We start from the raw sequence: 144,179 nt of genomic DNA on the forward strand, positions 1-144,179 counted from the left end.
TAGAGGAAGCAGTACCCACGGCTCGGGCCCCCCTGTTCCCCGGCCCTGCTTTCTCTATACTTACGGCACTGAAGTTGATCATCTCATTTAGATGGTAACTGGAGGTGATCAACATCCACAATCTACCAAGACAAAAGGGTTTTTTTATAAAAGCAAAAATGATGACTTTTCATTCAACAGTTCAACACTGTCCACTGGTGCAAACAAATTTGCAATCTTTCTTCCACTGGCGGATGTGGTAACTAAACAGAATTGCAAAACCTGTATTAATTTGTTTGCGCATTATTACATTGTTTATGTAAAAGAGTAAAGTTTTTATTTCCTTTCATTATGATATATATGAATAAATGGTAAGGAATTAAGAACCAAGTGGTACCTTAAGTTCTGGGTGTATGGAGGCAATAAAGTGGAGGGCTAAAGAAATTGCACTGGGCTAATGATACTTTAGTTACACTACAGCTGTAATGTTATCAGAAAAATATAATACAGTATATAATTATTAAATAAGCTGATTTTAAAATAATAAAATAATCACAGTGCTGAGTATTTCTCTATAAAATGCAGCATTGTCATTGGTCAGTTGGGTAGGCAGGCAGGTACCCAGCATTGCTCAGGAAACCAACAAGGTTTGCAGGCAACTGGGCGACATGACCTTAAAATCCCTAGATATATGGTTTCTCCATAGAAGAAATGAACTCTAGGTACCTTTTGTTTTTGCATTAACTTATCCCAGTTAAAAGGACAGTCCCTGAAAATTTTTGTTGGACCCATTTCTAAATGAATAATGTGTTGTAACATGAAATAACCCTGTATGTGGCACTGATGGGGCACTATATTTTTCTGAGCTATTGTTACTTGAGAGTATGGTCTCTGAGATGTTTTGTTGCATTCAAGCAATTTGGTGTCTGGACTGAAACAATGTGTAAATAATCAGAACACAATATAATATGCATTTTATAAAATATTCTGATTGAAAGGCATGGACTTGTCACATTGTATATTAATAGAATAAAGGGTCATGATATAAAGAAGGTCGGGGCTGGTTGCTTAGTGTTTCTATGGGCTAAATTTTTGGTGGTGTCATAATATTTACATTTTATTCCCTCAGTATTATTCATGGCTTCCCGGTGTTTTGCCCCTGTTGGGCCAGCAAGCTTCAAAACCTTATCTGTCGGTTCTCAAAATGGGGCCCCCTACAGTATGTCAGAGATTGCTACTTCTCCAGTACTTCCCAGTGGAGAGGAGAAAGAGGTTATGCAGAATCTGAATAGTAGACTGGCCACATACTTGGAGAATGTTGGTGCACTGGAAAAATCCAACAAGCAACTGGAGTCCCAAATACAGCAGAAACTATTAGACCAAAAGCCACTGCAGAAAAATTACAGTGCACAGCTCGGCCTTATCAAGGATCTTCAAAATCAGGTGGGGTCAGATGTGGGATTAGACGCAACAGTACATTGTATTTTACTTTGATTTAATATTGTCACACTGCCACCTCTCTCTCTGTACCAGACAGAATATATGTCTATGCCTACAACCTGTCTCTACTTCTCTGTGTCCTGTTCCACGTGTACATCCCACTGTTGCCACCATTTTTCCTATATCTGCTTGCCTCCACTCCTACTTCAGAATCTTTCTGCCTTCATGTAGATACCCCAGTCTAAAACAGCATGCTCTCTCCACTCCTAGTGCCTTACAATATATTACCATTCTGTGTATTTAAATAAATACACATAACAGAATCAGCCATTTGGCTTCCATTTGCTGACCTGGCACAATGCTAGCACAGTGATTTGTGTGCCATTAGCCTCAACATCAATAACACTGTAGTTTTAGTTGCATGAATCTAATTAATGGTATATTGTATAGCTCTATGCATTTTCATATCCAGCAGTTAAATTAGAAGTATAAAATTCCTTTTAATACAGGTCACACCCACAAATCTTTTATATAGTATGATCTATTTCCAAGTGAAATGTATGACGACTCCAAAAAGTAATCAACGGGCTCCTTGCACTCACATTGGCATTAATATAAATTTGCTTTCCTCTCCGATTTTAAATAATAATGTTTCTGCCTCCAGAGATGTGACTGCTACCGTCTCTACCCTCTCACTTTATATTTTAGATTGCAAATTCTGCCTCACAAAATACCAAGCTTCTGCTGGAAATTGATAACAACAAACTGGCTGCAGAAGACCTCCGAGTGAAGTGAGTATTCTCTGGGAAAATAGGTCTGAACCATTCTAACACATTATTCACATCCCAAACAAATATAAATGTATTCTTCTGCATTAGTACAAGTATAATGGCTATGAGAAAGGGCTGGTAATGAATGCAGTGCAGCATATCAGTCATATCAAGGCAATAAAAATGGTGGTTCCTATTCAATGTGTTTCTACAAAGGAGAACCATCACAAGTAGGCAAACTAAGACCTCGGAAGTTATAATCACTGGCAAGTCCTACGTGATAAAAGGCACAAGGTGCCAAACATGTTGTGTACATTCCAATAAACTAACACTCCCCCTATGCTATATTTGTTTATTTGCTGTCTATTTAGGGAACAATAAATGAAACACTAATTTGTTTATATTTCCCCTGCTGAACAACTTTAAAGAGAAACTAAGCCTCATTTTATATGGAGGTGCCCACCAAATGTATGCAAACCAAATACAAGACATCTGAACTTATAATCACTTAGTCACACTTAATAAAGGGGCATGAAATATGTGTACATTCCAATAAACTAACACTAGTTTGCCACTTGCCCTTTGTGCTCACCCCAGTCTATATTCGTGCATATTACAAATTCATATTTCTACTACATGATTCCACCTTTTAAGATAAGAAATAAAAAATAAACCCACAGTTTATTCAATTTTAAAGCAATTAGACTTTTCTTAATTGGAACAGTGATGGCTTAAAATGTTTTTATTGTTTAAATTGTTTTATTCAAAAAACATGATGGCTTCTGTCTGCTCCATTCATTGAATTGTTCTGCATGAAGTGTAAAAAGTGAACCAACAATGTACAAACTTCTGCCTTTGTCTGAAACAGATGGAGCACAGAATCAGCTGTTTGCCTATCCGTAGAAAAGGACATTCATGCACTAAGAAAAGTAAAGGGAGATCACAACACAGTAAACATTAGCATTAAAGCTGAGTTAGAAGGTTTGGAGGACGAGCGACAATCCCTTCAAAATAACTACATGAAGGTACTATATTTCAATTCTTCTCCATTCCATTGGCTTTCTGTGTGCGTCGCACTGGAAGTGGCATGGGCAAAAATGGCCAATAGTGGGCGATACAGTTGGGAATGAGGCATAAAGCACTGTGTAGGGGGCCTAAATAAAAATGAAGAAGGGGGATAGTTCTGTTTTAAATCTTATGGACTACAAACTTGTTCATCTTATTAAAATTACATTTCTATTGCTGAACTATGCTCCATTACTCGTTATAGAAACACTTTTTCATTTATGTCTCATTTTTGTTAATTTACTTCTTTTTTTCCATTCAATTTTCATTATTATTTTCAAAAATATATATTTAAAAGGAACAGAAATTAGGGAAGGGGAGGGGGTAACAGAAGCTAAATAATGAGTAATTTGCTGCTAATGAGAAGATTTTACTAAACAACAGCAGGGGTAACTTCATTTCTGCCTGTCTCCCCCATTGTTGCAGGACCTTGAAGCAGCCAGAGAGTCAGTGGCCAAAGGAAAGGTGGAGGTTGAAGTGGATGCTGTGAAAGGCCCGGATCTTAACCTTATCTTGTCTGAAATCCGTTTGCAATATGAAGATATTATGAAGAAGAATAAAGAGGAAGCGGATGCTTTGTTCCAGTCTCAGGTAAAAGAATGGTGGTTTTAATGACGAGGTGCTGGAGCTGGAGAGGAAATAAGAACCACCCTATGTGGTTTGAATCAGAAGTAAAGTAAGTCATTTAAGATTAGGGTAAAGTTAAAAAAGGGATCCCGATTGTCACATTTTATTGTTTGAGTGCTAATCGTTATCCAGTCTATTCAACAGGGCATGGTAATTTCTAGATAAAATATATGCCCACCCTGTCCTGACTTGCCTCATAGTGCGACGATGTTAATCTGAAGCTGGAAAAGGAGAGCCAAGAGGCCCAGAGTGCACACAATGAACTGAGAGAGCACAAGAACCATCTACAGAGCCTACAACTGGAGTTGGATGCTCTGTACAACCAGGTAACAAAATAAATCTTAACATACAGTATTTCATATTATTCAAATATAGAATTCTATGCATCAAGTTCTAACTCTACAGATGTAGATGTATTTAGGTGTAAAACACTTATGTGCCCTGTAAATGTAGGCCCAATATTACAGTACCTATGTAAGAATCTTAAAAAACACTGAAGTTTTGCCCCATTATGATTAAGTTGATACAAACAGAATAAGATCAGTGTTTTATCATCTATTGGACCATTTGTCTATAGAGTTTTCTAAAGGATACATTTAAAACAGTTTTTAAGGTCCCCCTACACGAGCCGATTCTAGCTGCCGATATCGGTCCCTTAGACCAATTCGGCAGCTAATCGGCCCGTGTATGGGCACTACCGACGGGACTGGCCAACCGATATCTGGCCTGAAATCGTCCAGATCTCGGACAGGTTTAAAAATCTAGTCGGATTGGGGACCGCATCGGCTCTTTGATGCGGTCCCCAGACCGACTCTGCCTATGCCCGTCATTATAATTCGATATAATATTATATAATACGATCGAATTAGCCTGGATTCTCCCGATATCGCCCACCCGTAGGCGGGGGATATTGGGAGAAGATCTGCTCGCTTGGCGACATCACTAAGCGAGCGGATCTTAAGGTGTATGGGCACCTTTACTATGCCTAGCACATCAGTTTCTGTTTATGTTGAGATCACAACACAGTTTAATGGATCTGGTGTTGGATATTTGTCACATAAAAGGAAATTTTATTTACTAAAACACTTCAAGGAGTCCCCATAATGCATTTTCTTATGTCTGCTTGCTTAGCTATGTGATATTTCGTTTTGGTGCCATTTTGGAGGGTTGGATTATTTACCCTGTGTACACCATGCCTGCTGTAACCATGACAAATGTTACAGGGGGCTGAAATGTTGGTTAAATAATAAAAACAATTTAGGGCTCATTTACATCTGCAGACTAAGTAGGCAAAGTGCATTTGGCTTAGCTGTAATTCAGACACTGATGCACTGAATATATTGATCAGCTCTGGTGCTCACTTCAGTTTCATAGACAGCACTGATGTCTGTGCCCCAATTCCAGGCCTGGATTTGTGGTGAGGCCACGAAGGCCCTAGCCTAGGGCAGCACAAATTTAGGGGCTTCATGCCGGCTAAGCCGCACTGAAAAGTTGCTCACATATGGAGAAATGGGGACTGGACATGCAGAAAACCTCAGCAGCAGTGCTCAATCTGGAACTGAAGGCAGAAAGGAGTGATCACTGCTAAGCACAGCTATAGGGAAGTGTGCAGAGGGCATTTGGAAGAACTTTTAATGAAAGTGGTTTTCGACCCAATTCGTCCCAATCAGGGAAAGATTACAGGTCACACACTGTACTGTTGTTGCACTTAACTGTATATATATACATATTCACATATTTATACACACACATATATATATATACACAGTATTACTCATGTCTGACTCGGCAGGTCAAAGCTCTAAAACAGGATCTTGATGAGACAGAGCTGCGATACCAGAATGAACAGAACAGACTGCAAAGCCATGTATCCTCTGTGGAACTGGATCTGTCAGACGTTGTCCAGACAGTTCAGAACAACAAGCTTGAATATGAAGCACTGTTACGAATGAAAGAAACCCTGGAAGCTGAAATCGCGGAGTACAGACGACTCCTAGAAGGTGACTATGAGTAAGTATTACTTTATCTCTGTCTAAGCACCAGTTCTAGATATTTCACATCAGTATGAAGAGAATCATAATATATAAAACACATTTTACACTGAGAATGTTGCAGCTTTGTGTAATTTATAACTCTCGCTTTATACAAACAAGCTTCACATTCCTCTTTGGTTTGTGGTGAGCCGGAGTCTCACAGAACGATATAGATGGGAGTAAGATCCTCACCAGAAGAAATTTACTATCTTTTTACAATGTAAAACCAATTTTTTAGTACAAAAGCTACTGGAGCAGCTTAATTAACAATGGAGGTAGAGAAAGTCTTTCATGTTCGTTTAATTAAATCATGCAATGTAATTAGTTCATTTTTGAAAAATGGAATAGAGAACTATTACATTTCCTGTTTCACTTTTCATTCATATCAAGGCAAGAATTATTGGGTGATAACTATTAGCTCATAGTAACTTACAGCCACCAAGTAGAAATATGAGACATTTTCATCATCACGAAAAGTAGCAGTAATCACTGCAGAAAGACGAAGATGTTCAGTTGCATCGGCCATAGAGAGGGGTGAGGAAGGTGAGAGGGGTGAGGAAGGGCCATTTGACCTCTGTGAATGTCCCTAATGCAGAGGTCCCTAACGTTTTTACCTGTGAGCCACATTTAAATGTAAAAAGACTTGGGGAGCAACACAAGCATGAAAAAGACTATTTGGAAGCCTCTATGTGGACTGGCAGCATACAGAAAATTCTGTTTGTCAGTACATCTGGTTTTTATGCCTCCAAACAAGAAACTCAAAAATAAGGACCTGTTTTGAGGCCACTGGGAAAACCATTCAAAGGGTGAGCAACATACTGGTTGTAGATCACTGCCCTAATATTTGCTTTTAAAACAATTGTAAACAAAACTGTAAATCATTGTGGGGCTCCTAGCAAAACTGCAGAGCAAATTGTGCAATAAACAATTAACCACCTGAAATATTTTACATTGTGTGGATCTGTATATCATGTGATTCTTTTGTTTGTATTTTTGTTTGTTTTAGCTAACATTATACTTTTTTTGTTTATTTGTATAGGGAGAAAGTGTTTACACCTGAACCAAAAAGTAAGCAAAATCTGTATTTACTTATATATTTATAAAATTATCACACCAGATAATGTACTTTTCCACTCATTTTCTCTTCTTACTACTGTAAGTTTGGTAAAAGATTAAAAATAATCTCAGAATTATGGTTAAAGACACTAGTGATAGAAGTTTTTATCTTTTATGAAATATATAGTAATGTTCTTATGTTGATCAGGCTAGTCTTAAATAGGTTAAATATTCAGTCATTATGTGTTCTGGGGCATAAATACTTTAGCAGTAATAACCCCAAAGCCTGAAAAGTATTATGTGCAATTACTCCAATCTACCTGCTTTCCATAAATGCCCTTCAAAGTGCAGATTGTACTATGACTACAGTGTGCACATATGGGAATGCTGGATTCCTTAAGTTGTTGAGTGGCCCAAATAGGTTTGTCCATTTAGCAGTCGACATATGTCAATTCTATGGCTCACTGCCCTGTTTCCTGCATCCTATTTGGAAATGCCTACCTCCTACAAATGAAGTGGTTTGGAAGATGTTATATAGCCAAAGATAATGGCTATACCATTGCTGTACTACCAAGACTTAGCAAATTAAAGGGGATTCCAAAGGGCATCCCTTGGGATCAGGAGAAAGAATGTGCCTTTTTAAGCTTTTTAAAGTAAGACCTTTGAGGTTGCAGAATTCTGTTGCTCAAGTTGTTGCACTGGCAGGTACGGAAGAAAGAATCAAGAAAGTATTTGATGCCTTTTTAGCAAGTAAGAAAATATAAGGTTACAGATATTACCGCATAGCACAAACTAATCCAGGACTGGTCCAACTGCTCTTTGAAGTCCGAAAATGGGAGACAGATTCACTTGCATGAACTTGTATTTAGGTGGGGTTTCCTTGGGAAGGTTTTAGCATGATTGAGGTGTCTTTTTTCAACCTCAGCTTCAGATTGCTGTAGCTTTTCAGTAATCTTTACCATTTTCCTTTCTCAGAGGAACCTGAAATCAAGACGAAAAAGATAATAAAAATTGTCACCCAGACCCTGGTGGATGGAAAGCTTGTGAATGAGTCAAGTGAAGTGGAAGAGTATGATAATGCTGAGAAGAACTAATTCAGCAAATGGGAGCAATCGTGTTTCCAACTAAACAATGCCAATGACCTACCTGCAGTTACTTACCTAATGTGCCTAATGACCTTTATATTATGAAACATATCATAACTATGATATTAGAGAAATACGAATTGTGAGTTAAAACATAATCGATACATTATAAATAAAATAAATACCAAGAAAAACAGTGGGTGTATAGATTGCATCTCATAATGAAGTCTATCACTGCTCCGTACTGTCAAGTCTCTAGTGGCCTGTGATTGGCACCAGAGGGGGGCCAAGTTGGTCTGGGCGCCCTAGGTGACCCGGCCAGCCACCTCGCAATCCCCTGTTACAGTTTAAGAACAGGGTGTTCTTCTTACTTGAGGAGCAGCAGTCTGGGGGAACAGGTAAACCACTACAATTACTGGGGGTGCCCAACACCTTTCCTTCTCCTTTAACTTCTAGGATCTGGCAGCATTATGTGTATAACGGTCCTGATAGGCTTTAGTCTGAAAATAAACAAAGCTGATATTGCAAAACCCTTCTACAGAATTGGGTAAGGGGGTGGGGAACTGTCCCCTGTGTGCTAAACAAATACAATTTTCAGACTTAACCAAATAGGACTCATTTATCAGTATCCATAGAGAAGCCACAGGCAGAATGAGGCATCATTTTCCATCTGAAAAAACTGCATAGTAAAATATGTGCAATATAATAATGACCAAATAGAAAAAAAGCAATGGCACTCAAAAGCTACAAACGGGACTAGCCCTTTAGATACTTTATTACGGAAGTGCAACGTTTCGGGGCAAAGCAACCCCTTTGTCAAGCATTGTGGTCGCTTTGCCCCGAAACGTTGCACTTCCGTAATAAAGTATCTAAAGGGCTAGTCCCGTTTGTAGCTCTTGAGTGCCATTGCTTTTTTTCTATTTGGACTCTTTGGGAGGGTGCCGATCCCCCCGCAGTGAGCACCGAGCGCAAATTTTTGAGGAGAGTTAAGGGTGTGCGTATAAGGTCTTTGTTTCGTTTACAATATAATAATGACACCACTCCTATTTTTGTCCAAACGCAACTAGGTTATATGGCAGCTAATGCATTTTAATCATTAGAAATGCAATCAAGTTTGAATAATTTGTGGACTATATCAGTGCTGTCCAACTTCTGTGGTATCAAGGACTGGAATTATTCTAGCCTACATGGTGGAGGGCCGATAATGAAAGCCATGGAAAAAGTTCATGTCATAACAAGACATACCCTTAGGGCAGGCAAAATATGGCACACAGAGGCAGGGTAGGGCAGGCAGAGTATGGCACACACAGGCAGGGTAGGGCAGGCAGAGTATGGCACACACAGGCAGGGTAGGGCAGGCAGAGTATGGCACACACAGGCAGCATAGGGCAGGCAGAGTATTGCACACACAGGCAGCATAGGGCAAGCAGAGTATGGCACACACAGGCAGCATAGGCCAGGCAGAGTATGGCACACACAGGCAGGTCAAAACTGGCTTCCCTTATCGGCCCTCAGTACCATAGAAGTTGAACAGCATTGATAAACGGGCTTCCAAACCCAAACATCAATGTACATAAATAAAGAATCTATCAACATACAAACTATCCAAACAACAAGCTGAAGATATAAATTATCTTGCTAAACTACACCCATCTTGGCATTCAGGTTGGACCACCTTTACTGTCAACCCAAGAAAATCTAGTTAATCAGATTAATGATGATTGTTGATAAACAGGCCTGTCCTGTACTCTGAGATATGGTCAACTTGGTTACACTACTCGATTGTATTACAGGTATGGGATCCCTTATCCAAATTACGTTAAGGCCATCTCCCACAGACTCCAATATAAGCAAATAATTCTAATTTTTAAAAATGATTTCCTTTTTCTCTGTAATAATAAAAAAAACAGTACCTTGTACTTGATCCCAACTAAATATACATATATAATTAATCCCTATTGGAGACAAAAAAACCCATTGGGTTTATTCAATATTTAAATGATTTTTAGCAGACTTAAGTTATGGAGATCCAAATTACAGAAAGATCCCTTATCCGGAAAACCCCAGGTCCCGAACATTCTGGATAATAGGTCCCATACCTGTACTACTACTAGTTATAACTATCTTGCACAAAACACCAAAACAAATGTAAGTTACAAAAAAAACCAAGGTTATATATGATATTACATTACATTACATTAACATTTATTTATAAAGCGCCAACATATTCTGCAGCACTGTACAATAAGTGGGTTACATACATTGGACATACAGAGTAACATATAAAGCAACCAATAACCGATACAAGAGGTGAAGAGGGCCCTGCCCAAAAGAGCTTACAATCTATATATCCTTAGCTCATAACAAAGTTACAAATACATAGATACACTCATAAAACAGTCACCATGTTCTAATTCCTGGGCAAGACTCAGGGCAGCACAGAAGTACTCCCTGTAAATCTCACCCCAAATGGCTCTCAGTTTGGTTATCATAGCTCATAACCAGGTAGCAGAAATGTAGAAACATGTGTGTACCAGACACCATACTTTTTCAGGAGTAACCGGACCAATAAGCAATGACCCAAAATCACAATTTCTAGCTCACAGCAGCTGGGTGGCAAACTACCCTTCCATGTATGGCAATTGTGGTGATCCTGCCTGTGCAATCATGGGTCAGGCAATTACCAATTAAAAATGAGAGGCAGAAATTGAGCAGGCCATATAATACACTGTGTATCGTGACCCTAGCTCGCTTCATGTTACCAGGGGCAGCAAAAACCCTCTCCTGGTAACTTTAATAGCTGAATTTCTGATTTTAAACCGGAAATTTGGCTCTTCTAGTGCTGGAAGCGCAATTGCACTAGCAATGCACCCCTCCCTCTGGCGCGGGAGTACAAGGGTGGGGTGTCATCTTGAAAGCTGCCTCAGGCGGCATTAAGGCTAGAAATGCCCCTGCCCTGGCTTATTGTAAGCTCTTTCTTGTAGATTGTAAGCTCTTTTGGGCAGGGCCCTCTTCACCTCTTGTATCGGTTACTGATTGCTTTATATGTTACTCTGTATGTTCAATGTATGTAACCCACTTATTGTACAGCGCTGTGGAATATGTTGGCGCTTTATAAATAAATGTTAATGTAATGTAATGTAATAATATGGGTACAGAACATGTTGGAGCTTATAAACACAACATAAAGCTACATTTCACATAGCTTGTCTTCCCGCTTTTACATTTTGTACGTTTTTTTGTGCTCCCACCGTTATACAACACATAATACATTTTCCCAGATTTCACACCATTTATTTCCAGTCCCCTAGAAAATGTCAAATGGGGGCTGTATTGTACATGTGAATAATAACAGGGTGAGAGGTATATAGGAAAATCCACCATGCTAAAGCTCCAGAGGTTCCTAGGTAAGCAAATAAGGGCTCATCCTTAATCCCACAGTAGAGCATTGAGAAGGCAAGCTCAGAAATATTCCATTTATTCAGAACACAGCCATGCCTTGGGTTTGGCTCCCTGTATTTACATTAGCAACGCTGGTTACATTCTCACTGACTGTCCTGTCATTTCACAGCCATAAATATATCATGCACGTTTTATTGCTATACCGACAATCACTGATTGGTCACCTCTCCGACCCAATCCCCCCACCCCAGGAGCCCTCACTGGGCTGAGTTATCACCCCTTGCCCGGAACCTAAATGCCGGCAGCTTCCCTTCAGCTGTCGCAGGAACCGGAAATAGGGCCAGGAGAGAAAGGGAACGCTTTGCTACATCGCATCTATATTGTCGGGGTCCGTACTGCCGAAAGACATCTTGAAATGGAATTTATTGAAAAAAATATGTATTGGGGGTTTCTAGACCTTTTCATATCCGTGATCTTGGAGGAATTCTATCATTGATGGTACGTGCTACTAATGCTTTGCCGATCCTATATCTCTAGCAGCTTTCACTGCTCAGTGGTTATTCATTGTTAGTATTTATTCTTTAACAAGGGTGATTTTCTTATGTACCTCTCTGTATTGACCGCTTCATGCGTTACAAAACGTGATTTGATATCTTGTATTATATGTAATATGTGCCTGCCATAGGCTTTCTCAGGTCAGACTCTATATGGCTGCTTTTCATTTAGAATTAAAGGGCAAGTTTCACTGTAGAATAAACTGTGCCCTTATGGTTTGCTTACACCTATAGTAAAGATTCAAATAATCCATTTATGTATATAAACTATATTTACCTTCTGAACCAGTCGCTTGTTACAGGAAAGGGATTCATTATACCTCAGAGAAATATATTTATGGTTACCAGTGTCCTTTGTGATCTCTATTAAATACATGATTTGCTTTCCAGGTGCTGGGTGTATGAAGCAAACTGCAAATGTGATTTATAGTCTTGTATATTAGTTGGAAAGATGGGAGAGAGGGCCGGAATGCTGCATTTCAGATTGGACAACCATGGCGACTCGATGCTGGACCGGATGAACTCCCTGCGCCAGCAAAACAAATTTTGCGATGTTACGGTGCATATTGATGATACGGAGGTGCCAGGGCACAGGGTGGTGTTTGCCGCCGGCTCGCCATATCTGAGGGACCAGTTTTTACTGAGCGATTCAGGTGAGGTGCATATTTCCATCCTACAAAACTCACAGGCTGGCAAACAGCTTCTCCTCTCCTGTTACACTGGAGTCCTAGAGTTTCCTGAGATGGAACTTGTCAATTACCTGACGGCCGCCAGCTTTCTGCAAATGAGTCATGTGGTGGAGAGATGTACAGAAGCCTTGTGGAAGTTCATCAAACCCAGCCAGGAGAGGAAAGATGACGGTCAGGAAACCAGTGTAGATAAACATGTAATAGAGCAAGAAGAAGAAGAAGAAGAAGAAATTGAGGATACCCTACAGCCAGAATCTCCAGTGGCTACACATTCAGAAGACAGCCTGGATAATGACGACATTCAGATTGTTAAGATTGAGTCCATTGGAGAAGTGACCAGTGACAAAACGAAAGTGTGTCAAAGCCAGTATATTTCTTCCGAACAGACTGCTCTCCATTCTCTTGAGCCACAACACTCACTGATCAACTCCACTGTAGAAAACAGAACTGGAGACGCTGATAACCCTCTGCACAGCTACACTATGTCCGATAATAGCAGCGACAACATGGGGCCACCAGCTAAAGAACTATTTGGTCCTGGAAACAGGATAGTAGACAAGACATTACAGTGGCATCACCAGTGTCCCAAGTGCACAAGGGTCTTCCGGCACTTAGAGAACTATGCCAACCATTTAAAAATGCACAAGTTATTTATGTGTCTCCTATGTGGAAAAACTTTTACACAGAAGGGTAACCTGCACAGGCATATGCGTGTGCATGCAGGCATCAAACCCTTCCAGTGTAAAATATGTGGTAAAACATTTTCTCAGAAATGCTCCCTGCAGGACCACCTCAACTTGCACAGCGGAGACAAGCCTCACAAATGTAACTACTGTGACATGGTCTTTGCACACAAGCCCGTGCTAAGAAAACACCTGAAACAGTTGCACGGTAAAAACAGTTTTGACAATGCCCATGAAAGGAACACGCAGGACATTGGTCTGGACTATGATGCTTTTTCAAACACCCATGACAGCAGTGACATTATAAGTCAGAGTATTCACAAATAAATAGGGGCAGTGTATGAAAAACAGTGTTTTAATGTTAAACTTGAAAATATGTTTAGAAACAATGGTAAGTGTGATAAAACGATGCCAAACAAAATATATAGCATTCCTACATAGAGGTATTGTGCATATCATAAAAGGAGGGGCTCATTTATTATGCATAGGTGCAATAAGGGATTCAAACTTGCATATATTTGCTTCTCTGTCAGAGCATGCAGTGCAGTTGTCCTGGTTGTCCTGGGGAAAAATGGATTAAACAACTTCCTTAAATAGGACTTGGGTACAGGGCTTCCACTCCATGTTGCACCTATAGGCAGATGCAATTCTGCATGACTCACCCCCAAATGGCAGGCACAACTTGAGCCCAAAAGCGCACCATTCACTAGCTGGCACTGTCTGAAAGGGAGGGGTATCTCCTCTTGTCTTTTACCTTGTTACTAAAATGTGGGCAAATTGGGTTACTGTATTGGAACAGAAGTAACCAAGGAACCTGCCAGTGTGATTTTTGCAAATGTGCAGATTTCTTTCCACCAACTTTATATTTTCTAAAAGAACCCATTTCTCCTTACTTGAGGCATTACCCACCTACCTCCCACACAAACATGTTCATCCACTACTGTGATTCGCTCCTCCAAAACTACTTCTGAAGTCATTTTCTACTTACATTTTCTTCTAAATATGCACATCTGTGTATCAGTGGCCACACGCAAGCCATTTCATGCCAATTATTTTAACTTACTGTAAATCTGGCCTTGGTGCAACCGCCACTGAGAACCAGCGACTCACTACCTCACAGAACAGTCGTCTGTTTTATATTGCCTATGGGGAGAAAGGCAGATTTATTTTTATATGTAATCCTGGGCTCAAAAAGTGACCAGATTAGTGAAGTGATTAGCTGTAATAAGAACATCTCCTGCAGTGCTCATATGGATTGACTTTTTTTTACTTTTTTAGTTAGTCTAAAAAACACAATTTTATGCATATTTTTAAATGTATATAGCAAGTTATTTTATATCCTGTCAGTAATTCTATGTTTTTTTTTTAAGGCTAGTGGCACACAAGGCAGATTCTCAGCATATGGATAAACACAGTATAAATTAACACACAAGTATAAATTAACACACAAGTATAAATTAACATGTTACATTTTTTTTCTGAATTCAGTAGTATTTATACTTTTTTTTGGGGGGGGGGGGGGCACAAGAGACATAACTGTTCATTTAGTTTGCTTTTGATCCTGAGCACACAGGTCAGATTTGAAAGCAAACCATTAATTCCCATATGCGCCCCCCTCCCTTAAGTCACTGATTGGTTACTGACTTTCACTAGGTTAGAAAGCTGAAAGCAGGAAGTTAACTTCTGGCTATTATGTTAGACATCCGCTCACTCCAGCCTTTATAGGTTACATTTTTGGCTAACTGACTATATTGAAAACTTTGTTATTTTGCACAGTCTATCTATTTAAGTAGTTATATTTTTATACTGAACTATTCCTTTAAAAGATGCACTAGCAACTATCAGTTGGTAGTGCTAACAACATTGGCATGACTAAACCGATACAGGTTGGGTGGATATTTTGAAAATCTTTTGCACCCATGCCTTTTAGGGCTAAATGTGTACATTGTGTTCTAATAAAAAGCATGGATGTCGCACAGCATCAAACACAGCCAGTTCCATGGTGAAATGGGAATGATGTCTCTGCATGACTTGTGCTAAGCCGCCATACTTGTCCCAGCCTCCCAATACATACAGAGCCTTATGTTCCTGCTTAGGTTGCTGGTTTTATTGCCGACACTGCTGATGATCCTTGTTTTTTGAGGCTCCATAAACATTCTGTTTCTCACTAGGTAGGAAATTTGACACCTAATAATGACAGTCTCTTCAAAATACTACTTCCAGGTCATCCTGTGTGCCCAGATCCTTTGTAGGGGAGGCCCATCTATCGCCAATCTGATTTTAGTGGTTTTAGTGTCTGGTCAATTATATAAATATTTGAATATAAAAAGCACAAACTAATAAAAATGAGAAACAAAATGAAAAGAACATGAAAATCTCGTAAGAATTTTCATGCGCTTGGAAATTTTAAAAAAACGCAAATTAAATAAAGATTGCTACAATTTGTCTAGAGCAACTCCAATTGGTTCTACATGACCCTGACAGCTGTTAGGTGGCGTATTTTTACATTAGCATTTTTCGTGGGTTTGGCGCATAATAAGTGGCAAAAAATGTACACGAAAAAATTGTGTGCAAGAAAAATACAAATCGTGGGGAAAAAAAATACGAACATTGTAAATGGGTCTCTTAATACAATTAATTTAACTAACTTAATTAGTGTCATTAATACAAATCAACAGCTTCAGCCTAAATTCACCCCCATTATATTCTTAATTGGACTGTCTGTAACTTACCTTTGATGTCTGTGTGTCTGTCCCCTTATCACTTCCAGGCTTTGCATATCTGTTTGTAGGCTGCATATTATTGGCATTGTTGCTTTCTGTACAAGATGTGTGTTTTGACTCTACAGATAAACTGAAATTGTAACCCCAAAGGGATCTCCTTAAGGAATTTGCACATAAATATATTTTGTTATAATTTATTTAGTATTCCAAATAATTAAAATGACATTGTAATACACCACATATATGCAGTTATAGGCTCTATTATCCAGAATGCTTGGGACCTAGGGTTTTCTGGATAAGGAGTCTTTCTGTTATTTGGAGCTTCTTACCTTAATGCTACTAAAAAAAATTTAAATATTCATTAAACCCAAAAGGATTTTTTTTACCACCAATTTGGATTCCTGCAGCTTAGTTACCATCAAGTACAAGACAATGTTTTATTACAGGTATAGGATCCGTTATCCAGAAATCCATTATCCAGAAAGCTCTGAATTACAGAAAGCCTGTCTCTCATTGACATTTTAATCAAATAATTCAAATTTCCTTTATCTCTGTAATAATAAAACAGTACCTTGTAATTGATCCCAACTAAGATATGGTTAATCTTTATTGGAGGCAAAACAATCCTATTGGGTTTAATTAATGTTGTATAGATTTTTTTAGTAGACTTGAGGTATGGAGAGCCAAATTAAAAAAAAAAGACCCCTTATTCGGAAAACCCTTGGTCCTGAGCATTCTGGATAATGGGTCCTGTACCTGTACTACAGAGAAAAAAAGAATAATTTTGAAACCTAGAAATTATTTGCTTAAAGTGGAGACTAAGGCAGGTTGACATCCTGGAGCTTTCTGGATAACAGATTTTTTTTTCCAAAATTTGTCACGTTAACTGCAGGTCAGAGGGGGTTTAAAATAATATGGGTTAAAAAACATGTTTTACACACATTAATAAATAAAATTAATCTTCCAAACAAGTTTGTGCATCTATGGATACATTAAGGCTGCACTAAACATATCTTTTCTCCAAAGTCACATTTGATCTTTTGGCCTGAATCCGAAAGCTACTGGGTCAGTCCCTTCTGGCTCAGTTATCTGCTTATAGGCCGTGTAGGGGACCTGTCTGACTGACTTTTAGCAGGTAATTGGATAAATATAATTTGGGCAGGATTGAAAATCCCATCGGACGAAAGCCTTGGGGACTCCATTATAAGAAAATAATTCTAATTTTTAAAAATGATTTCCTGTTTCTCAGTAATAATAAAACAGTACCTTGTACTTGATCCCAACTAAGATATAATCCTAAAAAAAAAATCCTATTGGGTTTAAATGATTTTTTAGAAGACCTAAGGTATGGAGATCCAAATTACAGAAAGATCCCTTATCAAGAAAGCCCTGGGTCCCGAGCATTCTGGATAACAGGTCCCATACAATCTTTGGGCCCTATGTGTATTGATGGGTGGTGGCTATGGTGGTTTTTCCACAAGCTCAACAATGCATCTTAGGGCAACCAAATTTTTGCTGCTCCTGGTGCCATAGCCAGGCCAGCCTGTGCTGCTTTTCTAGATTATAGGAAAGGGGTCACACTGTTTAGCATTCAGATGATCTGTTTTTGTGGTTCTTTAAAAAAACAACTTATGCTTTTTGCTGTGGTTTCCAATGATTGCGGTCACCTAATGCCCTCCTTTGTCAACCAACAGATACATAATTATGGTGTGTATATATGATGTCTGATTGTTACCAGTGCATTCGTAGCAGTTCTGTAACTCTCCGGCTGTTCTAGACTTCAGCTCTAAACTGGGCAGGGATGGTAAAAACAACAGGCATGTTACAGGTTTTCCATTACTTGTGTATACGTGTATCAGTGTAACATTGGCTTGTGTCCTGGTCCTCTTAAGGTTCAATCCTAATTTATTAAAAGCAATGTGGTACTGGTGATTTCTGCATTTCACTATAAACATTATTGTAAATAAATGTGTTCCTTCTGTCTTTGAAAGTGCAAAGTTGATGGTGAGTTCTTCCAAGAATTGAGTTTAAATGTGGGAAAGACTGCTTTTACTTAATTTTTTATAAGACACTATACATGTATTGGACCCCTTAGCTGGAAACCCATTATCCAGAAAGTTCCGAATTACAGAAAGGCCATCTCCCATAGACTCCATTATAAGCAAATAATTCCAATTTTAAACAATTATTTCCTTTTTCTCTGTAATAATAAAACAGTACCTTGTACTTGATCCCTACTAAGATATAATGAATCCTTATTGGAGCCAAAACAATCCTACTGGGTTTAATTACCATTTAAAAAAAATTTTTTTGTAGACTTAGACTTTAGTAGGAGATCTGAATTACGGAAAGACCCCTTATCCGGAAAACCCCAGGTCCCAAGCATTCTGGATAATGGGTCCCATACCTGTACAATGCTTTCATTTAAAATAGAATATAGTGCACTTACTGTAGAATCAATGGCTTTGTCTTAATATTATCATGTTGGCATTGCTGTAGATTCTGTGCTTCTGGAACCAAACATTTTCTAGCTTTCTAGGTCAATTATTTATGAAAGATCAGTACTCCTAGGTAAGGAAACATTTTTATTGCTTCTGCTTTTATCAGAAACTAAAGCTGGTCTTGGCCTAGTATCATACATAATATATAAAATTACTCACATCTATGTATGCAGATATGGAACAGGACTTGTGATGTATGTGAGCAAATTGCCACTGTTGATGATCTAGTTACAGATCCAGAGCAGCAAACTCTGTATCACTGGGGTCCTTTAAGAATATTGGGAGGAGTCTCTTGGCCTAGTGTGGGAAAGTGGGAATGGGAGACTGATCCTGGGTTCTGTGCATCTCACAGGAGTTGCCAGACTGTGCGTGGATAATGGGAATGTGAAGAAGGGAATAGCAGTTTTAGATGATGCTGATCTTTCTTACAGCTGGGAGACCAGCAAGTAGTGGTAGGAGGAGACCAGGGCTAAGCCTACATAGATTGTGGTTATTAGGGAAGTGGATAGGATAATCTGTCATTTGGCTACAACCAGTTTGCTGTCTCCCTGGCAGGGTTTGGCATGTGGTTGATGTGGTAGACATATGGTTGGGTGGGGATTGGCATCACCCAGCTTTCTTGTTACATACTGTATTGGTACCAATGGCACAATTAGTTATATAATAGATATCTAATTAAATATAAAATCTAAATGGTTACACCATTTTCAGGAGGGACAGAGGGATTTAAATGGGTAGAAGTGTCTGTATTTATGTAAAGCCAGAATTGAATCCCTGCACTAAGAATATGAACAAGGATAGGATTGGTGAATGTATGGAGGCCATATGGGTAACGATTTCAGATGGAATTAGGATTACTAAGAAAATTAGCATTGGTGAATGGTACAAACTGCCCGTATAAGGGCAATGGCACAAGGGGAGATTTGTCACCCACGCTTAAATCTTCACTACTACGGGTGACAAATCTCCCAAAAATGCCTTGCCCTTTACTTACCTTACGATCGCCGTGACTAAAACACATTACTTGCAATCCGGCTTTATTGTGGGAAAAGTTCTTCCTTTGCGTTTTCCCACAATTAATGAAGAATGAAGCCTGGCTACTATAACAAATGGAATAGGATTCACTTCTTGCTCAAGCTGTTATTGTGGGGGACTTCAATGAGCATTTAATGAGCAGTGATCCTACTATGGACTCCACTGAAGGAATGTTGCAGAGGCAACTCTAAGGGGCACATTTACTTACTCACGAACGGGCCGAATGCGTCCGATTGCGTTTTTTTCGTAATGATCGCAATTTTTCGGAAAATTGTCAACTTTTTCGTAGCCATTCCGAATGTTGCGATTTTTTCGTAGTGTTACTACTTGCGCGAAAAGTCGCAACTTTTTCGCAGCTTTCGTGCCGAGTACGAAAGATTCGGATTCATTCAAGCTTCAGTATGGTGACTTTTCTTGGGCCAGGTTGGAGCTGCAGGGTGCCATTGAGTCCTATGGGAGGCTTCCAACATCATGCTAAGTCTGAAAGTTTCGCCTGCCACTTACGAGTGCTCAATACGAAAAAGTCGCGACAAGATACGAGCGAATCGTAATGGCTACAAAAAACTTAAGTTTTTTCGCGCAAATCGTATTGGTAACGAAAAAGTCGCGACAATTTCCAAAAAGTTGTAAATGTGACGAAAAAATCACAAAAAAATACGAAAAAGTCGCAAAATGTTCGTTTTCGAATCGGAATTTTTCCAATTCGGATTCGTGGGTTAGTAAATGTGCCCCCTTGGCTATGTAACAAATACTGTATACCTTTCAGCAAGGAAAGAGAAACCATTACGGATTAAAAGGTTAGCGCTAGGGAAAAAATAAGGCATTTGAGTTGGCTGGGATGACTGATATTGTTATTAGGTACAAAGAAGCAAATAAGAGCAAGCTAAAATTTTTTGGAAATATGTGAATAGTAAAAAATTAAGCAAGAAGGGATGAGATTCCTAATATTTGTAGAGGGAGGTAAACTAATCAATGAGAGCAAGGAAAAAATATTTTGAATGGTTATTTTCTACATATACTAGTTCACAATAAGAAACCAGAAAATAAATGTTTCCTTTTAAATATACATAATTGTAATAATGTGACTACTGATGGCGAGATACCAACAGCCTGAAAACTATAGGTCTTTTAATTTGTCATCAGTGGTAGGATTGCATTTGCAAGGGGTTATAAGGGATAAGACTGGCATACATTTCAAAGTGCAATACTACAGTTTGTGCCTGCGCAGTTTTATGATCTTGCTACAGAAGCGGAATTACCTTCTATGGTTGGTGAGCAGGCACCTCGATATTGGGGGGCAGTGGATGTGATCTTTCGGTAAAGCACTGTATACAATATGTTGCAGATATCTGATCAAAAGAAGCAAAATTGGCCTGGAACGTAATATTTGTACTTAGAGAACTGCCCGAAGAAAAGGTTACAAAGACTGGGGGTAAATGGAACATTTTATTTGTTTGTAAGTTTTTATATTTCAGTTTTAATAAACAGCAATAACAAGATTAAACATTAAAGCAGTAGAGAAAGTAGGAAAGAGGGAGACAAGCACGCCAGGTAATTAACAAGGTTTGTGCAGATAGGCATGCAGCTCAGATGGCCTCAGATTGGGTTGGACATGCTTTTGCTATTTATCAATTTCTGTTTAGGGAGCCCAGGATTAACCAGCTTTTCCCAGAAGATAAGAGATGGTGCTGAGCTGGATTTTCATTGCAGTAAAATTGTTAATTTTTTGCATAAAAGAGTATTTATAGGTAATGCAGGCTCTGATGTGACTTTATGCCACAATCCTTATTGGGAATACTGTCATGGGAAAAACAATCATTCAGTCATCAGTTAATAGAGCTTCTCCAGCAGAATCCTGCATTAAAATGCATTTTTCAAAAACTCAAACAGATTTTTTTATATTTAATTTTGAAATTTCACATGGGGCTAGCCATATTCTTCATTTCACAGGATGAACAGTCATGTGACTTGTGCTCTGATAAACTTCAGTCACACTTTACTGCTGCACAGCAAGATAAGCAGCCGATAAGCAGAACAATGGGAAGGGAGCAAGATAGCAGATCCCAGTAGGTATCAGAATAGCACTCAATAGTAAGAAATCTGAGTACGGCTTGGGACTCCTCCAGTTACATGGGAGTAGGAGAAACAATAGTTTACCAGTTCTAATGTGTAGCGCTGGCTCCTTCTGAAAGCTTAGACTCAGGCACAATGCACTGAGATGGCGCCTACACACATTTGTTGGTTCAACATTTTAATGTTGAGTGAATTATTTGCAATGTAAACAGTGTAATTTCGAAATAACAAGTACACAATCATGACAGAATACATTTAAAGCTAACACCACACCAGGCACATAAAACACAGGCCCAGAATCACTCCTAACAGCTTTCTGATGTGCCTGCACCTGCAGTTAGAAACAGGACATGGAGCAGACTTTAGCGCAGAACTAGGGGCGGGCCAAGCCGACCGGTCGGCCAACTCCGCCCACCTCTCCGAACGGAGGAGGGGCGGTGCCATTAGATCGGTCATTGCCTCCGCCGCTAATGACAAGCGGCAGAGGCAATGACAAAGTAGCACTTGGGGTAGGCAGGAGAGGCTCCTGCCTGGTGCCCCTCAATCGTTGCACCCTAGGCAGCTGCCTCTTCTGCCTACCCCCAGTTCCGGCCCTGCGCAGAACGTGCAAGTATGCATTTTGGCAACAAAATCTGCTGTGTGTGCAGCCAGGCCAACATAGTGCCTCCAGGTTCAGGTACATCAGAAAGCTGTTAGGGGGTGTAGAGGCAGATTCTAGGCCTGCATTTATCCATGGGCTGAGAATCCGCATGGTGTGATGCTAGCCTAAGGGGGATAATAATGAGCTTGAACAAAAAAGCTCAGATCCACTAAGTGATAAGTGCATTAGGCACAATAATCTTGATATGCAGATGGGGCTTATCCCAGTAATACTGATATGCTAAATGTGGGTTGCTCTCGTCTGACAACAGATCCCCGGATTTAAACTCACATTTAGAATGGAAGCTGGTGAGCTAATAGAATTCAATACTAATTTTAACTTAATTTTCATTGTCTTCTTTTTTTTAATTTATCTAAACTCTCTTAGCCACCTACGGAAGTGGTTATATTTAATAACATTGAGGGGTAGATTTATCAACTTTCTGATTTTAGTTGTTTTAGTCTTTTGTTTTTTTGAAATCAGGAAAAAACTTGTTTCCACTAAAACCATGAATTTCTAGTCATTTATTAAAAGATCCAAATATAAAAAGCACAGACAAAATAAAATGCAGAATGAAAACGAAAATTTGTTTTCGGAAGAATTTTTGTGCACTTACAAAAAAAAACAAAAAACCCCAAATGAAATAAGGATTGTAACAGTTTGACTAGGACAACACCCATAGCCTTTTACGTGAACGTGATAGCTTTTAGATGGTGTAGTTTTGTCTTTTTTTTTTTTTTTTTACATGTTTTTTTCACAAGCTTTTTTGCTAATTAGAAAAATCCACGATTTGTAGCACTAAAAACCACAATTTATGAAAACAACAAAAAACACTAATGTTAGAAAATGGGACCCTTAATGTTGCTTTATTTGCCCATGACAGCTTATTTGCCCATCTATGGGGCCCTCTGACAGGCCTTCCCAACTGATATCTGGGTGGAAATCAGGAAAATATGGCGACTCTGGCCTGATACTGCCAACCTCAAGGTGGAAATGTTGGGGAAAGAGCTATAAATGTATGGCTAGCAAGGTAATCTGTAGAGAATCTGCAAACAAGCAGATCTCCCCCCTATATGAGCAGTATTGGGCTAATATGATTGTTTGGCCCTTGGGTCAAATGAATGGATCACAAAGACTGGAATGCAGGCCACTGGGGCAAGAACCACATTAAAAAGCTGATGTGCTCTTTGCCCTGATGGGATTTCTAAACCAATCAATATCTGCCCATTTTTTTCAGCCTGTCAAAGGGCCCGATACACAACTTGGCCTAAAAGTGTCAAATCAGCATCTTTAATCTACCTGTGTATGGCCAGTTGGTCCGTGTGGTTCCTATCTAGCAATCTGTGAGGATCTGATTTTTTTATATTTATTATATGTAATAAATATTGTTTTTTTTTTTACAAAACCTCATCTTTCTGTTCTTTTCTACACTGAATGCAACTAAATGAATTTAGATGGTGTTTTTGAGTGTTTTTTTGTGCATTTAGTCTAAGCTAAACGTTTCTGTGCCCGTACTCGTAGCAACTTGTGAGTAACACCCTCAAACACAAACCAATGGATAAAGCTTCAATAACAGAACTGGTATAAGAACTGAGCAATTAAGAAATAAGAAGCTTTAGACTTACGCAGGGTGAATGTTTGTAACTGCCAAGATTATCAAATGTACGAGACTCTCTCTCTCCTTTTAGAGTGTCAGTCCTTATACACATTTTTTTAAAATATAACCCACTAGTGCACATTTGTATATCTCCTTCTAATCACATAATGTGACAATCTTACCCTGGTGCCTCAGTATGTGCAGTGATTCAGTAGTTAAAATCAACACAGGGATGTGTTACTCACATGATCTAAATAAATCACCCATCTAGTGTGTGGTACTACTACAAAAGTAGCCCCCTCTTTCACTTTTTTCTTTTTTTTTTTTGTGGGGTGTCAGAAAATGTACTCCCTATTTAGAGTCTGCTTCCCTCAGGCGCAAAACAGTGGCAGACAACCCCCATCCTTTTTTATTCTACTGAATGGCAACTACATATGCGAAAAAATGCTAGCTGGAGCATCTGGCCATTGAGGTACACCTGTGTGTGCTCGTCATTTGCTGGTATAATAAGCAGTAAGGTGTGGTGACAGGCGGATGGCAGCAGTTTGTCCACCACTATTCTCCGTAGGGTAGCAGCGCATAAAATACCCAGATTGATAGATGAATGTCAGTCTATTAGAATTCACTTGGTAGCTTTATAAATAACAAGCAGCAAAATATCCTGTCTACCAGTAGGCTTAAACTGAATATTTCACTTCTTCCATGAAGGTGATTAATGATTTAGACAGCATTATAAAAAGTTCCAGTGCCACCCTAAGCTCAGCAGCGCAGTGTATGCACCAATCATGGAATACAAATGGACCTCACTACCCTGCAGCTCCGCCACTGCATTTAGCCAGAAAGTATCTGGGAGAGGCGAGGGAGGCTACCTCCCCTAGACACAGGCCCTAGGGTGCCTATGTGGTAAATGTGGCTCTGGATTCAGAAATCTGTTAGCATTGTTGGAAGGCTTATTTACTCATTTTTGTGTAAAAATTAAACTGCAACAAAACTTACGCAACTTTTTTTTTTTTTTTTTTTTTTACACAATCTTTTTTTCCCCTGAAGCTTATTTATGAAAAAACTCAAACCGAATAGTGGTGGTCGCATTTTGGCGAGGAAGAAAAGTCACACACCATCCAAAATCACATTGTTCTGTCCATTTTCAATGAGGCCGAAAACCCCAAAATATTTTAATAAAGTGGGGAAATGAATAAATAAAGTTGCTTGTTATAATTCCCATTAACATCTATAGAAACAGAGCAGTAAGCACCTCTAGGTAAAAAGATAGCTTAATAAATTGGCCCCTAGGTCTTTCATCAAACCGTAACCATGATCATCTAGTTACATAGTAGCAAAAAGTTACACAGTACTTTATAGTAATTAAAATGTTTAAAATGTGTGTTTGAGAGTTTTAGCAAAATGCGTTTGAATGATTAAGCATAAGGAGCCACATTTATGGATATTTGCATGCGTAAGGGAGCAGCTATGATGGCTATGAGCCAGACAGTAATGCAACAGTGCCTTGTAGTGTGCAAACTGTCAAGGAATATAAACACAGAATGATGGTTTTTCTTCAGGAAGTGTAATCCACTCACCGATCTAAAAATTTTGCTCAGTATTATTGGCCAATATAACCCTCTGGACATCTTTGCACTTTCCCCATTTTGAGCAGTGGTTTCCTTTTAATAAAAAAAAAAAAGAAAGCTTTCATGCTGTATCTTTCCATTTTTAGAGAAAACACGGCATGACCAACTTTCTAAATATTAAAACGGTTGATCAGACATATTTTGTTTGTGCTACATTGGGATCTATAATCCAAGATATAAATGCAGTCACACACACACTCTAATCATAGTCTATGGTGATTTTGGTAATCGAGTCCAAATTTGACTTTTCACCTCCAACTCTACCATGAACAGAACTGAGATGCTTTTTTAGAGCCGATTTGTGTTTAAAATCCATATCACAGCAATTGCACTTGTATGGCCGATCGCCACTGTGGATGTTCAGGTGATCTTGGAGAGTGCTCTTAGCGGTAAAAGTTTTTAAGCAAACGGAGCATTGGAAGGGCCTGATACCCATGTGGCCGCGGATGTGCCGGTTTAGGTTCTTCTTCTGAGTGAATGTTTTTCCGCACTGCAGACACAGAAACAGTTTATGCATCTTTAGGTGGCGCATGTAGTTCTCCAAGTGTAAAAAACCCCGAGGGCACTTGGGGCACTGGTGCCGCCATGAGGAGACTCCTTCAGTCACTGTCTGTAGGCAATGCACCATCCCAGATCCTGGATCCCCTCCTTCTTGGAAGGTTTGAAACTGATTTTCAGGCACGTCAACCATGCGGTTTTCTACAGTTGAGTTGATTGAACTGTGCTGGGTTTCGGAGAAAAACATGTTTGATTTGGAAGAGGTGCACGGCTGGGGGAACTGTTCAGTGTCTGCATTGCTAGCACTCTCGGGAAGAGAGTCCATCCTGAAAATACAAATGTCATTGTCCTTGTAGTCAATTTCCACAGATGAGATATCATTTTTTTCAGATATGGGGCTGTGTATTCGCCCCTGTTCGTTATCTTCCTTCTTGACCTGGAAATCTAGGTTTAAGGGGCTGTCCTCAGACAGTTCAATAATCTCACAGTCTTTGTCCAGGCTGTCTGCAGTCTCAATCTCAGCAAGACCAGAAGGATCCTTTGATAAGGGCTGAGTTTCTGGCTCATTTTTTAAGTACTGAGAAAGTGCATCTGTACATTTCTCAACTATGTGCACCATTTGCAAATAGCTAGCTGCAGTCAAATATTTTAAAAGCTCTTTCTTTTTCACCTCCAGGACTCCCGTGTAGCAGGATAACAGTAGCTTTTGCCCTACCTCCGCATTCTGCAGTATAGTTATATGCACTTGCCTAGACTGATTCAGCAAGAACTGGTCCCTCATGAACGTAGAACAAGCAGCAAAGACAACTTTATGGCCATGAAACTCAGCATCATTGATGTAGATGGAAACATCACAAAACAAATTCTGTTCCCTCAAAATATTCATCTTGTGCAGGACACCATCTCCTTGCTGCTCAAACCGAAAGTGCAAGATGTCAGAATCAGACATGGTGATGGCTCTAAAAAGAGAATATAATTGTTAGTAAAGTGTTTAGACTTAAGCTGGCCTTACACGCAACAATATAATCGTATGAAACTTCATTTGGCAAGATTTTCAGACCATGTGGGGGCTCCGAATTACCTTCATAGTTATTTTCATACCATGACAATCTCCAAACAACAGATGCCATTGTACTGCCCCCCAGCTGCCTATCGCACCCCCAGTGGAAGCCTATGGGCAGCTAATATGGACTTTTCTCCATAACTGTTGCATTACTGGGCAGGTCCAAACCACATATAAAGCAGACTGTATGGTTCCCAGACCCAGGAATCATTTAGCCTATTGAGACTATAAGCCCTCAGTACTTTCTATTCCATATACATACATACTACTGATTTTATTTTTGTTTCTGCATTTCCCTTTAAACACTCAGGGGTGTGCCTAGCCTGGTACCTGGCAACAATATAGATGCACTTGGCACAACCCAATGTGCTGGCACATACGCACACCTTCTCCTACCACTGCCACTGCTACCTGGGCACTCACACATAACTCAAATGCCCACATCACCGCCCCTGTCAGGCTAAGTCCCATGATCCTCTGCGAAGCGCCAGGCCACACTGTAAAAGCCCCAAAGGCGCCCGAGAAGAGGGACAGGACCGATGCCATTATCCTCCCCAGCTCCCCGTCTCTCACCTCCCGGATCCAGGCCATCAACAGCTAGAACGGAGCAGGTTTTGGGGGGTGGTGACGTCACAGCCATGTGACCAAGAAGTGGGCGGAGGAACATGACGCCATATAGGGAAGTGTTTAGCCCAGTCGCAGTTAGGATTACATTTACAGTTCCATTTTAGAACGTGTCTAAAAATCTATAGTACCTCCTCCTCTCTTCGCCACCTAAAGTCTCACCGCTGCTAAGAAATCTATTTACAACCCCCACTACTGCTGTAACAGTTCGACCATTCCCTCTATCTTTTTCCTGACAGGTCCCGGCTTCCTCCAATCACCCTCCTTCCGGTGATGTCATGCAACCTTCCTCCATCATTCTTATGGGCTACAGAACCTTCCCTCCTCCATTCCCCCTGATCGCTCATCTCATAGGTTTCCTGCAATGTCGCCCTCCTACTACACCTTGCAAACCGCAGGGCTGGCGGAGGATAAACGATTCTGGGGCATGTATGAAGTCGCAGGGAGGAGGATGAATGGGGAATCCGTGACCTGTCAGGAGAAAGTAAGAGATCGCTTAGCTGTAAGCAGCAGCAGGAGTGGACGTGCCGTAAGGATTTCCTAGCAATACTGATTTAAAAGGTCAATATTGTTAAGAAATCTTATCTCCCTTACTGCTGGCAACAGTTATGCGCAATCTCTTTGCTTTGAGCTGTCAGGTTTTCTCAATTCGCCCTACTTCCTGTCATGGCACCCTTTCTTCCGGTTCAAGGCAGCGTTTCCCTGGCCCCGCCTCCTTGCGAAGTCGTACTTGCTCTGCTCCATCATTCCTGTGGGCTGTGGCAGTATCGCCTCTCCATTTGCCCTGCTTTCTCAGCCCACAGCCCTCCGCTTGTGGCGGCATCCAATGGCCCCTCCTGCTGTAATAATTATGTTAATAAAATAATAAAAATACATATGTTGCATTAATGCTTAAAATCCTTTTATAATACTGTCCTTACAAAGTGTCATCCAGCCAAGAGCACTTTAATGTAAATAGGACTGTTGGGGGACATAGTGATCTATTACAAGCCCAGAGTATCTATATAGGGGAGCACAGGGTGAGGCATATGGGACTGTGGGCGACTTAAAGTGTCCCCAGTTAACTGGGAGTCCCACAGAAATCCCTCCCGGGCTCCCGATACCTGTAAATTCCTCCTGAATTCCCACTGCTGTGGCCATTCTGTGTTGGTGTACATGCACAATGATATATTACACATGCACAATGATATATTACACATGCCCACACCAGACTGGTGCCATAAGAAACAATTCCCCAGGAGCCCATCTCCCAGGGACATCTCCGGGGAATACAGTGCCACCAAGTTCAGGGCCTGCTAAGCTCATAGGCCTCAGAATTTTGAGAGAGTGTGCCAACAGCAGCGACTCTGGTACCCAATGCTGCCCCCCCTCTCTCCTGCTCAGAGCCTCTTTGTTTGAAAAGAATGGTGCCCTTTCTGCCCAATGACTGTACGGCTTGAGTGGTGTAGTGGGAAGAGCAGCTGTGTGTCCAGTGGTCTCTTGTTGCAAAGATGGGAATTGAACACAAGACTTTGTGCTTTGTAGTTGGTTGCCTTAACCACTGGGGCCTTTTTGTTTAAAAAGAATGGTGCCCTTTCTGCCTAATTTGCCAAATGACTGCACGACTTGAGTGGTGTAGTGGGAAGAGCAGCTGTGTTATAAGATGAAGGTTGGAAGTTCATACCTGCTTCATCTTTTGTTACTATATGCTTTTGGTACATTGACTTTGCTTCGTCATCATCATGAAGAACCATGAGCCATCAATTATTTAAGGTTTTCTGCGTGTTTCCAGTGGCCTATGGCTTAAGGCGGCTGCCTTATGGTGGCTTTTCTTTTATTCTCTCTTTTTGGGATGTTTTTGTTAGAGTAAATTTGCTTTATCGTGATGAAGGACCACTAGCCAACAAATATACCCAACCTGATCAAAAAAGGACCACTAGCCAACAAATATACCCAACCTGGTCAAAAAAGGACCACTAGCCAACCAACGTGCCCAAAGAAGGACCACTAGCCAACAAATATACCCAACCTGGTCAATGCCTCCATCAGCCTAGAGGTTAAGGTGGCTGCCTTGCCAACATAAAGTTCAAGTCCCACCTCTGACACATTGAGGTGGGGCCAGGCTTCTCATCCAGTGGTCTCTTATTGCATGGGTGGGAATGGAGCCCAGGACCTTGTGCTATGTAGGTTCTTGCCTTAACTGTTACTCTATTTGCCGGGGCCTTTTTACTTGAAAAGATTGGTGCCCTTTCTGCCTAATTTGCCAAATGTCCATACAGCTTGAGCGCAAGAGCAGCTGTGTTGTAAGATGAGGTTTGGAAATTCAATTCCTTCTTCATCTCTTGTTACTAAATGCTTTTGGTACATTGACTTTGCTTTGTCATCATCGTGAAGAACCATGAGCCATAAATTATTTAAGGTTTTCTGTGTGTCTCCAGTGGCCTAGGGCTTAAGGTGGCTGCCTTATGGTGGTTTCTGTTTTGTTCTCTCTTTTTGGGGTGTGTTTGTTAGAGTGAATTTGCTTTATCATCATGAATGACCACTAGCCAACAAATATACTCAACCTGGTCAAAAAAGGACCACTAGCCAACAAATATACCCAACCTGGTAAATGCCTTCAGCAGCCATGGGGTTGAGATGGCTGCCTTGCCAACATGAGGTTCAAGTCCCACCTCTGACACATTGAGGTGGGGCCAGGCTTCTAATTCAGTGGTCTCTTGTTGCATGGGTGGGAATTGAACCAAGGACCTTGTGCTATGTAGGTGGCTGCCTTAACCGCTAATTTATTTGCTGGGGCCTTTTTGTTTAAAAAGAATGGTGCCCTTTCTGCCTAATTTGCCAAATGACCTTATGGCTTGAGTGGTGTAGAGGGAAGAGCAGCTGTGTTATAAGATGAAGGTTGGAAATTCAATACCTGCTTCACCTCTTGTTACTATATGCTTTTGGTACATTGACTTTGCTTCATCATCATCATGAAGAACCATGAGCCATCAATTATTTAAGGTTTTCTGTGTGTCTTCTGTGGCCTAGGGCTCAAGGCCGTTGCCTTTAGGTGGTTTCTGTTTTGTTCTCTCCTTTTGGAATGTTTTTGTTAGAGTGAATTTGCTTTATCATCATGAAGGACCACTAGCCAACAAATATACCCAACCTGGTCAAAGAAGGACCACTAGCCAACAAATATACCCAACCTGGTCAAAGAAGGACCACTAGCCAACAAATATACACAACCTGGTCAAAGAAGGACCACTAGCCAACAAATATACCCAACCTGGTCAAAGAAGGACCACTAGCCAACAAATATACCCAACCTGGTCAAAGAAGGACCACTAGCCAACAAATATACACAACCTGGTCAAATAAGGACCACTAGCCAACAAATATACCCAACATGGTCAAAGAAGGACCACTAGCCAACAAATATACACAACCTGGTCAAAGAAGGGGCACTTGCCAACAAATATACACAACATGGTCAAAGAAGGGGCACTTGCCAACAAATATACCCAACCTGGTCAAAGAAGGGGCACTTGCCAACAAATATACACAACCTGGTCAAAGAAGGGGCACTAGCCAACAAATATACCCAACCTGGTCAAAGAAGGGGCACTTGCCAACAAATATACACAACCTGGTCAAAGAAGGACCACTAGCCAACAAATATACCCAACCTGGTCAAAGAAGGGGCACTAGCCAACAAATATACACAACCTGGTCAAAGAAGGACCACTAGCCAACAAATATACCCAACCTGGTCAAAGAAGGGGCACTTGCCAACAAATATACACAACCTGGTCAAAGAAGGGGCACTAGCCAACAAATATACACAACCTGGTCAAAGAAGGGGCACTAGCCAACAAATATACACAACCTGGTCAAAGAAGGACCACTAGCCAACAAATATACTCAACCTGGTCAAAGAAGGGGCACTTGCCAACAAATATACACAACCTGGTCAAAGAAGGGGCACTAGCCAACAAATATACACAACCTGGTCAAAGAAGGACCACTAGCCAACAAATATACCCAACCTGGTCAAAGAAGGGGCACTAGCCAACAAATATACCCAACCTGGTCAAAGAAGGACCACTAGCCAACAAATAAACACAACCTGGTCAAAGAAGGACCACTAGCCAACAAATATACCCAACCTGGTCAAAGAAGGGGCACTAGCCAACAAATATACACAACAAATATACACAACCTGGTCAAAGAAGGACCACTAGCCAACAAATATACACAACCTGGTCAAAGAAGGACCACTAGCCAACAAATATACCCAACCTGGCCAAAGAAGGGGCACTAGCCAACAAATATACACAACCTGGTCAAAGAAGGACCACTAGCCAACAAATATACACAACCTGGTCAAAGAAGGGGCACTTGCCAACAAATATACACAACCTGGTCAAAGAAGGGGCACTTGCCAACAAATATACCCAACCTGGTCAAAGAAGGGGCACTAGCCAACAAATATACACAACCTGGTCAAAGAAGGGGCACTTGCCAACAAATATACACAACCTGGTCAAAGAAGGGGCACTAGCCAACAAATATACACAACCTGGTCAAAGAAGGACCACTAGCCAACAAATATACCCAACCTGGTCAAAGAAGGGGCACTAGCCAACAAATATACACAACCTGGTCAAAGAAGGACCACTAGCCAACAAATATACCCAACCTGGTCAAAGAAGGACCACTAGCCAACAAATAAACACAACCTGGTCAAAGAAGGACCACTAGCCAACAAATATACCCAACCTGGTCAAAGAAAGGGCACTAGCCAACAAATATACACAACAAATATACACAACCTGGTCAAAGAAGGACCACTAGCCAACAAATATACACAACCTGGTCAAAGAAGGACCACTAGCCAACAAATATACCCAACCTGGTCAAAGAAGGGGCACTAGCCAACAAATATACCCAACCTGGTCAAAGAAGGGGCACTAGCCAACAAATATACCCAACCTGGTCAAAGAAGGACCACTAGCCAACAAATATACCCAACCTGGTCAAAGAAGGACCACTAGCCAACAAATATACCCAACCTGGTCAATGCCTTCAGCAGCCTAGGGTTTAGGACAAATCATTTGGAGATTGATTTTTTTATAGTTGCTTTTTACTCAAAGAGGATATGATTGTCATTGCCTCTTATCTTCGGTATATTTGGTACAAACTCCTTTCTCCTTCCATCTTGCAGATCCACTCAGGCGTCCAAATAAAAACACAAGTCTCTTAGCAGTAAAATGGCTACAAGGAGAGTTATTTACAAAGTAAAGTCCGAAAGTTTTACACAGTTTGATTGAAGAAGTAGAGATCCAGAAGTTGCAGGGAGGCTGCCTTTGAAGTCACACCAAATAAGGGTATGAGCATTTACCCACAGCACCAACACCAACTTATAAGGGCAGCAGGAGAGGACAATAAATCAGAGGAGAAAGGTAATGCTGGTAAAATGCCCTGAAGTTCAAACTGATATCAAAAGCACATGTGCATATGAGCATTCTCAGTTCCATGGGCGCTGCTAGTCATTGCCCCTTATTGCGGGTAAGTAATTCCACAACAAACTATTGCTACATTAGATTAAATAAAAGATTATGATGCCATTGAAAACAAAATATATGGAGCGCATTATTAAGCCTTATTTGCCTGTGACCAGCTCTGACCTAAAGTGTATAGTGGGTAATAATGTTATAGTTAAAGTATTTAACAGCCCGTCCAGCTTCCTGTGGCCAGAGAAAGACACTTCTGTGATTCCATGACTTTTTAGGCAGAAGCTGCAGTAAAAGACAGACAAGGATGTTGGTGTGTGGTTGAAAATGGATAATCAAGTGAAAATAAGGTGCACACTCCTCAACCATGATCAGTGCATACGAGTGGTGATATCAGTGCACACAAGAAAATGTGAAGCAATGTGCTTGAGGTTGTTGAGGAGCCAACCAGGAACCATGCTATAATGGATCTAGTGATCTCTAATGACCCAGAATGTATAGTACCGTATATACTCGAGTATAAGCCGAGTTTTTCAGCCTTAAAAATGTGCTTAAAAAGTAACAATCGGCTTATACTCGGGTATATACGGTAATTGCACCCAAACTACATGGAATATGGTAGTTGCGCGGCCTTCAGCAGCATGTACAAGCGGCGCGCCCGCGAGACATTATGCTCTTCGCGCCGCTGCACTTTGGGACACACTGGAGCACAGGAGGAGCGCCCCCGAGCCGTAGGCAGACTGTGCCTGCGGCATGCGCGCTACATTATGTGCAGCGCGCAGCACATTGGGACACATTGAGGAGCACCCCCGAGCCCCCCCCTCCCTGGACCCCCGTGGACGGCAGGACAACGGCAGCAGAACAGCCTAGCAGAGCACAGAGCCCCACTATATAGTTAGTGTTGAGTGCCAACATGACAATAAGTAAGTGACACAAAGAGCAGCACCGTGGCACCTCCCTCTAACCAGAGCCTTACTAGGACTGGTAACTGATACCTACTGAGCAAGTGATCAGGTTAAATATGCCGCTACCTGTGGATTTATGGGCATAGAATGCTAACACTGGAGCAATTTTTTTCATTACTCCACACTGTTGAAATGCTTAGTATAAGTTGGTTATGATATCCTTGTGCTAGCCATGGGCCCTAGCCTTGCTTAATACACTCATATTAATATCAAGAGGCCCCTCTGAAGCTCTTTACATAATCACTGCTCACCTAATTAAATCAAAAGTACCCACATGCAGTTCTTCTCAGCTTATGTACAGTCATGAATGAAAAAATAAAAAAGAGAGAGAGATGTACTGGTCTCTATATTATGAGAGGTTTACATAACTTGCTAAGCTCTATGGCTAGTGGCACAGTAGTTGTTTTATCAAATTTATATAGAATAATTTTGTATTCATTGAAGTGACATCCAGAACAGCAATTTACTGTATTTAAAGAATACAGAAATGCCATATTTAGTTATTGGATTAAAGATTTTGTATACCGGTATATGGATGCTTTTCATGCTGCACCATTGAGGGGCTTATACTCGAGTCAATACGTTTTTCCAGTTTTCTTAGGTAAAATTAGGTACCTCGGCTTATATTCGGATCGGCTTATACTCGAGTATATACGGTAAATGTGCAAGTGGTTGAACCCCTGGGTAATAGTGACCATAATGTTATTTCATTTGATGTTTGGTGCAGGAAACAAATTTACACGGGGGCAACAAAGACACTGAATTTTAGAAAAGCAAATTTTAGCTCCTTAAGGGCAGCGCTTCAGGGCATAGATTGGGGCATTATGTTTTCTGATAAAAACACAGAGCAGAAATGGTTGTCATTTAAAATGATATTAAATCATTACTGTTCTCAATTTATTCCATTAATAAGAAAAAGTAGAAGTGTTAAGAATCACCCTATGTGGCTTAACTCTGAGGTAAAGAAGTTAATAGGGAGAAAAAGGAAAGCTTTTAAGAAATATAAGTCAGAGGGGACAGTAGCTGTGTTTAAAGGAGAAGGAAAGGCTAAGTCACTTGGGGGTGCCAAAATGTTAGGCACCCCCCCAAGTGACTTACATGACCTACCTTGTACCCCGGGCTGGTGCCCCCGTTAGGAGAAAACAGCACCAGCCCGGGGCACCTGTAGACACCGCTTCCTCCTTCCTTTGCGCGCTGCTGGCGAAATCCGTGGGCCGGCACATGCGCAGTACAGTGAAAAGCCGACTTTAATGTTTAAGTTTGGCTTTTCACTCTACTGCGCATGCGCGCGCAAGCGAGGAGGAAGCAGGAAGCGCCGGCAGCTGCCCCGGGCTGGTGCTGTTCTCTCCGTACGGGGGCACCAGCCCGGGGTACAAGGTAGGCGTTCTAAGTCACTTGGGGGTGCCTAACATTTTGGCACCCCCAAGTGACTTAACCTTTCCTTCTCCTTTAATGAATATAAACACTATAACAAGTGTTGTAAAACAGCAATCCGGAAGGCAAAGATAGAAAATGAGGAGCGCATCGCGGCCGAGGCCAAGACTAACCCCAAAAAGTTTTTTAAGTATATTAATAGTAAAAAGATGCAGGTTGAGGGTGTGGCCCCATTGAGTTATAATAACAATATTGTTACAGCGGATACAGAAAAGGCAGATGTGCTTAACCAGTTCTTTTCTTCTGTGTATACAGTAGAGGAGCCAGTGGGACAAGTCTCACCCAATAGCTGCACTGTTGCCTCAGCTCCAACTACACAGTGGTTGGTGGGGCGGCTGGGCGGCTAAGTGGCAGATGAGATTTAATGTGGATAAATGTAAGGTTATGCACCTGGGATGTAAAAATATGCAGCCTCCTATACCCTTAATGGGACTGCGCTAGGCAAATCCATAATGGAGAAGGACCTTGGAGTCCTTGTAGATAATAAACTTGGCTGTAGCAAGCAATGCCAGGCAGCAGACAAGGTTTTGAGCTGTATTAAGAGGGGTATAGATTCACGGGAGGAGGGGTTATCCTTCCCCTTTACAGAGCGCTGGTAAGGCCCCATCTAGAATATGCTGTTCAGTTCTGGTCTCCAGTGCTCAAACGGGACATTATTGAGTTAGAGAGGGTCCAGAGAAGGGCAACTAAGCTGGTAAAGGGTATGGAAAGTCTCAGTTATGAAGAAAGACTGTTTACACTGGAGAAGAGGCGCTTAAGAGGTGACATGATAACTATGTATAAATATATAAAGGGATCATATAATAACCTTTCTAATGTTTTATTTACCAGTAGGTCCTTCCAACGGACACGAGGGCACCCACTCCGTTTAGAAGAAGGGAGGTTCCATTTAAATATTAGGAAAGGATTTTTTACAGTGAGAGCTGTGAAGTTGTGGAATTCCCTCCCCGAATCAGTCGTGCTGGCTGATACATTATATAGCTTTAAGAAGGGGCTGGATGGATTCTTAGCAAGTGAGGGAATACAGGGTTATGGGGGATAGCTCTCAGTACAAGTGAGGGAATACAGGGGTAGGGGAGATAGCTCTCAGTACAAGTGAGGGAATACAGGGTTATGGGAGATAGCTCTCAGTACAAGTGAGGGAATACAGGGTTATGGGAGATAGCTCTCAGTACAAGTGAGGGAATACAGGGGTAGGGGAGATAGCTCTCAGTACAAGTGAGGGAATACAGGGGTATGGGAGATAGCTCTCAGTACAAGTGAGGGAATACAGGGGTATGGGAGATAGGTCTCAGTACAAGTGAGGGAATACAGGGGTATGGGAGATAGCTCTCAGTACAAGTGAGGGAATACAGGGTTATGGGAGATAGCTCTCAGTACAAGTGAGGGAATACAGGGTTATGGGAGATAGCTCTCAGTACAAGTGAGGGAATACAGGGTTATGGGAGATAGCTCTCAGTACAAGTGAGGGAATACAGGGGTAGGGGAGATAGCTCTCAGTACAAGTGAGGGAATACAGGGTTATGGGAGATAGCTCTCAGTACAAGTGAGGGAATACAGGGGTATGGGAGATAGCTCTCAGTACAAGTGAGGGAATACAGGGTTATGGGAGATAGCTCTCAGTACAAGTGAGGGAATACAGGGGTAGGGAGATAGCTCTCAGTACAAGTGAGGGAATACAGGGTTATGGGAGATAGCTCTCAGTACAAGTGAGGGAATACAGGGTTATGGGAGATAGCTCTCAGTACAAGTGAGGGAATACAGGGGTAGGGGAGATAGCTCTCAGTACAAGTGAGGGAATACAGGGGTAGGGGAGATAGCTCTCAGTACAAGTGAGGGAATACAGGGGTATGGGAGATAGGTCTCAGTACAAGTGAGGGAATACAGGGGTATGGGAGATAGCTCTCAGTACAAGTGAGGGAATACAGGGTTATGGGAGATAGCTCTCAGTACAAGTGAGGGAATACAGGGGTAGGGGAGATAGCTCTCAGTACAAGTGAGGGAATACAGGGGTATGGGAGGTAGCTCTCAGTACAAGTGAGGGAATACAGGGGTAGGGGAGATAGCTCTCAGTACAAGTGAGGGAATACAGGGTTATGGGAGATAGCTCTCAGTACAAGTGAGGGAATACAGGGGTAGGGGAGATAGCTCTCAGTACAAGTGAGGGAATACAGGGGTAGGGGAGATAGCTCTCAGTACAAGTGAGGGAATACAGGGGTAGGGGAGATAGCTCTCAGTACAAGTGAGGGAATACAGGGGTAGGGAGATAGCTCTCAGTACAAGTGAGGGAATACAGGGTTATGGGAGATAGCTCTCAGTACAAGTGAGGGTATACAGGGGTAGGGGAGATAGCTCTCAGTACAAGTGAGGGAATACAGGGGTATGGGAGATAGCTCTCAGTACAAGTGAGGGAATACAGGGGTAGGGGGGATAGCTCTCAGTACAAGTGAGGGAATACAGGGGTAGGGGAGATAGCTCTCAGTACAAGTGAGGGAATACAGGGTTATGGGAGATAGCTCTCAGTACAAGTGAGGGAATACAGGGTTATGGGAGATAGCTCTCAGTACAAGTGAGGGAATACAGGGTTATGGGAGATAGCTCTCAGTACAAGTGAGGGAATACAGGGTTATGGGAGATAGCTCTCAGTACAAGTGAGGGAATACAGGGGTAGGGGAGATAGCTCTCAGTACAAGTGAGGGAATACAGGGGTAGGGGAGATAGCTCTCAGTACAAGTGAGGGAATACAGGGGTATGGGAGATAGCTCTCAGTACAAGTGAGGGAATACAGGGGTATGGGAGATAGCTCTCAGTACAAGTGAGGGAATACAGGGGTATGGGAGATAGCTCTCAGTACAAGTGAGGGAATACAGGGGTAGGGGAGATAGCTCTCAGTACAAGTGAGGGAATACAGGGTTATGGGAGATAGCTCTCAGTACAAGTGAGGGAATACAGGGGTAGGGGAGATAGCTCTCAGTACAAGTGAGGGAATACAGGGGTATAGGAGATAGCTCTCAGTACAAGTGAGGGAATACAGGGGTATGGGAGATAGCTCTCAGTACAAGTGAGGGAATACAGGGGTAGGGGAGATAGCTCTCAGTACAAGGGAGGGAATACAGGGGTAGGGGAGATAGCTCTCAGTACAAGTGAGGGAATACAGGGGTAGGGGAGATAGCTCTCAGTACAAGTGAGGGAATACAGGGGTAGGGGAGATAGCTCTTAGTACAAGTGAGGGAATACAGGGGTAGGGGAGATAGCTCTCAGTACAAGTGAGGGAATACAGGGGTATGGGGGATAGCTCTTAGTACAAGTTGATCCAGGGACTGGTCCGATTGCCATCTTGGAGTCAGGAAGGAATTTTTTTCCCCTCTGCGGCAAATTAGAGAGGCTTCAGATGGGTTTTTTTGCCTTCCTCTGGATCAACTAGAAGTTAGGCAGGTTATATATAGGCATTATGGTTGAACGTGATGGACGTATGTCTTTTTTCAACCCAACTTACTATGTTACTATGTAAAATGAGCTAATCTATCAGCTGTGTATAAATATTCTTCTAGTGTGTGAGCCACAGGGTCAGTAACCAGCATAATACAGTTAAATGTTCCTTAAATGTTCCAGATGGGAGTTGCCATGTACATTATATTAATATTAGTCTTTTTACCTTTTTTTGTAAGTTTGCATCTGTGTAATTCGCCATTTTGGATGGAGTTGGTGAGAGGCAGATGAGGGAGAAGCAATATTTTTTGGAAGTAGAAGTATTTCCATCGGAGAACACAATTCTTGTAAATTTTTTTAATAGATTTTATATATTCCTTTCTAGAGCAACACCCATGTCACTAAGACTCATTCTGGCCTTTATAAGCCTTTGCTTGATTTTTTGAATTAAATGAGTTCAAATGAATTTTGAACATCCTCTCCCTCACTAAGGGCCAGGCTGGCCTATAATAGATACAGATGGGCATAGAAAATTAACAAGATAGTTTTTCATTCCTGTTTTGTAGTGCGTTATTAATTTGTATAATTACTTGGTAAAGAGTATTAGGGCATATAATTAAAGCATATGGCAGGGGTAGGGAACCTATGGCTCGGGAGCCAGATGTGGCTCTTTTGATGGCTGCATCTGGCTCGCTGCCAAATCTTTAATAAAAAAAATAAAGGGGGCGTGGCCTGCGCTCGGCAGATAGAAGACGTGTTCTAAGCTTTAGAACCCGTCTTCTATCCGCCGAGCGCAGGCCACGCCCTCCTCCGCATCCGGCATCCTTGGGACCCCCCCTACCTTGCCCCACAGCATCCACGGCCAAATATATTGTAGGGCTCTCACGGAATTACATTTTAAAATATGTGGTGTTTATGGCTCCCTCAGCCAAAAAGTTTCCCGACCCCTGGCATATGGGTATATTATTGCCATTTGGTCATATAGCTGACCTGTAGGGAAGTATTAGTGATATGTGACCATTGACAGTGCTATCAATACTCTTCTTAATCTTCTTTTTTGTCCTTTCTCTTCCCCTAAGGGCCGTGGTAGACGGGGAGATTAAATGTAAAATGCCAGTGGGGTGGCATATGCGGCGCCACATATGCCATCCCACCGGCGATTTACATTTTTGCCGGTGGGATGGCATTTCGGGGAGATTAGTCGCCCTCGGCAAGGAACATTTGTTGCAGGCGACTAATCTCCCCGTCTACCACAGCCCTAAACGTCCCCATACACGGGTAGATCCGCTCACTTGGCGATGTCACCAAACAAGCGAATTTTCTCCCGATATCCCCCACCTATGGGTGGGCAATATTGGGAGAATCCAGGGAAATTCTATCGTTTGGCCCTGGGGCCGAACGATCGAATTATAATGACAGGTATAGGCAAAGTCGGTCTGGGGACCGCATCAACGAACTGACGCGGTCCCCGATCCGACTAGATTTTCTAACCTTCCCAATCGAGATCTGGCTGATTTCAGGCCAGATATCGGTTGGGCAGGCCCGTCGGGAGTGCCCATTCATGGCCCAATTAGCTGCCGAATCGGTCTAAGGGACTGATATCGGCAGCTACTATCGGCCCGTGTATGGGGACCTTAAGGGTGAAGACACACAGAGCTACTAATAGCAACTACTTGTTATGTCTACTAAAAAAAAGACAATGCTGATCATTTACTGTTAATTGTCTCTGTGTATTTTATCAAAGACAATTCTCAGTATGGTCTATGGCAGGGTATTTTCTGGAGTTAAGTAGCCTTGACAAATAGCTGATACTAGTAGCCCAGTGTGTCTTCAACTACTCTGGATAAAGCAAAAGACAAGAAAAGCCAGAATGCTGATGAGATCTGGTTACCCAAAGAAGCCAGTACCTACACCACCCAGACAATTCACTGGCAAACTAAACTTATACAGGATATTATTCCTGTTACCACTGACCTGTTTAAGGACTTTAACTTTCAATTCTCAGACATTCAGAATACATAAGCAATATACTGAAACGTGTTAATCTAAGTTTGCACCTAATTTGTCCTCCAATTTGTGGCCAAGGGAGAATTTTGGAAACTCTAAAACCCTTGTTACTAGCAGCTTGAGAAAGACAATAGAGAAAAACCACTAATCCCACCCAAGACTGAGCAAAAAACAACTCTTTGTAACATGTCCCATTTTTGTATTTACAGGCTGAAGAAAAATACTATTTCCACAATTATTTCAAGGTAAATGGAAACTGCTCCCTATTTATTTTGTTTGTGTCAGGTTATTATTATATACAATATTATTGTGTTTAAACGAATGTGGGTTTTGATCTGATATATTTAAATAATTATCCAATGACAGCATTTAAAGCATTTCTAGTGAGTAGTCTACTCAAACTTCTATTTTTATTAAAATATTACAGTTGACGGACAAGCACTGATCTGTGTAAATTGCATGCTGAACATGCTGGATTCAATGCGGGTTGTTTTCTCAAGGGGGCCTAGGTTGCAAAGTTTTCCCACTATTTTGCCGCCCCCCCATGAAAGTCCATGACATGCAAAGACTGTAGTTGTCTACAATTTAGTATTTTAGATTGATTTTAAAAAGAAAGCACTTATATAGTGCACAGTCTCTGCTGAACTATATATATATTGATTAAGCCAGCAAAGCAGTTATAGAATTGCAGACCACCCAACATTTTAATATTAAGAAACTGGATAACTAAGGACTGTCCCCAGCAATTCCCCATCACAAGTTTTGACCCTGATCTGCCCTAAACCCCCACATTTCAGTAAGCCTTTCCCCCCTGATTTGGGTTTATCCTACCTAAGTGGAAATTCACATCCACAACTGCATTCAGATCTGCCAGGCACAGCAATTAGAGACACAGTCACTGCTGCAATGTACATTCTAATGTGTCACAAACACACACACACCATACAAACGAAATAAGTTCCACAAATCTCTGCAGGATACTTTTAGCACCATTACTTTATATTTACTGTAGTGCAGGAGAAGTCATTGGAGACCCCTCTCCAGGAAATAAAGTTACAAAGGATGGCATTCACAATGGAGAACAAGAAACATAGATTTACACATGGAGACACAACATTAACACTTTCTTTTCTTTACTAAAATAATACAGATTAGATTCAAAGCTTATTGCAATGAATTATTAACCCCTTCATGGCCAAAACACTGGTTTAAATATGTCCTGAAACAATATCAGAAGAGCAGGCATTTTAAATAATTTAGTCAGTTTCAATCAATTGCCAACAGCCTTACTTGGTAATTGGGCAAGGGGAATGGCCCAAATGGCAGAAAAGGATCAATGCCATATATGCCAGACCAAATAGAGTTGCAACCTAGCAGGTAAAAATCACGATTCAAGCCAATGTTATTAATAGGGAAGAAAAATAAAAATATTACTTAAGACAATCATTTTCTTCCAGGTGACACCCCAATCCACTAAACCTGCCGTCACTGCTAAACAACACACTGTATACCAGCAAACCTATGCAAAACTTGTCTGAATTCACTTCTACCATGTCCTCCCTTTAAAAATATACCCTCCTTCCTTTTTGACACGAGCTCATTCAGTTGGGCCCATGTAAGCAAAGTGCATAAACTCTATCTGAATTGCCAAAAAACAAAATAGTCCTTGGGGTGACTGCACTCTGCAGAGCATATAATGCATAGAAACTAAATTAGTATACTGCACTCTGCATACTTGGGCATACTATACCCAGAGGTTCGTAAAAAAAAGTTAAAGCAAAGTAAGGGTTAATTTATTGGGTTGGAGTGGGAAGGTGTGGTTGGAGGTGGACTTGGGATTTTTTAATTGGCTATTTTTTAATTATTGTGGCTTGATAATGGATTGGGAAGCTCTGAAACGTTGCCTTTGTGTTTTTCACAATAAAACGATTAAAGATTGCAGGACTTTTTGTTTAGATAGACAGATCAGAAAATGTTTACATACATTTTTTTTTTACATAAGCCCAACTGAATAAAATGTAAAAAGATATTTTTACCTTTACATGGGATCTCCACACTAAAACTATTTTTGGCACAGTAAAAAAAATATATAATATAAAATTCTAAACAATTTTCCAATATACATTAATTAAAAAATATTCAATGATTTTAAAGTTAGTTGTAAATATAATTGCTAATGAAAGCAATTTTTTTTATACTTTTTTTTTTTTTAGCAGTAGGGAAACGGCTACTGTGCAGCTTTCCCATAGCTAACAGCCTTGAGAAATTACAGCCCTTCATTCTATTAGCATTTACCTAATAGCTCACCCATGTCCCTCTTCCAAATGTAGGGAAAATGCATGTGTAGTGCTGTTCCCCAGGGTGCAGGGTACAAGATGCACATCCATGCCAGAACCCTACAACCCAAGATAGTGCACTATGCACGTGTAACAACTCAGAAAAACAGAGAGAGGAACAGCTGGCAAATAGCTCTTGGTTTGGGCCAAACACTGCTAATGTCCCCTAATAATAATAATACAACACAGCTATGCTTAATAAAACAAATATGTTCCAAAATGAACTTATGCAGACCTGTATCTTTTTAACAGAGTGCAGAGACCTCCTGTACGTATCCACACGTAAAGCAGCCATATGCAATAAACATTAACACCCCTAATGTTCCTTACTATATGCTCTTTCCAAATACTGTCTCGCTATAGTCTTCAATGAAAGAAGAGAAGGAGGAAGTGATAGAAGAAAATCTCACAGAAAACAACATATGTGATTTAGAATATTATATTGTTTCAGCTATAAAATATGTCAATAATATAAAAAATCCTTAGCCCAGACTGCTTCATTTAAAAACTATTACAGACCAGCCATTTTTTTTTAGCTGTGAAAGGGTCATATAATCCACAATGTGCAAATAAAAAAAACCCATAATAATAAAACATACAAAATAATAATAATTATAAACATTTTCATAAAACCATGACACATTAAGGTTGGTTTTGGCATAAAATCTTTAGAGATGTAAAACCATTTGGTCTTCTGGGCTTCATCCTGAGTATCAAAACATTGTTAATTCTTTTTTTTTTCTCCAAATGTAGATTTTTCAAATGATATGAAAATACCTAAGCGAATTCCCTTTTTTTCTTATACAATAAAATATACAAAAAAACAATCAATACTTTTAATATAACATTGGGCCTAAAACTAAACTTAATTTCTTTTTTTGTTTCAAAATGGTTTTCCTGGTGGAGGAAGAAAAGGTCAAACAACAATGAATATGGTTTATACACAGATCAAGGAAGCGGTACTGTACAATCTACTGACCCCCAGTGTGTCAGCTTTGGAGACAGAAGAGAATGTGTGCATTAAGATAAGGCATTAACAGAAGAGTTATTCAGGGTAATTATATTGAACAGAAACCCGCATTTGAAGGTGCCCCATGCCCTCTGTTACTCATCTGTTTCGAGTCCCAACACAGCCTTAAGCATAAGAAAGTCGTAGTTTTGCCCCCTTAGCTCTACATTTACAACAACTGTGTTAAGCCTTGACATAGCTGAGTAAAAGAAGCCTGTGGGCAAATGCGGGTTTAGTACTGGGCACCTTTATATAGGTATAGTAACACATTCCTGGCCAAACTGAAATGTGTCACTATCCCTTTGAGTATTCTATAAACAATAAAATATATCGGAGTGTATTAGTCCACCAAGTGGGGCTTAAAACAGTGGCTTCTAGTGGTCCTATTGTAGTGATTTCTTAGCAACTTTAGTAAGCAGAATTAAGACTTCTAAAGGCATAGGGGTATGATTGCTTTACTCATGAGGCCAAGCAGAATAATTATTTTTTTGTAAATCCAGAATTGATCAGTATTTTGCCTCTTTAGTAAAAGAAAATAGTTTTATTGGGGGAGAGCAACATAAAGCAATGTTTTAAATAAGGTGGTTTGAAAAAATAAGGGCCTACGATAGTGGACAACTAACCCAGCTGACACACAAAAGGGGGGATTAAAACATTTCTGCATACTTATTTCCTAAAGGTCTGAAACAGACCTAAATTAGAAATTGCCTGGTGAGGTTTATGGATTACTAAAAACAAAATTGAATAATACATAAAATTTATATCGATGCCAAGTGTTTATCTTTGGTTGCATGAAAATCACCCTTGAAAAGGGCAGTAAGTATTAGCTGAAACATCTGCATTCCAGTTGTATGCTGTGGATGAAAGATTCGTAAGAGATCTATATTTGCATCGACCCCAATATACCAGTTCATAAAAAGGCACTTGCATAGAATCCGAAAGAGGTAAAAAAAAGTTCATAGTGCGTTATTTCAACCTTATAGGATAAAGCTACTTGATTTCACTTGATTTATAATGTCCCGAACAGACTTCAGGAAAAGCATTAACTCTCAGATACATGTAACAAACTCAGTGCTGTCCTTGGTTATTGTGCAGATTCTTTCCTATGGGCCCATCCTGTAGGCAGAGCTGCTGATCTTAGCGTGAGCTTAATGGCATAGAGCAATTTCAAGCACACCTCTGTGTGTGTAAGCTGCACTAGTGACTTTGGTTAACCGTGCTACCGTTGATTCTCTTTATATGTTCCTAAACAATTTTAAGAGATGCTGGTTCGTAGATAAATGTTCCAGCTATAAAGTTCTGGAAAATTCACATTCAGAATATCAAATTAACTAAAAATTATTAAACCGACATGCATTTTTGTGTATCTTGAGGAGCAGCAGAATGGAATGGTTAAGTATTTGGTCTAAACTATTACTCTAGCTCCAAATGTGCCACAGTAGAAATTGTTTTAGGACAAAAATATTATGACAAATGGCTTGTCTGTTTCAGCTCTAATGCCTAATTGAATGGATTTAAGGTAGGACACCCTAAGGTCCCACTAACACAGGATTTATTACACATGTATTGCAAGGAAACAGGCTTTCTTGGAGATTTTTGGTAGTGGAGGTTAAAACCATTTAGAAAGTAAGAGCCAATGGGGTACTAAAGCCTTGGTTAGAGTTTGTTATTTTGCTCAAATGGCTGAATTCTTTTTTTTGGTTGCCAAACTACAGACTTTCTCGGAGACACCGCAGCTGCTCTTCTCCCAAACGAATTTTGTCCTCAAGTTCCCGCTGTTCCACAATCAAAGCTGATGTCATTTTCACATAATGATGATAGTCCTGAAGCTGCTCCTCATTTAGGTATCGGGACACTGACTCAAGGACCATATGTTCCCTCCGAGTGACGTGTGCTCTCAGCTCCTTGGCATCCTCCAGTTGCTCAGTAAGTTGCTTCTTCTTCTCTAGCAGGTTCAGCTGCGAAATTATAGAAAGAAAATGTGTGCTATAAAGAGTACAGTATGCACTGATAGTATGATTATTGTGTAAACACAGAAATTCCAGCTTCAAAACCAAAATTTGCTAAAGAGCCCCACACAAAACAGAAACCCCTTATATACAGGTATGGGATCCCTTATCCGGAAACCAGTTATCCATAAAGTTACGAATTACGGAAAGGCCATCTCCCATAGACTCCATTATAAGCAAATAATTCTAATTTTTAAAAATGTTTTCCTATTTCTCTGTAACAATAAAACACTATCTTGTACTTGATCTCAACTAAGATGTAATTAATCCTTATTGGGGGCAAAACAGTCCTATTGGGTTTATTCAATATTTAAATGATTTATAGCAGACTAAAGTCACGGAGATCCAAATTACAGAAAGATACCTTATCCAGAAAACCCCAGGTCCCGAGCATTCTGGATAACAGGTCCCATACCTGTATTGATCACTGTTATCTGTTCCTTCAAAAAGTAGGAATATAACCATTTTTATATGCTGAAATCCAGCTGCAAAACAGTTCTTTCTGCATCATTTGAAATCCTAGCAGGGGAGGAGGGACTAAAGCATTACAAATTGTAACAACTTCTCCAGAGCCTACAGACAGCATGTGGGAACTACATAACGCACAATGCATTGCACTGTAATGTTCCAATTCCTTATTGACATCACGTGTGCAGGGATTGGTTGGATTTGGAGGATGCAGGCAGGCTGGGGACAGTCAACTACGATTACATTTTTTTGAGTCTCAAAGCAGTCAGCCAGATCAGCAGGAGATAAGGGGGGGCCAGGCTTAGGTAACGACTCCAAACCATATTACTACATAAGGCTGCATATTTTTTTAATTGATATATATTGCAAAGTTGCTTGAAATTATGTTTAATTTTCAAAAATATTAAGTTGTGTTTGGGTGGAGTTCCCTTTTAAAGACATAGTTACAGTCCTAATACAAAGAATATTTAAAAGTTATAATGGCACCATTACTGTAAGGGTTTTCAGTGCAATAAATAAGTCCCCAATAATATTTTAGTCAATATAATAGTCTTTCCAAAAGGTAGTCTCCCACAATTAAGCTAGATAGCTGTAAACCATGTGTTTTACTTGGGGCAATCCAAATGTTAGGAAAGGTGAAGGCAGAAGATCTGCTTGTATGCCTGTGTCCTAACAAAGCTATTTTGCAACTGCAATTGTTGCCCAGGTATCTCCCAGAAATGGGAGATTCGGTTCTATATAAGTTATGAATTTAGGTCATTTTATAAATGTGTTTTGTAATGGTACATTTACTGATTACTTTGTGTCTGTGTATTTATGAATGCATTTATCAATAACATTTTGTAAGCACTAAAAAGATAGTGGGCAGTAACAATATGATACAATATGAGCACTAAGGGGATCATTTATAGAGAGCCAAGAGATTAAATAAAGAAAATAATTTCCTCCAGCACTATAAGGTAGCAAATAGAAAAAGGGTAAACTCATAACAAGAACTAAGAGACGCCAGTGTAAATCATACCTTCTCATCCACTGATGGCTCGGGATCCTCACTGCTCAGGACACTCTCTACTCTGGCTAGGCGCCCGGAAAGTGAAAGCAGCAAGTTTACCACCTTCTCTAGGTCACCGATGAAGGTCCGGAATTTTTCATACTCATTGGGTTTGCAGAGATTCTTGAGGAGATCTGCCATTTCACAACCAAGGGTAGTGTTTGCATTTATATCTTCCTGAAGGCCTTGCTGAGCTTCATGCAGGACAGAAACCTTCCTACTGATACTTTCTATAAGCTGCACCTGGAACCAAAAGCAAGTGAAAAGGGGGATCAGAAAACAAGAAATGTGGAAAATACTAGAGGTAGAGTATAGCAAGACACTGATTTGCATGAAGAAGGTAAGAGCTTAGGAAATGAAACGTGAAGGGACAATAAGGAGATTTAACTATTATCTTAAATTAATTTGGTTACTGCCATAATTATGTACCCCCAACTAAAGCGCAGCTTCAAAACTCACTTTCTTAAGTGACAATTCATCCTCCTCTTCCACTTCTTCCTGGTCCCCCACTTCCTCCTGCAGGCCAGGCAGCTCCTTCATCTTATTAAGTAGCTCAGCCTTAGCTGCGGACGTGTTGTAGTAGGCAGCGCAAGAGGTGGGACTTACTGCTCCGCACACTGGAGGTGGCGAGATGGGCTGGAACTCATACCTAGAAATATTAAAGATATTGCCTTGTACATTGCTTTCAACATTTACATGTAAACAAGTTACTGTCCTCATAAGTCATTTTACCTAAACTTACTGCTTGCAGTTTATCCACGTTCACAGCTTACATAAACATTAGCTGTCTCTTCTGCATTTAAACCTACCCCACTCTACAGCCAAAATCACTTTTAGGGAACTGTTCCAAACCATATTATTACACTAAAATTCATGAAAAGGCTGCATATGTTTTAATAGATGTATTGCAACGGAGCAAAAAATTATTAAGTTGTGTTTAGGTAGAGTATCCCTTTAAAGAACTAGTTCGTCAAGAAAGGCCACAAGGGGGCGATGTAGCACAAGGTAAAGAATGAGTTTCAAGGATACAAACATTATTAAAATGATGCTGAGTGCAAGAGAGCCCAGAGCCATTTTTGAATCATGTCATATGAAATATCCTTGCCTGTATGGATCCCTAAATGAACACATAGCTATAAAACAAGTATGATGTTACAATCTGCAATTCTCTCCCAAGTTCCATCCATTCATACAAACCTTCCAAAATACAGCATATGTAGCTTTTCTGTTCAGCTCAATATAAACTAACCTTTCCGGAATGGAGATTTCCGATTCTCTGTCTGTTGACCATTCATCCTCATAATGGCGGTAGCCAGAATCAAATCCATCTAGCAAGTTAGCAGGGTGCTCTCTTTCGGGAATATCTGGGGATATGTGGTCATGAGTGGACTTTGGAGGGATGACCCCATCTTCAGATTCTTCTGCAACAGAATTTGATGGCTCCTCAATACTCCCACCTTCTAATGGACTATAGAAGTCAGTTGTCTGATGATGGGATGAAGTAACTGGGTCAGAAGGTACCAAATGATCAGTCCTGGGTGGGGATGCATCTCTGGGTGAGTTTCGACAGTCTGAAAATGGCTCCTGTCTAAGGAAACAAGGCATTGTTAAAATTTGGTTTTGTATACCTTGAGTTTAGTCATAGCATAATGTTTGTAATTGTGGGCTGATTGTCTACTGCTAAGGATACTACTCTGTTAAAGGACATGTTAAGTCTGTTTTATGGGGGGTGTCAAAATATTAGCAATCTATTTTTACTGGGCGGTGCCTACGTTTTTTCCTCAGGCTGGTGCTCCTGTTAGAAGAGAACCACACCAGCCTGTGTAAAAAACTGTCATGCTGTCATCTCCTACATCAGTGCTTAGCTCCCATGGCGATTGGTGTTCTTTACATGCACAGTAATATCCTGCGTATGCGCTACTGTGCACGCACAAACAGGAATTAGTGCATGGGAAGCCTAGGACCACCAGTACATATATAAGTAAAATGGTGGCATGGTGCTCAGACAGTTTTTTCCACAGGCTGGTGTGGCTCTCTGTTTCTCTGTTTCCTAACATTTTGGCACCCCCCCCCCCCCCCCAGTGAAATAGACTTAACATGTTCTTTAGAAAATATGGATACTTTAACATAGGGCTGTCCAAATGGAGGACTGCAACTCATTTATAGACCTCTTTGTAGGAAAAACATTGTTTCATAATAATCTGGCCCACAAACTTTTGAAATGGCAGATAACTGTCTCACAGCACAGAAAAGCTTGGACAACACTACCTTTAGACTTACAAAGTGCTTTGAAAACAGTTTATCCAAGTCATTAGGCAAGGCAACTTCGGCAAATCGTGGTGCCGCATATGCCATCCCACCGGCGATTTACATTCTAGCCGTAGGGATGGCATTTTGGGAAGATTAGTCACCCGCAACAAGGAAGATTTTTCGCGTGACGACTAATCTCCCCGTGTGTCACAGCCCTAAGACCAACCCAGTGGTCTTCTTCCTGCTTGCTGAACTTCACCATTGAAGACTAACAAACCAGCATTTATTGCTTCTACCGGCTAAAAAATGCGTAGTGCCTGAAGTAGCATGCACAAATGAAGCTGATCCAGACCTTGCTTCATGTTGGCGATCACTGTAAAGAGGACATGAATTTAAGCAAGATGGCGCTCAGCAACCCTGTTGTGCTACTTTCCATATTTTAGCCAGGAAAACAATAGCCTTAAGTCCCTTATTGTGTGTTTTGGGAAGGAGGCCACTGAGGAGCCCTAGGGCTGTGTTCAGGGTTTTGTTCTTCTTTAAGCCCCCAATTTTGACTTGCACTGCTTTATTGTTAAAACACTTTTCAGTCAAGTTTCAGTGGGGTGTTAGAGAAGGGCCTGCCATTGTACTCTAGCACAACACAGTGCATTATGGATTTCAAGAAGATACTGAGGAATTGACATGCTGATCCCTTTTTTTTGCATAATACTGCACCCCTACCGAGAGAGCTAATTCGGTTACATCCCAGAGAGGCACACGTGGTACTTGTGTATTACTGTGTGCCCTGTGAGATAACAGAGGTTGCTGATAGCTACTAAGCACCTGAGCTACTTGAGAGTGAGTACCTGGCATAACCAAGACTGTACATATATACAAGAAGGGACCCTTCATGAGAGCTTTCCTTCTGTCAAAAAACCTTAGCATGCAATAAGCTCAGGAGAAATGCTACTTCCAGGGCTAAACAAGGACATGATAGGATAAAAATCTGCCATGGCTGGAATCACACACAGTGTCAAAGAGACGAAAGGCCTATTTTCAGAGTTTTTGTGAGAGATCCTGTTAAACTGAGGGGAAGCAAGCATCTGATTGCATGGCATGAAGGAAATATTTAAAAATAAATTACATCCGTGCTAGAGGAAATAATCCATTAAGGGCATGCGAGTGCTTCAGGGTAGCTGTATTACCATATTTTTCTAAAAGGCTTTGTTGTATGTTTAAAGATAAATGTTTCCATACTTCCAAGAAGAAAAAAAAGCTTGTCTGAAGTGGAAAGTCCTTTTGGACCCCCCAAACAGTCCTCACCAACACAGTTTTTTAGACAAAAGTGTACAATTTTTGGTTAGGGGTCCCTTAAATAATCATCTGGCTAATCACACTATAGGGGAAACGAAGCCCACCACTAGAGACCACTAGAGACCACAGGAGTGTAGAGGGCAAAAGGGGGCCCTGACTGGTGACCAATTTCAATATATATGTGTATCTATATATATATATATATATAATCTATAGATAGATAGATAGATAGATAGGCCTGATAAATTTTTAAAATGACTTAAATAAAGAATTTTGATTTTTAAAGGTTCCTGGAGTGCACCTGTTTTGTCCTGATTTTCTGGATAACCTTGCATAATCTGGTAGCACCCAGGTCATTTGGTCTGTTGGTGTGCTAAAAACCTATGGACTGTATATAATATAATATTTATATATATATATATATATATATATATATATACATACAGTGGAGGAAATAATTATTTGACCCCTCACTGATTTTGTAAGTTTGTCCAATGACAAAGAAATGAAAAGTCTCAGAACAGTATCATTTCAATGGTAGGTTTATTTTAACAGTGGCAGATAGCACATCAAAAGGAAAATCGAAAAAATAACTTTAAATAAAAGATAGCAACTGATTTGCATTTCATTGAGTGAAATAAGTTTTTGAACCCTCTAACAAAAAAAGACTTAATACTTAGTGGAAAAACCCTTGTTTACAAGCACAGAGGTCAAACGTTTCTTGTAATTGATGACCAAGTTTGCGCACATTGTAGGAGGAATGTTGGTCCCACTCCTCTTTGCAGATCATCTCTAAATCCCTAAGGTTTCGAGGCTGTCTCTGTGCAACTCTGAGCTTGAGCTCCCTCCATAGGTTTTCTATTGGATTAAGGTCCGGAGACTGACTAGGCCACTCCATGACCTTAATGTGCTTCTTCTTGAGCCACTCCTTTGTTGCCTTTGCTGTATGTTTTGGGTCATTGTCTTGCTGGAACACCCATCCACGACCCATTTTCAGTTTCCTGGCAGAGGGAAGGAGGTTGTCGTTCAGGATTTCACGATACATGGCTCCGTCCATTTTCCCGTTAATGTGAATAAGTTGTCCTGTGCCCTTAGCAGAAAAACACCCCCAAAGCAAAATGTTTCCACCCCCATGCTTGACGGTGGGGACGGTGTTTTGGGGGTCATAGGCAGCATTTTTCTTCCTCCAAACACAGCGAGTTGAGTTAATGCCAAAGAGCTCTATTTTGGTCTCATCAGACCACAGCACCTTCTCCCAGTCACTCACAGAATCATTCAGGTGTTCATTGGCAAACTTCAGACGGGCCTGCACATGTGCCTTCTTGAGCAGGGGGACCTTGCGAGCCCTGCAGGATTTTAATCCATTGCGGTGTAATGTGTTTCCAATGGTTTTCTTGGTGACTGTGGTCCCTGCTAATTTGAGGTCATTAACTAACTCCTCCCGTGTAGTTCTAGGATGCTTTTTCACCTTTCTCAGAATCATTGACACCCCACGAGGTGAGATCTTGCGTGGAGCCCCAGAGCGAGGTCGATTGATGGTCATTTTGTGCTCCTTCCGTTTTCGAACAATCGCACCAACAGTTGTCACCTTCTCTCCCAGCTTCTTGCTAATGGTTTTGTAGCCCATTCCAGCCTTGTGCAGGTCTACAATTTTGTCTCTGACATCCTTGGACAGCTCTTTGGTCTTTCCCATGTTGGAGAGTTTGGAGTCTGCTTGACTGATTGATTCTGTGGACAGGTGTCTTTTATACAGGTGACTAGTTAAGACAGGTGTCCTTAATGAGGTTGACTAATTGAGTAGAAGTGTCTAACCACTCTGTGGGAGCCAGAACTCTTAATGGTTGGTAGGGGTTCAAAAACTTATTTCACTCAATGAAATGCAAATCAGTTGCTATCTTTTATTTAAAGTTATTTTTTCAATTTTCCTTTTGATGTGCTATCTGCCACTGTTAAAATAAACCTACCATTGAAATGATACTGTTCTGAGACTTTTCATTTCTTTGTCATTGGACAAACTTACAAAATCAGTGAGGGGTCAAATAATTATTTCCTCCACTGTATATATATATATATATATATATCTCAAAATTCAGTCAAAAAAAGATACTTAGTTTATTTAGATCGACGTTTCGGTCCTCACCCGGGACCTTTATCAAGATGATAAAGGTCCCGGGTGAGGACCGAAACGTTGATCTTAATAAACTAAGTATCTTTTTTTGATTGAATTTTCCTGGTGTATATATTATATATATATATATATATATATATATATATATATATATATATATATATATATATATATATATATATATATATATATATATAAATAAAATAATCATCTGTGGCCAGCACACCCTTCAATGTTTCATCAAAAATTTTTTATTTTAAATATATTGTTAAAACCAACGTTTCGGTCCTTATTAGGACCTTTCTCAAGGAAATAATAAGGACCGAAACGTTGGTTTTAACAATATATTTAAAATAAATTTTTTTTGATGAAACATTGAAGGGTGTGCTGGCCACAGATGATTATTTTCTATACAGACATAATTTTGGCTAGCACCCCGCAGAATATTGAGCCTTGGAGTGCGGACACCATTTGGATTGATATATATATATTGTGAAAAGTAAACTCAAATTTTGATAAAATCTGCCCCTAAGGCCATTTACTAACCGTCTGATAAAGTTGTGACTTTTTTTTTTGAGATTTACTACGTGCCATAACTGCTAAAAGTCTGAATCCAACAATTTGCCAGCTAAAACTTGCCGAGATCATGTAGAAGTTAATGGCAGATTTCCAAAAGCATGTGCTTTTTCATTTCATATTTTTTAGTAAATGCCAGACATTCATGGAAATGAATTTATTTGAATTTTAAAATTAAAAAAAAAAAATATATATATTAGGGTTTTTGAAAATCTGCCCCTAAGTGTTGGAATAATGCTGAACGTAACTGTATTGTGCTACTTTATACTACATTACCCTAATACCAATTGGTGGTTGGGGGGGGGGGGGGGCATATTTCACATATTACAGAGAACTAACAGGTGCTTCAGATTGCATAGAAGAAATGAGAAGCGAAATACTGTATAATTTGTAGCAGGTAATAACCATCATTCACCTACTCAGTCCTGACTGCTGAATCATTTACCAGAAAGCTTCTCATACAGAATCCATAGCTAGTTAAAAAAAGAATAGTGTTGACACATTGACACTGCCTGTGTTGCTAAGTCCATGAAGGAAATGTGTCAGATTTTCCTTAAACCATTCTATTTGTGGGATACAGAGCGTGAGAGGTTGGAACAGAGAGAATGATTCAGGCCGGAGATGTGGGGGAGGAGGGTGAGATCTTGCATGAGGGCTATGAGAAGAGCACACTGTATGTGAGAAGGAGAAGGAAGTGTGTGTGAATGAGAGAGTAGACCTGGGGCACATCCTGAAATATATTAAGGTGCACAAGTAGGTGAACATGAACACAGAATTATGGGTTATACTATATGCACAAAGTACATTTGATTAAGTTGAGTATTGGGCAAAGTCTGGAGCAGTGATCCCCAACCAGTGGCTCGGGGGCCACATGCTGCTCACCAGCCCCTTTCATGTTGCTCCCAGTGGCTTCAAACTAGGTGCCATTTTTACATTTCTGGCTTGGAGGCAAGTTGCTAAGAAACACAGTTTTACTCCAAGCAGAGGCTCCTGCAGGCCAGCAGGCCTCATGGAGCTTCCAAACAGCCAATCACTATCCTGATTTGGCATCCCCAAAGACTTCTTTCATGCTTCTGTGGCTCACCAACACTTTTTACATCTGAGTGTAGCTCATGAGTAAAAAAAGGTTGGGCATCCCTGCTCTAGAGAGTTTACTTTAGGGGACACAGGATGACGTATTAATATTATTATATCTTCACAATATATACACAGATACACACAAGGAGCAGTCATTAAATAAAGTGCCATAATGTAAGACACACATTAAACACCATATATACTTTTAAATTTAGCATGATTCCTTGACCAACCACTTTCCATTAAATAAACTATAAAGAGCTTGCTGCTTCCAAGGGACAATCCTCAACAGCACCACATGATGAAATCCAGCTGCAACAGTTCTCCAGGCAGTGAAGGAGGGACTCAAACACTGTTACAAATTGTAACAACGTCTCCACAGTTTACAGACAGCATGCAGGAATTAAATAACCTGCAATGCATTGCACTGGGATGTTCCTTTCCTTACTGACATGTGTTCAGGGAATTGTGGGATTTGGAGGATGCAGGCTGAAGGCAGGTTGATGACAGTCGACTACTGTTACATTTTGTGTCTCAAAGCAGTCAGCCAGATCAGCAAGAGAACAGGGGTCCATGCTTAGGTAACTGTTCCAAACCACATTATTACATTAAAAACCATGAAAAGGCTGAATATTTTTTTTTTTTTAAAAGTTGCTTGAAATTATGTTTACTTTTCAAAAAGCTTAAGTTGTGTTTGGGTAGAGTTCCCTTTTAACATTTTGGTGCTTTATTGCATAATATGACATTTCAGTTATTTAAGGGCCATGGTAGACGGGGAGATTAGTCGCCCACGACAAATCTCACCAGTAAATCGCTGGTGGGATGGCATAAGCAGCGGTGCGATCGCCGAAACTGCCTCTCAAGGCAACTTCGGCGAATTTCCACAAATCGCCGCGCCACGTATGCCATCCCACCGGCGATTTACATTCAAGCCAGGGGGACGGCATAACGGGAAGATTAATCTCCCCGTCTGTCATGACCCTAAAGGCATGGCAAGCTACAAGGGCTCTCTGATCCCATTTTATTCTGTAACCCTTGTTTATTTATCTTTTGTAAGACCTTTGTAATACACTAATGTTAAGTGTTGCATAACTTGCTGGAACCATATAAACTGATGATGAAATTGATAAAGCTCTGATTATTCTATCAGAGTTTCACACTACAGAATCATTTAGACAATTCACTAGCGTAGGTAGAGACCAGGCTAAAAGTTAAACAAGAAACAAAAAAATGATAGCATAACTGCTTGTCTGCCTCAGAACTTATATTCACAGGGTTCAGAGATAGGCTAGATGCAAGTAAAAGGTCAAATTTACTGCAGTTTGGATTACAAAATGCAAGTGTTGGACCTTCTCAGTGTCAGTTATAAAACCATGCAAAACAACAAAACACAAAAATGCTTTCATACAGTTTGGTATACACAATATGCTAGGTATATGGGCTAAGTTGTTTTCCTGCACCCTCTTGGCAGCAACATAATTTAATGTAGGAATGACTTAAAGCACACCTGTGTGTTATAGACTATGGCCAGTTTCAGCATTCAGTTTTCTCCTAGAACTGAAATCTATTAATAGCAATTGCATGTTAGATGGGATATGATGTAGGTCAGCCTGGTAAATGTAAAGGACTGATGTGTATAATGTATTTACCTTGCATGCTCAAAGGTTGTAGAAACAGTATCAGCAGATGTATCAGGTTCTTGGTGAGCAGGTCTTAAATCAGAGGGTACTGGGCTACAATCTCTAATTTGAGGATGCTCGCATTCAGAGGAAGGGTGGTAGTTCTCATTTGCCTTTAAAAGTATCCTCTCCATAGGCAGACTCTGAGAGCGCTGCCTTACAGCTTCCATGCTTATGCTATGACCAGATCCAACAGAATTTTCACGATGACGACTAAGGATAGAGTTTGTAAGCTGATGTGATGCCCGTCTCTCCTTGTACTTGTCCCAGTTTGGGGGAGGTGGGCGAGGAGGCTTTTGCTTTTTCGCTAGAGCAGATGGCATGTGCTCTTCAAGCTTTGACAAAGAAGTCTCTTTTTTATCTCTGAGAGCCAAACAATCTAAATTCAGCTGGCTCACAGAGTAGGCTCTTCCTCTGCCTAGGTTTTGGTCACTAGGTTCATCATGGTGAGAGGACAGCTCTGGCCGGATGGAATGTTCACAGGAGAGATCATAGGAAGACACGGTCCTGTAGCACTGGGGAAAGTCCTGCTCGCTGTTGTCACAACATGGTCTAAAGGGGCCAGCCCGATGGAATCCAGAATTACTGTGGCACAAATCACTGAAAGGCAAAAAACAAATCTTTGATATATGATATAAACATATTCCACTGCTGCTGTTACACTCCAAAATATCGTTAACAAAAACGTCATTAAGCGAATAAAAAAATATCTAAGCTTTGCACTGCAAAAAGGACAATGATGGCGCCAAACTTCACTGCACTGTTGATATGTTATAAGTTATATAATAATTATATAATAATTCAATGTGATTTAATGCTTCTAAAATGACTCTCCGACTTTTCTACTTAATTAAAGGCCTCACCATTTTGCATAATCGTTTGAGACTCCTGCCCAATTATATAAAGTCTGAAGGACTATATCATTTTTACAGTAGATAACACTGACTTCTGTAACGGTTTCATAATGATTTTATCATTTAATAAACTTTCTTTATATTAATATTATTATTTCTTTAAGGCTAGGGCCAGGATTCGCCCAGAATAATGATCATAACAGTATCTGGGAACTGCCACAAAAGTAAGCGTCAGCAGAGATATTACATTGTTTATCTGGCTACAGGCGGAAGGCCTCAATCAGCACTAATGGCCACAATCCAAATAACATTTCATAAATAAATTCTGCTGCTTTTAATGTAATAAGTAAGTTAATTCATACTTTAATTCCAGGTTAATTAGTCAGTTACCTTACTCAGCTTTGTTTTTGTATTTATCTTCCTCTATTGGGTGACATATGTACAGGTATAGGACCCATTATTCAGAATGCTTGGGACCAAGGGTATTCTGGATAAGGGGTCTTTACGTCCCTTAAGTCTACTAAAAAATCAATAAAACATGAATTAAACCCAATAGGATTGTTTTGCCCCCAATAAGGATTATTTATATCTTAGTTGGGATCAATTACAAGGCACTGTTTTATTATTACAGAGAAAAAGGAAATCAGTTTTAAAATTCTGAATTATTTGATTAAAATGGAGTCTATGGGAGACCGGCTTTCTGTAATTCAGAGCTTTCTGGATCCCATACCTGTACTCGTATGTCATATACACCAAAGATTCCCACCGTTCTTACTGAGGGTTTACCTTGTATGACTAGAAATGTTTAGAACTTCTGGCACTTTTTTTTCACATATCCTCTCCCCAAGCACCCCTGTCAATCCATACTTTCTATGTTAAACCAATAAACTATATTTATCCAGTCTGTAGTTTGTCCCCAGCTCTCCATCAAAATAAAACAAAAGAACTCAAAAACTTTTGCAGTAGTGAATATTGGGAGGCATAAAAATAAACTGGCTTTAGTAAGGTATGGCATAGTGCAGGGATACCCAATGTTTTTTTACTCCTAAGCCACACTCAGATGTAAAGTGTTGTTGAGCCACACAAGCATGAAACAAGTTCTTTGGGGATGCCAAAAAAGGCCTATGATTGGCTATTTGGTAGCCCCATGTGGACTTCTGGCCTGAGGGAAGCTCTGTGTGGAATAAAACCGTGTCTCTGTGCTTTAAAAAACTGCCTCCAAGCCAGAAATGTAAAAAGGGCACCTACTTTGAGGCCACTAGGAGCAACATCAAAGGGGGTGGTGAGCAACATGTTGGCCCGAGCCACTGGTTGGGGATAACTGGCATAGTGTATAATCTGTGGGGGGTAAAGGAATCACTGCATGAAGTAATAGCAGTATCCATTTATATCAAAGATCCATAAAATCCTTACTTGTAGCCTATACCGACACAGAGATTCTGTAGGTATGAATAGCATTTGCACTCCCTAGTACTGGGCGGAGTTGACATAGTGTGCCTTCCTATTGTATTTATAGACTATCATAAGGGATCTGAGTTGTTGTTTGACCACACTCCCATCCAATTATTTCCATTAGATTCTTTTCAGCAATCATTATAAAATGAATTCTGCATTTTTTTAAATTTGGGGTCACCAGAAAATAAAGTCAACAAGAAGTATAGAAAAATTAAAAAGAAATGGTCCCAATGTAGAACAAAAATTATGTGTTAAGTCCATTCAGCAAGGTCAGTTGTTAAAGTAAAACAAAAAGAGAACAGCAGGCACTCAGAAACCCCGCCTCTCATGCTATGTAAATTATGAATTACATGGCGCTGAGTACGCACAGAACACATAAGACATTTTTTTGGCACAATTTAAGCTATAATACAGAAATTTATATTTTACATAGCCTGGGATGTGGAGTTCTTATGTAACTGTCATTCCCCTTTGATTTTGCTTTTACATAGGTCATGGCATACCACTTAAATATTTTCTTATAATATTCAAGCACCAAGTATAGTTACATCACCAAGCAGCAACATTTAAAAAGATTTATTATTCATGGTTTGTGTTATAAGGATACAAGACAAGGCAAAAATGTCCAGTCTGTAGTCCTCCAGTTCCGGAAATGCAGATATATGGAAGGGGCTGAGACATAGTTGGGTTCAAATAAATAAGTGTCAGGGTATAGACACAAATGAACACCAACCAGCCCCTATCTCACAGCAGAGTAGACTCCTGCAGGGAACCAAATTTTGAAACCTGTACCCACAACCCATATTTCTACCAGCTTGGACCCCCGACCCGCAACTGCCTTATCCACAACCCGATCCATGATCCACTGAACACCATGAAACAGAAAGTGCTGTTGCTACAAACTGGAAGTTACATCAACTGAAATGGGGCAGGGGTTGAAAAAAAATATTTTAAAAAATGTTTAAAAGGAGTAAAATAAAGATAATATAAAATAAAAATGTGGAAATCCTACCCGCTTTTCTTGCGGGTAACCTGTGGGTACCCAACCACGTGGAGGACTCTACCACATAGATGGCACCTGTTTTCTTTTCTACATACTGACCCTCCCACAGGCACTGTGTGGAAATGCCAACATATACAAATACACTGTATTAAGGAGTTTAGGGTGGATATAGGGTCAGGAACTGGTAATTCTGAGACTTTAAAAAACAAAGAGGGGACCTTTGGGCCATTAGTCACACCACCAAATATGAAATTTTGTACAAAATCATGTTTTATGTTCATGTTCTGTCCATGTTGAAATGATTCCCCTTTATTTACATCTATTAAGCTGAATATTTAGATCTCTGTAAATAAACTGTAGTTGAGTTTGGGCCTCCAAACAATCGACTGTATGTAAAAGTTTTATTGTAAGAATTTTGGAAAATGTGTATTTCTTAAACTTCTTACTTGGCAAGTCCTCGATTGTCCTTTTCAGTGTGATCTGAATCATGGAAATGTTACTTTCCTGTTGGCATCTGGCTGGGGAGGGCGGCTGGGAGATTAAGCCAGGCACACCCTCTCACAGGAACTCCAAATCAAAGGAGGGAGCAGGGTGGAAATATTTACTGAAAGCCTATACATTTACTCTCATGCCTAATAGATCTTTAATTTTAGGTGGAACAGTCATTTACTATGAAGACACAGTAAAAAGGAAAACTAGTCAATAGAATATTAACCAGCTAAGCAGAACAAAAAGTAACTAAACTCCAGTCTTCTAACATTTAAAGAAAGTAGTAACTAAGGTTGTAATATGATTGCTTGCAGTTGCCTGGTAAAATGTCAGTTGACAGGACTTTTCCTTTAGACATAGTTACATATAGTTATATCATTAAGTTGGGCTAAAAATTAGGCAGACCTCCATCAAGTTCAGCCCTTCCAAGAGAACCCGGCACACACAAAACTATACAGACCTATCTATCCACTCACATACATAAATCCATACACTCACATACAGACGCATACTGACCCATCTATCCACTCACAAACAGACCCACACTGACCTATCTATCCGCTCACATACAGACCCATACTTACCTATCTATCCGCTCACATACAGACCCATACTGACCTATCTATCCACTCACATACATAAATCCATACACTCACATACAGACGCATACTGACCCATCTATCCACTCACATACAGACCCACACTGACCTATCTATCCGCTCACATACAGACCCATACTTACCTATCTATCCGCTCACATACAGACCCATACTGACCTATCTATCCACTCACATACAGACCCACACTGACCTATCTATCTGCTCACATACAGACCCATACTGACCTATCTATCCACTCACATACATAAACCCATACACTCACATACAGACCCACACTGACCTATCTATCCACTCACATACAGACCCACACTGACCTATCTATCCACTCACATACAGACTCATACTGACCTACCTATCCACTCACATACAGACCCACACTGACCTATCTATCCACTCACATACAGACTCATACTGACCTACCTATCCACTCACATACAGACCCATACTGACCTATCTATCCACTCACATACAGACCCATACTTACCTATCTATCCACTCACATACAGACCCACACTGACCTATCTATCCACTCACATACAGACTCATACTGACCTACCTATCCACTCACATACAGACCCACACTGACCTATCTATCCACTCACATACAGACCCATACTTACCTATCTATCCGCTCACATACAGACCCATACTTACCTATCTATCCGCTCACATACAGACCCACACTGACCTATCTATCCACTCACATACAGACCCACACTGACCTATCTATCCACTCACATACAGACCCACACTGACCTATCTATCCACTCACATATATAAACCATATATACCATGGATACTATGTTTGTTCAAGAAATCATCCAAGCCCCTCTTAAAAGGCATTAACAGAATCTGCCATCACAACATCACTTGGAAGGGCATTCCCCAACCTCACTGCCCTCACCTTGAAAAAAACCCCTACACTGCTTCAAATGGAGGCTCCGTTCCTCTGGCCTAATGGAGAGCCCTCTGGTGTGGTGACCTTTTTATTTAAAAAACAACCCCAGCCTTGACAGTCAACGTTCATATTTTAAAAGGCATGGGAGATGCCTTTTATCAGTTTAGTTTCATGTCTTTGCACTCTTTCCAGCTCATTAATATCCTTCTGGACTGGAGCCCAAAACTGCACTGTATACTCAAGGTGAGGCCTTACCACCTAAAGAGGCAAAATTATGTTTTCATCCCTTGAGTCAATGCCCTTTTTTATGTAAGACAGCACTTTTAGACAAGTGAGCCATGAATACAAGCCCTTGGCCTTTCTTGTAACTTCAGCTAAATTATCCTGTGCCTGCCTAATACAGGGGATGTTACAGGATGGGATGTTATAGGATATTTATTACATAGACAGCAGAGATCTTATTACAAAATGGGTAAATAAGTAAAGGGGTGTATTGAGAAGTCTCTCAAATTGAGAAGTTTATTATAGAAGCCTCTTTATGTACAATAAAAGCCTAAAACACTTAGGTGTAAACATTTTTTGTGCCCTTAGTAACTTAAATCACTACCTATTTACCCTGGTCCAGTTACCCCTTGCAAAGATTTTAGATGGGTGCATGAATAGTACACAGGCTTGTCAACTAGGGTTGCCTAGGGTGACCAGATAACTTCAAAATTCAGGTGCAGGTCTAGAAAATCCAAGCTAGAAGGGCTGCACTGATTTCAATTAAATATGAATGCAATAAGTGCTGCCCTGCAACATGCATTTATTAGGTGTGTCCCTGAATTTTCAAGTGATCTGGTCACACTAGGGTTGCCATATTTTGGCAATACATTACCAGCCAGGGCGTGAGCAGGACTGTGAGGGGTGGTTCCAATATGTAAGGGGTGGAGTAATGACACAAACAGGGAGGAGCCATGCCTGCAGCATCCCTATCAGAGGAGAGTGAGTTAGGCAATGAGAGTGAGTATTCAGCAGCTTCAGAAGAGCATCTGCGTATGCACATAGACATGACTTGTGGCGGACAAAATGACATTACTTCCAGTGACAGCACCAGACACGCCAGAAATGAAGCACCAGCGTCCAACCTCACATTAACCCTTGCCAGCTTGCCATCTCCGAGTACAGCTAAATCTGAACAACCTGCCAACTGCATATGCCCCCAGGGTGGTGCAGGTAGAAAATAGTAATAGTAAATTTTTTTAAGCATGTTTTTTAGAAAAATTTTTGAATAGGCATGTACTAGCATTTTAGATTTTTGATCTTCTTAAAAAGGGGCACATAATACATTTCTCAATAAAAGTGAAGGGACTGTTCCTGTCAACGTGTCTAATTTAAAAGCTATCCAGACAAGTTTACGCCAGACCCACTTTATTACTATCGTGACAAGTACCTGATGTCCAGACACTTTTTGCTTTAAAAAATGCAATATTTGTTGCAGCTATTAGCGGTAATTGCTGTCTGCATTCTCATTTACACAAGATCAGCAGACTGACTCACCACAAAGGGTCAGGCTTGGAAGTTCAGGCAGTCGTACAGCTGAAAAATGGCTTTTAAAAAAATATATTATCCCCAGGACAGGGGACTATTTATGTGTATTATTATATATTTTTTTAATTATCCCATTTAAATTGCTCAAGTTTAAATATAGCATTTGTTTGAATACAGAGCCTTATCTGCAACATTTACATGTTGTTTTAGCTGAACGTCACTGCCATTACAGAACCATCTGATGAATAGCTGAGCTTATCTAACTCAGATGCTGTGAGTGACCTTCTCACCAATATAAAGAGCAAAGGAGCCAGACTGTGTGAATCTACAGAGCGAACAAGCCTACCAGGCTCTATGCCAAATGATAACACCCAATACATAAAACAGAATGTAAGGAAAGAAACAATCTTGAACTTGACGCAAACAAAACAAGTACATAAAAAACCTGATTAGTTTTCCTTTTATGGTTTTAGTTTTTGTAAAGATCTCATTGCTAAAAGGGGATCGGGTCTGAAATCACTTCCTTAGAACTACAAAGAGCAGACCTTTTTCGGAAGCAACAGGACACTCTAGGACGGGCATTCCCAGACAGCCAGAGGAAATGGGAGATCTTTCTTTGTCACGTATTCTAACCCGAAGTCATTACAGATTGCCCCTAAGTACTATATGGAAAGTGTGCCCACAATTCTTAAAGGTTTACTTTAACTGTACCGGCCTTATCTTAAATAGCTCTCCGTGCTTAAAATGAAGATAGGGGGAGCCCATAAGGATTACAGAGATAACTTACTCCCTAATTTGAAATGTAAAACTCCCAAGTGACTTCTAGTACTTTTCTATTTCATTATAACTTACAATAAGCATGGTATTATATTGAAGGAAGCCAGATCCTACTGTGTTCTGCATTCACTGTATAAGGGAGTGTAGAGGTTAAATAAATAACCCCGGTTTATGCTTTTCAGCTCTCACATTAAATAAAAAAAAAAAAAACACATCTCACCTCCCAGACTGACTGCATTTCCTGTTTGGGATTTTCAGCTGTTGGGTCCATTCTTTGAGTGGTACTTCCTGTATCCAAAATTCCAAAAGGCAGGGGGAAAGAAAAAAATAACAAATTAAGATTCAGCCTAAACAAAAAGTCAATAGCAGTTCTTTATGGACCCTTTTGGAATTACAAACTTTTAAGTGGGTCAAAGTGTCTGCATTCCTCTGGTGAATTATCCCTGCTTAATACAACTGGAAAGGCAATGCATGAGATCTGACAGAGAAATGATTAAGTATCACAGGGTAAGCCAACAACTGGAGCGAAGCTATACAACATGCATTGTTTGCCTGCCCCTCTTTCCCACCAGCAAACTTGTTCAACTGGCTTAGCTACCAGTCAAACGACTGCTCTTTGAAGAGTGCCCAAACCTAACCGCTGCTAGAAAATGGGACCAGGGAGATGCCACAGAACCAAGGCGGAGATGTTTATATAAGTGGCATCTAAGGCCCATTGCACTGAAAGCCAAGGTGCGGTTTGCTTATGATTGTTATTACATGACAAATATACATAGTTTATAAATCCAACGGTGTTTGATAAGGCAACACAGAATACATTTTACCTCAAACTCTTCAACATCAAAAATAGAAATATACACCTAATTATTTGTCTGTTAGTTATATATTCACATAGGGGAAATAAAGCTTATGACTTTTTCCTCACCAGATATGTGGTAGAGAATTTAATAATTGAAAGGGGTTGATGCTCCATTAAAAGTCATGGCAGATAGATATTATTAATAGCTTTGACACTTGCACTAAACTGCGGAACAAAAGCATGACATCTGTTTACATCTGCTGGGAGCCCTTATGCAGACCACAGGCATGACCTTACACTTTGTTCACATAATGTGACTCTACACGTCATGTACTGGCAGTGATACTAAGGTTAGTTCAGGTGTCAGGTTAATTTATCATCATGGAAAAGAAGCATCATAAATATCAGAAATATTCTGATAATATGTTCCTCTCTAATATCACCAAGTTACAAATATAAGGATATAATTCAACAGTTTATTTGGTGCTGTTAACCCAAAGTTGATTTTCAGAGTGTACTGACTTTCTCTGGGTGAGGATAAAGCCAATCAATATATTCATACAAATAATAAGAGGTTATTATAAAGTACAGCATTATAAGTTCTCACCTGTAACACAGGTTTCTGTAAGTGCCAAGGATCTCCGTGCAAAGAGGTACCCTCCTCCAATGTGCTATGTTGTGCAGGGCATAAGTAATCTCCACACCGGGACCACTGGTGATGGTGATGATGGTGGTGGAGAAAGTGGCAACTTAGATGACTCATAGGCATATTCCTTTTAACCAATGCAGGGCAAACGTCACTTGAGCAGCAGTGACAACTCTCATGAACTCTGCATCCATACCCCGTAGGATGGTGAATATATTCAGCAGCATGTCCTCCTTGACTGCAGCAAAGCAAAGGATCCACGGTGTGATTAACACAATAGTCAGAATAAGGTAAGGCACTATCCTGTCTGTTGGGAGAGGATGGATGGTAGGTATGGTCAACTGAATGTCTTCTTAAAGCTGATACAACCTTCTGAGAAAGAGGTGGGTCTGGGAAACTGAGACAGTAATTATTTTTGTTTGATTTGATTTGTAAAGGAATGTGGGAAACATTGTGGACTTTGCTGCTGTTTTCAAAGAACCTTCTTCTGTCAGCAAAGGGCATCAAAACATTTTCCTCTGAAGCTACCCTATTGGGAAGACTGGCACCCTCAGCATGCACAACACTAACATCTGGGGGACTTCCCTTTGAAAGCTGTGGATGAGGCAAAAGCTTGTGTTCTGGAGACCACTTCCATCTGCCACCATTGGGCATCTGCTGAACATGAGGGTCTTCAAAATCTGAAGAGGAATGACGAGACCTCCACTGTGCTGCAAAGAGAGATGTATGGTCACTTGACCTTCCTGGTTCTGAAAACATCATTTCCCGACCCCTTTGCATTGGCTCTTCATTATCCAGGCAACTTATCCTCCAGTCATCGTTAGATGAGCCATCTGAATAGAGTTGTTCTTTGCTAGACAGAAGGCCATTGAAACTTGCATCTGCATCCAAAGATTTATGTCCACTGTAGTGGCTGTGGCTTTCAACGCCAATTCCTCTGAAATTTTCAGTTTGTGACCCCACACTATTAATGCTTAGAGATGAGCTTGCTCTCCACATTTCATGGGAAACCTTTACATCGGGGTTCGGCGAAGCCCTAGACACTTCATTCCACCTTACAGTGGTGGCAGAAGACTCCGCAACATTTCCTAATTCAGGTTCTCTCTGTTCCAAGCACTTGGAATGTTGCCTTTGAAAATCAGGTTCTCTTGTTCTCCATTCCTCCCTGCAGTTTTCAGCTGAAGGCATTGTACTTTCATTATTTAACTCGGACGATACTCTTTGATGGTCCTTCTGCCTGGGATCATAAACAAATGATTTATTAGACTCATTCTGTAACCTGCTTTTGGAGATCAATGACTTGTCATTTGCTCTGGTAACATTCTCCACTGCATTCAAGGAGTTCTCCTCTGTCTTTTGGTTATCTTTATCAGTATCCCTGTTCGAGGGGAGGCTTTGCTTATTTTGCTCCAGATGTTGGTGGTCTGTACCCTTATGAAACTGTTCTGCATTTGCTCTCTTGAGTTCCAACAGTCGTGACTTGTTTTTAGGAGGTGGGGGTGGAGGCATAGGTCGGGGTGGTGACTGAGACTCTGTTGGTTCTTCTCTCTCCTCAACAGGCTCTTCCCCACAAAGCAGCACAGAAGACCCCTTGTTCTTCTGCAACTGTGCTTTACGTCTTTGTATTTCGTTTCTTAGGTTGGTTGCAAACCGATCGCTCCTCCTTCGCATCTGAGCAGACCGATGCCGTGATGATCCAGGCTTTTTTGTTGGACCCTGACTTTCTTCCTGCTCATGGCTCTCTTCTAGCAGTGTTTCTGAACTACATGATGATCTCATACCTCCTACAGAGTGTTTAGGCAATAAGACTGGAAATGATTCTCTTACTTCATTAGGCTCACTAACTGATCTCTCCAAGGTAGTAATGTGCTGTGACTGTTCTTTATTTTTCCCTGAGAGTTGGCTAAAATCACCCGTATCTGTTAGTGTGTCCACTTGGTAGATTTCAGAATCCCTGTTAATATTGCACTTGAGCTCTTGGCTAGAGATTCCATTGCACTCACTTGTTTGGCACTGAAAGTTTTCTTGTAACAGAGTATTTCTCCACTCTTTCCTGTGAAACTTTGTCTGAACACTTACTTCTTCTTGTTCAGATTGAGGAAGACTGGATGACTTCATATGAAGACAGGAGGGATGCTTGGAAAGAGAATCTTTGACAGTCTTGACAGTTTGAGCTGAATGGTATGATGAATTCTCCATTTCCTTATTGATGGTCTGTTTAATATTTCTACCATCCCTTGGCCACCTGGACTGCATTTCAGTGCAACAGCTTGGCATCTCCCTGTCACTCAGTGCAAGCTGGTCAGTGCTTTGGTTGCCCCCATCGGTCTGAGAGCTTAGCATATAATATTGGTCAGACGATAAACCATTTTTTAAATGTACAGTGCAAAATTCAATGCCACACTTGCACTGTGAAGTATCAGAGTTTTTGTGCTGCTGGTTCTCAGAGGACCACATTCCTGATATCTGTAGAGAATCCCCTGGAGCTGAAGCCCTCCTTCTCTCACCATGACAAATCTGATTTTTAGAAGCCCTTAAACTGTCCCTCCGAATAGGTGGCTGGGGTGGAGATTTGATAAAACTCAGATGGTTGGCATCAAAAGGAAAAGAAGAAGGTCTCTGCTGGTGCTCCGATGGGCTGAGGGAAGAAGTCTCTTGTTGAATTTCTATGGCACCCTGCCCAGTGTGAAGATATCGTCCATCACATGGTTTGGAAGAGTCGGCTACACAATCCATCTGAGATGATTCCTCTGCCCTTGCAGATAAGGTGTAATCTGAGGCATTGGAGCTAGCTGAAAAGGAGCTGTAAGCAGAGTCCCTTTTGTTCTGGTACATGCTGGGGTCAATAGGCGACAGTGTACCCTCATAGTAATTGTGTCCTGGTTGGTCTAGACTTTCCATGCTACCAATAGAACTGCTTTTGTCTGTGCTGCAGTGTCGGGAAAGAGGATTCCACTGCATAGGGAGCTCACTGAAAGAGAAAGAAAAACATTTTTAAACAAACTATACAAATTTGCCAAGTTAAATGCTGCCTACTAACTTCAAACTATAAAAATAAAGAACCGAGTTCATTGTCAACAGATTTCTTGTAATTTGCTGACTATTTTATAGTTAGAAGTGCTGAATTATAACACCATTACTTTTATTATATAGTTTTAATAACAGTAGGGCATGTCCAAAAAAGTTACTAAACATTTCCAAAAGAATATTCATAGAAAATCAGAGGCAGAGGGCATATATTACCAAGCTCACAAACCGACAAATGCCACGTGTACAGGGCATGATCTTATGCCTTGGCTAGTAAAAACAATACTGCAGTTTAGAAACTACAGCAATTTGTTACAATTTAAAATTGCAAGCGATTTTACAGAAAAAGATTTATCACATTGGGCTGTTTGATTTTTTCAGGAAGAACCATAGCGGTTAAATAGTCTTCTTCATCTACAGGCCCTTCTCTATTAGTGGGAAATGCAATAGTTGTGGCATAGGCCACAGTAATAAGTGAATCAACTTATAAGGAAGGCCTTTTTAAAAACACATATATATATATATATATATATATATATATATACACACACACACACACACACACACACACACACACACACACACACACACACACACACACACACACACACATACATATATACACATACATACAGCATCCTTTATACTTGTGTTGAGTGCCAAAAGGAGCCTTGGAATTAACACCTGCTTTGAAGAGATTTTACCTACAGGGCTCAAGCTGCATGTTGCACCTACATACACAACTGGCTTGTGGCTTATAGGAATAGAAGTAATGTGCCTTAAGGGCTCTGGCACACGGGAAGATTAGTCGCCCGCGACAAACTTCGGCGATTTGCCAAAATCGCGCCGCCGCGTGTGCCATCCCACTGGCGACTTACATTTTCGCCGGTGGGATGGCAGGTGATGGCAACTCGGGGAGATTAGTCGCCCGCAAACAGGGAGTTTTGTCGCGGGCGACTAATCTCCCCGTGTGCCAGAGCCCGAAAAAGTTATCTGTAGTGCTACTTAAATTAAAACGTCTATGAAACCATGCCAGCTATCTGACTTCTGCTGGATGCTCTCCCAGACTATTCAGGACAGCCAACACTCTGTTTTAGAGAATGCCATTAAATCTCCATCTTATGAGTGGGCAGCCAGCGCATTGGCAAACCTGACAGGGAACTTAATCATGTTTTTCCTCATTTAAGGGTATAGCACCGATCGGGAACTTACATTCTACTATGACAAATGACTATTAGGGCACAGCCACTGCTCACAGACTAACAAAGATGGGAGAGGATCAAGGGAGAGATCAAATAAAAAATGTAATTTTTAAAGGTAAGAATCATTTTAAAATGTGATATATATTATTTATCATGTGTTATGTAATAGAAGTTGTTTAAAAATACTTTATGACCCCTTTAGCATTGGCTTTTCACATCTTTATTTGGTCATATTTTTTTTCTAAGCACTAACATTTCAGGAAATTAGCACTTCCTTACATTACTCCCGAGCTTCCCACATTAATACTGCAGGGAATAGCTTCTTGGTTAAAGAATTTCCTAACAACCCTCTAGAACTTTGCTTATTCCTTTAGGGCAAAATATCCCCATTTATAGAAATACTTGGGCAACAGAAAATGGTACATTTGAACATACATAGGACTGAGCACAATACACTTTTTTTTTTTAGAACAACATAGGTTCATTAAAATGTAACCATATGTGAAACAGCATTAAAAAAGCTCTCTAATGATAAAGGGCAAAACTACAGAGGAAGCAGACCCTGCAATCATGGGGTGGTGGGGGTCCTACGGGAGCTGAAAGTAGGGGAGCAGAGGCACAAGCTGGTGGGGAGTAGGGGATGCTAGTGGGCAGGCAGAGGTTCCTGTGCATGCTGGGCCCGTCCAAATTGTTTTTTCCAGAGAAGTTTCACCGCTATGTCAATGTCTGAAAGAATGTATGTTATAATATTTATCAATATACAGGTATCGAACGCTAGGAACCTGGGGTATTTTGGATAAGAAGTCTTTCAATAATTTTCTCAATAATAATCTCCATACTTTAGGTCTACTAAAAAATTAATTAAACATTAAATTCAAATAGATGTGTTTTACATCCAATAAGGATTAATTAAATATTAGTTGGGATGAAGTACAAGGTACTGTTTTAATATTACAGAACAAAAATAAAATCATTTTTAAAAAGTAAAACTATTTTTCTAAAATGGAGTCTATGGAGATGGCCTTCACGAAATTCTGAGTTTTCTGGAAAACAGGTTTCTGGACAAAGGATTCCATATCTGTATCACAAAAAAAATAATGAAGTACAAGATCAGTCCCAACATTATCTCACCTGTTTTCACAGCCTGAGTGCCAAGACAAGCTGAAGGCATCTGTGGGGTACTGCATACTGGCCACGTCCGGGTGGACTTCGGTTAGCTTTGCAAGGTGCCATGAGTGGGGTCTGATGACTGAAAGGTTCCTCCTGATAAACATAAAAAATGATGAAGTAAACGGGAATGTATTCATACAAAAAATCAAATACTATTAATAGAACTTTTCAATATAATTTAAAGGAACACTATGCCCTAAATACTTTGAGAGTAAAGGAGAACACCACTGCTGACAATTACTGCATGTCTCTTCGCAGGCTATTACCATACTTTGGGACTTTCCACGACAGCAGCTAAGGGTGGCCATACACGATTTGTTCCCTTCAGCCCAAGTTGGCAACTTATCTGCCCTTGTATGGGGCCAACCAAGTCAACCAGATATAAATCTGACAGGTTTGAAAATCCCACCAGATAAGAAGCACATTGGCATAGAGGTCCTTAACAAAGAGGTCCCTGAAGGCCCCAGTAGATAATCGTAGAGCCAACGATTGGATCAGCCCAATTTGGCACAGACCTGCTTGTTTGACAACTTTGCCATGTTTGAGTTGTTATTTTATATTGCAATTTTTTCTCCATATGTAAACTAGATACCACTAAGCTAACACTCTCTTAAGTTAACATGTTTAACACTGTCCTGCAGATGTTGTTCTTTATCTTGATTGAAGCATCTGCAGTGGTACTGTGTCCCAGTACCAATAGAAGCCCAATGGGCCCTACTGTATGTCTGGGGGATACTATTGTGATTTCTAAATGATCCCAAATGGCAGCCCAAACTCCTGTGTTGCACTAGGGAGCTTGAAAGAATATGAAATAGTACAGGCCTAAATAATATCAACAGTGCCTAGTAAGTTTACATTTACTGAACACATGGATGTATATATCAGGAATATTTGGTCACAAGCCAGATAAAGCGGAGATGACTGAGCATAAAAAAAAAAAATACACAGCCTTCTTCCTATCCCTTTTCCCCCCTTTCTTCCATGTTAATAAAATAATCATTACTATCAAAATAATGTAAAGGACATGTTATATGCTTGAAGGTAGAATATTTTAGCTTTGTTGCATTTGGTAAGTTATAACATCCACATTTGGAAAACAATTTTAGGAATATAAGTATCAGTCCCAAAAAAAACATATTACAAAACTTCTATTAAACACATGCAAAAATTGCTAACATTACACTTTTCTTTACCCCCATTTACTGCTAGCTGGTTGCGCTGGTCGCTATGGTCATTAGCAACCAGACAGTGGCTTGAATGACTGGAGGCTGAACAGAAAGATTAATAAAAATTCCCTACCATCTACCACTTTGTAACTGGCATGGCTCCTGAGAGCAAGTTACATTATAGGTAGAAAAGAAAAGGCAGAAGAAAAAGTCAACCACTACTAGCTTTAATATACTCTACAACACAGACCCCCCCAACCAATGGTTCCAGAGCAACATGTTGCTCACCAACCCCTTGGATGTTGCTCTCTCAGTGCCCCCAAACCAGGTACAGGTATAGGACCCATTATCCAGAATGCTCGGGACCAAGGGTATTCCGGATAAGGGGTCTTTCTGTAATTTGAAACTCCATCCCTTAAGTCTACTAAAAATCAATAAAACATGAATTAAACCCAATAGGATTGTTTGCATCCAATAAGGATTGTTTATATCTTAGTTGGGATCAATTACAAGGTACTGTTTTATTATTACAGAGAAAAAGGAAATCAGTTTTAAAATTCTGTATTATTTAATTAAAATGGAGTCTATGGGAGACAGACTTTCCGTAATTCGGAGCTTTCTGGATAATGGGTTTCCGGATAAGGGATCCCATACCTGTAGTTATTTTTGAATTCCTGACTTGGGGGCAAGTTTTGGTTGAATAAAAACAAGATTTACTACCAAATAAAGCTCCTGTAAGCTGATAGTGTGCATAGAGGCTGCCTAATAGCCAATCTTAGCCCTTATTTGGCACCTCCATTAACTTTTATGATGCTTGTGTTGCTCCCCAAGTCCTATTACATTTGACTGGCTCACAAGTAGGAAAGGTTGGGGACCCCTGCTCTACAACATAATAATATATTTTGCCACTTTCTCATTCAAAGGGCTAAAAACCAGAATATACTAATTACAAAAGGGAACTTAAGTTAGAAAATGTTACTGCAGATTAAATTTGTAGAAGTGCACAAGAAAAAAACATATGTCTTCAAGCAATAACTTTAATAACTCCCAGCATCCTCCACCAGTTGTCTAGGCTTATGCATGTATATTTGTATTTATATAGCATCACTGGAAGAATACATTAATACTACAGGTCAATACAATAATATAATATAAAAATTATGTGCTAAGCGTAAAAAAAAAATGAGGTCTCTTTCTGTAGAGCTTCCAAACTAAGTGGGTTATGTATATATTTTAGTTTAAACAAGTGGCAAGAAATAACGTGTAATAACTACAACTCTCAGCATCCCTGACAAGGCAAGCAAGCTGGAAACACTACTGAGGTTGGAATAAAGGAATAACTTTGAGTATATAATAATTATATATATATATATATATATATATAACATACATACATACAAACACACACTCACACACACAGGTATTTTCACACCATAACCATGCACTGGAACCCAGAAGGCAAGGAAAAAATTTGTAGTGCTTACAATTACCACACTGGCAGCCGGCAACAAGAGCCCACTGTAGCTTTGCTGTCCCGCCATGCCCAGCCTTAAAATAATTAACCCCTTCACTGCCACCAAGATGCTTGTAATACAGAGCAAATAAATACCAGATTGCCAGTGAAATGGTCAGCACGGCTGAGAAGAGCAGCAGCACTTACCTGGGACTGGAAATCAGTAGTGAGATGCTCAAGTGTAGAATAAAATTAGAACAGCCCAAAGAGGCAAAAGTAGGGGTGGAGAGGGAGACGGAATTAACTGTTTCAATTTCAGATTTACTGAGCGGAAAAGGAGCACCATCTGTCGCTGACACAAATCCAGAGTATGGTTTTATGAGAGGAAAATGAGAGAATTTTTCCAGTGATTTCTGGGAGGAGAGCAAGAGGGAGAGAGGTGCCCTGCAGACGTACAGGACAGCATGGGGGGCTGCTGAAGATGTGTCTGAGGGAGAAGGAGTGTCCCCAAATACATTGTGACGTTGCCAGTGGTCCCCTCCCCGACATTCCTAAACCTTTCAGGAAAGGCTGAGGAAACGGAGGAGAGAGCGAGATAAGAGCAGATCATCATGAATAAGCTGCAGGTTGCTCAATGCACAGGCTGTCTGGGGATCTCATTATGCCATAAGGGCATGGGCACACAGGAAGATTAGTCGCCTGCACCGAGCAACTCATCTCCCCATGTGCCCCCTGCCCTAAAGGGCAATAGGACAAGCAGCCCATAGGTCCCGCCAGGACATGGGAATAGTATGGGCTGCTGTACAGATACAGGGCTGAGTGGGCATGCACTGTACCTGTTCCCCAGAGCAAAAACAGGACTGGGCTTTGGGACAAAAGTATTCACATCCACAGGTGCAAGCACTGGCAAAATACCAATTGTGGGGCCCCTTTATTTATAATTCAGTCTCTAGAACCCATACTATTCAGCAGCCTGGCACCTAATATAACATACCAATGACACTACCTTGCCTTTCTATACATGCAATTTCTCAGTTACACTTATTTCCCTGATGGTATATCACCTTCTGTGCACACTATGCCACAGCTGGAAACCTTGTGTTGCTATACAAGTTGAAACCTCTACTCAAAACAAAAGATAAACCTGTGGAGTGCAATAGCATTTTGTCATTTTACAAAATGGGGAGCTTGGGGTTGCCCCCTCCACTCAGACCCCTAAAGACAAATCTGTGTTTAAGGAAAACACAAGACTTGTTACACTCCCCTTGTTCAGTAGAATGAATGTGCCATAACCTAGCTATGTCACCATACAGACAGACATGGACTGCGTTCTCCTTTTATACCCGGTTGTTGCCCCAGTGTATTAAGATTGCACTAAAAATGCAATAAACATGTTCAGTTTCCCCCCCTCCTCCTCTCTGTGGGATTGTCGTGACTACCTAAGAATGTAAGCCATTATGTCTGTTTATTTCCCCTCCCCATGTATATTATTTCGAGGGGCCGCATTCCATAGCTCCCCCCACACCAGTGTAGGAAATCTCTGGGCAATTAGCCGGCCTGGCAGGAAGCGCGTTGGTCTAACAAACAATACAGTGTTTATTTATATAGGGAGAGCAAGAAGGAGACAGAAATCCAGGGAACAATGCATGTGACTGTCACACCTAGAGGATTATGGGAGTTTGGCTCAGGACACAGGCTAGTAAATGCAAGATACTGTCTATGAAGTAGTTGAACTACAAATGAATATGAGAGGTACATGCTCTGAAATATGTGCAAGCTCTAAAAACAATGCAAATATAAAATTGATGACAACATCTGTACTTCTAAAATGTATGCATTGACCTAATAAAAACAAAGCATCTGATCATAGTATATCAAATATCCAGCAAGAAAAGGAAAAGCTCATTAACTAAAAAGAAACATTGTAATTATGTGTCTACAAATTTAAGCTTACCACAAACCAGATGACCCCCAATCCACCACCCTTCTGCATACAATCTGTGTGCAATTTGTACACATAAGTTTATTGGCAAACTGTACCAATTGGACAGTTTCCATGGGTCCAACTAAGAACTTTGGCCATTTGCACTTCTCTTTTGGACAGCTCTTCATCAGCTGACTGAACAGTAAATTTTAAGGTTTTAAAATAACTGAACAGGGTCCCACACACAGCTTAGTTTAGGCTACTGTAACGTGTGTGTTTGGGAGGGTTTGGTTGGGTTGGTTTTATGCTGATCATACCTCAGCAAATGTACATTTAGACAGTGATAAACAAACTGACCCAGCCCTAGGAATATTCATTACATGGAAGAATTTGGCATAGAGAATTGTCAAGAAATGCATTTACTTTAAAAAAGGATGGCACTCTAAATTGTAAAGGCGGCCATACACATTCAGATTTTACAAACAGTTGTACTTTTAAATGCAACAATCTAAAACTAACATTCAGACTGAAATTGTATGATAAAGCCCTAAAAATAACAAATCAGAAGATGTTCTGAACATGAAATAGTTGCCAGACACCAATCGTACAAAAGTGACTTACACAATACATGTGCAGATTTTATCGTCTCCTCCAGGTATGTCAATCACAACAATGAACTATAACTACTACATAAGGAGGTCATACACGGTAAAATTTGCTTCTTTGGTGCCAAACAAGCAAATCTTGGGTGGGCGATATTGTACTAATGCGATCGTTTGGTCCTAGGTTAAAATGATCGCATTGTAATGAAGGGTATAGGAGAGAGAACTGCATGAATGAGCTGATGTGGTCCCCGATCAGATGGAAAATATAGCCTGTTCGATTGAAGTCTGGCCAATTTTTGCCCAGATATTGGTTGGGGAGGCCTGTTGGAGGGCCCATACATTGGCAGATTAGCTACCCCAGTGCTGTCCAACTTGCGGCCCGCGACCCCCCTCTGTGTTGCCCCACACCTGTCTGGCTGCTTTGATGGCTTACCTTTGTGTAAGCTTTAAATGGTATCAGTACTGGCCCCCTACATGGTTAACACCTTAGATTCAGGCTGTAAACCCCCTGTATTGTTTAAATATGTAATCTCCTGTGTTGTTCACATCTTTTAATCCCAACATTGTTCACCTGTTCACACCTCAGACTGTAGGAGCAGTAGAAACCCAAAAATAAACCCTGCACACTATAAAAAGAAATATACTGAGGTGGTACTGCAATTAAATTTTTTTTTAATATATAGTTATTGTGCAGACTGTAGGAGCAGTGGCAGCATTGTGTCACTGTAGGCTGCCTGTGTGTGCCATACTCTGTCTGCCCTATGCTGCCTGTGTGTGCCATACACACAGGCAGGGTAGGGAAGGCAGAGTATTGCACACATAGGCAGGGTAGGGAAGGCAGAGTATGGCGCACACAGGCAGGGTAGGGAAGGCAGAGTACGGCAAAAACAGGCAGGGTAGGAAAGGCAGAGTATGACAGGTTTTTGCTGTACTACCACCATTAATATGGCTATGGTCATGCGATAACATGGGTGTGGTTTCAAGTGGGTGTGGTTTTAAATAAGGGAGTGGTCAAAACTAGCTTCCATTATCGGCCCTCCACCACGGAGGCCGGAAAAATTCTGGCCCTCGGTGCTACAGAAGTTGGACAGCACTGAGCTACCTAGTCGGTCTTAAGGACCTTTAGGCCACCTGATACACATTTGAACACTGCCCTAGACCCTGAATAAACAATATAGTAATACGAGTAGAAGCCAGTCTCACACAAGAAACGTTTATTTGGTGCACAAAACAAACAATCATAGATTTGGCCAAAATTAAAAAAGAAATTAACCATACCAAAAGGACAGAAGTACCCTGAGCTTCCAAACACATTTCATGCCACTGGACTCTATCAGAAGAGGTGTCGCCTGGCTTCTCCTACATTGTTTCAGAAGCCAAAATCAGCAGGTCAGAGATAATAAATAGCCAAACACATAAGGATTTATCAAAACATGTTCATCTAGAAATTTGTCTAGTTGCCAATTTGGAGTCAGGAAAGATTCCTTTTTCCCCTTCTCCTGAAAATCTTGGTGAGTAATAGAAGCTAAAGCAGAAATTTAGGGTTGAACTCGATAGACAAATTTCTTAATTGTGTTAATAAATTTATAACCCCTAGTGACCTAACAGCTGACTGGAACCTTTTGGCATATAAATATTAGTTATAAAGCGAATAGAGGAGGCAAATTTGGAGACCTTTTTTGAACCACCTACTCACCCACATATGCCCACTCAAACTTGATGCGAAGTAAAACTGCCTCTTTATTGGAACATGTTTGGTGAAACGGATTCAATGGAACAGTGTATAACATTGGTCAAAATAGTAAAGTAAGCACCATTGCACACCTGCTACTTCCCACACAGTACCTACTTCTCTTATCTTTTGTTTCTATAGTACTGTCCTATCATTCCTAGTACTTCAGGTCACAAGGCATGTTCATTGTGCATCCCCAGGGTGCAGAGAACTGGAACACCTATGCCATGACATTCCTTCAAAAAGCCAAAATCCATAAGATAAATGAAAATAGCTTATATTATTTTCTGGGTTTTCCCTTTAAAATATTCATGGTTATAAGCCGTTAGGCCACATGAAAAACACATCAGAGCTGTTCTGTTATGGATACAGATGACATTTTTTTCTTGATCTCTATTCATAAGACATACAAGAACCCACTTTGTATTAAGACATATATACTTGAGCATATACACTGCTGTCCCTTATGAAAGCTCCTGTAGGAGCTGAAACGTCGGACTAATAAAGAACCTCACTTTTCTACAAACCATTTGATGCTTTTGGTGTGAAATCTCCTGTGAGTGCCGTTCTATTCCGTTTCTTTACTTGTGCATATATATACAGACTAGTGGTACTGAATGTTTACATTACAGGCTGGCATGCATATTCTAGTCAATGTACATCTCACTTCAGTCGAGTTCCATTTTTAAACCAGAACACCTGCAATGCAGGTAAAGAAACAGCAGCTACTGCCACAAACGGGAAGCAAGGAGTCCTCTCTGGATACCCTGGGGCTGTCATATTTTCTTTCGTACCACAGACAAACATCAAGTCACTGTGAAGCCCAGTTTTTGATATGGGAGCACACAGTGCCCTTAAGCACAGTTGCAGTAGGGTTTTTTTGACAGCTGTAGTGCTAAAAATATGGATATTTCTAGAAGTGGGAAAAACTATCATGACCTGTGGTTAACAAGGAACAAGGTTTTCCCAGTGCTTATTGAATAACCTATTTTTTACACTTAAAGATATTCTGTTGTTTGGTGGATTCTTTCAGTCAAGTATAAAGTACCAGAATTAAATAAGTATTCACAGATACAATTCAGGGCCGACAAAATTTATTTGAAGCTTGTTGAGACCTTAAGATCATATGATGCAGTATCTGGCTATTGTGCTTAAATTTGATTTAGTATAAGGACAAATCTTTTGTGAAGGATTAATTATTCAGCTAATTGCTAAGACCATGGAATTAGTGCATTCTGAATTAAAGCAGATTATTGTACAAATGCTGCAGAATATGTTGGTGTTTTATAACTATGTGCACTGAATCTAGGATTCGGCCAAGATTCACCCTTTTTCAGCAGGATTTGTCACTGAAATCTCAAAAGACAAAGCCAATATTTTCTGATAATACTACTCATCGCTGACGTATTGATCTGTCTGTACAAGGTGCCAGCTTCTGCATGAAAAATATTTAAAAAAAAAAAAAAAGTGTGAGCCACCAAAGATCAGACATGTTTAGAAGCCAAGTGGATGTGTCATTCGGGAGCTGCCTGAGTTTAAGATATTTGGGGGTGTGAGAACCTTTAATCTGGATCCAGGCTCAGTATATTACAGTAAGCAAGAGAACCTTCTAAATTCATTGCGAACTCAGACATCTCCCTTCACGCTCATAAATGTGAACACACACTTAAAGGAGAATGAAACCCTAAAAATTAATAGGGCTAAAAATGCCATATTTTATATACTATACTTTCTGCACCAGCCTAAAGTTTCAGCATCTTAATAGCAGTAATGATCCAGGAATTCAATTTGTCACGGGAGCTCCCCATCCCCACCTTCAAAGGTGCCCAGTAAAAACGTTCTATCCTGTCCAATCGATGAGGCGACCAATATCTTAGGGTATTGCCGACACTGGTCGCCCCATCCACCCTCCATACACACTCCGAATATTGTACGAAACTTCATTTTGTACAATATTATTGGTGCATGTATGGCCACCTTTAGAATCCCTCGACTTGTTCCTTTGTGAAGTGATGCATTCTAGAACTTCCTCTGCTTTTGATAGTGGGTTGTACACAAACTCTCTGAAAAGCAGAGGGACTTCAAGTCCCAAAATGCATCTCTTCAAAATGAATCAAGGTGAGGGAGGGGATGCATGACTCTGGGAGCCTAAGAAGGTTGGAAAAGGTTCAGGAGTCAGAGAGAGGCAGAAAATGGTTTTGAGAGACACAATCATTGTTTCCTTTTAACCTATGGAATCAGGTTTTTCTTTGTAAAAATTAAGAAACAAAAATTAGGGATGCACCAAACCCGCAAATCCATGGTAAGGGATTTGGCCGAATACTGAACCAGATCTGAATCCTAATTAGCACGTGCTAATTAGGACCCGAAAGGGTTAAATATCACTGCGTGCAGCAAATCAGCAAATCGGAAAAGGCTGAATAACGTATCGAATCCTGGATTCGTTGCATGCCTAAAAAAAATACATTTATATTAAAGGTTTGTGCACCTTATTTAAATAAACCCAACTAAATGTGTTCTCTTTAAAAATAATACACCCAGACTAGGGTAGGGTTGCCTTTTAATAAAAAACAGAATGGACCTGATTTTTATTAAGTTCCAAGGCCACAGGGGTGTCAGACATAAGGCCTGTGGACTGACTGAAACCTTCTCCTAACTTGCTTAAGGGACCTAGTACTGCACAAAAGGTCTGTTGGAAATGTCTTACGTCACAATAAAGTTTGACATGGCTGCCACAAAACATTTATATATTTAGGACATGTTATGATGATAATATGTGTAAGGTAAACACATAGATATCAATATATAAACAACAGCTTACAGATGGATGTAACACATATTCTGACTGCAACACATGTGCTAAAGTACAGCTGCCTCCATTCACCACACGATGGCAGGGAAGGATTTCTTAGAACAATGTGTACTGATCGAAACAGAGGCATGGAGATAATTAAAAGGGGAAGGAAAGTCTCAAGTCTTTCACTTGCCAAATGTTAGGCACCCACAGTGATTGTAATTACTTGATATCCTGGGCTGGTGCTCCTGTTTGAGAGAGCATCACAGTGCGATACTCTTCTTGCTTTATCTTTCTTCGTGTGGGTACGCTTAAGGGCTCTGGCACACGGGGAGATTAGTCGCCCGCTACAAATCTCCCTGTCCACGGGCGACTAATCTCCCCGAACTACCATCCCACTGGTGAAAATGTAAGTCGCCAGTGGGATGACACACGCTGCGCAGACGATTTCGGCAAATCGCCGAAAATGCCTCGCGAGGCAACTTCGTCGATTTGCCGAAATCGCCTGCTTTGGCGATTTGCTGAAATCGTGCCGCTGTATGTGCCATCCCACCGACGACTTACATCGTCGCTGGTGGGATGGCAACTCGGGTAGATTAATCGTCCGCGAACAGGGAGATTTGTCACGGGCGACTAATCTCCCCGTGTGCCAGAGCCCTAAGGACCAAGAAGGCAGCACCTTTTCTCTCTCATTCTCTATAGTAGGATGATAAAAGGTTTATTACCTCCTGACAATCATTCTGAGGATCTTGTAAGAGCCCTTGATTAAGATCAAAGCTTCCTGGCGGGAGCCATACAGAGGAGTGCCATTTATATTCACCAGTTCATCCCCGACTTCCATCTTCTCACACATTGATGCTTTCCCTCCATTTTCAATCTGGAAAGATAAAAGTATACAATAAAACCTTAACCCTTTCATTATACAGTATAAAACACACACCCACATATATAGTAAATCTCAAATATATGGTCCTCTTGCCATGTTACAGAATTCATTCATATCATATAGAGTGGTGCGACACTCGACCCCTCTGGCCTGCCGGGTATACCGAGGACAATTTGACACGGCTCTCTTAATTAGTTGCTATTAGTATTATAGGCATCTAAATTCTCTGCTGACCTGCAGCTTGCTATGGATATTCTCTGCATGCAGCTCAAGTGAGGGCTTGTTTTCTGCAGACTCTTATGACAATTATTTCAGTCAATATAAGCAAAATAACAATTCACACTCATGCATAATAGCCTAACATTCTATATTATTATCTCCTAACTTTATATTACCCATAGCCGGTCAAGTAATATTGGCACCAAAGGCCTTGCAATCCCCCACAGAAGATCACTCGTAAACCAAATGCAACCCCAACCCCACCACCAGCCCACAGCCCACTGATTTCCTATTCCTCCATGAACCCCCCCCCCCCCCCCATCTGCCCCTTGGTCCACACAGTCTCTTCTTCCCACACTGTTATCTCCTGTCAAATTGATGTAAGGGTGCAAACAGGGATAGAACTAGGGGTAGGCAACACACCTTGTTCCCAATGCGCGTGCTTATCTTGCCTACCCCTGGTGCTCTCCCTGTTTGAACCCTTAACATACACAAGCTATTATATACAGTATACAAGTTTTCTCTGTAGCACTTGGCTATAAGTGGGTCACTGGGCCTATCCAAAAAGGGTTCTGTACTTCACAGAAGTATTTATAAATATCAAAAGTGCTTGTTTGCAAGGACTATTGTTTTGGTGGTACCACCAGCCTTTTTAATAAAGTGCTCGAGAATGACTGGTATTACAGCAAAAATATTAGTCCAAGCAATAATGCATGGTGTCCTATGAAGTGGCCATCTCTCTTGTTTTTCTACAATTTCATTTTTCAATAATACATATGGGTGGAGAGGACATAGTGTTTGTTTTAGCTAACACTGATAATGAAATGTTAGCACAGTGGTCTACTCTATGTAGAAAGCTTTAACCAATGACAATAAACCAAGTCCATTGTAAATATAAATATACAGTAAAAGATAAACTGTTTCCTGTTAACTATTTCAGGAAGATGAGAGGCAGACTCCCTTAATGAAAGGCAAACTACCTTAAGATGGTATAAATAAAAATGTATGTTTAAAGAAAAATCATCGCTTTAGGGGGAAAAATGGGGTATTCACTAATCTACAAATAAGTTACACATCAGTAAAAAGGTTACAAATGAAGCTGGAAAATAATTGCTATTCGACACCAAAGCTCAGTATGGTTTATTTGAGTTTTAAATAGTGCACTTCCAGCTAATATATTTAGCTGTAGTCTTTTGGTGCCAGTTTATATGTATACTCCTAATGCAACAAATACACATTCTCTTTCTGCTGTGTATTGTGAAATTAGTTTGCTCACATGATATTCAGTGTACAGATGTGTGGGCGACGCCAACTCTAACAGTGTAACATTATTCACTGTATAATGGCCCTTTAATAAAGTGGAATGCTAGGAGGCGAGCCTCAAAATTCCACTTCTAGGCTTGAATGATTTCTAAACTTAAACCCAAATTATCTTCCTGTTTTCCTTCAAATCCTAAATTCCACTGCCACATTACTTTGGAGCAGGCCATCAGAAAAGAACTGGTTGAATCAAAAGAGCCAGAAAGTTACGGCTTGTAAGACTGTCCCCCAGAAATTTACTGTAACTCTGTAAGGTGATTTAGTAATGGAGAATACAGTATTAGGCTATCCTAGCTATTTATCAGAACACTAGAATAAATATCCCTGGCCTATGAAATAACTTTAATCATCGATCATATTTTGTTATAGGTTATTTACACAAATAGTCCATAAATAGTTCCCTAGATTATGAAAGGTGTTAGAGGTATCAGATCTATTAATGTTGTTGACTAGAAAGCTAAACAGCCAAGCCACCTCCCATACTATTCAACAGTCATTTTAAGGCATAAATCCACCCTGTGTGTACAATGACATGCATATTGTATTCCTATCATGGTCGTATGGGGGCAAATCAGCAATACGTTAGCCAGAAGAATGGCAAAAAAAGTGCAATGTGTGACATTAGTCTTATACAGAAAACCCTCAGGATCCAAGCATTTTGCATTACAGATTACATGTTGCTTAATTTGAAATTCAATGTGCTCTCATTACTTCTTTGGTTGCTGCCACAACCTTTTTTTTCAGCTCCCATATGCCTCCTATTGTTCTATAATCCAAAACAAGAAGCCATAGGGGGATGAGTTTGTGAAGCAGGGGCTTAGTTAGCAAAATGATGCTTCACAGGGAACTTTCCATAGCAACTCCCTGCATCTTCTTATTCACTATGAAGAGGGAAACACAAAAAAGTGGTGCCATGAGTATTCTGGCAGCAAGCACAGTTTTGCGCTGGCCCTTGGAACAGCCAATATACTGCCCAAATAGCATCTTGACAAAAATAACCTTACATATAGTTTATCTTGCCATTCTGTTGCCCCTACTTCATGAGGCACTTCATATGACCACTGGGAGTAAAATTTGATTGGAGTTTACTTTTCAATAGTTTTAATTAACAAAACAAGAAACATGACCTCACTTACTAAGAAATAAATACAATATTGAGATAAAGAACTATGCGCACATTTTATATGGGACATAATTTGCTTAAAAAATGCATTCTCCACCCCCAGGGTGTATTAATTAATAGATGGCATTTTGGATGCATCAATAAACCTTGTACCCTGGGGAGCCTAATTACTAAGAATGAGTTTAACTTTTAACTTGTGCGGGACATTAAAGGCATGCCATGCATTCTCTGAATAGCAAGATATTAATTTAGATCATTCATAAAGATGTAAGGCACACTGAATGTAATGCTTACACATTATTTCCCATTGCATGTCAAACTTTAAAGGCAGTCTTATGGCTTCCTTTGACCTGAATAGGGAACATCTTAACGTTACCAGCATTTGCAGGCATTTCACATTCTAATAAAATGGGCCTGCAGGGGGCAGTATGTGCACTTTCCAGCTACTGAAAAGCACATTCTATTAACTTTAGGGCTTGTGTCCTCCTCTGACTGAATAGTTCATAAAAGTGACATGCCTCAAGTTAGGGGACTTGAGAGACTTTTTAGCCAGCAGATGAGGAGAAAGGCAGGCAGGCCCAAATCAAGCCTGTAATATCCAATAGGAGGACACTTTGGGCCCTGGGACATATTTGGCTTTCTAAAAAAACAAACAAACAAAAAAAAAAAAAACGTTGTCTGTGGTACCTGACCAGAACAGAAATCAAAAACTTTAAGATAATATTGTTTTGAAAGACCATGTGATTGATTGATCCACACCAGTCCACTCACTTAGTATTCATCTCCAAATTTCTACCAGGAATAATTCTCCACCATTATTAAATACACATTTCCTGCCAATGTACGTCTCCATTGTTTGCTCTATTGCCATGTCTATCCAGAACACATAGCTGGGAGAGGTGGTCTCTGCTCAGAAACACTTAGGCAGGCAGGCTAAGATGTGCCAAATATTTTAAAGCTAAAACATGAGTAGCTCCCATGCATCATCATCACAGAAATGATTCACTAAAAATAGGGAAACGGCATATTTCTAAGGGTTTGTATTACCTTTCACCAAAAGAATGATTTTACACAAAGTATTATTGTGGCAGTTAAAGTGCCAATTATGGTGCATTTCAAATTTGTTTGTATTTTTCTCTGTATCATATGTGCCATCTAGTGGCACTATGCAAAATCATTTGTTACAGGATGACAGATTACATAGACCTATACCAACATATCTATACACTCACTAAACCATATATACCAACATCAATACTAAGGGCCACATTTACTAATCCACGAATGCTCCGTGCGTATTTTCGGCAACTTTTTCGTACCTTGCACAACTTTTTCGTACTTGTCGTGCTGAGTACGAAAGTTTCGGATTTATTCAAGCTTCTTTATCGTGACTTTCCTTGGGCCAGGTCGGAGCTGCAGAGTGCCATTGAGCCCTATGGGAGACTTTCCTTGGGCCAGGTTGGAGCTGCAGAGTGCCATTGAGCCCTATGGGAGACTTTCCTTGGGCCAGGTTGGAGCTGCAGAGTGCCATTGAGCCCTATGGGAGACTTTCCTTGGGCCGGGTTGGAGCTGCAGAGTGCCATTGAGCCCTATGGGAGACTTTCCTTGGGCCAGGTCGGAGCTGCAGAGTGCCATTGAGCCCTATGGGAGACTTTCCTTGGGCCGGGTTGGAGCTGCAGAGTGCCATTGAGCCCTATGGGAGACTTTCCTTGGGCCGGGTTGGAGCTGCAGAGTGCCATTGATTCCTATGGGAGGCTTCCAAAATCATGCACAGAAAGATCAAAGTCGGAAAAGTTTTCCCGCTGTTTACAATCATTCGGTTTCAGATCGCCAATACGATATTATCGTGACTAATACAATTTTTTTCCTGATTTTTGTGATCTTCAGAAATAGCCTTGGATTCTATGCTTGTTCAATAAATCATCCAAGTCCATCCTAAAGGCATTAACAGAATCTGCCATTACAACATCACTAGGAAGGGCATTCCCCAACCTCACTGCCCACACTGTGAAAACCCCCATGTTTCTTCAAATGGAAGCTCAGTTCCTCTAATCTAAAGGGAGGCCCCTGGTGCGTTAATGGGGATAAAAGCACATCCCCTATCTGCCTATAATCCCCTCTAATGTACTTGTACAGAGTAATCATGTCCCCTCGCAACCACCTTTTTCCAGAGAAAACAACCCCAACCCTTTTTTATAATAAATATATTACATAACTTTTACACTTTGTTAATGTGGGGCATCCTTGTGTTCCCAAATTAATTGCTTTCTAACCTGTTAACTAGTCAGGAATGTGCCATTAAAGAGGCCTTTATACCAAAAGAAAATGTATCAATACAGCAGTTTCCTGCCATTGAATTATCTGTAACCCATAAACATAGAATCGAATGTCAGCCCTCACTAATTTGAATGTGAGCACTGACTACTATCTATAGCATGCAAAAGGTTTATTACTTGCCTGCAAAATAATTACAATAATTGTTTTTTATTTTATTAAATATATGGTCTTTACAATGCATCATATATTGAATTTAATGAAACAAAAGGAGGACACCAGTGGTGTAAATAGATACTGGGTCTCAAATCAAATCTTTAGGGTCCTTCTCGCTCTCTATAGAAGATGACCTGGTTTCCATACATATATTCAAGATGCAATCAATGAAAAGCCATTACAGGTCCATCTATATCTCTTTGACATCCCCAGCAGACGCTGCAGTTGCTGCCTTTTTTTTACGCCTTTGGTGGCTACAAACTACCTCTACTGAGCAGTAATCACCTGGTCTATTTGGACAGTCACTGTCTAATAATAAATAGTTACGCCTATCCTTTGAAGTAGGCATTTGCCTCATTATGGCCAACAGGTCAAACAATGTACTTGTAGGAAAGCTTGCTCACTAACATCAGCAGATGGCAACAGAGCCCATTATAAAGTTCAGCAACTGGAAAAGCAAGATTTTAGTGATGCTGTATAAGCTGTACTTCTCTTTTATTTGTGGTTGCTTTTCATGTTTTCATTATAACACATTAAAGGGACAGTGACACTAAAATAGCAGCTGTAATTACATGACAGAACCTGTTGAAGCATTTGCAGAATTTGGTGAAGATATGTCTTACTGTTTCTCTCTATGTTGGGGAAGCTATTCTCCCACATTTACTCCCACAAGGAGTAAGTTAAAATCATTGGGAAGGGTTAAAAGGTTACACCCTTGTACACCCTGTGTATAGCCTCCATTTAAAGTAGCAGTATCCCCCTTTTCAACATTATTTCAATTGAATAGGGTTTGTGTGAAACGTTTTGCCTATTGGTTTAATTACAAAACAGGGTAAAATCTGACATTGAAATTAAAATGAACATTCTACTTCCTAACAAATTGGAAGTCTACTGAGAAGCCCTTGTATAATGAGCTGTTCCTTATCTACAGACCACAGGTAGAGGAATGAAGGGACTTCTCTGTGGACGGCTGATTTTTATTGTGCAGTTTCAGATTTTGCCCTCTTTAGTGCACAATGTTTAAAAACAATAGGCATATTGTTGAGTACAGTAAAAGCCCTTTTCATTGAACTCATGTTGAAAAAGGAGTATATTTTGTAAAGCTAAGCTAATATTTCAACATTTTCTTAATAACCTTAAGGGCGAAGACACACAGAGCTACTTAGTAGTAGCTACTTGTCACGGCTACTAAACCCTATAAGGGTTGTGACACATGGGGAGATTAGTTGCACCGCAACAAATCTCCATTGTTGCGGGCGATTAATCTCCCTGCAATGCCATCCCACCGGCTAGAATGTAAATCGCTGGTGGGATGGCATACGCGGTGCCGTGATTTGCCGAAGTTGCCTTAAGGGGAAACTTTGTCAAATCGCGGTGCGACTAATCTCCCCGTGTACCCCTGCCCTAAGGGTGAAGACACACAGAACTACTAGTAGCAGCTACTTTTTCATGGCTACTAAACACCAGAAAATACCCTGCCATAGACATGCTAAAACACATGTAGAGACAATTTTTAGTAAATAATCAGCATTGTCTGTTTTACAGTGACTCTATTTCCCACAAATCCAGGTGTCGTATTCCCTGCCCACAATTAAAAATTACATTCAGTGCAATGGGGAAATCGCAGTGACTTCCCGATCAGTGGGTTTTACTTTCAGCAATTCCAATAGATTTGAATGACAATGCTTTATTTGTAAAATCACTAGAAAAAGGGTCTCATAGTGATTCGTTGTGATAAGCGGTTTGAAATAGTATCGTCGGTTTAGGTACTGGGGATTTATATTCTTCTCGACTTGTCGCCGAAACATTTTTTTAAAAATCGCAGCGACTAATGTCTCCATGGGACATTGGCCTAAGAGCAGCCATTCAGAGGAGAAAAGGCACAGGTTAGATAGCAGATAACAGATCCCCAACTTTTTTAACCCATGAGCAACATTTTAATGAAAAAAAAGCTGTGGTACAACACAAGCACAAAAACTTTCATAGTAGGTAACCAATAAGGACTCAGATTGGTTAATTAATACCCCAATGTGGACTGGCAGACTACTCGGGACTCTGTTTAGCAGTATACTTTATGCCTCCAAAACTTGCCTCCAAGTGAGAAATTCAAAAATGGGCACAAACTTTGAGGCCACTGGATGCAACATAAAAGGGGTTGGTGAGCAACATGTTCCTCGCAAGCCACTTGTTGGGGGTCACTGCTATAGAGTCGATACCAAACGAGCGGATTTTACAGTGTATGGCGACTTTAAGGGGCTGATTTACTAACCCACGAATCCGACCCGAATTGGAAAAGTTCTGACTTGAAAACGAACATTTTGCGACTTTTTCTGCGTCTTTACGAATTTTTTGTTACCAATACGATTTTTGCGTAAAATCGCCCGATTTTTTCGTAGCGTTAAAACTTACGCGAAAAGTTGCGCCTTTTTCGTAGCGTTAAAACTTAAAAGGTGCAAAGTTTTGCGTAAGTTTTAACGCTACGAAAAATCGCCAGATTTTACGCAACTTTCGTAATGGCTACGAAAAACTCGCGTTTTTACGCAAAAATCGTATTGGTAACGAAAAATTCGTAAAGACGCCGAAAAAATCGCTAAAAATCCGAAAAAAATCGCAAAATACCGATCATTACGAAAAAAACGCAATCGGACTCATTTCGACCCGTTCGTGGGTTAGTAAATGTGCCCCTTAGAGTTTCCCATGACTTTTCGCTATGTGATTAACTCTCATACAGCCCTTGCATCCTAATATGTTACACAACCCCCAGCGATTATAATTACCTACCTTAAACTCTGGGTCAGTGCTTCCATCATCTAAATATCACTCTACCCCAGAGTACAGTTCTTTTAGCACCATGCCATCATTTCCTGAAAGGGCCTATGGGGTCTCAGATTTCATTTTAATTTGTACTATGCTGGTATGGGATCAGTTATCTGTAAACCCATTATCCAGTTTGAACTACAGATTTCCTATAGAATCAATTATAGGCAAACAATTCTAATTTTTAAAAGCGATTACCTTTTTCTCTCTAATAACAAAACACTACCTTGTATTTGACCCCCAACTAAGGTATAATTAATATTGGCGGCAAAACAATCCTATTAGCTTTAATTTATATTTAAATTATTTCCTTAGCAGACTTAAGGTTTGAAGATCCAAATTACATAAAGACCCCTTATCCAGAAAGCCCCAGCCCCAAGCATTCTGCATAACAGTTCACATACCATGGCTGTGTTCCTAGATCAAAGCAAGGGACCAGGCATTTTTCAGAGAAAAGCAGAGTAGTACTGAAGGAAATATACCTAGGGGCTGATTTACTTACCCACGAACGGGTCGAATGGAGTCCGATTGCGTTTTTTTCGTAATGATCGGTATTTTGCGATTTTTTCGTATGTTTTGCGATTTTATCGGATTCTTTACGAATTTTTCGTTACCAATACGATTTTTGCGTAAAAACGCGAGTTTTCGTATGCATTACGAAAGTTGCGCAAAAAGTTGCGAATTTTTCGTAGCGTTAAGTTTTAACGCTACGAAAAATGCGCAACTTTTCGTTTTCAAGTCGGAACTTTTCCAATTCGGGTCGGATTCGTGGGTTAGTAAATCAGCCCCCTAGTGTTGATGTGATATTTAGCAAAGAAGAGCCTTTAAAGGAGAAGGAAAGTCATTTTGGCATTTTACTGCCAATAGATTTACCCTAGATGCTCCCTCTGTTTGTTTAAGAAAGCAGCTGCCATTTTAGATGGTCTCTGTAGCTTACTGCTGCAGCTCTAGCCGTTGGTAGCAAAGATCACACATTCTGATGGAAGGGGGAGTGAATTCTTATGCATTCTTATAGGAGGGGGGAGCAGAAGGGAGAGAACTGTGCAGGCCCCGGGAATAAAGGATTTTTCTAAGAAAGGAAGTCGGATACCAAAGAAAATGTTTACAAAAAAAAAAAAGGTACAAGAAATCCAGTGTTTCTTTTTATAGAGGACTCAGTGCAGCTTTTCTGCAAGTGCGTATGGCTGTATTTACATAGACCTTTCTGATAAAGCTTACTTAGTTCTTACCTTTCCTTCTCCTTTGCAATTATAATCCCTAAGGGTGCTTTACCTTGTCCTTAAAAATCACTAATAATAAATTAATAATTATTCTAAAAATTACACTTGCTTTTAGTATGCTTTATTTTGGGGGTTTACTTCCCCATCGAGGAAAGGATGACAAATGAGCTGCCCTCCCTGCTGCCGCTGACATACCCCTCCCAGCTTCATCAGGTAGCAAAATTATTTAGAAACAGCTGCAGGCAAAGAGTCATAAAAATGAACTCTCACATGCTAAATATACTGCACATTTATGGGAAAACAGTCACACATCAGATGCAGGCAAGTGATCTATGTATTTCGGCGGTAAATGTTATATATGTGTGTGTGTGCGTGTGTCTAGGAAACACATAAATACATATATTTCTTATTATTACAGGCACGCTCTCAGCTCTTTCATGGGAACAGTATTACAAATGCAGGATTTATAGTTATATGGGAATTGAATGCTGGAAAAGGATTTGCTGTGTGGTCAGAGGAACTCTGCTTGCCGAAATTCCTCAATTCCCGATTGCATCCGAGAGGCACTATGAAGGGGGTAGAGTGCGATGCGGGGGGATCAGTTTTAAAAGGACCTTTACACCCAGACAGCATTTCCTGCTTCACGACATAACCCCTCTCCTATTGTGTTTATTTTTGTTGAAGAACAAATTAGAAAACTGTGTGCCCGGCGCCCCCACCCCCCCACCATATAACTTCAAACATAGGCGCATAGAGATTTTACAGAACATACCTATTACTTCAGTCAGTTTTATAAAGGGAAACCAAGGTGTTCTTGCATTTTAAAGACAATACAAACCCACAGATATTTTATTTACATTCTGCTTTTCAAGGCATCTGCTTGACACTTGGATGCTGGGTGTGCACTACAAGAAGTTGGTAATTTACCCAAATAAACCAAAAATGTACCAACTAATGTTGGAATCCCAGTGCAAATACTCATTCAGCCAGCCCTATACCTGGCCATGTCCACATGTATACTTGTAAGGAATTATATATTAAACCAAAATCAGTTACTTATATATGGATTTAAAGGGAAAAAATTGCCACACATGGCTTTTTGAAAACAAATTGATTAAATTCTTTACGTACTTCAATTATTGCTTGTCAGATTTTTTGTTTAAAAGGGTGTAAATTTTTTTTGAATAGGGAAAACTGAATTATAAGCAACTTTACAATATACATGTGCCACATAGAGCTAAACAATGGGTTTCAGAGAGGATCTAAGCCCACTCTGGCCTTAATGCTCAGGTAAAGAGATTACTGGCATTACCTGATATGGCAAGCAGTAATAGACAATTTCAGCATTTTAACCACCACTGTTTCCAGGTAAGGCAGGGATCCTCAACCTTTCCTACTCGTGAGCCACAGTCAAATGTAAAAAGACTTGGGGAGCAACACAAGCACCATAAAAGTTCATGGAGGTGCCAAATAAGGGCTAAGATTGGCTATTAGGCAGCCTCTATGTACACTATCAGCTTACAGGAGGCTTTATTTGGTAGGAAATCTTGTTTTTATTCAACTAAAACGTGCCCCCAAGTCAGGAATTCAAAAATAACTACTTGGTTTGGGGGCACTGAGAGCAACATCCAAGGGGTTGGTGAGCAACATGTTGCTAAAAGCATTTCCATACAGCAGTCACTAGGCCAGCGAAATATCTAGGAAGTATCAGCGGCGTAAATAGCAGGACCTCACGGGGCTTTAACGTCTAGTACTGTTGGGGCGGGTGGGTGGCTAGCGGAGCCTACAGGTGCATAGTTATGTCACAGGAATGTATGATATTTTTGTTTTAAATCCCTGTAGTATTTCTGGGGGCCAGTGGGTTCCATTGAACACAATAGGCTGGGTGCGGCTTTGTTTAGACAAAGATAAAAGATGGCTGAATACAGCAAATCTGATAAACATGCTGCAATAAAAACTAGGACTTATACAAAAATCAGGAATGTAAAACCTGTGGCCCTCTGGCTATGCTCACATTACAAAACCCATCAGCAGCCCAACAGCAGGTTCAGATTCAAGGGGCCCACATCAGAAAGTGAAAATATTTGTTCTATTAGTGACTGGGACTCATTTATAAACACTGGGCAAGTTTGCCCCGGGCAGTAACCCATAGTAACCAATCAGTAATTTGCTTTTTTTCAGCCAGCTGCGGGTAGAACGAATGCAACAATTTGATTGGCTGCCATGGGTTAGTGCCCATGGACAATTTTGCCCAGTGTTGATAAATGACCCCTGTACATGTCTAGCAGGTGCAAATACTTCTAGGCAGAAACTGCCCTATTTTACATGAGAAACATTTTCATCCTATAAACTGTGCAGAGAGCTAATTTTACAAAATTAAAAAATACAAAGCCGGTGATTATTTGTCAACAATAAATTTTGTGAATGTGAATTACTCCTTTAAATGACCTTTCCATATATCCAACTGCCCTAATTACCCCAATCCTTTCACTTTACCTCATCAGAAGTTTGTATATATACACATCAGAATGCGCTTGTAAATATGCAGAATAAAATGTTTGTTAAAAATGAATATTTACCTTGTCCAACAGCAGGACAGATGGAATGTCTTATACCTGTGGGTTTTATTCAGCTCTGTGTGCTACACTGTCCCTATGCTGCCGGATGAAATCTTGGTGTGGCAAAGCCCCAGCTAGGAGTGGGGGGTTTATTATAGAAGGGTGGGGACTCATCCCACCACAGCCATCAAAATATGCGAAGGGACAAGAAATCTTTTGTATGCCAGGGTAAGGAGTTTAGGACATCAGCCAGAGAGAAAAAGGCGAGTGCTAGAAATGGCAAGAAACAAAATAAAGATCATCTTTATGTAAATGATATACACAATGTGATGAACAATTATGCTACGGGCTGTGGCCTAACAATCAATCATCTCATAACAACAGATGACCTGGGCATCATGCCACCCAAACTACTAGGTCTACAGGCAACAGCAAAGGCGCATTCATTTTCAAACAATTTGGGTTCAAGCCTCACTTTAGACTCCACCCCCGGCCAGTCTTAGAACTACAGCAAGATAGCTTAAAAGACAATCTATGGCAGAAAATATAGATTTAATTCAAATCTCACCTTCAGGGTCTGCACCAGAAGGAACAACGCCACAGAAAATAAAGAAAAGTATCTAGGATTTTATATAGACACTTCAAGCTGGTTATTCATGTGAATCTAGAACAGCAAATAGGCACTCTCCTCAAATATTATCCTAACTGGCATTCAGGCGACTCCCCCATTACAACTGCTTCTTGCCGCACAGTTTGGGAAACACTGCCTAAAGCATACTAACAGCATTTCAATACATGCTTGTAGGATGAGGTATTTTGTGTTCCCATCACTCTTCTCTCTTTAAAGAGAGTTTATTTTTCCCTTAATCAGAAAGTAATGTGTGAGGACATAGCTCAATGTGTGCACAGAAAATCCCTTCTTGTTTGCATTTATACATACTCCACTAAGATTTTAGAAGCTTGAAATTTTGACAATAGCTCCTGAAAGTGATGACATGTATAGGACCTAAGGCTGTGGAATTTTAAAGGCCCCACTGGCTTTCCAAACTGAAAGTTGCAGACGAGGCAGTGAAATGAGAAACAATTCTGTATATATGTATGCATGCATGCAACAACTCACACTGATACACCAACCATAATAAAATCCATATGGTAAACTGATTTTTCACATTAGGAATTAGTAGTGCTACAGGGCAGTTATGCCCACCATGCAGAGTTGTATGGCCCCCTTGAATGCAGTGGGCCTAAGATTGTAGATAAAACCATCTCCTCCATCTTACCTATATTTGGGGAGTCCCACCCTCATCCGTTTTGAAACATCTATTAGTGCAGTGTTTTTCAACCTTTTTTGGGCAAAGGCACACTTGTTTCATGAAAAAAATCACGAGGCACACCACCATTAGAAAATGTTAAAAAATTTAACTCTGTGCCCAGCAGCAGTGCCCCCCTAGTACATTGGTGCCCAGCAGCAGTGCCCCCCTAGTACATTGGTGCCAAGAGCAGTGCCCCCCTAGTACATTGGTGCCCTGCAGCAGTGCCCCCCTAGTACATTGGTGCAAAGAGCAGTGCCCCCCTAGTACATTGGTGCCCTGCCTACGGCACACCAGGCAACATCTCGCGGCACACTAGTGTGCCGCGGAACAGTGGTTGAAAAACGCTGTATTAGTGAACAAGTATGGCCCATTTGTATTTGTATGTGATCATGTGCCCCTTAGGTACCTCTTCTCTAATGTAAACAAAGCCAGACTGAACAGCCTGTTTTCATAACTAAAATATTCTATTCTGTTCACAAGGTACTCACAGGGCCCTTGGGGGGAAAATGTTATAAATATGGAGGGACAGATTATACACATGCTTGTCTTTGGTGGTGTACTATTTGTGTAAAACTGAGAAAAAAAGTACTTTACACTGACGGGACCAAGTGTGTGTTTGGAAAGGAATACACTAAGAGACAGGTATAACGAAGGAGAGACAAAGGAAAAGTTATGTACTATTTATTAGCCTAAAGGGCATGTGAGTTCATATACTTGTCAAGGGGAAAGTACAACATGCCTGTAGGATGGGAAGAGAACAACCATTACTCAGGGCTGACAAGAGAACAAGCAATATTACTAACAATGACATAAGAAAGAACTTGGGGTGAGTATAGACAAGAGAAAGGTCTGGGTTAAAGAGATAACATGTTCCCATGTAATGCAGAAATGTCGATAGTTTACTCCAAAGCAAAGACTGACCCTTTGGCTCTGGTTTTGTAAAGGATGGGGGGTTCTTGTGCCGACTGTGGGGTAATTGTTTAAAGTGGATCTGTCACCCAGACATAAAAAGCTGTATAATAAAAGTCCTTTTCAAATGAAACATAAAACCAAAATTCATTTTTATATTAACACATTCAAACCCATTATAAATGGATTTAAAAATCCCAGCTGTCAATCATATACTGCCTGCCCGGCCTCTATGCCTCAGGCATAGAGGCGGGGCAGAGTTACCTCAACTTTCCATTCAGCACTCACATTCCCCCTACCTTCTCACCATCTAATTGTGTAGTCAGTGCATGGGCAAGGGCATCAGGTCCCCCATTCTGGCACATACACAAGATTTTGGGGTGATACAAAGCTTGCCTTAATTACAGTGCCCATAAGATGGCAGCTGCCTGCTGGCTGTGATTGTATATTTCCAAGACTGAAGGAAAAAAGATTTATATCATTTATATAGTATGTGAAGTTAATTTTGCTTATCAAACACAATAGAAAAGAAATTGGAATTATTTCTTAGGGTGACAGGTCCCCTTTAAGTAAAATTATATATCTCCATAAATGTATGTTCATAAAAATGAATTCTCAGGTTAGGGTCTGTGTTTATATAATTCATGTTTACTGTGTTACATATATTTATACATATATTTACAAATACAGACTAAATTCCGTGACAGGATGCCTGGAGTGATTAATAGGTTGCTAAATAGGGGGGAGTTTGGTCTTCCACTGCCACCCAGCAGAAAAAATGTAAAGCCCTATGGTTGGCACATGTAGAGCAGTGACAGACAGACCTTGGTGTAACAATGCGTTGGCACAGAGATTTCCTTGTTACCACCCCATGTGCATGCAATAGGGTGGTTCACATATATAAGTAAAAAGAGCAGTGACTGGCGGACAAGGGTGTTTTGTCCAATGCTGTTTTCCACCAGAGGGAAGATGCAGGCAAATGCCCTGTGTGCCTGTCCCCTCCCCACATTTCAAGCACTCACTTTCCTCCCCATCTAATTGTGTAGCCAGTGCATGGTCATGTACATCAAGTCCCCTGTTCAGGTGCATACACAAGATTTTGGGACGATTTTGGGGCTTGTCTTAATATCAGTGCCCACAAAATGGAGCCTGCGTGCTTGCTGTCATTGTATAATTCCAAGAATGAAGGAAACAAGATTTATATTATTTATATATTGTAAGTGAGGTTTGTTTAGCTTGACAAACACAATAAAAAAAGAATTTGAAATTATTTTAGAGTGACAGGTCCCCTTTAATTCATAAAAACTCACCCACATTCTATTCATTCCTATGGGATTTTTAGAAGCGTATTTATCAAATGGCAAGTTCTAACCCACTGATTAACATGCTTCTAAAAATCCCATAGGAATGAAAAGAACGTGGGTGAGTTCTTACGTATTAAGCTCCAAATGTTCAGGGGCCGATAATGTGCTGATTTCATAAATATAAGACTATGAAGAATTGGGCAATGCAGAATCTTTAAGGTGGCCATACAGGCTACAATCACAATCTTTCCCACAACCATTGGTCATAGGAAAAAATCGGTGGAATTGGGGGCTGCATCGGCTCATTCATATGGTCCTCACTCCAATAGATCCTTTCCTCTTGTTGTAATTTGGTCATTTGGCCCATCGCATTGCCCACCAATAAGTCAACGTGGTCCCTGATCCAACAGAAAAATCAAACCTGCATGATCAATATCGAATTTTAGGCTTGGGTACACCTGTGGCGGGTGCCCTTACACGTGCACATAAGCTGCTGTATTAGTCTGAAAGGCTCGAATTAGCTAAAATCTGCCTGTGTATGGCCACCTTTAGGTCTGAGTGGGGCAAGGGAGAGCTAGCACAAATTGTGACCAAGGTATGTCGCAAATAAGCCTAGTCTGTGCTGGTCCCCACAAATCCCAACACATTAGGACTGCTCTTAAAATTCACATTTGTTCTGCGCTATCTTAACAGTAAGCATACACTGTGCTGCCCTGTGGCCCTAAACCTTTATGCTCATTTTCTCTCCCCTTCCTTATTTTATTCCTCTCTCCCCCTCCTGCCTGAACTATTCTTTTTCTTTTGTATACAGCCGTGTCATAACCTACTCCCTCCTGCAGCCAGGACCAGTGCTTCCACAGCTGGGCTTCCTCTCTCCCTCCTGCAGGAGGCAGTGGGACCCTTTGGCTGGGTGGGAGGCCACATTCTCAGACTGTGACACAGGCTGTGACAAGAGACCTTAGGAATGCAGGACAAGGGACCCTGTCAAATATTAACCAGTCTGCTCTATTAACTCTTTGCAAAGCTGAACTGGGTAGCCTTAAATCCAGCCCCAGGCTTCTTTCATAAAATTAGTTCCATAAGCACATAGGATGATTGGCATTGCACTGCTTTTAATTGTAATGAAAAATACATAATGTACACACATAGTGAACAAAGTGAAGACTGTACTATGTACTATAGCAAGCATTATAGAGAGACAGCTATAGCATAAAGAAAGAAGTGTAGGGGTGGATAATTATCAAAAAAGTGTTTGTTATTTACATTTTTTTACTTTATATGGGCTTAAATAGGCACAGGTTAGCAAAAGCAACACACACTTGGTTTGTTTAATTTTTGTCAGTATTGCTTCTTTTTAGTGGCCTAGCATCATTAACATTTCCCTTATCCTTGCACTTTTCCCCTACCATTCTACATTGATGCTTTACTTCCCCCTAACAGTCTATAACCCTGCTTCCTTCTACCAACCTTTGCAATTCTGCATATTCAGTCTTCCCCTGCCACTCTGCACTTATTATTCACCTTACCTTATTATTTTGAACCCCACTTTCTCCTTTCATTCTAAACCTCTGCTGCACTTTCCCCAAACACTTACAGCACCTAATCGTTCTTCAATGCACTATTTGACTTTACATTTGGCATTCTATGACATCACACAAGGGTTCACTATGGGAGAGCTTCATTTCTGTTAGTTCTACAAACATGCAAAGTGTCAGAGAAGCCGAGTATTTACATTTTATTTTTTTCTTTTATGTTGTATTTTGTTCCACTATGCCATAACAACACTACACATGCCCACAAAAAAGGGGGAGATCTACAATATAAAAATGAATGCTAGAGGATACACTAGGCAAAGCACTTACAAAGGAGTGTATCAGAATGAACAAGCTCGCTGGGCTTTACTCGCCCTACAGCAGGAATCCCCAACCTTTTTTACTCGTGGAGAGCAACACAAGCACCATAAAAGTTCATGGAGGTGCCAAATAAGGGCTCTGATTGGCTATTAGGTAGCCTCTATGCACACTATTAGCTTAAAGTAGGCTTTATTTGGTTGTAAATCTTGTTTATATTCAACCAAGTCAGGAATTCAAAAATAACTCCCTGCTTTGGGGGCACTGAGAGCAACATCCAAGGGGTTGGTAAGCAACATGTTGCCCCAGAGCCACTTGTTGGGGATCATTGCCCTGTTCATGCCATCTTCTAAACAGCATTAGATTTGCATTTGGGGCTGTTCTGAGAAAAATTTTGTTTGGCCCATAAAGTTTTTACCATACCATTTAGCTCTTCTATTGTCTATACTCTAAATTAGTTCTTACGGCTGCCATGGTTTGGATAAGCTCTGGTTACAGTATTTATATTCACAGTGTTTTAGATCCGTATATCACAGACTTAATTGCAATTTACAAAAAAATTGCGACTTACAAAAATAAAGCCACTGAGGTATGTACAAATCTGGTAAAACTCGTTGTTCCCAGGAAAGACAAGTATATCCAAGAATGCATATTTTTTATGTCCAGCAAACTAACCCTCTAAGCTCCCAGATTATTTCAATATACTTACTTATACAAGTAAAAAAAGAACACTAATTATTATCCTTTACTGGTCTTTAACACTCTGAACCTATGCTTTCATTCCATTAACACTTCGCATATCCTAGTTTGCCGGGGGGGGGGGGGGGGGGGGGGGCTAAAACTAAGAGAGACAACTAGGGAATGAAGTGGAAATGGTACTATGAGAGGAAAGATAAGAGGAGAAAATACCAAACTGGCATATAGAGAGATGAAGGTTTTTGTAAGGGCTGTCCAGATCTAGACTGCTTTCTCAGATTTCTGGACATGGCTCTCCTTCACTATTTCCTGATCACCACATCATAGTGTTAAAGGTCCCCCACGGACATCATGAGCCTGCCCACTAAATGGCACTGCCACTTGACACCACCTGTCTGCCCCCAACATCACCCATCCCCTGGCCAGACTTCCTAAAACAGAAAGGTGGGAACCCTAGGTTTAGAAACAGTAGAAAGTTAAGGAAACTAGGGTGGAGAGGCCTCTTTGGTTTTCTTGGGGCATTAAAACACCTAGTCCCAAGACATGGATTGCCACTGGTTACTGCCTGGGTGAAAATTAGTTGAAACAGTACAAATATGTTTTATTGAACATCCATAGAGGATAAATTTTCCATTAACCCAACGCTTCAAATCACACAGACTGGGCTTAAATCCCCTATAAAGCAGCTGTGTATTCTCTTCCTATGTAGCCGCTAGAGCCAAAGATAATTCTCTCTTCCCCATCTGTTTTTGGGTGGGGAACATGCAAGAGGTTAAAGGATTGGTGGTGACCCACGTAATACTACAGTGACCTTTTGCCAGGCACAAGCTAATGAGCAACGTTATGAATGTACGTTTCATATTCAGAGAGGAATTAAAATACATGTAAACCTCATAGTATTTTCCTGTTATGGTTACGCACCGAAGGGATTTCTAGGGGCTGCGTGGAAAGAAACAAGGAGATGTCTGATTTCAAACCATAAAGGCTGCATTATATGTAGGGGCTGGTTTTAGGTTTCCACTTCTGTAGCTTGTAAGAACTGCTTTTAACCCCTCAATTTCCAGAAAGGCCTATATGCCTCATTTTTAGTTTCATGCCAGGATAAAAACTCAAGGGCACACTATTGGGACAGACATTGTATTTACCAGCTGATCTATAGACTGCAGGTTGTAATGAGAGTTTGGCACCCAGCATGGGAACACTTCCTGTAAGCAGACTGCCAACAGTTACAGTGTGTAAAGTGATGCCAGGCTTGGGTTACTTACACCCACACAGGAAAGGTTGCAGACGCCATGATTATACACAGAGCGACCCAAAAGTGAGACCCAGAGGGCAAAGTACAATGTCTGCTTACCATGCACGTGTGCATAATGGAAAAAGCTCTCCCACTGAGAATTATGCAGATATTAGACATGAGAATGTTGGAATGTTGAAATCCTTTGTAATATACACCAGGGGGTACATTACCGCTAGATATTCATGAATAGTGGTTTTGGACAAAAAAAAAAAAAAAAGGAATTGTAAATACGGATGCATTGGATCCACAATTATTGGATTTGGCTGTATACCGAATGCTACCGATTCCTCTGAAAATCGAATGGAATCCCAACCCTAATTTGCATACGCAAAGGTGAGAAAAAAATCCCCCAAAATCTCATCCTCAAAAAAAAAATTGATCCTGGGGTACACCGAGAGATTAGTCGCGCCACGGAAAATCTCTGTTGTCGTGGGCGACTAATCTCCCCGCAATGCCACCCCACCAGCTAGAATGTAAATCGCTGGTGGGATGGCATACGTGGCGCCGCGATTTGCCCAAGTCGCCCAAAGTTTCCGCTCAAGGCAACTTTGGCAAATCGCGGCGCCGCGTATACCATGTTTGAATGTTTTAAAGGAGAATAAGGGTGAAGACACACTGAGCTACTAGTAGCAGCTACTTTTAGTGGCTACTAAAATAGACAATGCTGATCATTTACTGATAATTGTCTCTACGTGTGTTTTAGAAGAGACAATTCTCAATATTGTCTATGGCAGGGGATTTTCTGGGGTTTAGTAGCCATGAAAACATAGCTGCTACTAGTAGCTCAGTGTGTCTTCACCCTAAGGGCTGTGACACACAGGGAGATTAGTTGCCGCACGACAAATCTCCCCGAAATGCCATCCCACCGGCTAGAATGTAAGTCGCTGGTGGGATGACATACGCGGCGGCTTTGGCAAATCGCGTCACCACCTATGCCATCCGACCTGCGATTTACATTCTGGCATTCGGTGGAGATTAAATCGCCTGCGACAAGGAAGATTTGTTGTGCGGCGACTAATCTCCCCATGTGTCACAGCCCTTAAAGTCTGGATCACTCGGCCGATTTTACTGGGCAAATTTTACTGTGTAAATGCAAAAGCATCCATTTTTGCACCAAAATCGGCTCCATGGACGCATACAGGCAGACACTAAGCCAGCTTGCATTGGTCTTTCCTGTGATTTTACAGTTCGGGTCAGGCCAAATTCTAAACCAAGTTCTGGATTCAGTGCATCCCTTACTATAACATATATAAGCAGGGCATTCTGGGATCAGCAGTGCCAAGCAGACTGGAAGGGTATAAAAGCTCTACTTGTACTTGTACACTTTTTCTTATATTGAATGAGAATACATGCTCGTTACACGCAATTTTATTTTTACCATAGGCAGAGTTCAAGAAGGAATGTCATTGCTATTATGTTTTTTTATGCACAAAATGTTTCCCAGTGACATGTCTGTCATGTATCTCAACCTGAAGCCAGAAAGTTCCATTTTATGCACAAAAGCATTTTTGAAGTATATAGAATTTCGGCCACACAGAACACACAGAAGAGCAAAAGCACTGTATAATTAAACCAAACATACGAAGCAAGCCATACAAAACAAACAGTTCAAACAAAAGGTAGCCACCATTTGCTCTCCCAGATCCGCCTCAGATAAATATGCAGAATTAGATGCTGCCTGCTGTGTCTGAAGTGCTGCGCTGCATGAACCTCTCACTATTCCTCTCTGCTAGGGCTTTTCTCAAATTACCCTTTGATGGAACTGTAGAAAAAGATTTATTTCATCTCATTTAAGGATAGATAGAGTACAAGTAGGTGGGAATAGGCCTTGCGCAGCAGATCCCCCTTGATATGCAGTCTGTTCCTGGTATTCCAGCAGATTATTGGTTTAATTTACCCAATTATAACTTCCCAAGAGCACAAGCCTTGTTCACAAAAAATATCAGGATCTGGCCAGTGTGTGCAGAGAATGAGTGACAATGACAAGTTTTTTTTAAATAAATAACCTTGAACCTGCCAGCCGTCACCCAATGTAAACATGACCAAGCTGTTAGAGGAGAAACTACCCCCACTTCAGTTTTTAAGTTAAGCAGGCAATACACTGAAAAAGCCACTTGTTTGGTAAGGTTGTCATATGAGCGGATCTTTTCCCTACACTTCCACCTTAAGTTCCAGACAAATACCGGTAAGACATGCCCATCGGAGAGCCCCATACATGGGCAGATAAACTGCTGTCTTTATCTAAAGGGGCCAAAATACACAAATTATATCTGCCTGCATGGCCACCTTTAGGGCTGTGGCACACGTAGAGATTAGTCGCCTGAATTAAAGGGGAACTCCAGCTTCTGAACCAAAAATTGTTGAAGACAACACAGAAACCCATAATATACCGATCACTGTAATCTGTGGCAGCCTTTAAGTTTGACTCAATCACATCCAGTGTCAGTTTTCCTGAAGGCTGCTGCCAAGCAGGGGCATTTGCACCAAAAGCCAATTTGGTCCTGGCCCAGAGCACAGGCTCCTGGTCGATAAGTGTGGCCAAGGAATCTAACCCCAGGAGGTTAAACAAGCAAATAAATAAAATGAGAGATACGGGGAACACTGTTGTGAATGTTGCTTATTTATTATACCCATTGTCTGATTTCCACCTTACTTATCCAGCACTAGTAAAGCTCTGCAAACAGTGCATATACTCAGTGCTGTCCAACTGGCAGCCCATGGGACGGATCTGGACAGTGGCCCCCACCTGTCTGGCTGCTGTGACTGCTTACCTTTGTGTAAGCAGTATCAGCACTGAGAGTAACTGGCCCCCTGCATTGTTCACACCTCATATTCAGGCTTTAATACCCAGTATTGCTCACACCTCAGATTCAGGCTGTATGCCCCTGTTTTGTTCACAACTCAGGCTCAGACTGTAAGTGCCTGCATCGTTCACCTTTTCACACCAGATAGACTGTAGGAGCAGTCAGGGGCATTTCTTGGATCTATGCCACCCTGATGTGGCCTTTCGAATGCTGCCACCACAGAGGTGTGACAAGGGGCTGCCTTGTTAGTGCAGAGAGCACAATTGTGCTATATGTACCAGAAGAACCAAAATTCTGATTTAAACCAGCTTTTTGCCATGATAGCCATGACAGATTTCCCTGTGTTCCTCCCTGCCTGCCCTACGCTGCCTGTGTGTGCCATACTCTGCCTGCCCTATGCTGTCTCTGTGTGCCATACTCTGCCTGCTGCCTGTGGGGGTGAACATGGCAGGCGGTTTGTTAGAAAAATTCCGGCCCTCAGTACCACAGACGTTTGATAACACTGCTCTATATCAAACAACATCAGCAGCATTTGTTTAAGGGAACTCTAAGTCCAGGAGTGATCCAGAGCATTTGCCCCCTGAGGAGCAGACCCCAGGTACCCCATGCTGTCCCATGCCCTAGGGACCCTAAACCAACACCTAACCTTTGCAAAGGCACCACACAGATGAATCAGGAGCGGACAGGGGCGGCCTTTGGCTCCAAAAGGGCACAGAAATACTCCTGCTGGCATTTCTTTGCTGAGTTTCCCACCTCAGGCAAAGTGGCTTGACCATGTTTAGGAATACAATTAAAAAAACTACAGTATACATTTAGCGACTTTCTCACAACATTTAACATCACATTAAGTCAGGTAATAGACAGAGGTTTTCACAAGGGCAGTGCATCTTCTGACCTTGTCAAAATTCATCCATGCAGCTGGCTCTCACAGGTCACTACAGCATATGCCTGGACCTGTTTAGTCCTGAGCCCCACATACTGAGTGGTAGCACTGTACTGGCTCAAAAATATCTCATTCCTGACACTGTGGAATGGACATTTAACAGATTCTGATGAACTTAAGTAGGATAAGGTGCATGTGTGTAATAACACCTACAATGTTGCCCTGTAACTCCGTTCTCATTGCCCCCCATATTAAATAAATGGGCATTATAAATGACCTAGTAAGCTTATTTGCATCTGATAAAGGGTTATATACTGTGATTTATTAAAAGAATGGTTAATGGATCACATGTCTTTTTCCCCTGCAGTTTTGTCTTGGGGGGGTGGGGGGCAAAAACAAAGCAACAAAACACCAGGGGATGTCTAATACCAAGTTCCTTTAGAGACAATGAGCATAGCATTTGGAGAGCAGCCATTTATATTGCAGAAAACAAACACCAACTCTGTAAAAAGGGTAGTTTAAATGCTGTAGGGAGTTTCTTGGTTGTGTCATATTACATGGGAAATCAGGAAATTCTTATTTGCCTCACCTACAAAGTTTTTATCTTCCCCTTTTTGTCTGTGCATGGTACATGTTTTAATTTGATTCCCCTAAAGCCCACGGCACATGCAGAAATGTCAGCTGCTCTGGCAAAAGTGTCTGGAATCCTCTACATGCTCCTTGCCACGTTTACCTTGGTTTGTCACCCAAACACTGCCACATTGAGGATGGCCAGAGCAGGCGAATATGGGAGCTACGAATCTAAGCAGTGCCCCTTAGATGCATCCTTTTTTTGTATAGTTGCTCTAATTATTATACAACAATTCCCAGCATGCTCCAACATCTGAATGTAGCTTATTAAACAGGCTACATAATGTTGAATGGGGCTTCACACTGGGTATTTTTTTTTTTTTTTTTTTAAATTTTGTTTTTATTTTGCGTCATCGTACATCACACTGGGTATTTTGCCACCACCAGTAGGGGCAGTTCTAAGGATGAAACACAGCTCTGTCTTTACCCTTGACTTTCCAACTGGCCTCCCTCACCTATAACTACATAATGGCTACCATTTGGTGCTATAAACTCAGCATGCCTAAAACCAAAGTCCTTTGCTTCTTCCAGTAGTATACAGGATTTTTTCCCCATCACAGCTGATAAAACATTCAAGTTTACAGCAATGTTGGTTGGATTTCAACACTGCAAATACAAACAATATTCTACTGACCCAGTAAGAGCCTTTTGTTCTCTTTAAAACCAGGCAGATGCAAAATTCCCTTTTATAGCGTGTTACCAAAAATGTAAAATGTTTCCCTTAGACATGCTGCTTAACTGGAACAACCTACAGTAATCATTTTAGTAGATATTTACATTACTGTAGACCAGAACCAGATCTAGTGTTAGAGGGCTACTGTCAAAAGCCATGCACTATATGTAAGCAATAAGACATGAGTTTAATGGTACTGGCTTCTAAACCTCATTGCCACCAACTTCCCAGCAGCAATCTTGCCTGTCTGTGAAAAGACACAAGGAGAACTGTTTGCCTTGTCATCTATGGGCCTATGAAACAGGCTGGCTGATATTAGCAGTGACATCCTTAAGGTGACCTGCAGGGTGAACAGCACTGTACTGTACTGTACAAATGGTCCATATGTGGCAATGGCAGTAATGTTTGATGTTGCCAGGCGAAATACTTGCATCTCTCATAAACTGAATAGGAATTGTGTTTCCTCTAACTTTTACATTCTTCTTTGATGCTTTTATATAATATAGGGTGCTGTGTCTATAAATACATGTTGCAGAGCAGCACTGATTTTATTTAAAATAAACTGCTATAAGTTCCACCCTGCTATCTGGATTTTTTAGATGTGTTCCTTATTTTAAGGGATTTGGTCACCCTAATACAGTGATCCCCAACCAGTGGCTCGTGGGCAACATGTTGCTCCCCAGACCCCTTGGATGGTGCTTCCGGTGACCTCAAAGCAGGCCTTCATTCTTGAATTTCTATCTTGGAGGCAGGTTTTGGAGACATAAAGACCACAGGTCCTACCATACTTAAGGTCCCCATACACTATAAGATCCGCTCGCTTGGCGATGTCGCCAAGCGAGCGGATCTTTACCCGATATCCCCACCTACGGGTGGGCGATATCGGGTAGGAAGTTGCTTTAAAAAAAAAATAATCCGATCGTTTGGCCCTGAGGCCAAACAATCGGATTACATTTGCGGCCATGGGCAGTCGGTTCGGGGACTGCATCAACCAGCCGATGCGGTCCCCGATCCGACCGGATTTTCTAACCTGGCCGATCAATATCTGGCCAATTTCAGGCCAGATATCGGTCGGCCAGGCCGCTCGTTTCTGCTCATACACGGGCCGATTAGCTGCCGAATCGGTCCAAGGGACCGATATTGGCAGCTTCTATCGGCCCGTGTATGGGGGCCTTAAGCCTCCTGTAGTCTGCCAATCCACATAAGGGCTACAAAATAACCAATTACAGGCTTTTTTGGTCACCTCCAGGAACTTTTTTCATGCTTGTGTTGCTCCCCAACTTTTTTTTTTTTTTTTATAGTTAAACGTTGCTCACAGGTTAAAAAGTTTGGAGACCCCTGCCCTAATATAATATAACATCAGAGCATAGCATTCCTTCAGTACTTATTTGCAAGTATAGGTATGGGACCTGCTATCCAGAATGCTTGGAACCTGGGGTTTTCCAGATCTTTCCATAATTTGGATCTCCATACTACTAAAAAATGTAAACATTAAATAAGTCTAATGGGTTAGTTCTGTCTCTAATAAGAATTCATTATATCTTAGTTGGGATCAAGTACAAGTTACTGTTTTATTATTACAGAGAAAAAGGAAATCATTTTTAAAAATTAGGATTATTTGATTAAAATGGAGTCAATAGAAGATTGACTTTTGTAATTTGGAGCTTTCTGGATAACGGATTTCCAGATAACTGTTCCAATACCTGTACAGAAAATTAGTGAAAGTGGCAGGAGTGGCAGCTCTTACCCTGACCGTATGTATAAATGTAATAAAGAAGCTAAGCAGAATAGTATGCAATACCTGTGATAAAGGACCTGCTGGTTTGATATGAAATCCCCTTGCTTGCTCCCCAGTCACAATGAGCAACAGGTTATACTGACTTTGTGCAGTCAAAATTGTAACCCTTAGTAAATCTGATCAGATACCACATAGACAATAGACTATCATTGGGTGTGTTAACGGCTGCAGAGGAATCTGTCATCAGACCAGTGAAATTTCCCTGCACGTGTTAATATGCAATTGAAAGCACAGATTTTATGGGTTGCTCAGAAATGTCTGTATAATGAAAAATATTCTGCCACATTTACTTAAAACGCAGTGGAAATAATATTTCTTTCATTTACAGATGCTTGCAACCAATGCAGTACCAACTGATAGTTCTTGGTTTCACCAAACTTTTTTTTCTCAGATGGGCATGTATGCTATTGTCCATGGAACTACTATTCCTGACCAGCCTGGGCCAAAAAATGCATATGATGTGCCTGGTACACAAAGGGTGAAGTAAAGACATTACAGTGTATTTTGCCCCTCCATGAAATGCGTGGACCCCAACACTGCTATTGCAGAAAAGTCTGACCAACGCCAACCTCAGACCGTCCAACCTTCACAGTAAAGCTGGCCATAGACGCAACAATATAACTGCACAAAACTTAGTTTTGTATGACTTTTGACCATGTGTTGGCTCTGAATTATCGTCCTAATAATTTTCAAGCCACAGCGATTAGTCTTTTAATCAATCAGACAGGTTAGAAACTTTCGGTTGGATAACGATAAAATCTGCGCATGTATTGCGTATCTGACAATATCCTTGGGGGACCTACAAAGCATTTCTGAGACGCCACTTTCGTACGATTGGTATCGGTCAACTATTTCATGTTTAGAACATCCTCCGATTTGTTATTTTTAGTACTTTATCCTACAATTTCAGTCTGAATTTTAGTTTTAGTTGAATTCAAACGTATGTACAAGTGATAAAAGTTTGTCTAAAGAAGACTAAAATCTGAACGTGTAAGGCCACTGTAAGGCAGCTGTGCATAGTATGTTGAGGTCTATAAGGGGACTGTATTTATAAAGAAACTCTTTACAAATGAAGACTGTAGCAGAAACCTGCCCTTCGATATAATGTTATATAAAGGGGCTAAATAGAAATGATTCAATCACTCATGTAAACGGCCGCCTTGTAGCAACAGTTTCCACACAGCGCATGGAACACCAGTATCTGATGGATCCTACAGCTGCTCCTGTAACTGAGGCAGAGCACTCACATTCTGGGCAATTTGTTCTCTGCAGCAATTATAGCACCGAGGCAAAAAAAAAAATAAAAAAATGCACAAGTAAATCTGCCCTTAAGGCAATTCTCTTGCAGAAGAATGTAAAGTGCTGTCTGGGACCAGCTGAGTATAGGGCGCCTTATATACATAGTAACCAGCAATCTGATTCTACAGGATGTTTATATTGGCTGCTATCACAATTCTGCTCACCACAATCCCACTTTCACATTAAAATGGAAAAATAATAAAACTTTCACTGACAATGGGGGTCAAACATGTGGCCATATAGATAGAGCCGAGGATCCTGTATGTTCATCACCCAAATAGTTCTAAATTCCTTCATTTATAGGCATGATTGAAAGGCAGAAGGAACTCTTGTTACCTAATATCTAGGTGCCAACGTAGATCTATTAATTATATCCCACCCCCAGCACAGCAGAATGTGCTGGTACTTGGGATGTTAATTTATAACTAGTCTTACTAGGACAAAGGAGCTAAGGAGAGCAGAGAAGTAAACTGAAAAAAAAGCTAAAACTTCTTAGCGTCCCTCCCCCATCCCTCTGCTTGGAACAAAAGGCATCCAGTCAGTTTGTATCCCAGCCACTTCCTACTGAAATCTAGGCCAATGCAAATTGGAAAAAGAAAGGAAAAAAAAAAAAAGTACCCAAGGAAAACTGTTTTTTACTATAAGCAAAAAGTATTCCCTACTAACTAAACAGACAGATCAAGAATAGAAAAATCCGTAATGCTGATTTTAATGACAAGAATGTATTACGGCATTGCTGCAAAATGAACTGAAGCGATACGCCGCAGAATTGGATATCATATAGGAATCTCACACTGGATTCTATGTACCCCATAATGTACTATACTGCCTTTCCTTGCCAGGTCTTGAAAGGGTTAACATCCCCAACTCAAGGTGTCCATAACCCACACCTTATTGTGACTTTAATCATCTGTATGTACAAAATCGCATCTCACCTAAATGAAATGGGATTGTCTGTTCTTTTTTCCCTTATTCATTTTGTCCCTATTGTTGGCCAGTGTGATTGTTCCCGAGTCTATTAATCGTGCAAGTATCAGTCTAGCCTTGCTTGGAAAGTTAACTCTCAGTTAGCCAAAAACTTTCTAGCACTTGCACTGAAAAATCTAGATAAAAAAATATATATGTATAAAAAATAGGCAGTAGGGTTACACTATACATGAATTGAGTAATTCACACCTTGGGTGTTTAACTCATGGAGCACCAGTGGCTGTAGAGTGATGGGGCAGTGCTGTGGGCTCACAGGGGTTAAGCCCAGGGCTAGTTTATTTGTTTGGGATGGCTGCAGAGAATGAACGGTATGCGCCTTCTCCCCTCTCCCTGCAGGAGCACCGATCTGTCCGGCCAACTGCATGGTTTCAGCAACTTTTATATCAGATCAGAAGCCAGACTTCACACACACTCACTCACAGTTACACACTCACACACTCACTCACTCACAGTTACACACTCACACACTTACTCACTCACTCACAATTACACACTCATACACTTACTCACTCACTCGCAATTACACACTCACACACTTACTCACTCACAGTTACACACTAACACACTCACTCACTCACAGTTACACACTCACACACTTACTCACTCACTCACTCACAATTACACACTCATACACTTACTCACTCACAATTACACACTCACACACTTACTCACTCACAGTTACACACTCACACACTTACACACTCACAGTTACACACTCACAGTTACACACTCACAGTTACACACTCACAGTTACACACTCACAGTTACACACTCACACACTTACACACTCACACACTTACTCACAGTTACACACTCACTCACAGTTACACACTCACACACTAAAAACCCAGTCCCCAGCTTTCCTACAGAGTGATGATTAAATCTTATATGTATGCTGCATGTATATGAATGAATACATATATATAAAATCGTGTCAGGATTCCATAGGTCAATGCCAGTAAATAAAATGTGATTTTCTGATAAATCGATTAACCCTTGGGCGCCTGACGGGCTGAGCTCACAGCTGCAATATCTCCGGTTTGCTAATGACACGACTTTCCTAGATAAACAGCAATAAATAACATTTGCTCTCACAGTAACATCTCTTTTGGGTCCCTGCCAAGTCAATATCGGATCGGGGACGGTACCTTAGAAATGATGAGAGGCTCCCCGTGTTCCAGCCCTCCTTTCAGGGTAAATCCCCACGGTGCGCCCCCCTGTAGCTGCACATGGATGCACTGAGAAGACCCATCTGCAGGCTGCGGATCCATCTCTTCCTAACCTCCATGCAACTCACGACTTTAATCCGAACTGCTCGTCATTTAATCCAGAGCCCCCCCCAGATCCACACAGCCGGGGAGCCCTAATAATCCCAGGAGCGCAGAGAAAGCTTCCTAAAGTCCGAACCGTGCGCACTCTCAGCTCCATTGACAAGGAAATAAAGAAGGGGGAGGGTTCCAAGGTAGGGCAGCCAAACAAACACGGCCATTGCTTAGGGGGCGTGGCTACAACGGCCATTGAAACTGGGGGCGACTTTTTTATTTTTTTTTATGGCCTCAGGTCTCAGGGATTATGGAGCGGGACATGTGAGTAGGTGCGTAGCGCCCGGGATAGTTTGTAACCTCCATTGGGAATCCCAGTAAACAATACATTCATGTGTATATATGTATATGTGTGTGTATACTGCATGATTAGATGGTTCTTATACGACTAAGTTATAAAGTTAATGGAAAAAAGACTTTCTGTGCCAAAACGTTAGGTTAATTCTAATTTTGGCAAGAGCATCTGCTTACCTGTATAATTGTTTTCCTATGCACAATTGGTGGTATGTATTGAATAGATGTACCTGATGGATTTAATGTGTTTCAATTATATTAAGTTTTATTTCGTACACTTTCTTGAAAACTATTCTATGAAGAGATTATTTTGATAACACCACTGTGCTTAAGGTTATAAATAACCTCGAGGTAACTTTGGCGATTTCCGCAAGTCGCAGCACCACGTATGCCATCCCACCGGCGATTTACAATTTCGCTGGTGGGATGTCATATCGGGGAGATTAGTCGCCCGCAACAAGGGAGATTTGTCACGGGCAACTAATCTCCCTCGTGTGCCAGAGCCCTAAGGGTGAAGATACACTGAGCTACTAGTAGCAGCTACTTTTTCAAGGCTACTAAACTCCAGAAAATACCCTGCCATAGACAGTACTGAGAACTGCTTCTGCTAAAACACACACAGTAACAATTATCAGGAAATGATCAGCATTGTCTTTTTTAGTAGCTACGACAAGTAGCTGCTACTAGTCGCTCTGTGTGGCTGCACCCTAAAGGCAGTGACACACGGGAAGATTAATCGTTGCGCGACAAATCTTCCTTGTCGCAGGCGACTAATCTCCCCGAAATGCCATCCCACCGGTTGGAATGTAAATTGGTGGTGGGATGGCATACGCGGCGCCGCAATTTAGCAAAGTTGACTTGGGAGGAAATTTCTGCGACTTCATTTCGGGGAGATTAGTCGCCCGCGACAAGGGAAATGAAATTTGTCGGCGGCGACTAATCTCCCCATGTGTCACAGCCCTAAGGCTTTATGCCATGTGAAGCAGGACTTCCAGCTGTCCCCTTAGAGGCAAAATCTAAAGATCAGCGCAGGGGGGTGCATGGAGTGCAAGTTGGGCACACAAGTGGATGGTGATAATTTCTAGATCCCATAAATCAGATCAGGCAAGTGCAGTTTCAGTAACTGATTGCTCAGATTTTTGTGGCAATACACATAGTTAGAAAATGACAGAAACGTGCAAACAATCTGTGCATCTGTGGCCAATTTTACTACGTGAAAGTATTTGCACAAAGGGGCTGCAGGTGCAAGGATCAGTAGTAAAATGTATTGCCTTTCGCTATGAATCAATGAACACTACACACCTACCCTTGCACTTTCAGCCTGTGTGTGCCAAACTGTCCCACAGAAAGCAGGTGACGTTTACAGAGGCACTTCCTATTCCTGCAATTATGAGATAAACCTCTGTGGCCTTAAACTATTTTTTTTATTTATACCAGTAATCCCCAACCATTGGCTTGCGAGCAACATGTGCCCAGTACCTCCTTGCTTGACCCATGCTAAAACTACTCTCTTCCATAAAAGACACAACTATTTCACCTACTTTTGGGTGTCCGTGACACATTTTTTTTAACCTTTCCTAAACTTTACATAGTTTCCTCCTTCTAAAAACCCCTACAGAAGGACAGCTTTAATATGTTCTCTGTATGTTCTGTTTTTTTTTTTTAATTTGAAATGTTTGACTGCTGCTATAGGTAGTGGTGCTGGCATATAAGTAGTCTAAACTCAAAGTAATCAATTCTGGCATTTTATGGTAGTACTAACATACTCGGATTTGATTGAAAACAGGAATTATCATATTACAGATAAAACAAATAAACAAAATGTATTGTAAACTGTATTATTGCAGAAGAAATAATTCACTGCTCTCTTAAAGGAGAAGGAAAGGCCAATAAAGAGTTAATCCCAAGCTGCAGGCATACCTTCAGTTGTCTCAATAGTGCCCTTAAGTCTCCCCATATGTCACCTGTTCAGATTATCAGAAGCCAAACAGGAAGAAAAAATGCTGAGCTGTGTAAAGAAAGTTCCCAAAATGCCTCACTCCTACTCCAAGAGCAAGACCAGTGTACATGCTCAGTTAGTTAGATTATGAGTCAGCTTCCTGCTGATTGGCTCAGATCCACATTCCTAAGGGGGGGGGAGTGAGTTCTTAGCATTCTTGAGGGAGGGGGAGCAGGAGAGGGGAGAGAGCTGCCTGTCTCTGGCAGAGGAAAACAGACACAGCAAATCTTTTGACAGAGGACAGTGTTTCTGTGAGTGCTTATGGTTGTATTTACATTGACCTTTCTGATAAAGCTTACTTAGTTTGTACCTTTCTTTCTCCTTAAATGCAGCTCTGTTGGAAAGCCATTACAGCTAAAGTTCAAGCTGACTTATTATTTTTCATTTTTAATCATAGATGGGTTGTGGACTGAGTCATTCTGCCCCCGGTTTATCTCTGCAGGGTGCTATCTCCTTCTAAAGCTGATATCTTCCATTGCTACCATCGTTTTGTAGAAACACAACTAAATTCTACCTACATAGAGAAGGACAAGCAGTGTACTTACCTCACCTAATTGCAGCAAACCTGTTTTTTAATTCCAATGGCAGAAATAGGAGCCACCAGAGCGGGGACCACATTAATAAACCAATGCGGCTGACCTCAATCCAACAGGAAAATCAAGCCTGCCCGATTTTCGGGCAGATTTTGGTCTGGAAGGCCCGTCGGAGGGCACCATACAAGGGAAGATAAACTGCCAAGGTCTGAAGGACCCAAATCGTCAGCTTAAATCTGTCCATAAATGTCCACCTTTAGGCTGATTGCCCGCAGAGCAAGTTAAGGTGCCCATACACCATAAGATCCACTCGTTTGGCGATGTCGCCAAGCGAGCGGATCTTCTCCCGATATCCCACACCTACGGGTGGGCGATATCGGGAGTGACTAGGGTAATTCGATCGTTTGGCCCTAGGGCCAAACAATTGAATTATAATGGCGGGTATAGGAAAAGTCAGCTTGTTGATGCGGTCCCCGGACTGACTTTTCCTATACCCGCCATTATAATAAAATTGGACTAGATTTTCTAACCTGCCCGATCGAGATCTGCCCGAGTTCAGGCCAGATATCGGTTGGGCAGGCCCGTAAGGAGTGCCCATACATGGGCCGATTAGGTGCCGAATCGGTCCAAGGGAGCGATATCAGCAGCTACTATCAGCCCATGTATGGGGACCTTTAGTCACCCACAATAGATCTCTGCTAACTGATCACTTACACTTTCACCGGTGGGATGGCATTTCGGGGAGATTAGTCGCCCGCGAACAGGGAGATTTGTCGCGGCGACTAATCTCCCCGTGTGCCAGAGCCCTAAGTGATACGTAGTACAGATTATTCAGTATTATTCATGTCCTGCAGCTCCTCTGTAAAACTCTCTCTGTATTTAGTCTAGTCTGTATCAGTGACACACCTTTATTTACTTGTGAAAGGTGACCCCTGGGGCTGTACAGATAGGCACCTGCCTTTGTCATGCTGATGTGTGAGTCTGTTTCTGCAGGCAAGGCCCTGCTCATGCACACACACATACATACATACAGCTCTAAGCGCCTTTATTTCCTTATCTCCATATGATAACAATTAACATAAACAGGTAAACACAGCCAGATACAGGTACAGCCACCAAAGATAACAGTGTGCACATTTTCATTTGTATAAGACTTTATTTCATTTAAAGGAGTACTGCAATCAAAAGCTTCACTTGCACTGAAAAAAAATTGTTTTTAAATAATAGAATATATAGGAAAAAATGATCTACCAAGATACAGTCACATTTTATGTGTTCATTTTCTGGTGCCATACAGCAAAAAATAAAAAAATGATGAACTTTTTGTTTAAAAAGTTTACTGTGAGTTTTCTCAATAACAGATTTTTAGAGAATAGATTCCATGCAGGCTCCTTTCTTTAGGGCAACAGGGTCAGATTGGGGTGTAAATAACCCACAGGGGCTGCTACTCTTGCATCCCCACTGACTGCCCGCCTGCTTACCAAACGCCAGTGCCTTCCCCCACGTCCGTACCTTCTAGTTTGCTACGATCCAGGGAGGGAGGGCAGTGGTGTCCCACCGGCCAAGTTTGACCCTGTAGAGCAGGGGTCCCCAACCTTTTTTACTTGTGAGCCACAGTCAAATGTAAAAAGACTCAGAAAGCAACACAAGCATCATAAAAGTTCATGGAGGTGCCAAATAAGGGCTAAGATTGGCTATTAGGCAGCCTCTATGCACACTATCAGCTTACAGGAGGCTTTATTTGGTAGTAAATATTGTTTTTATTCAACCAAAACTTGCTAGGAAGTCAGGAATTCAAAAATAACTACCTGGTTTGGGGGCACTGAGAGCAACATCCAAGGGGCCGGTGAGCAACATGTTGCCCCTGAGCCACTGGTTGGAGATCACTGCTGTAGAGAAATGACACACTGTGTAAGTTTGATCACCACACTTCTTGTGGTGAAAATCTACCCATGACAAATCACTTTAAGGTGGCCATACACGTAGCAATTCTGATCAGTCGTTCCCACCCTCCACTGATGTTCAGGGCTGAATCGTCATATATGGAGGTAGAAACAATAGAAATTCTACTTCCACCTGGCGATTCAGCCCTAAACATAGATTTTGCTTGGGTGCCTTCAATGGCGCCGGATCAAAATCTTTTAACCTGATCTGCAGCCTTCTGCGATATCAGTCGCCTTTTAAAGCTCGTACGTAACAATATCGGTGCGTGTATGGCCGGCTTTACTCTTTACTAGAGTGGGTCTCCTGGCACTAAGGTTCAAAAACATTACCTGGCAGGTTTATAATTCAGAACCATTTTCATTCAAATTAATGGGAATCAATCTGTGGTGAGAAGTGGGGGTTGCATTTTATTGAAATATGAAAAATATTGTTACATGTCGCCAGCTTCACTTCTGGAACCTAGAGCCTAAGAGATTTAATCATAGTAGATAAAAGCTAGTTCTTTTTATGAAAACAAATTTCCACAGAATTCTCCACAGTTGCTGCAGGTATTGAGAGGCCACTCCGCCAATAAAGTGAAGCCCTATGATTAATGTCAGCCAAAATTGGCATAAAGTATGCCCCCCTAGCTGCCATTTGCACTTGGAGAAGATGCTGTAGTCACGCCATATTTTGGCAGCCAGTATGAGTATATATTCTAATGTAATGATACTGGTTTATGGCGAGCTGAACACAGAATGTTTTTAGTAAAATTTATGAAGGTGGAACATCTATGAAAATTACAAGCAACCCAGAGTGCTTGTACAGTATGTTGCATAAGTTGTGTTACACACCTCATCCCCTCCCCTCATCCGGCTGTACTCTTCAAAGCAAATGGCAGAGTATGAGATGATGTGTTTACTAACTGGGTGAGAATGGATATCACAAGACCAGCCAATCATTAACATGACTAATGGGAGACCAGCACATTAATGATTATCAGCCTGGCACCTTGCCACAGCTAGAAGGGTTTCTAGCAACACAGCGTTTAACTTCAGGGCATTTTCCACAAATAAATGACAAAAAAACAACAGAGAGTATAGAGAATGGGGAGGGCACAGAGGTGAGGTTAGAGTATGTTATAAAAATGGTGCAGCACCTAAAGTAGCACAAATTACTTAATATTAGTAAGTTTTTTGTACCCTTATGGACTAATTATGATGTCCTGCCATAGGTCCAGGCACATTACAGTGGCGCAGAGCAAACGTCATGAGTTTGTCCACGCTAAGAAAAGACCTACAATGATAGATTATATTTATATATAATACTATATATATCAATCCAAATGGTGTCCGCACTCCAAGGCTCAATATTCTGCGGGGTGCTTAGCCAAAATTATATATGTGTAGATAATCATCTGTGGCCAGCACACCCTTCAATGTTTCATCAAAATTTTTTTATTGTAGCTATATTGTTAAAACCAACATTTCGGTCCTTATTAGGACCATTCTCAAGGATCTATATATATATATATATACTATATATATACTGGACTGGTTTGTCCCTGAGGAAGAGCACAGTCAGTGCTCGAAACGTTTGACCTTTTTTTCAAATAAACTTTTCATTTTTTTCAAAGTCCTGGTGTGTGCGGCTCACTGTCTGTATATATATATATATATATATATATATATATGTCCCTTTATAAAATGTACAAACCGGATTCCAAAAAAGTTGGGACACTAAACAAATTGTGAATAAAAACTGAACGCAATGATGTGGAGGTGCCAACTTCTAATATTTTATTCAGAATAGAACATAAATCACGGAACAAAAGTTTAAACTGAGAAAATGTACCATTTTAAGGGAAAAATATGTTGATTCAGAATTTCATGGTGTCAACAAATCCCCAAAAAGTTGGGACAAGTAGCAATAAGAGGCTGGAAAAAGTAAATTTGAGCATAACCAAGAGCTGGAAGACCAAATAACACTAATTAGGTCAATTGGCAACATGATTGGGTATAAAAAGAGCTTCTCAGAGTGGCAGTGTCTCTCAGAAGCCAAGATGGGGAGAGGATCACCAATTCCCACAATGTTGCACAGAAAGATAGTGGAGCAATATCAGAAAGGTGTTACCCAGCGAAAAATTGCAAAGATTTTGCATCTATCGTCATCAACTGTGCATAACATCATCCGAAGATTCAGAGAATCTGGAACAATCTCTGTGCGTAAGGGTCAAGGCCATAAAACCATACTGGATGCCCGTGATCTCCGGGCTCTTAAACGACACTGCACCACAAACAGGAATGCTACTGTAAAGGAAATCACAGAATGGGCTCAGGAATACTTCCAGAAACCATTGTCAGTGAACACAATCCACTGTGCCATCCGCTGTTGCCAGCTGAAACTCTACAGTGCAAAGAAGAAGCCATTTCTAAACAAGATCCACAAGCTCAGGCGTTTTCACTGGGCCAGGGATCATTTAAAATGGAGTGTGGCAAAATGGAAGACTGTTCTGTGGTCAGACGAGTCACGACTCGAAGTTCTTTTTGGAAATCTGGGACGCCATGTCATCCGGACCAAAGAGGACAAGGACAACCCAAGTTGTTATCAACGCTCAGTTCAGAAGCCTGCATCTCTGATGGTATGGGGTTGCAAGAGAGTGTGTGGCATGGGCAGCTTGCATGTCTGGAAAGGCAGCATCAATGCAGAAAAATATATTCAGGTTCTAGAACAACATATGCTCCCATCCAGACGTCATCTCTTTCAGGGAAGACCCTGCATTTTTCAACAAGATAATGCCAGACCCCATTCTGCATCAATCACAACATCATGGCTGCGTAGGAGAAGGATCTGGGTACTGAAATGGCCAGTCTGCAGTCCAGATCTTTCACCTATAGAGAACATTTGGCGCATCATAAAGAGGAAGGTGCGACAAAGAAGGCCCAAAACGATTGAACAGTTAGAGGCCTGTATTAGACAAGAATGGGAGAGCATTCCTATTCCTAAACTTGAGAAACTGGTCTCCTCGGTCCCCAGACGTCTGTTGAGTGTTGTAAGAAGAAGGGGAGATGCCACACAGTGGTGAAAATGGCCTTGTCCCAACTTTTTTGGGATTTGTTGACACCATGAAATTCTGAATCAACATATTTTTCCCTTAAAATGGTACATTTTCTCAGTTTAAACTTTTGTTCCGTGATTTATGTTCTATTCTGAATAAAATATTAGAAGTTGGCACCTCCACATCATTGCATTCAGTTTTTATTCACAATTTGTTTAGTGTCCCAACTTTTTTGGAATCCGGTTTGTATATTGAAGTAGTAGAATTCTTAATGAATCAGATAAAAGTAAGAGTAGGACTGGCCAGACCAGGGATGACTTTGACGCAGTTGGCCAGCTTGAAGTACCGTATATACTCGAGTATAAGCCGATCCGAGTATAAGCCGAGGTACCTAATTTTACCTAAGAAAACTGGAAAAACTTATTGACTCAAGTATAAGCCTAGGGTGCGAAATGCAGCAGCTACTGCTAAGTTTCAATAATCAAATTATTTAATAAAAGGACACTAACAAGTGCTTACATGACTACCATATTAATAAACACAAGGTATGGGCTGGAAAATGTGGCGCATCCAACATAAGATAACCATATGCAAGGTTGTACAGGTTAATATCTCATTTAATTTTACATACATATTGAAATTGTGATGTGTAAATTCCCTTTGGCGCCCCCCCCCCCCCAATAAATAAATTGTGGAGGCAGTAGGCTACTCAATTAGGGCAAACTGCTGTAAGGCACAGGCTGGGAAAGTCGTCAGTGGTGTATACTGTACAATGTTCCTAGGTTTCACTTATACATGGTGAGGGGCTCCAGGGTAAGTGTAAGAAGCTTCAGCAGGCTTAGGCTGGGGGGGAAGCCTGGGAACTGGCTGCATAGAGAGAAGGTGTATCACTGGCAGCATCCAAATGAATACAGAATAAATACTTTCATGCTTCCAGAGCTGGTGCAAAGCATAAATAGGTGGGAGGTAAAGCGCTTACCTTGTTTGGGGCAGAGGGTGCATCCGTGTCCTACCTGCAATCCCTTTGGCATGCCAGTCCCCCCTGTGTGCTACCACAGCACGCCGTGCTGAAACAGCGCTTACCTTGTTTGGGGCAGAGGGGCATCCTTGTACTGCATGCATTCCCATTGGCGTGCCATTCCCCACCCCATGCACCACCACAGCACGCCAATCCAGCACGTCACCCCTGGATGAACGTACACACGTCGCCGGCGACGAGTTACCGTATATACCCTAAAAGAAGCGCGTCCACACGGACGAGTCCACACCACTCGTCCGTCCCGGGGGGGGGGGGGGGTGCGAGCAAGGAGAGCGACTTGGGACACATGCAGACTTACTATGTACTCGAGTATAAGTCGAGGCTTACTTTTGGGGCACATTTTTTGTGCTGAAAAACTCGGCTTATACTCGAGTATATACGGTATATTGCAATATATGGACGAACAATCCCTGTTTTGCTTAAAGGGGAAGGCATTGGTATTTAGGTATGTATTTGTAACTTTATTTATAAAGTGCTACAATGATGTGCTGCGCTGCACAATTTTACAATATAAACAATTACACACAGGGATGACAAATGTTAGAATAAATACAATAAATACGTTTGAATACACAGAGATTAAGTGCCATGCGGTATGTGACACAGAAGGAAGGAGGTCCCTGCCCTGTAGAGCTTACAATCTAAGTAGCTTAATACATAGAATGTCCTATATATATTGATAATGGGTGAGTGCAGAGGATCTCTAGTTGTTGTCTATATCAATTTTGTGCTCACAGCCTCATAGCATCCCCACCTGTCAGGTGCCATGTGACACATGGGATTTTCTGGTGAATGAGAAAAGTGGTGTTCTATAACACATTGCTTTGTTGGCGAGCGAGTATGCCTTTAGAATACTTTTTCAATAATATTGTGTGCAACATAGGTTAATATTCTCAAACTGTCTCTTAGCGATAGGGGCAGCAGACTACATTGCTGTAAGGTATAGGGGGCCCAGTATAAACCCAGGTACACCCGCCATCAGATTAGTGAGCATTTGAGATACAGCATAATGTGGTGAGGGACAGGCTTAAAAAATATTTTTTGCAGGGGGCCCAACATAGTTTAAGCCCCTATGCACATATGTATATTTATTATCCTTGTGAGCGGGTACAACCCTAGTGAACACTCTGAATATGTATCTCATTGATCCCCATATAGCTCACCAACCCCTTGGATGTTGCTCTCAGTTCCCCCAAACCAGGTAGTTATTTTTGAATTCCTGACTTGTTGGCAAGTTTTGGTTGAATAAATACTACCAAATAAAGCCTCCTGTAAGCTGATAGTGTGCGTAGTGGCTGCCTAATAGCTAATCTTAGCCCTTATTTGGCACCTCCATGAACTTTTATGATGCTTGTGTTGCTCTCCGAGTCTTTTTACATTTGACTGAGGCTCACGAGTGATAAAGGTTGGAGACCCCTGATGTATGTTGTTAGAAGAAAAGTGCAATACTTGCTTGGTTTTGCCTGTTTGTAGATTTTCTGTCACTTTATGATACAGCATATTTTGTAAATGCATCTTTGTATAAACTAAATGTGGAGCTGTGGTTATATCACTGCTGTCAACGTATGGGAGGAATGTTTATGTTATTTATGTAGATTGAGTAGTAGGCTATATATCTATATAAATGTTAAAAACATGCAGATTAGAGTAACATTGGTATACGCCTAAATATAAGGCAGGCCTGGACTGGTAATCTGTGGATTCTGGCAAATGCCAGAGGGGCTGCTGTAAGATGCCATAGACAGTCATTTATTGGGCCTGCAGGGGGCTGTTTGGGCCTCTTTGTACTTTTTAAAATGCCAGGGCCTAGTTGAATCCCAGTCCAGACCTGATTAAATCTAAAATGCATAGCCAGAGTCTGTCCTATGTTTCAATGTAGCACTGTATTTTATAGTTTATGCTTGTTGTAAAATTGTCAGTGGGGAACCCACTACTCCCAAAGACTTTCCCTGTCTATATATTTCTTAACCAGGAAAAGACTAAAAAAATATTATGGAAATAGGAAATTGTTACTATATTATGTTCACATGGGTATTATATAAAACATCATCCATAGACTGTAAAAAAATGAATGCATAAGACACTTCAGTGGCTAAACTATCATGCACAATTGTGAAATCATTGGTTAGGTTATTGTTTGAACTAGGCATCTCTTTCATCTGTTTTAAAAAAAAAAAAAAATGGGGGTTGTTAACTGGCAGTGGGCAGGAGGCTTTAGCATGAGGTAAGGCTGCAGTCCTGTGCCAAGGAGCTTACAGCTTAAATGGCAAAACGTCAAGGACTATTAATGCAGTAGGAGAGGAAGCGTGTTCATTAACCAGCAAGTCCCCTGCATCTGGAGTTAGTTTCACAGAGATGGGGCCTCCTTGAATATATGAAGGAAGATGTGTAGGTAGAAGATAAGAAGGGTTATACAGAAAAGCTGTATCAGGGAAATGATATATATGTGGGGTCAAGGAGTGCAAGGCTTTGCATTCCTATGGGATAAGAGGAATTAAACAGAGAGCAAACAGGGAGGCTTTAGAAGTTCAAGAGCACGCATCAGTGTGAAAAAAATCTAACCTTGTGGTTTTCTCAGTAAGAATGCAACTAAAAAATCACACAAAGCACTAATGCTGAATGTGGCAGTAAACAAGTTAGGGAAAGGAATGAAAAGCATTAGAGTTCATGTAGTTAAGTTACAGGGCAACAATGCTGCGTCAAATATTAACTCATGTTTTTTGGGGATTGCTTTTTTTCCACAGAAGAAAGCTATCAAAATGGAAGACTTGCCTGCCCTTTGCACGTGTAGGCAGCCCAGGCAAGTAAAGAACACACTAAATTGATGGCTAATTCAATGTTCTGCATGACACACGGTAAATCTGTGCTGCAAAACTGCCTTACCATTTGGTTACATAAGGATAACAAGTAAAAAATATAACTTGTGGCATTCCGGCTTAATCATGGGTAAATGCCTCAATTCTCATTTCACACCAACAAAGCAGGATTGCCGCGAGTAATATGTTTTACTTACAGCAATCCTAATTGCAATAACAATGTGTTTTTGGGAGATTTGTCATCTGTGGTAGCACAGATTTACAGTGGTCTACAAATAATACCATGTGCCATTGCCCTTAAGGGGCTATATATGTCAAGATTTAGTTGAGCATTTTGACCACACTGCACAACCATCTGGGTATGTATAACACATGGTGGCCAATTTAACGAACCAGGCTATAGTACTACCAGCAATCACTCTGTTGAAGGTGAAAATTCTATCTTTCCCTTTTTGGTGTTTGCTTGGGGCATTAGCAAATGTGGAATGGCAAGGATCACCAGCTCCTCTTTATTTATATACAGATCTGCTTATTGACCGTGGTGTGCCAAATGCAACAAACAATTTTGTCTGTCCACATAGAGGTCAAAGGACAATATCCAGTCATTTGGCCTGCAGGCCCATATGTGGTCATCTTTAAACTGCAAATACACTAATAGCAAAAGGAATTATTAGCATGTAAAAGTTTTCTAAGGCTCATGTAACTCGTGGTGTTTCCTACACCCGTGAAAAAATTCCAATCCATCCCGTGTTTTTGCGAGCGTTGACAGGAACTGCGTTTGCCTATTGGTGCTCCTATAGAGTGGGTTGGAACTAAATTCTGCCCCATATAAGCACAGACTGATTCCGTTCCAGTAAGTGATCACAGGAGCAAGGCAAATTTTATCCACTTTTTCCATGACATGGCCAAAAATTTTCCAAATTTCAGTTTGAGGACACTGGCAAAATATCCACTTGGATTCTGATGTCAGATGGTTCTTCATCAACTATTTTACCACATTAGAATAATGGAAACTTTATACAGATGGTTTATTAGGCAATGGTTTCCCACTTACTAAACACACATACCTCCTAGCACTTAAAAAATAGAAAGATGGGCAGGACTAAATGCCTCACGTACCACGGCTTAAATTTTTCACTGCACCCATTTTGTGGCCACACACCCCAGATACCACACACTCTTTGCCACGATTTATTGGCAGCAAAGTGCACCACAGAAAATGGCAAAAATTGATTATGTGTAATTACAGTTTTGCTGAAGAAGGTGCACATCCCATTTAAAGCTGGCTATACACTGAGAGAGTCTCTTTCAATCTATGCAGATCTTACCCACCTTGAAGTGGGAAATATCAAATTGATCCAGTCATTCAGCTGTCGGGATTGTTGGGACGAGGGCCTTATCAAGAAGCGGATGTGCTCCTTGTCCCGATGGGATTTTAAAACTTGCCTGATTTTTCACAAGATTTGTAAGCCTGTCTGAGGGCCCCACAGGTCAATAAGCTGCTGATTTGTTGGCAGAATTTATCAGCCTGTGTATAACCACATTGAGTTTTAAGGTCCCCATACACCCTATGGGTGGGCGATGTCGGGGAGCGTGTAGGTAAAAGAAAAATAATTCCCCTGGGGCCAGACGATCGAATTATATTGGCGGCAATGGGGCAGTCGGTTCAGGGGCCGCATTAACGAGCTGATGTGGTCCCCGATCCGACTGAATTTTCTAACCTGGCCGATCGATATCTGGCCAATTTCAGGCCAGATATCGGTCGGGCAGGCCCCTCGTTTCTGCCCCTACACGGGCCGATAAGCTGCCGAATCGGTCCAAGGAACAGATATTGGCAGCTGCAATCGGCCCATGTATGGGGACCTTTAGTTCCTTAGCTGTCAATCGTCCTGTAGGAAAATGCAATATATTATTAGTTACAATTGTATCTAAGTGCTGGAGTTCTGTATTCTGGACACTCTGCCAAAATTAACTTAAGTTCACAAAACAATGAATGATCACTGTGGGACATTTCTATAAGTACCTGGTACAGTAGGTTTTGCTATGGAAATCAGGACTGTCCAGAATAGGTCTCAAAAGTCTTCTGCAGGGACCCACTATGCTTCAGCCAGAAAAGTGCCAGAAATGCAATAAGAACTCTGCAGAGGCAGCAATAAGCCAATCCTCATCCACATCATAGGCCCACCCCCTGATGTCAAACATCATCATCCTGTTCCTTGACATCACCCTTGATGTCACCTCCCCCACCCCCTGCCCAGAATTTCTACTTATGAAAGGTGGCAAAGCGAAATGCAGGCATCAGTAGCATAAAAGGGGAGATGGTACCTATAGATGAAGATAATAGCCTCTGGGAAGGGACTGTGGCTTTGGGATATCAGGTAAAGTAGGGAGAGATGGTACCTATAGTAGAGTGGGAATAATAGCCTCTGGGAAGGGACTGTGGCTGTGGGATAGTAGGTATAGTAGGGAGAGATGGTGCCTATAGTAGCAGTGGGAATAATAGCCTCTTCGAAGGGACTGTGGCTGTGGGATAGTAGGTATAAAAGGGGGAGATGGTGCCTATAGTAGCAGTGTGGATAATAGCCTCTTCGAAGAGACTGTGGCTGTGGGATAGCAGGTATAGTAGGGAGACGTGGTGTCTATAACATCAGTGGGAGATAATAGCCTCTGGGAAGGGACAGGGGCTGTGGGATAGCAGGTATAGTAGGGAGAGATGGTGTCTATAACATCAGTGGGGGATAATAGCCTCTGGAAAAGGGACTGTGGCTGTGGGATAGCAGGTATAGTAGGGAGAGGTGGTGTCTATAACATCAGTGGGGGATAATAGCCTCTGGGAAGGCACTGTTGCTGTGGAATAGCAGGTATAGTAGGGAGAGATGGTGCCTATAGTTTCAATGAAGACAATAGCCTCTGGGAAGGGACTGTGGCTGTGGGATAGCAGGTATAGTAGGGATAGATGGTGCCTATAGTAGCAGTGGGGGGATAATAGCCTCTGGGAAGGGACTGTGGCTGTGGGATAGCAGGTATAGTAGGGAAAGATGGTGCCTATAGTTTCAATGAAGACAATAGCCTCTGGGAAGGGACTGTGGCTGTGGGATAGCAGGTATAGTAGGGATAGATGATGCCTATAGTAGCAGTGGGGGTATAATAGCCTCTGGGAAGGGACTGTGGCTGTGGGATAGCAGGTATAGTAGGGATAGATGGTGCCTATAGTACCACTGGGGGGATAATAGCCTCTGGGAAGGGACTGGGGCTGTGGGATAGCAGGTATAGTAGGGAGAGATGGTGCCTATAGTAGCATTGGGGGGATAATAACCTCTGGGAAGGGACTGGGGCTGTGGGATAGCAGGTATAGTAGGGATAGATGGTGCCTATAGTAGCACTGGGGGGATAATAACCTCTGGGAAGGGACTGGGGCTGTGGGATAGCAGGTATAGTAGGGAGAGGTGGTGCCTATAGTAGCAGTGGGATAATAGCTTCTGGAAATGCAGGGTGGCTGCTGAAAGGTAGTTTGTAAAAACTATATGTAACATTCTTTTTCACTGTTGCCTAAAAAAGCAGTCTTTCAGATGTGGGTCAGGAGATGATGGAATACAAGGCTACATGGCCCCATATTTGACAATTTTACTTTATAAAATTAATTGGGTTTGTCTGTTTTGTCCTAACACAACTAAACCCAGCCCTGCAGTGCATGTGTGCGTCTTTAATGTACTGACAGTAGAGTTTATATTTAGTGGAGGTGCATACTGGCAGTAAAAACAAAGACCTACAAATTACCATAAAAGGGAGATGGTTATAGAGCAGTGGAGTGGGATTATGACTGGTTGAGGCACAGCCCCTCTTTCTACCCTGTGAGATCTTGCTGTCTGGTCTGCCAATCAAACTTGCACATCAATACACTGGCCACTCATGGGTGTCACCATATTGCAGGATCTGCTTGTTTACCTCACAGGAAAAGCAATTGAATTGCAAGACAATTGCTCTAGAAACCATTGTGCAGTCAAAAAAACAAAATGGAATTAAAAATACAAAAACATATTCAAAAATAAGAATAACAATTGTGATAAAAATTATATCACAGTGATTTTTTTTGGTGGTGGGGTAGGTGGATGTCCACAACAACCAGGTAACATTTTCACCTGCAAACCTGAAAGAGCCAGAAAAAGTTGGCAAATTAAAAGAACTTCCCCTTTAAAAATATCTATGATGGTAATTTCACTCTACATGCATAACTTTCAAGTTTTTTAGTGTTAGAGAACTCTTGATTCTGGCAAATACCAGAGGGGCTGCTGTAAGATGCCATAGACAATCACTATTTAGTAGGCTGGTGGGGGGCTGCTTGGGCCTCTGTGTACTTGAAATGGCAGGGGTGGCAGCATAGGGGCCTTCCACATACCACCCCTGGTGGTAAATACATTGTTGCACCTATGGGCACTTATCATCTCTACACCCTACAACCCACCCACAGCACCCCCTCCAGTGGTCAGCCTATCATAAAAATGTCATTAAATAAGTGTTTATTATGATGCGCCCCCCCACCCCGAAACAAGTGGTAGTGTGTAAAAAATAGTGGCTTGCATCTGTTTTCTGCACTCTGCACTGCACCCTGATGTCATTAGAAAAGCCCTTTAGTTCTTTTGCTGAGGAATAACTTTTGACAACTTAGAAACATACTAAAGGTGGCCATACAAGGACCTTCAGACCCTAAAGGACCCCAAGGACCTTCAGATCCTAAAACTGGCCAGATCTCGATTGTGCAGATTTGATTTTCCCTTAAGATCAGGGACCACATTGGCCTGTTGATGTGGCCCTCGGTCCGATAGTACCTATGCCCCCCTAGGGCCAAACAATCGGATTAGGGAGATGTTGCCCACCTTGCGTGGCAATATCAGGATAAGATCCGCTCGTTTGGAGACCTTGCCAAATGAGTGGGTTGCAACCACCCTCTGTACACAATGTTGTAGCCTGTTTTTCTATCCATGTACAAGGAACATTACTAAACCCAACAGTCCTTAGTTTAGAATGCAGTAATTAGTTGGGCACTGTTTTAAACACTGTCCAGCCCCACTGTCCAACATTTTACTAACCTCATCATAAAAAGCAATCAAAGTGGTCTGACATGACCCGTCCTTCATAAAGCCATGCTAAATACTGCTCATAATGCCATTCTTCAGAACATAACTTTGACTGTGATCCCTTAACAAGTGTTCAAATAACTTGTCCAACACAAATGTCCCCCTTAGTGGCCTATGATTGCCAGGCTTAAATGATAATCCTTTTTATAATATTTGAATTATGGCTTTCCTCCAATCCGTAGGTGCCATAACAGATGTAAGCGAGCGTGAGAAAATAAAAAAGGCCTGGCTAAAACTTTCCATATGGCCCCGGTACCTGTGGAGTAAACCTTTATGTACCATAGTCTGCGTCAACAAACAGTAGATTGATCTGAGCCATCTGTGCCCCTAACAGGTAGGTCTTGCAACACTGCATTTTCTGTATCCATTATAACCACATTATTTCCATTATGTAATGGAGCCACACTCTCTACCTGACTCTTTTTACTATTATTGTATTTTAAAAAATTGTGCATGTTAGTCTTACCCTCTACCACAATCTGCTCCTCACTTTCTACCTTTGCCTTCCCGATTACTGTTTAGAACATTTGTTATAGTGCTTACATTCATTAAAGGAGAACAAAAGCCCCCCTCAACTGCCCTCTATCAGCACCCCTCACCTCTCCCTTTCCCACAGATCCCTTTGGGGTCTCTACACAGAAACAGAACCTGCAGGAGCATATGCTATTGGGGCTAGTCTGGAATCAGCTTCAACTGTGCATGTTTTGCAGGCTCTGAGTTGGCAAATAGACCAGAAGAGTATCAGAATGGACAGAAGATGGCGTCTTGGAACTCTGTTATGCTGCTCTGCATTTTTATCTCAGGTTTTCAAATAGGGGTATCTTTCTGTGTAATAGACTGTGCGAGGCGGGAGAGGGGGTCCGATGGAGGGCAGTTGATGGGTGCTTTTGTACCTAGGGGGGTTTCGTTCTCCTTTAAAATCAGCTACTGTTCCCTATGAGTTTTTAATATTTTCTATTAACTTCTTTACTTCTGAATTAAGCCACATGGGGTGGTCTTTAACACTCTTACAGTTACTTCCTAAGGAAACAAACTGAGAACAGTAATGATTTACTATCATTTCAAATGACACCCATTTCTGTTCTGTTTTAAGCTGAAAACATAGCACCCCAATCTGTGCTCTGAAGAACTGAACTTAAGGAACTAAAATTTGCTTTTATGAAATTCAGAATCTTTGTTGTCCCAGTGTAAATGCTTTACATTACAAAAAAAAGTTGAAATCATAGTAATCCTTTTTTGAACAAATTTCCATTGCAAGACTAAAAATATGGTCCTTCTGGGAATATAACAGAAAAATAGGTTAAGGTTCTAACTAGGATATGGTTTTTTTCGTATGATGCACTGTACTATGAATATATTGGATACTCACTTTGGATACTGGCTTTTTGTGGCACTTTATTATTCTTAAGTTATAATGGCAATGAAAAAGTCGCGACAATTCTCGAAAGTCATAATGGCAATGAAAAAGTCGCGACAATTCACGAAATCTGTAATGGCTATGAAAAAGTTGCGACAATTCGCGCAAGTCGTACCGGTTACGAAAAAGTCGCGACAATTTACGGGAATGTCGTAACGGCGACGAAAAAAATCGCAAAAAATACGAAAAAGTCGCAAAATGTTCGTTTTCCAATCCGAATTTTTCGGATTCGTGGATTAGTAAATCAGCCCCTTATATAGCATTTACCATTTACCCATTGTTGCCTTCAGGCTTCATGGGACCCCATAGCTTGTCTGACCATGCCCCTGAACTGCCCAAACCTCACATCTTTATATTAAAACCATACCCATTTAATGTCCGTACAAGCCCCCTAAATGGACTGTACCCTGTCCCCCATTAATGGTGTCCCTGAACCTAATTAATATATTAAGATGACCATTAAGTTACATTACATACCGACACCAGAAATTACATTTTTTTTACTGTCAGAATTGGTCTCTGCTCATATTATTATCATTATATTTTGTAAAATATAGCCTTGAAACTTTTCTCCATTAAATAAATTGCTTCCCACTAATTCTGGCCAAATTTGCACCTGTAAAAAAGAAAAATGACAAAAAGTGCTAATTTTCTAGTTGTAAATAATGTTTTTATTATTATTTATTGTATTATTTTTTATTTTCCATTATTTATATAGTGGCACATTTTCATAAAACTACATAGATTAAACATCATTCCCATCAGCCAAGCTGGCTGGACAGCCTAAGGGTGGTTGCCTAGGGTGCTCCCCAACCCTTGTGCCCTAAGCAAGTGCCTCTTCTGCCTACCCCTAGTTCTGGCCCCACCATCAGCCCCTGCCCCACTGTAACTTACATTAAGTTCCTTATCAATATTACTTGCCTGAATATTTTTAGAGTGTTGAGTAACACGCAAAATCCTTATACATTATCCACAATCAAACTATTAACCAAAGCACTGCAAACCTTAAGTGCTGACTACTGAGCCACTGTGCTGCCCAAATAAATGAGTAAAGGTGGCCATACACAGGCCGATTCTAGCTGCTGATATTGGTCCCTTAGACCACTTGGCAGCTTATTGACTCGTGTATGGGCACTAATGATGGGCCTGCCCGACCGATATCTGGAAATTGAAATTGGCAACCTCGCCAAGCGAGCGGATGTTAGTGTGTATGGCCACTTTAACACCGACTCTAGGTCCAGACTGTTATTCAAATTGGCCCCTTTTATTTAAAGTAAACAGAGGCTCCCACAGTGACTAGTGATTGTCACTAACAGCGGCCTTTATGGCATTGCCAAAATCAACAGATTGCCAGTCTGGGCCTGTTAGTGACCAGGCCAAGTCTTTTATGCAATCTGTTTCTGATTGTCTGGGTCAATGAAACATCTAGCCTCAATAAAATATTTAGTACTAAGTACAACACAGGCAAAGTAGATACCAAAGTACCAAAATAAAATTAAATAAAAATATAAATGTACTTTACTAAAGTTACTTCCAGCTACAAAATACCAAATAATTGAAAAAATGAAACAGCAAACTCTCACTTTGGGAGGTAGAGATAGAGATGTGCTTTATCTCTTTGTTACCTTGTTATAATAAACTTTCACCTCCACAGCTAAAGTCAGTCTTTGAATTAAATACTTCATAGGGCTGGGTTCTGTTATCTTCTTATATTTCCCCCAAAGGATATGCTAAGAATTTGTGAGATAACATCCAATTATAAGTCTTTTTCCCCAAATAATATAAACCAGCTTGTGCCTTGACTTTGGTAATTATCTTTAGGGAAACATTATTAAATTTTTTACATATTTTAGGATCTTCTTACCTTTTTAATCCAGACTTAAATAGTTTGATTGTATCTATGGCATTCAGAGATATTTTTAAATAGCGTGGTTGTGCTTGAATTCTCTTTATTGCTTTTTTTTACTTCGTTCTAATAGTATGGTCATAACATTACAATAGGACCTGAAAAACTAATTTTATTAAAAAGAATGTAGATGCAATTAAAACTATAAAGAACCAGAACACCAAGTGTAAATACCCTTTGTGGCTCTCAGTCTCCATGACCAGTGATATAAAGAGAAGATAATAATGAGCGGATACAGATGGGTATACTTATGTAATGCATTGGCAAAGATTAAGGGTTTGTAAAACCACCAAAGGCACGTACTAATGTAGTAAACTGGTATATTAAAATACTGCTAATACAAGACAGACCGAGTTATGGGAAAAGCAGCCCATTGCTCACAAATACTGCTTGGTATATAGTACAGGAGCACATTTTTACTCTCCTTCATTGGTACACCAGTATTGTTATTTTTGCAACAAGGTCAGCGAAGAAACTTACCTCACATGGCCCGTAACTAATCACAGGGAAAAGCCACCCCAGGTGAATAAAAGCGCTGAATTTTCATTGTTTTAAGACATAAATAATGTCTTCTTTTGAGCAAAGATAATCCCTTTGCCCAGTGAGAGTGCAGGAAAGCTAAGTATGGTGTTGCCATTGGGTCAGCTGCCTTAGGCGGCAGGGAGGAGACAGATATCTGTAAAGATACAAGGTAAAAGAAAGCATGCCAGGTTCTTGTTGATGAGCCAGTGCAAGACTGGCCCACCAAGGGCCTGGAAAACTCCAGTTGACTCGTGTCAGTGGGCCCTTCTTCTGCTAACCAATCCAGCGATCCTAAACAGTGGCTAGTGAGCATTATGTTGCTCACCAACCCTTTGGATGTTGCTCTCAGTGCCCCCAAACCAAGTAGTTATTTTTAAATTCCTGACTTGGTGGAGAGTTTTGGTTAATTAAAAACAAGATTTACTACCAAATTAAGCCTCCTGTAAGCTGACCCCTGAATTATTCTATTAATTGGTCATTCCATATTTATGTATGGGAACAAAGAGGAGATGAAATGTTAGTATGTAAAGACAAAAGACTAGGAGAATTTAGAGGTTGTGTGAGGAAAGGAGAAAAAATAGTTTGGACAGTGTGTCTAGGGGGTAAGGTATTTTGGTGGGCCCCTGGCATTTTTGTGTGATTATCTTACGGGCCGAGAGAGGTGCATTGACTTGTATGGAGATCGTAAAAAAAAAAAAAATTCCACCAAAATAACCCTCAGCCAGCAGGAAGGTATCTTACTTTTATTCCTTGTAATGTCCAACACAATAGTCCTCCAGAGCTTGTGCACATGAAAAAGCAAAGAAAGAGAAAACATTTAATAAAAATTCAGTATTATAAATATATTATCTGGTATTGGTCTTACATACTGAAGGGCACATAGTTTTCTAAGTCATTTTCAACATACGCAAAGCTATTTTATTTTACATGGAAAAATGCTAGTTGGATGATATAAAATTTTACCAGATATTTTAAATAATGCTACTCTATATATTTTTTCCACATTTTCTCTGCACAGAGGCATGTTGTGTTAGCTTGCAGTGTTGCACAATGTTGCAGTAAGAGGTATAAATTGCTTAGCAAAGCCCCTATAGCTACAATTTGATGAGCAAGTGTCAATTGACACAATTATCTGTGTAAATGGCAAGCATCATTTCTCCAGCACCACTCAGTTGTCACTCACTGAGGGTCCAGAGAGCAATGCATCTTCATTGCTGAAAATGACTAGAATCGATCAGTGTGACCTTCTATGGGTTTAACCCCTCTATCCCAACAGCGTGTTAACTCTTACTAATGTAACTTTTCTCTCACTGGAGCCAGCTATATGGCAAAGCCTGTAGGGGCCATTTTGGTTGCTGGGTGGCTTTTGGCTTATTCTAAGAAAGAAGTGCTGCTTACAGGTACAACACAAATTACAAAAGTTTTTTCACCCCATTATAGAGTAAAAGTGGAAGAAAACCATTGATATCTATTCACCAACTGAGCAGATATTCTCCCAATATGCCACCTAAGGTAGGTGATATTGGGCTTATTTGATTATTTGGCCTGAAAACTATAGGCCTGTTAGTCTAAAATCAGTGGTAAGAAAGGTTTTGGAAGGGATAATAAAGGAAAGGGTACTTGAGTTCATTGCACTTCACAATACTATAAGTTTGTGCCAGCATGGTTTTATGTGTAACAGATCTTGCCAGACTCATTTATTTGCCCTTTATGAGGTGTGGTGAGCAGAAACTTTGACACTGTAATGGCAGTGGATGTCATCTACTTGGACTTTGCTAAAGCATTTGATATAGTACCACTGTAATTTTAATGGTAAAATTGAGGAAGGCGCTTGCGAGGGGACATGATTACTCTGTACAAGTACATTAGAGGGGATTATAGGCAGATAGGGGATGTTCTTTTTTCCCATAAAAACAATCAGCGCACCAGGGGCTTCCCTTTAGAGTTACGGAGCTTTCATTTGAAGCAGTGTAGGTGGTTTTTCATGGTGAGGGCAGTGAGGTTGGGGAATGCCCTTCCTAGAGATGTGGTAATGGCAGATTCTGTTAATGCCTATAAGAGAGGCTTTTATGAGTTCTAGAACAAGCATAGTATCCAAGGCTGTTGTGATACTAAAATCTGCAGTTAGTATTAATGTTGGTATATATGGTTTATGTATGTGAGTGTATACATTGGTCAGTATAGGTTTATGTGTGTGTTGGGTTTGCTTGGAACTGTTAAGCTTGATGGACTTTGGTATTTTTTAAACCCAACTTAACTATGTAACTTTCTAGCTCTATACAAATAAATGATGATGATGATACTCTGCAGTTACATAAAAGATATATTAGTAACACAAGTATGTGTCTACAAAAACCAGAGTAGCCTGTGGACTTGAAACAACTCCAAACAGTATTTAATAAAGTCCACCATGGTACAATAAAACCTAATAGTCACATAGGGCACACTAAACACAAATATTTCTGCACAAGCATGAGGCTACGAGCTACAGGTTGGTTTAGGGCTCATTATAGTGCCTATTCAGCACCATAGTGACCACAGTACTTCTACTCTGTACCAGGCTACTGTAACAGGATATACACGAGTCCCAGTAAACATAACACCAGAGCTGAATATTTTGTTTTGATAGTAAAAATCCTCAGTCAGAGACCACCAAGTTAGTAACCACATATTGTGTGTTTGTGGGTTAGGAGAGGAAATGCTGATGGAAAGGAATAGTGATGGAGCAATAATAACATCAGGCAGGAAAAGGCATAAATACAACCGGCATATAATATTTCCCAGTGTTCCACAGCAGGACATGCCTGTTTCCAAGTTATGTAGTATATTAACTTCATATATCTTCATCCTATGCATTCCCCATTGCAGTTGAAGCTGAAGTGTTACTTATTGTGTGACATGAAAGCAGCATAAATGCTGGCCTTAACACACGTATTGTGTGAAAAACAATGTGTCGGTGCATTATACTCCTCTAAATATAAAAGGAATGTGCTGAGAAAAGTAGTGTTCAGTGATTTTGAACTTTCCCCCCAAATCCCTATTTGCCCCTCTAATCTGTCCCACTTTCTGTCGGTTCCTTTCCCAGGCTGTGCAAGGAAGCTGGCAGCGCTTAGCACATTGCACTGTAGCTAGGTGGACCTGATAGGGAACTGAAATCTGTCTTTGCTTGTGTGGCTGCTGGGCTTCTCCTATGGTGCTTCAGGCAGGGACCATTAGGAAATACCCACTCATCATTTGAAATACAGACAGGGACCAGCAAGGATCTATAAGGAACTCCAATAAAGTGGTATTTTTTTAAGATAATATATTTTGCCTACCTGTAACAACATCTTCACATGTTTCAAGGCAATTGCAAAAGCTTAAAGTGTGTGACTAACAAACTAATAAGGTTATCTGAAAGTCATTACATGGCTTTACCAGAAACACAGATATGAATATTGCTTTCTAGAGAGCCTACCTCTTTTGTGCCATTATGACTTTGCTCCTGCAAGCAGCATTTCAGTCCCCTGACCTTAGTTTTAAACTAGTAAGAGATTAATCCATTTAGGTAGTCTCTCAGTGTGCTACCCATAGCTATTGTTTGTGCCATAAAGATTATTCTCTAACCTGTTTTATAAACTGGGAACTTGCAAAACAAGGGAATTACAGATTAACAGTTGGAGACATGGACGACAGCACACATTTTCACTATGTTACAACACTGGTAAATCCAGCCCATTTTATATATTCAGTGGAATGTCTTCTGGCTATTGCACAGACCTATATTAGATCCCTAGAGAGATAATGGCTCTTAGATAAATTTAGTAATTATGTATGTATTGGGGGGAAATGAAGTCGAAAGTGGGTAAAGTATTAAGTTGAGGTAGCCAAGTCTATTTCTTACATTCAATTTCTAAGCAGCAGCTATGCTCAGGGCTTCAATATTATAAGTGTCAACCTAATCCTGTAAAGCACTAGTATAGGGACTGAACCAATTAAATTAGGTAGCAGTTCTTTTTATTCCCTTTACATTCCAGCAATGCAGATATGGATAGAAGTTAGTTAAACCTATGGTTAGATGCAAACTATCTTGCAGATCTATATGTATATGATGAACATATGATATAGAAGATCCCTTGAGGGCTCAGAAAAGAATTGCAGTGTGACCTGCAAAACCTCTAATAGCATCCCTTAGTGATGGCGAGGCTTACCTTAAACCCTGCTAAAAAGTGTTTAAGTGCAGAGAAAGGCATTTAGTAGGTCAGAAGATCCAGTGGTGCCAGAAGATTTTTATCATTTCCCTAAAATACATAAAGATATCAGCCCATTACCTGTGTCACACATTAAATCTTTTAATTAGAATGTAGGAGCCTTTTAGACATGCTAAGCTATAATCTGGTTATACCTGCATACAGGAGGATTTGGACAATAATGTGATTTTCGGCTAGTAATAATGACATATTAGGTTGGCTTAGACGTAATTTAATGTTTTCTTGTCAAATACATTAATTTAGAAGTGTGTATTTGCTTGCACAAAAATTATTTATTTATATAGGGCCCAATATATATTTTTTTCCAATTATTTTTAAATAGCATTTTTCCTTTGCATTTGTCAAATGTAAAATGTTATAAACTGAATGTATAATTATGTTTCTGAATATGACATGGACCATAGATTGTAAGCTGCACTGGGGAATGAATGGAATGATGTGCCCTGTGGGCACTATATCAGCAAGTGCTATAGCACCCAGTGGCTATATATATTTCCCTGGTTTTTTTATCTAGCTGCTTTTGCCAAAGTGTTCTCTGCATGCATGCAAGGCTTATGACTATTCCATCTATTTTAGTTTCTTGAAATCACAGTGGGAAGGAATTTAGGTGCATAGTGCACCCAAGGGGTTGGAGCACATATAAAGAACACCCTGGTGGGCATCCCCTGTTGCACAATTTATTTCAGCTCTTACTTTACCATAGACCCATGTCACCCATTTGTTTTAGGGTGGAAGCTAGATGTCAGATACAGATGGGACCTAGGAGGTCCAGTCTGACACTGTTTAAACCATAGGGCTGATTCACTAAAGGTCGATAAGTGTTATCACACTTTTTTTGAAAAAAAAACTGCGTGATTCGTTAAAGTATTATCGCATGCGTTAAGTCACATATCGCATGCGTTAAATTTTGCGCTACCGCATGTGTTAATTTTAACGCATTGCGTTAATTTGCGCACAGAAATAATACTAACGCATGATTCACAAACACTTAGACGCGCTAAATATCGCATTTGTCTATGCGAAAAATAACACCTACTTGAGGCAGGCGGTAATTATAGAAAAGTACAGTTAATGAGCTTTTGGCAATAAAATATGGACTTTGCAGTGGGATTTATTCAAGTATGTGTTGGCCCTAGAGTGATGCAGCTTCCAGTTTGCAGGGAAATTGTCATTTTCTTAAAAGTAGTTTTACGAAAGTAATGGTGTGTATGGCTAATATGGCGTGCGTTTTTCTGCATGCGGCGACAATTTGTGCGCGATGTGTTTATTAGTGCGTGTTCCATCAAATGCCGCACAAAATTAGTCTTCGCGACTAAAATAACGCAAGCAGCATCGTGTCTAAATCAACGCAAGTATCCTTTTAGTGAATCGTGCGTTAAGACACGAAAAATTAGACGAGATAAAAAAATTTTGCGCATGCTATAAATAACGCTCAAAATATCGACCTTTAGTGAATCAACCCTCATGTTTCTTCTGAACCACCCCTTTATTATTATTATTTTTGACTTTAATTTGGTGAAGTCCTCTCAGTCACATTTAGAGTGTTACATGCACACAGACATACATATCCCAGGCTCTAAACCATAATGCTAAAAATATGAATTTGAAAACAATGCTTGTAGGTAAAATTTATCAGTTCTGTTGCCCAGTAATTTCTCTCTGAATCCAATAACAGTGACTTCATGTACAATACAAGCCTTAAAAGAATCCTAGAACAATAAAATGGTTTGGGTGCATGGCCTGACGCCAAAGGGAGCATAGCCACTGCCAAACAATTGGTAATGGCAGCAGCTGGCCGGCAGATGTTGGCATTGCCCTAAACTTAAAATAACTCATAATTTAATTCAAGAGATAATATTTGAGGTTTCACTAAGGAGTTTACAGTTTATTGGGACAATAAACCATGTCACGATTGATGCAGTAGACAACTCATGCGTAGGATATATCTGTATGTCAGATATCTGCTTTACTGCAGTACAGTGTTCTATGCAATCAAATCTCTCTGGCTTATGCCACATGGGACATATTCTCCGCCAGTGTATTTTAGTCAGTAAAGAAGCACCCAAATTCTGCAGATTTGCCTGACAGTTTTAATGAAAACACTCTGAACAAAATCCAATTGTCTTATGGATGCAAAACCCAGTGACAGTCTCCATTAAAACTTAACAGATAAATGCCAGTGTAAAATTCACCCAATCTGAACCTTAGACTTCAGCCCCACATTATAACACAAAATGATATAAGAATGGATCCTAAAGAGATGGGCCAAATGCCCTGACCTGTTGCATACATTTCATGCTGGGCAAGGGACACTGCACCATTTTGTATTGAGGGTCACAGCAGCATTATGTTCTGGGGGCCAATGGAGCATTTTATTCTGAGGTCACTATACTATTTCATGCAGGGGGTTGTTTTGCTATTACATTCTATTTACTGATCCAAAAATGGTAACTACGTCATATATTACACTTTTTTTTGGGGGGTGTGGTGGGGTGGCATCAAATTCAAGTATTTCACAGGATGTCATGGTCATGGCCAAGTATGTCCACATAAATAGTAAAGCCTTCTCTAAGTTTCACTGTTTTCCTAAAATAACTTTGGCTTTATTTAATAAGACTTGGCGCTATTTAAAGGGGTGGTTTACCTTTAGGCTAACTTTAGTATGTTATAGAATGACCTATTCTAAGCAACTTTTCAATTGGTCTTCATTATTTATTTGTTACAGTTATGGGATTATTTGCATAATTTACTGACATTTTTATATTCCAACACCCTATTAGTTACACAGTGAAACTTACCCCTACATTATGTCAAATGTTTTATGTAAGATGAGGGCTTACAGTACAGACCAAGTAGTGCAGATAGTAGAACAACCTGTAAGGGGAGCCATTAGTGAACAGAAAAGCTCAGTGTTGGGCAGAGTTACTTGAAAAAATAAAATCATTACTAAAAACGTTAGTACAAAAACTAGTAAATTTAGCAAACTTCTCCAAGTATGACTAGAGATGCTGTATAGATAAATGCAAGGCTTATCTATATAGCAAAAAGTAGCTGCTGCTAGTAGCTCAGCTCATCCTTAAGGTTAAAGACAGATAGAGTTACTTAGTAGCAGCTACTTGTCATGGCTGCTAAACACCAGAAAATACCCTGCCATAGACAATACTGAGAATTGCCTCTACTAAAACACACTTAGAGACAATTATCAGTAAATGATCAGCATTGTCTGTTTTAGTAGCTGTTGTAGTAACAAGTAGCTGCTACTAGTAGTTCTGTGTGTGTCTTCACCCTAAAGGCTAAGGTGGCCATACACGTGGCGATCTGACGATGTTTCGTACGACCATCGGTCGCACGAAACATCGTAAGATCCGCCACACACCATTCAGGGCTGAATCGGCAGGTAAGGAGGTAGAAACAATAGGATTTCTACCTCCTTCTGCCGATTCAGCTCTGAAGGGAGAATTTTGGTCAGGCGCCTTCTATGGCGCCCGATCAAAATTTTCAAACTGGTCCGATCGGCGAGTCGTCCGATATCAGCAGCTTCCTGCGATATCGGTCGACTCGCCGACATGCCATACATGCACCGATTATCGTACGAAACGAGGTTTCGTACGATAATATCGGTGCGTGTATGGCCACCTTAACTCTCCCCTGGACAGGACAATACAAACTTAGTCACAGGTTTTAAAGTGTATGTTTTTTTCTATGGCTATTCTATGGCTGCAACATAGGCCCCTTCTTCAGTTTGGACTACCTTTGTGTAAAGCACAATCAGAGCTAGATTTACTATTCATTACACCCGAGCCAGCCTGTTCTTCTGCTCTCTTTCTCTTGACCCATGACCCCAAACAATGCTGCCTGCACATAGACAATAGAAAGACAACAAAAGTGTTATGTTATTATGGCATGAGTAGGGTCAGCCTACCACACAGCTAGCTAGGCTTTATTATAAAACTGGGCTTGAGCGGGACAGCTTGAAGCATCACTTGAACTAAATAAATTACCAGAAGCGAGCAAAAAAGATAACCAGACGAATGGGCATTGTTACATTTAAAAAACAGAAACACTTAGAAGAGGAAGGATATAATATAGGCAATTTTATAATCCCTGTTGTAAAAGAAAAGGATGTTAGAAGACAACAAGGCCTTCCATGAATGTATAAAACTATCGTGTTTCCCCGAAAATAAGACACTGTCTTATATTTTTTTAAGCTCCAAAATATGCACTAGGTCTTATTTTCAGGGGATGTCTTATTTTTCCATGAAGAAGAATACAGTACACATTTATTCCATCGTTTGAGTGGGTGTCTTATTTTCGGGGGGTGCCTTATTTTCCGAGGGGGGTGAAAAATCGGGGGGGTGCCTTACTTTTGGAGGATGTCCTATTTTGGGGAAAACAGGGTATGAGGCCTAAGGCAGAATGCTTTTTTACAGATTTTAAAACTCCAAGGAGACTTCTAATATCCTTAAATTTTACAACAGTGTGTTCATAATCCTTTTATAAAAAGCATGTTTTAGCGAATCATGCGCAAATTTCATCATTGAACGCCCTTTATAACTGATGACATCACTAAGCAACATTTAGAAAAATATAATTTACAGGATATTCATGGCTCGTGTGTATTATTTTATATCATATAGTGCCGGGATCCCCAACCTGTTATACCTGTGAGTCACATTCAAATGTAAAAAGTGTTGGGGAGCAACACAAGCATAGAAAAAAAGTTCTTGGGGGTGCAAATAAGAGCTATAATTGGCTATTTGGCAGCCCCTATGCGGACTGGCAGCCTAAAGAAGGATCTTTTTGGCTTTACACTGGGTTTTATGCAATCAGCACTTGCCTCCAAGCCAGGAATTAAAAAATGAGCACCTGCTTTGAGGCCACTGGGAGCAACATCCAAGGGGGTGGGGAGCAACATGTTGCCCACGAGCCGCTGGTTGGGGATCACTGATTTAGTGTATATACTGTACATATGTATTCATGCTCAGAATATTGTGTGCTGCATCAGTGGGATTATGATGTCCTGTGACAGCATGTTCTAATACACTATAAAGCCTGCAAGTTCTGCTGTACTTTTTTAATCAAATGAATCTAATATTGCATTACTGTGTTCACTCAAAATGGTAATGGACAGACGTTTTAAATATCATAAATATGCTTGGAAGATCCCATTTGGTTGCCACCTGGAGTTACTGCAGGAAAATCCTATGGCATTACATAATTATATTTACCCTTATTACATACTGACAAGCATATTAGGCTTCTAAATTACATTAATTGCCCTTAGGGACATACAATCATCCTACTATTAACCCATTCACCGCCAACCATATAACATGACATAATAACATAACAGTTGACGTTGAAAAAGAAGCACATCCTTTAAGCGCAACCTTTTTTTTACAACTGCATGTATGTATGTTTTTATGTACACAGTGCTTTACAGCAGAATAATACATGAACATAAAAACAGGGGCCATTACAATAATAAATACAAATATATACAAAGTGCAGTTACATTGAACATTAACCTCCATATGTAATAAAAGGCACTAAGTTTGCCCAGTAGCAGTAACCCATAGCCAATAAGATGTTTGCTTTTAAAGAGGTGACCAGTAAATTCTACCTGCTGATTGGTAGCTATGGATAACTGCACCTGAGCAAACAGAGCCTTTTATTACATAATCTCCTAAATTCCAAAGAGACAGCGCAAAGGAGACCTGCCTATGGAACTTACAGTCTACAGACATAAATATGAGGATAATGATTTCTTCATTATATATAGTAAACTACATTTTACCAACGCCATAAAGGAACCATAAAAGTTCATGCAAAATTCTGGTATTGTTGGCAGCAAAGAAGCCTAACAGCAAGGCAGTTTGCTACAACATAACTGAAATAGTTGTCTCTAACATGGAATTAACTTCAGCCATAAAACACTTTCAAACAATGGTTGCATAATGTTAATCTGTTCTGTTTACAAATACATGGAGAGTTCACCATTGAATGTAACACAATTGGAACAGCCCATCCAGGCATCAGACATGACAGCTCCACAGCCAAAAGCTACTGCACATGATTCATCCTTTACATATGCCACACTGAATTACAGAACAGTAGTGCCATCAGGGGGGTGTAAGAGATACAGGTAACATCTGCCTGTATACAACTATTAAGAGAAAATAAGCTATGAGGTTCGGGTAATAAGTGATTGTAGTCCTCTTAGAAATACAGTTTGGATACATATCTAGGCCTCAACACTCTACCTTGGAAGGTTTTTACTTCACTTAGTTGCCCATGTGATCCTGTGAACAAAGCAGTAATAGGTTTCAAATTCTGTGAACACCATGACAGAATAAACATGTTTAAATCTCTGCCATAAGTAATGAGTGAAAGGAAGAAAATACAAACTCAACACATTTAAAGGGTAAGAACCCACAGAGCGAGTTATTTGCCCGCGATAGATCTCTGCTTTCGTGGTCGACTAACCGCTCCAAAAAGGCTTACCACTGGCAACAATAGAAGTCACAGGTGGAAAGCCCTTCACATTGCTTCGGTAATCCAAAGTCACACAAAGTTTTCCCCTGTAGGCAACTTTGTCGCGGGCAACTAATTTCCCCATGTACCAGAGCCCTAAGGGTGAAGACACACGGAGCTACTAGTAGCAGCTACTTGTCATGGCTACTAAAATAGACAATGCTGATCATTTACTGTCTCTACGTGTGTTTTAGCAGAGGCAATTCTCCAGCCCAAAGCATTTTATCCAAGCAGAACTTCCTCAGGGGCACAAAATTCCAGATATGCATATTCACCCAAGAAGTCTCAGAATATATAATAACTATCACAAGCAAACATATTCTGTATGTTAAGCCAGAAGCAGAATGAGCTGGTACAATAACCTTGACCTAATATTGATATATTGATATAGTCTCTCTTTGAGAAAGGTCCCCAGGTGGGACCGAAACGTCACGTTCGATGCTGTAAAAATAAAAAAATCATGTATATTTCACCAAAAGAGCTGATCCTTCAACTTTATACAGGTATTGGACCTGTTATCCAGAATACTCGGGTCTTAGTTGCGATCGAGTACAAGGTACTGGTTGATTATTACAGACAAACATCAATTTTTAAAATCAGTTTTAAAAAGTTGAATTATTTGATTCAAATGGAGTATATGGGAAACAGGCATCCAGTAAATCGAAGCTTTCTGGATAAGGGGTTTCTGGATAGTGGATCCCATACCTGTATTTACTTTAAAAAAAAAAAAAAAAATAATAATAATAATAATAATAAATTCAGACATATAGAAATACTGTTTATTTCTATTTTTATCATTCAAATCATGTTTATAATATTATTTAGTTAGAGCATATTCTAAAACCTTCATTTTAGCTCTTACCATTTTTTTCTATTGTATTTGCTTTCCTCCACAAACAGAAACGTGTATATAGACATTTCCATGGGCTTCAAGCTCTGTGAAGTGATGGAAAATATTGGCGGATAAATGTTACGTCAATCCTTTTCACATGAGGGGAACATTTTAAATAATGACTTTCCAATGGCATGTTAGGAAACTTTACTATGAATGGAGAGTGGGGGTTAGGTGTTTCCTAAGAGTGTTCTTGAATCCAAAGGGATCCTGAAACACAAGGGGCTCTTCATATAGAGAAGAAGCAGTTATACATGCTAAGAGGAAAGGGCTTCCGGGAGAATGAGTAACAGGTTGGGCTCGTGCACACTCACAAGAGAAAGCTTCATTTAGCTGCTCACAGTTCTTAGAAGCTCACTTCTTCAGTTC

The 144,179-nt window shown here is 40.7% G+C and overlaps 4 protein-coding genes across 9 annotated transcripts in view; 2 read left to right on the top strand and 2 right to left on the bottom strand.

The window, feature by feature from the left end:
* Nucleotides 1-8,262, top strand: part of krt18.2 (keratin 18, gene 2) — a 10,479-nt gene extending 2,217 nt beyond the window's left edge. The window contains exons 2-9 of the mRNA XM_002941601.2: nucleotides 1,109-1,422; nucleotides 2,128-2,210; nucleotides 3,058-3,214; nucleotides 3,681-3,845; nucleotides 4,082-4,207; nucleotides 5,674-5,891; nucleotides 6,954-6,982; nucleotides 7,946-8,262. Of these exons, the coding sequence (XP_002941647.1) occupies nucleotides 1,117-1,422; nucleotides 2,128-2,210; nucleotides 3,058-3,214; nucleotides 3,681-3,845; nucleotides 4,082-4,207; nucleotides 5,674-5,891; nucleotides 6,954-6,982; nucleotides 7,946-8,064 (1,203 nt within the window). The 5' untranslated portion in view covers nucleotides 1,109-1,116 and the 3' untranslated portion in view covers nucleotides 8,065-8,262. The remainder of the gene's footprint in view (nucleotides 1-1,108; nucleotides 1,423-2,127; nucleotides 2,211-3,057; nucleotides 3,215-3,680; nucleotides 3,846-4,081; nucleotides 4,208-5,673; nucleotides 5,892-6,953; nucleotides 6,983-7,945) is intronic.
* Nucleotides 8,263-11,862: 3,600 nt separating this feature from the next.
* Nucleotides 11,863-13,731, top strand: zbtb26 (zinc finger and BTB domain containing 26). The gene is given in 2 exon segments (NM_001016018.2): nucleotides 11,863-11,955; nucleotides 12,402-13,731. A coding segment is annotated over 1 exon segment (1,248 nt). The 5' UTR covers nucleotides 11,863-11,955; nucleotides 12,402-12,462; the 3' UTR covers nucleotides 13,711-13,731.
* Nucleotides 13,732-22,864: 9,133 nt separating this feature from the next.
* Nucleotides 22,865-28,524, bottom strand: zbtb6 (zinc finger and BTB domain containing 6). Of its 5 annotated transcripts, none has more exons than XM_031906811.1 (2): nucleotides 28,424-28,524; nucleotides 22,865-27,037 (listed from the first exon to the last, which is right to left on the bottom strand). In XM_031906811.1, exons 1-2 carry the CDS (start codon nucleotides 28,510-28,512, stop codon nucleotides 25,780-25,782), a joined length of 1,347 nt encoding a protein of 448 aa, XP_031762671.1. In that variant the 5' UTR covers nucleotides 28,513-28,524; the 3' UTR covers nucleotides 22,865-25,779.
* A 13,528-nt stretch (nucleotides 28,525-42,052) lies between these two features.
* Nucleotides 42,053-111,517, bottom strand: shroom4 (shroom family member 4). 2 transcript variants are annotated; one of them, XM_031890597.1, is made up of 11 exons: nucleotides 111,319-111,387; nucleotides 93,749-93,997; nucleotides 81,820-81,971; nucleotides 71,382-71,513; nucleotides 65,983-68,992; nucleotides 64,797-64,864; nucleotides 56,921-57,550; nucleotides 49,197-49,535; nucleotides 48,407-48,596; nucleotides 47,918-48,190; nucleotides 42,053-46,377 (listed from the first exon to the last, which is right to left on the bottom strand). In XM_031890597.1, exons 3-11 carry the CDS (start codon nucleotides 81,945-81,947, stop codon nucleotides 46,129-46,131), a joined length of 5,019 nt encoding a protein of 1,672 aa, XP_031746457.1. In that variant the 5' UTR covers nucleotides 81,948-81,971; nucleotides 93,749-93,997; nucleotides 111,319-111,387; the 3' UTR covers nucleotides 42,053-46,128.
* Nucleotides 111,518-144,179: the final 32,662 nt, after the last annotated feature.

The sequence above is a fragment of the Xenopus tropicalis genome, chromosome 8, assembly GCF_000004195.4.
Source record: "Xenopus tropicalis strain Nigerian chromosome 8, UCB_Xtro_10.0, whole genome shotgun sequence".
Lineage (NCBI taxonomy): Eukaryota > Metazoa > Chordata > Amphibia > Anura > Pipidae > Xenopus > Xenopus tropicalis.

Bases quoted from the DNA above. Each gene is read 5' to 3' on its own strand.
- zbtb6 (XM_031906811.1), bottom strand. From the start codon at position 28,512: ATGATGGAGCAGAGCAAGTACGACTTCGCAAGGAGGCGGGGCCAGGGA. The intron at 27,038-28,423 runs GTAGGGCGAATT...TTCTCTTTTTAG, and splicing joins AAAGGGTGCCATGACAGGAA to AGCCATCACCATGTCTGATT.
- shroom4 (XM_031890597.1), bottom strand. From the start codon at position 81,947: ATGTGTGAGAAGATGGAAGTCGGGGATGAACTGGTGAATATAAATGGC. The intron at 64,865-65,982 runs GTGAGAACTTAT...TTTTGGATACAG, and splicing joins TACAGAAACCTGTGTTACAG to GAAGTACCACTCAAAGAATG. The intron at 48,597-49,196 runs GTTAGTTTATAT...TAATATTTCTAG, and splicing joins GAAATCTCCATTCCGGAAAG to GTATGAGTTCCAGCCCATCT.